Source organism: Glycine soja, chromosome 5 (assembly GCF_004193775.1).
Source record: "Glycine soja cultivar W05 chromosome 5, ASM419377v2, whole genome shotgun sequence".
Lineage (NCBI taxonomy): Eukaryota > Viridiplantae > Streptophyta > Magnoliopsida > Fabales > Fabaceae > Glycine > Glycine soja.
The window spans coordinates 9509742-9653920 of record NC_041006.1 but is presented as its reverse complement, the minus strand read 5'-3'; the positions used below and the strand labels follow the sequence as shown (position 1 = coordinate 9653920).

The 144179-nt window shown below is 35.2% G+C and overlaps 4 protein-coding genes, 2 long non-coding RNA genes and 1 pseudogene across 6 annotated transcripts; 3 read left to right on the top strand and 4 right to left on the bottom strand.

Moving 5' to 3' along the window:
* Window positions 1–26438: 26438 nt before the first annotated feature.
* On the top strand, window positions 26439–28426 carry LOC114411119 (kinesin-like protein KIP2). The gene is made up of 4 exons (XM_028374876.1): window positions 26439–26931; window positions 27913–27980; window positions 28128–28286; window positions 28367–28426. The coding sequence occupies exons 1-4, from the start codon at window positions 26439–26441 to the stop codon at window positions 28424–28426; spliced, it is 780 nt and encodes a 259-aa protein (XP_028230677.1).
* A 21806-nt stretch (window positions 28427–50232) lies between these two features.
* On the top strand, window positions 50233–51864 carry LOC114412294 (ribosomal RNA-processing protein 14-C-like). Its single transcript, XM_028376123.1, has 2 exons — window positions 50233–50389; window positions 50566–51864. The coding sequence occupies exon 2, from the start codon at window positions 50586–50588 to the stop codon at window positions 51639–51641; it is 1056 nt and encodes a 351-aa protein (XP_028231924.1). The 5' UTR covers window positions 50233–50389; window positions 50566–50585; the 3' UTR covers window positions 51642–51864.
* A 17399-nt stretch (window positions 51865–69263) lies between these two features.
* Window positions 69264–69644, top strand: LOC114411118. Its single transcript, XM_028374875.1, has one exon. The coding sequence runs from the start codon at window positions 69264–69266 to the stop codon at window positions 69642–69644; it is 381 nt and encodes a 126-aa protein (XP_028230676.1).
* A 2226-nt stretch (window positions 69645–71870) lies between these two features.
* On the bottom strand, window positions 71871–105120 carry LOC114411117. Its single transcript, XM_028374874.1, has 7 exons — window positions 104938–105120; window positions 102370–102747; window positions 101729–102274; window positions 101315–101538; window positions 100949–101159; window positions 100712–100871; window positions 71871–71953 (listed from the first exon to the last, which is right to left on the bottom strand). Exons 1-7 carry the CDS (start codon window positions 105118–105120, stop codon window positions 71871–71873), a joined length of 1785 nt encoding a protein of 594 aa, XP_028230675.1.
* An 8279-nt stretch (window positions 105121–113399) lies between these two features.
* LOC114411469 lies at window positions 113400–114340 on the bottom strand. Its single transcript, XR_003666454.1, has 2 exons — window positions 113695–114340; window positions 113400–113587 (listed from the first exon to the last, which is right to left on the bottom strand). It is a non-coding gene; the product is annotated as an uncharacterized LOC114411469 (long non-coding RNA).
* Window positions 114341–115522: 1182 nt separating this feature from the next.
* On the bottom strand, window positions 115523–116308 carry LOC114411470. The gene is made up of 2 exons (XR_003666455.1): window positions 116143–116308; window positions 115523–115868 (listed from the first exon to the last, which is right to left on the bottom strand). It is a non-coding gene; the product is annotated as an uncharacterized LOC114411470 (long non-coding RNA).
* A 24898-nt stretch (window positions 116309–141206) lies between these two features.
* LOC114411115 overlaps window positions 141207–144179 on the bottom strand; it is a 6200-nt pseudogene continuing 3227 nt past the window's right edge.

Below are 144179 nucleotides of genomic sequence, written 5' to 3'. Positions count from 1 at the left end.
AGAAGAATTTTGATATAAGGGATCCCCATGCCCAATGTTGGATTTCAACCAATGTGATGTAGATCTCCTTAGTGTTTTCTCCCCTTTGGATGTCCACACTTGTACTCCAACAAAAAAGTGATAGAAAAGAGGAGTTTTGCTTGTCAACAAAAGATATATAGAATAACTAATAGAAAAGGTGAGTACAACAAGTGGTGTCTTTAAACCAACCAATGATTGTGCTCTTGTAAACAATTTATGTTATTTATCTTTTACATGAATACAAGAATGTATTTGTTGTTAAGAGGTGTCGTTAGCTTTTCTTCAATCCTGGAGTTGGGTGTGGTTTCACCTACCGAATGAGAGATTTTCAAAAGAAAGAAAATCTAAGATATTCCCTAGAAGGAACAATCCTTTTCAAATTATTGAAAGGATTAATGATAATGCTTGCAAGGACTTGCCATGCAAGTATGGTGTAAGTATTGTTTATTATGTGTCTGACTTAAGTCATTTGATGGTAGGGGATGATTTGAGGACAAATCCTTCTCAAAAAGATGGGAATGATGAGGAGATGAACACAAGTAAGAGCACTTAGGGAGACACATATTTAAATCTTACTCAAATACTCATTGGACTAGTTATGAGATATTTTGCAAAGAAGTTCAAAGAACTTATTGGATTGTATTGAACAACTAAGATTCAAGCTAGCACAAATTCATAGAATGTAGGCAATTCAAAATTAGGGAAATTAATATTAGAAAAACTTCTAGGATTGGGATTCACATAACGATAGTTAATGGATAATTTCATTACCTATATGCTCTGGTTGGTTCTCAATTGAAGGTGAACTAAACTAAGTTATCATATATTCTCTTTCAAGACACGAAGGGATATCTATTTGAATTGAGTCCTACTTTTGATGTAACTATGTTCAATTAGACTTATTACATTCTTTGTTAATTTAGTTTCTCCTGATAGAGGAATTAAATATACTTTCATGACCTAAATCTTATATATGTTCCTTTCCTATAGATTTGATGCTTAGGTTCACTTTTTAGTTCTTCCCTAACTACCGTAGGTTATACAAATTGGTGATTAGTCTCTTTGCATAATAAATCACGATAAAAAAAAAAATCAGATGAAAAACTCAATTATAAACATAGGAAATCAATCAACATCCATTAAAACATACCTAATCCTAAAAAAAAATGAACTGCTCACACATAGACATGAATAGAACTTGAAAAAAATATCTAAATCACAAATGAAAAGAACCACTCTTACCTATAATCCTTGATTGTCTCAATGTATGGAATTTAGAACCCTAACACACACACATGTATATATTAAGGGTGTTTGTAGTGTGGTTTGGTTTAGTTTTTTTTATTAAAATGTCACCCAGCCAAACATAAAATTTATGTGGTTTGGTTTGAATTTTAATATCAAAATCAAACCAAACCAATCTTTTGCGATTTGCTTATATCGGTTTTTAAAGTTTTTACTAAAATAATTATTCCATGAAATTTTCTTTATCAAAATATATTAAAAAGAATTTGTCAATAAGAATATATCTACAAAACTTATTAATATGTTGAACATTTTATAATAAAAATCTTCCAATTTTCGTCCATTTATGCATCTAATAGCCAAAAGTGGATTTAGGTATTATATTATATATTATTATACATAACTAATAAATATTATAAAAAAATAAAAAAAATTATCATGGTATTTTCTAGTACCCAATCTTAATAAGAGCTAATTAATTAAGATTTATTTATTTTGAATAAACATTTTTTTGTTTTATTTTTTCTAATAATTATAAAAAAAACATCACTATAAAAATGTCATGAAATAGATAAAAAAAAGTTAGATGATTATTGTAACACTCTAGTATTTGTTTTATATATTTATTTATTAAATAAATATATTATGTATTGTGAAAATATTTTCTTTATAATTAAATAAATAAATATTACTTTGGGTTATTATTGTGGAAAAATAAAATGGGTTTATTTTATAATAAAATATATAAAAATCAAAAAGAGTTTTACGAGCATGCTTAGTAAGTAAGTTTGGTCTTTGTGTGTGTTAGTGTGCCCAATAAAATAAACTGAATTCTTTTACAAGATGAAAAACAATTTCTTTCTTTCTTTAGAAAATCCTCACCACTTTCTTTTCTTCTTCTTTTTTTTTTCTATTCTTGGAATTCTTGACACACCGTAGAGTCTTCATAGAGAGTTCCGTTGGAACTGTGAATTGGTGTCAAAATAATGACTCTTTTCAAGATAAGAGGAGAGAGAGATTATGATATTATATTTTCTATTTTTCTGTCTATTTAGGGATTTTGATGAATCAATATTCTATTATATACTTATATTTCGCTTGCAATGATAATTTTATTTCCTGAACTTGTACACAACAAAGACGTAAAGATTTTGTTACGTAATTCCTTTGAATTTAATGAAAGGTCTTGCAATCTTATATTCATATTTGCGAAGTCTTTCTCCTTCAAAAATCGTGACACCGCGCTGTGCATATGCATATTGATACATTTAGTTTATATGCTTAATTCACATGTGAAGTTTCTCTGATAGAAAGGGTGCAGTGGTTATCCCGAAAAATTGCATTCCAGTTACCTATTTAAGATATAGAGTATATTATACATATATTTATCCGTATGCGTCAATTTCCTTTTGAGATCTCAATTGTATGTCCTTGCATATTCAAGTCGTGGTGGAGTTTTCCTAAATTTGCGTGATTGTGCTGTAGTTATTAAAATAAAAGATTTTGGCTTATGAATGCACCTCGTGAATGCTGCAGCGTGTTTGCGTGTCATGCACTTGGACAATTTACAAGTGTATAAAGCTTTCTTCTTACATAAATATTATTTTATATTATTATTTGGAATAGGCAATTGGAAACTTGCTTTTGAAACTCAACATTCAGAATATTGTGTGTGCAGATTATTATATATGTAATATATATATATATATATATATATATATATATATATATATATATATATATATATATTTGAATGATATATTTATTTCCATTGTTATAAATTGAGAATATTTTGGTTTGATTTGATACATATAGAGTTGAGAATACATATATGTCTTAATTGTTCATATATATATATATATATATATATATATATATATATATATATATATATAACATTTTCATTATCTTTAATTTTTTTAAATTTTTTATAAAATAAATTCTAAGACGATTTTTTAAAAAATTATTTTAGAAAGTCTATTTTTTAAGTCTTAGAATTATAATTTTTTTATTTTAAAAAAATAATATTTTAAGACAATTCTAAAAAGAATCATTTTAGAAAAACATCATTCTAAAATAATTTTTAGATAAAAATCGTCTCAAAAAGATATTATTTTAAGAGATTTCTAATTAAGAACCATCTTAAAACGTTTTTTTAAAATAATTTTTAATGAGACCATCGTAAAAAATCTTGACTTTTCGACGATGTTGACTTCAATGACGAGAATCGTCATTGAATGACATTTTTACAATTGTGATTCTTGAAGAGGAATTTAAACTTTAATTTAAAATCTAATTATTTTATGTTTTCTTATGGGTTGTAATGGTCTCATAGGTTATGACTTTGAGGTTAGATTTATGTTTATTTTTCTCTTTGAATTTATATTTTAAATTATGATAATTTAATTATGAATTTTGAATGGACTTTGGAAGCCAATACGTTAAATTTACTAATATCTATATATGCGTGGAAGGTGTAAAGATTAAAGTTTCATGAAACCTTTTATTTTATAAGAATTTTTTTAAAAATCTTAAATATTATATTCAATTAGATGAAATGAAGTATTTACCAACATTTTAATTGTTAAAAATGTAAATTATACAAATAGTAACGCGGCTAATTTCTAGTGGTATTATACCATTAATAATTGTTATATACTATTTGATTAACTTTTATAAACCTTATTTATCAACTAATTTTTGTATAAAAAATTCCATTTGTTTATGGACTAGTTTGTTTAAAATTAAAAAAGATAATTTAAAACAATGTTTTTCAAAAAGCGCTTTTTAAGAAATATATAAAATTCGCTTTTTCAAAAGTAAAAGATTTTTTTATTATAAAAGACAAATACATCAAAGAAGCAGAAAAACTACTTATTTTATTAAAAAAAATATTTTTAAATTAAGCTTGAACAATCTGGTTCTTAGAGGTAAATCTTATATACTACTATTTAAAATGCTTTTTTAAAAAAGCATTTTTTTTTTATTAAATTTTTTTTTTTTGTTTATAAGTTTAAAAAAGTCCGAAATCTCTTGCTACTGGGTATTTTTCTTATAATCAATTCTAATTTCTATGCAGCAGGAGGCCTGGATGCATCAAAATTAACTACAGCACACGGTTACCCTACAGCACCATTTATTTCTTGTTGTCTTCCTAACTTACTACGATACCTCATTAAAATTAACTAAATTACAATATATTCTTTTAGCTGAATCAATGCATACGGAAAATGAGTATACATATATATGTGGCCAGCATTCGTCAACATCTTCGATATTCAAGTGTATATTTGAATTAGTTAAATATTTAGAGTTAAAAAAAGGCTTGTTTACCAATTTTTAAAAAAGAGTATTTCTTAAAGAATGAGTACATATTTTTAAAGAGAGAATAAACTATATATTGACAATTTAAAAATATTTTACACCATTATTTAATCATATGATAAGTTTATTTATTTTTATAATAATTATTTTAAAAGTCATATAAATAATAGTTTTATAATTGAATGATAATCTAACGGTGTATATGATTATTAAACTCTTAAAATAAATGTTTAATTTTATTTTTAGTATCAAAGTGTGTTGAGTAAGAGACTTCGAGAGTTTATAAACTAATTTGACTTGCTTATAAGCTAATTTGACCAAATGTGTTCACATGAGTTTCATCTACTAAACTTTAAATGCATCAAATGGGTACTTTAAGTTTTTTTTTTTTTTTACAATCGAATTTCGCTCTATCCTTATTTCATCTATTAAATGAAATAACATGGAAATTTAGGGATGACATGTAAATGACTAAATACAATGTACTAGCTAAAAAATATAGAGTATTTGAATTACAATAATCTAAAATTCTTGATTTCTTTCATTGTATATATTGAGTTGATTGAATGAAATGTTGTGTTGAGGATACTTAAGAACTAATTATTATTTTTATGAAAATAATAAACAAAAAAAATTATAAACATTGAAGGAAATTAGGATGGAGGGATTTGATTGTAAATAAGAAAAAAATTCCGGATTTAATTAGTTTAATTAGAACTTAAATGATAAAAAATACACAATCATAATATTTTAGAAACTAAAAGTACAATTAAACCCAAAATAATCGATAAATATACACTTAATATATTATGAAAGAACCAATATGGTGTGTCATTGTTAGTTGATAACTTTGTTTCCTTAAGCATGTGGTCAGGAGTTTGATTTTTACTTCGTATGTACACTCACTATTAAAAAATGGAATACAATTTCAGTTATAATGATCTTTCAAAGTTGATTTTCAACTGTCTTTATAAACTATGTCGTGGAAGCTAAACACTTTCGATTAGAGATTTCTAACCATCTTCAAATAGTTAAAAATATACAACGGTTTTTTACGTAAACCGTCTTAGAATAAGTTTTTTTTAAAAAAAAAATACTTGTATATGAGATAGTTTCAAAGCAAAATTGTATTTGAAATCTTGTTATTTTTAAGACGGTTATAAAAAAAATCGTCTTTGAATTAATAATTTTTTTTTAATAAAAATAGAAATAACCTTTTCTAAGACGGTCAAAATCAAAAATTATCTTAAAAATAGATTTAATTTTTTTTTATTTCTAACACGGTTTTTACAACCATCTTAAATTTTTTTTTTCATGAAATTAAACGGGTAGCCCCATCTTTTGCAAGAGCCACCGGACATTAAGAATGTTGTCCTTTAATAATAATAATAATAATAATAATAATAATAATAAAGAACTACAACATAATTATTGCCATAATTAACCCTTTCTTGAACAATAGATAAATAAAATTTTAACTAGATATGACCTTTGTCGATGCTAACTTTTAGATTACAACTCTCACTCTTTCCGGATCTACAAGCATTATCTGCTTTTATATATATATATATAACACTGGTATTTCTGTGATTGACAATTTGAAAAAAGGATACCAGTCAACAATATTCATTCTTCACTAATCTCCAGCCTTCTATTTCACAGACACTTCTTTATTTTTAGTTTTCTGATCTCGATCCTTTTAATATTTTGGCCTTCTCAACTAGATTATTTTAAGATTGAACCTTCTAATCTTTTGTGCCTTCTAATTTTCAACTTTCTGAAGTTCCATTCTTAAATTTTCTTTTAAAAATAAAAGTACTTCTTTTTGCATCATATTTATCCATATTAAAATGTTTAAAGATTGGACTTCTATGAATTAAAAGTGCGTTAACACTAAAGTAACTGTTATTGGCAATATTCATAAATCCCTAGCTAGTATCTAAATGTTGCTCATCAGCGTGTAATGTTATCATCGATCAGCCTTTCAGAAAAGATCTTGTTTACTCCTTAATTAATTGGACTTAAAACAAGTTTATTATATTTTGTATGAAGTCCCCTAAAATAAGATATCCCACATAAATTTTAGAAGAAAAGACAGATTTGTTAGGAGTCTTGTTTGGACAAACTTATTTACAGTTTATTTAAATTTATCTTGTCGAATAAATACTTAAGTAAAGTTTAAAAGATTTATGCAAATAACGTGTAATGTGTTTATAAGCTATTTGAACTTAAAGTTGTAAGTTGTACTAACAAGGTAATATTTTTGTAATTGAAAAGTGAAAGCAATAAATGAAAACAATAAATAAAAGTGCAAGTTAATGATCCCTAGAATTTTCAGGTGCATTATTTTTTTTTCTTTAATAAGTTATAGATAACCAAATGAAGAAAAAAAAAGCATTAATATGAATTTGTTCAAAAACATGTTCCTACAAATTGTAAGAGAAAGGGATCCACTCATTTATGTGTGGGTAAATTCCATTTTAAAGTTATATATATAAAATCATAATTAGCCTAAGATAGACGTATTTGGGGCATACAAGTTGACTCAATCTATCGAGCTTGATCTCATTTTTCAAATGAGTTTTAGTAAATAAAAGGGATTTTTCAAATAAAAATTGAGAGTAACTTCATAAATATAAAATGAATCAAATATGTTTTTAGCCTTCTATTTTTGTTGAATATTATTTTTAATTGTGAAACTTTCATATCATGTAATTTAGTTTCTGAATTTTATTAAAAACATGTTTTTTAGTCCTTGAGTTTACTCTTCAAGTTTTACATTTTTTATAACTTTAGGTTTGAGGAGGGACTAAAAGTAAAAAAAAAAAATTGTAAACTTTAACATTAAATGGTCCAATATAAAAATTTAGAAACTAAAATCAAGATTCAACAAAAATATAAGGACTAAAAATATATTTTACCCATATAAAATTTAGTTGCCTATTATTGTGAGAGAAAACTATCTCGGGACACATGATGTGTAATGTATACACTACTAAAAAAATTAGTTTTAACATCGTCTTATTAACATCGATTATCCTAAAAACCGATGTTACGTAATACGCGGTAATATTTTTTAAAATAAAAAATTTTATTAACATCGGTTGTTTGAAAACTGATGTTAAACTCGTGATGTTTACATTTGTTTTCAAATAACTGATGTAGATTTTTTTTAAATAACTACAACACGAACCCCACCCTTGGCCACAAAATCATTCTCTCTCACGCTCAACTCTCTCTCAACCCTTGAAGCACAAGTGCGTCGGAGACAAAGGGGCCACCTTGTGCGGGTCTCTCGCCAGAGACAAAGGGATCGCCGTCGTTCGCGTGCACCACCGTATCGGAAACGGAAAACATCATGCCACCTTGCTAGAAAAGTAGAAAAAATCACCAGAATTTGTCGTGCCACCTTGCTTGCTCTCTCCTGGAAGACAAAGGCTCGGTAGGGTACGTTATTTTGCTGTTATCTCTACCCACTTTAACTAAATAACATGCAATGTGAGGCTGGTTGAGTTTTGGTATGCTTCCATTAACTTCGTTGATGTTGTAAGTGGTGTATGCACTCAAGGTGTTTGTTTAAATGACTCATTCATAGGTTTAGGGGAGTGCGTACAATAGTTTGTGATAATGAGATTTAATCACTCAGCATAAATGAGATTTGTTAATATCTTTAATACACCTACTTTTTACTAATTATCTTCAACTATATATAATAATTCTGGACATCATCATATTATCCGCACGTTATGTGATGTTGTTCAGAGCGAGGGACATACCAAATATCACTCCTATACAATCCTATATAGTCCATTTGAGTCTGCCAGACAGATATAGTTGATCTGTATACTAGCTGGAAGTCAAAACTACTTGCAGTAAGCTAATAATTTTAGATTAAAAGAAAACGGCAAGTAAATTATCAATCACTTTATGCAGGGATATTATTATTTCAATGTGTACTCATGCATATATATATATATATATATATATATATATATATATATATATATATATATATAATATTTAATTCTTTTTTTAATTAGATTAAATAAAATTGATATAAAAGACAAACTACTTTAAATTGTTCTTGTAGACATTGGCTAGCTACGATCCTCGCCATCACAACCATGTTAAAGGAAAGGATTCCTTATTATAATCTAAATGTTATTTATACCTATGAGCTAGATAGGGATGGAGAGGAAGAATGAGAAGAAAAAGATTGCATGTGTGAAATTATGTGGAGTAGTTGATAGTTCAATATCTATAATAATTAGAAGTATAGACTTGCAAAAGATAAGAAAAATGTTTACCACGTACTGGATGCTACTTTTTTGCACAAGAAATTGTCTGGAGAAAAAGAAAAATAAAAATAAATATAGGTATTAAAAGATATGTCTATTATATTGATTACCAAAGAGATAATATGAAAATAATGTATGGATTAAATATGCAAATAATATATACGTTGAAGAGCTATTTGCTTCTGATTTGAAGTGACCCGTGTGGTCCTAACTCACTATCGATTTGAATAATTAAGTTGGAAATTTATTTGGGGTAATGCAAGACTGATCCCACATTTCTCAATGACTAATGTAACTGTAGTAGAAACACATTTATCCTAGAGATTGAACTTACTTAATAGTTAGATGAAAGAAACATGATTATTTAGTTATTATTTTGTTTTTTGAAGAAATGGACTTGTGGTGTGGTTTTATGATTATGATGGTCAACACAATTTTGCTTGATTTGTGTTGGATACCTTGGGATGATTGTTTTATGGTTAAAATGATAGTTTTAAAATTTTCCTTGAATTGATCGATCTAACCAGTTGGACCAAGAACTAGTGGTATAATCGGTCTGAGCCACTTATTGAATCAGATATGCCATTGATCCAATTGGACCTGACTTGATTGAATCAGTGAACCAGTCTAGTAGAACCAATATTTATTATTTTCTTTTAAATACAAGTTTTAATGAAGAGTGTAGAAGCAAAACTTCCAAGATTATTTTGATAATGCCAAAGATTACCAAAGATTGTTCAAACAAGATTAAAGAAATCAAGAAGATTCAAGTGAAGATTCAAGAGAAGACTCAAGATATGCAGGAACCTCAAGAAAAACATCAAGATAAGTATAAAAATAATTTTTCAAAGAAAAGATTGAATAACACAATTTGTCCAAAAGAATTTTTCAAAGAAAAATCTTTTACCAGAATTTTTACTCTCTGGTAATCGATTATCATAGAAGTCCAAAACAGTTTTATAACTATTTTACAAAGTAGTAATCGATTACCATGGGCATGTAATCGATTGCCAATGTTTTTGAACATTGAATTTCAAATCTCAAGAGTTACAACTTGTGATAAAACTTTTTCAAACTTGTGTAATCGATTACACAACATTTGTAATCAATTACCAATATTTCTAAATGTTGGTTTTCAAATCTAAACCTGAAGAGTCACAACTGTTGATGTGTAATCGATTACACTATAATGGTAATCGATTACCAGTGACTGGTTTTGAAAAATAAATTGCCAAGAGTCACAATCTTTAAAGTGACTGGTTTTTGAAGAATTTTTCAAGAGTCACAACTTTTAAAGTGACTAGTTTTGAAGAGAGTCGCAATTCTTAAAGTGACTAGTTTTGAAGAGAGTCACAACTTTTAAAGTGACTAGTTTTGAAGAAATTGCCAAGAGTCATAACTTTTAACATGGTTTTTCAAGAGCCATCAAATGGCTATAAATATGTGACCATGACACGAATTTCTATACTGATTTAATATCTGAATCATTCTCAACATCTTTCTAAGAGTTTTTGTTCAAACACTTGCTTTGTCAAGAAAAGTTCATTGGGTAAAAACTTGTGCTATTCTATTTTCTTCCTCTCCTCCTCCATTCTTACAAAAAGTTTTTCAAGAGACCTACTCTTGGTGACTATTTTCAAGAGAAGGTCTTCTTGGTTGCAAACACTGAACACAAGGAACCAACGTTCCTTAGATTCATTGCAAGAAACAGGATTTGCTTCTTGATTGATCACTGGACACAAAAGACCAACGTCTTTTGGGTTCATTGCAAGAAGTGGGTATAACTTCTTGGTTGTTATCACTGGACACAAGGAACCAACCTTCCTTGGGGTTCATTGCAAGAAGTGGGAATAACTTCTTGGTTGTAATCACTGAACACAAAGGAGGGGATTCCTTTGTGGTTCATTGATTGTAAAGGATTTTACAAGGATAGTGGAAATCTCAAGCGGATTGCTTGGGGACTGGACATAGGCACGGGTTGTGGCCGAACCAGTATAAATCCGGTTTTGCATTCTCTCTTCCCTTATCTCTTTTACTTTCTGTTGTCTTTACATTTCCTTAAGTTATTTTCCTTCATTTATTATTTCAGTAACTTGTTAATAAATAAATAATTGAATCTAGGGAATAACTAAGAAAGGGAAAATTTCAATTAGGAATAGTTAACGAAATCTTAATTTAACCCTTCCCTTCTTAAAATTTCTGAGGCCACTTGTCCAACAAAGAGAAAATAAAAAATCCAAAAATTGAAAACAATTGTTTGGGTACAAAAATCTTCCTTAATAATTATATACAAAGAGTTTAATTATATATATATATATATATATATATATATATATATATATATATATATATATTTGTTGCAATTCATATGTAAAGAATACATTATTCAATTATATTTAATTGCAATAAGTCATATACAATTTGATTATATTTTATCAATGACTTGGTTTTAATATTGTTTGTCGTTGATGTATTAACAATGTAAAGATTTTTTATATTTTCATTCAGTCACAACTAATATTTATAATAAGTTTGTTAAGTTTAAAACTAACTAATATTACGAATAAAAAGTTTGGCTGATACTTATTTCTAATTAATTAATAGTGTGAAAACTCTTACATTAACAGTGTGAAAGTCATCATAGTGATCCGATGAATTGAAATTTGGGAGAAAATTCTTGCATGATAAGCACAAATGTTGAGTAAAGCACAAGCTTATAGTTAAGGCACAAACTAAGGTACTTCGCTCCTTTTCCATTTATGTTATGGCATTAACCAAAGATTAGGCTTCGTATCTTGCTGTCTTTATTGTGATTTTCTTAATTTATTTAATTTTGTTATTGATCCGTTCTTTATTGTGGTCTTTCTTTTTTGTTGTCTTAATTTTTTTTATTAAGTTCTTTATTGTGGTATTTTTTTTGTTGAGTAATTTTATTGTTGAGTTATTTATGGTTGCCTGTTGTTTTTGTTGTGGTCTTTATCGGATTGATTTAGTCATATTCTTGAATGAACGCTATCATGAAGTAATACTATGATTTTTTTTTATTTTTGGATTGAATGAATATTACATGCATGAGTAGCAAATGATGGATAAAATCTTAGGTGGCAACCTCATTGAGATCTATGGGGCTATTGTAATGTGCTAGCTAGCATACCTTAACTTTATTAAAAAAAAAAGTAATGCTCTGAATTTTTGTCGAGTAATTTTAAGATTGTCACAAGGAGGATTGCAACAGGATGACAAAAATAATATGTAAAAAGGGTCTTGTTAATAATGTTTTAAAGAAATTAGTTAAGAAATTAAAAATGAAAATATTTTATTGAAAATTATGTGGAAGTATATTTTAAAATCATAGGAGAGTATATGTGGGGCGTTCAGAACTCTGTACCTCCTTTTGCAGACAATATTTATCTAGTTTTTTGCATGCTGTTCTGATCATCATCACATGTACCAAACTTTTTCATAAACTTATTATGCTTAATTTTGTTACGATTGTTTTTGTATGTTGTTTTATGTCATTGATGTATTTTACATTAATTAGATACAAGTTTTGTTCATCACAGGTACTCTCTTTGTTCATCTATATAAAACCTAATCAACTAATTAGTTAAGATTAACAAAAATAATTTATTTAGTTGATAACAATAAATTTATCTAAAATTTATAATTTTTTCAAAATTATTTTTATCATTAATACTTTTTTCTCTTCTAATGATTTATTAATATTTTTTTCTTTTAATAAAGAATATTTCTAGTATAAAAAATTAATATAAGAAATATTATAGATTAGATCTTATAAGAAACAAACATCATCCGGTGGGCAAAGTACTATTTGAAAGTTAAAAATGAAACTTAGGATGTTTAGACAATTTTGTAATTGTAGTTTATATTTACTTACTTTACAATTTTTACAATTCATGTCTCAACATTAAATATGCTTTTAATACATAGTAATTAGTAAGTTTCAAAACAAGATGAAAATTATATGTTATGTGGTCTGGTTTTAAAATTTGCAGGTTAATTTTGGATTTATTGAAAACACAGACAGTATATTAAAAAAAAGTTCTAAAAACAACATCGATTTTTTAAAAAATCGATGTTAACTGGCACTAACAACATCAAATCAACCAAACTTCCTCCAAATGGTGATCCAATGATCCAAACAACAAACATTATCTCTGGCCGTTGTGGCTCAGCCTCTAGCTGAAAGTCATTTGCAACCATATTTGCATGTTGTTGTTGTTGCTAAAGTTGTTGCTACTAAAGTAGTGTCGATCACTTGAATCCATGCATGACAACGTGCTGACGCAATCACACATTGACTGTTGTCTTTCTTAATAGGCTCACTAACATCACTCCCTTCCACTGGGGGTCGTGTCCAGCAACATATGATGCTCCTTTTGTGTTAGCCATAAAAAATCTGGAAAAAAGTATAATAACCATTAATATAAAATTTTAATTGAGAGCAACAAATATAAATTACAAATTTGAAAAACATTAGAACAAAAATAACATATTTAACTATTAACTAAAAAATAGTAATCATTCATTTAAATAACAATTTAAAAAACAAAACAAGAATACACAACATAAATACAATCATGTTGTTCTCTTTGTTGAGAGATACAATGGAATTATGTTTTTTTTGTGTGTGTGTGTGTGTTTTCTGGTTTTAAAAAATACAAAACAAAAACGTGATTTTGTTATAGTAACATATAGATCAGAATCATGATTCCATTGAATATAAAATTATGAAAAAAAATTACTAGCGAGGGCTGCACGTTTCAATGAAGACAAAGGTGAAGGTAAATGCAAAAGGAGAGGAGAACAAGTGAAGGGTTGCTGAAAGGGAAGAGGGTTGGGGTTTGGAGAAGGTTTTTTCCAAGGATTGTTGGGCCAATAGCAATTTTAGTAAGGACCAATAGAAAACCCCTAATGACATATTTTATTCCTTAACATAATTGGGTATTGAAGGTAGTATATCCTTATTGATAATGACATATTTTATTTCATTCCTATGGAGTTTTATCGTATTTGGTTAAATTTATGAGGAACTTGTTATACTTTTTTATAACTTTAATTTAATTATATATTTTTAAAGAAAATGCTCTGACTTGATCACTATGGTCTATCATCAATAAAATATTATTTAATATTAGAGCTTAAATATATATTTTTTCTTATTAATATACTAGCATTTAGTTTTTCATCCTTTATAATTTAAGTTTTTGTTTGTATTTCTTATTTTTCTAGAAAAAATAAATATTTTAAATATATTATCATAAATCCACTGTATGTTTACTTTACAGTGGACTGAAAATCCGTTCACTATAAACTTATGAAAGCAATAAATAAATAAAAACTAACAATCAATGTAAAAATATTTTTTAATCATGTCATGTCTTAATTTTTTTTTTAAGAGAAGTGAAATAAAAAGCTTCAATTTAGTTATAAAATAACTAAAAAATTATTACACAAACATATATACAATTTTTAAAAAAAGTTGGGGCCCTTTTAGCCATGGGACCATATGCTTTCGCACCTCCAAACTAGGCCAAGGGCTGGTCCGGTTCACCCAAATGAACAAGGAAAATGTTATATCTACTCTTGTCTTTTTTCTAACTACACTTCCCTTTCATATTTTAATTTGATTATGACTTAAATGACTTTCTTTTTTCAAATCTTAACCTTTTCCTCATACTACTACACACTCCTTCCGCCTGACAATACACTCCTTTCAAGGCAACGAAACATTCCCCCTCCCTTTCATTAGAATTGTTCATCTCTTTTACTCCCTTTATGACCTTTGATTCAATATCTTACTCTAGTCTTTCTTGCTTGCTTGGTCTCTTTGTCTAACATTAGAAATTTTTCATCCTCCAAACTCTTAAACACAGTGCATTTGCGCTCATTTTTTGTGATTTATGCATAATTAAAAGAAATAAAGTTGTGAAGGAAAGAAAATTAAAAATTAAGTTTGATACGATTTTTTGAACGTTTATTTTTAAATTTCAAAAAAGTAGTTTCCAGAATAATGTTTTAGATTTTGTATTCTAGAAAGTACTTTTCGGAGAAACTATTTTTCGGAACTTTATTGTTGTATTTCGGAAAGTAGTTTTCAGAATGTTGTCTCAAATTTTGCATTCAAAAAGTTATTTTCCAAAACTTAAAACTAAAATAGTTTTTTAGAAAATACTTTTTAGAATAATGATTAGACAACATATAAGGGTATTTTGGATTTACAGAGTATTAATGATAGTAAAAATTTTGAATTAATATAAAAGGGTAGTGTACTTAAAAAAAAAAGAGGGAGTGAATATGACATTTGCCATGAAAAAAATAGAGAATTTGAGACTAAATTATCAACAACCTTGTCATGATAAGATAAAAATAAAATCTTGTGGTGCAATGTAGGATTGTGTCGTATTGTAGGAAAAAAAATGTCTACTTAGTAACGAGAACTTATTACACACAAAATTATTTAGATGAGTTAACTACACAAAATTGAAGAATCCACATATAAGTAGATAAATTAATCTCATATTTTGAAAGAGACAGTAATATAGCACGTAAACTAATTTGTGAACAAGATTAATGCACCAAAAAAACTGTGAACTGGCCATACTCTCAAAGGGACACACTCACCTACACGCTACAAGACTTGATGCTACAGGGAACAAGAGCAATCTGACTTGTATCATTCAACATTGCAACAAGTATGATTTCTTGAACAACAAAGTTCAATTTATGTATTCATCCACGCTGTAACAATTGCAATATTTTTGTGCTTATGTTTCATATTGTTTAATCTTAAGTTCTCTATTGTTTAGTAAGACACACATTAACATATCGGTGGTTGCTGCTCATTGAAAGAATGGTGAAATGACCTGTACAAATGTGATTCTGAAGGATATTAATATATATTATCTATAATACAGATACCATGAAATGCAGCAAAACCACATCACATCTATTTTATGAACTATTTGTGTTTGTGGATATTGAAGATAGGTGTGTGGAGCTTATGGTGTGACTTTTTTTTTATGATAATATTATTATTGATAGCAATAACCCATGCAGAGAACTTTAAAGCAACTCAAGTGATCATAGTGTTGAAGATTAATCTAGAAAAGTGTAGATGTATAATTGGTGGTCCATTATCTAGAGAGTTCTACACCTATGGAGATGTTGTAGTGTGTAGAAACTTCTTGATGGATGTAGAAAAATATCTTATAGAAGCACCTAGAACATTATAGAGATGGATGGTAGATGATAAATGAGTCTAGAAGACTCTAGAACTAAGTAGTATAGAAGTGTGTAGAAATCACCTATGTAACCTATATAAAGGCATAAGTTGTAGCAAGCCAAGTAATGGAAGAAAAGAAGCTAATAAGCACAATTCAAGCTAAGGTGTCAATTTTCTGAAAACTCATCCTCTTCCTACTCCCATCATTTCTATCATACATTTCTACCATATCCTTCCATAGAAAAAATGCATAATCACGTCCCATATCCTAACAGTGGCATCAGAGCAATGTTGATCCTATGGCCTTTGCTACATCACCTAGCCCACCAACCTTCAACTATAACCAAACCTTAGTTCCCATATTTAATGGTGAAGCATATGATTATTGGAGCATCCAAATGCAAACTCTATTCATCTCACAAGACTTGTGGGATGTTATTGAGAATGGCTATCCAGTCCCAGAAAGCCAAGAAGAATTGGCTACATGGACAGCAGCAAAACAAAAGGAGTACAAGCAAAACAAGCAACATGATGCTAAGGCTCTTCTATTCATCCAACAAGGAGTTAGTAGAGAGATCTTTCCAAGAATCATGCAAGCAAAAAATGCAAAGGAGGCGTATGAGACTCTGAAAAATGAATTTAAAGGCACAGACAAGGTAATTTCTATTAAACTTCAATCTTTGTGGAAGGATTTTGATACATTAATAATGCGGGAAGATGAATCTATACAATCTTTCTTCTCTCATGTCTCTAATATCTTCAATCAAATTAGAAGTTACGGGGACACGATTGAAGACAAGAAAATAATACTAAAAATATTAAGAAGTCTTTCCGTAAAATATGATCATATTGTGACTGCCATAGAAGAATCAAAAGATTTATCTAAACTCACTCTAGTAGAATTAATGGGCTCTTTAGAAGCTCATGAAGATAAAATGAAAAGATTTGAGCAGCCACTAGAGCAAGCATTCCAATCTAAAATTAATATCTCTAAAAATGATGGAGATAAGAAAAATAATCACGGTAAATTTCCTCAAAAAAGAGGAGGAGCATTTACTAATCATGGTAAAAGGAGCAAAAAGAAATGGAGTAATAATGCTTCAAGCTCTTATTGCAAATTATGTAAGAAAAATAATCATGATACAAATGATTGTCGGTACAAATGCAAAAAGTGCAAAAGGCACATACACTACGAAAAAGATTGTTTTTACCGACAAAAAGAAGAAGCAAATTTTCTAGAAAATAAAGAATCCCTTGATCATACTTTGTACTCCGCTTTATCTTCTCAAGAATCAAGGGATGTATGGTATGTTGATAGTGGTTGTTCAAACCACATGACAAAAAACAAAAGTTGCTTTGTGCAACTAGATGAGACAATAAAATCCAAAGTTACACTTGGTGATGGAAATGTTCAAACAGTTAAAGGAAAAGGTATCATTGCTGTTAAAACTCAAAATGGTAGCCAAAAATATATCCATGATGTTTTTTATGTGCCAGGTCTTACTCAAAATCTTCTAAGTGTTGGTCAACTTATTCATAAAAATTATAAAGTCATCTTTGATGATGATAAATGTAATATCATTGATAAAAGAAAGGGCCAAATTATTTCTATCAAAATGGCTCCTAATAAAGTATTTCCTCTATTTATGCCATTTGGGCAAAACAATGCATTGAAATGTGAGAATATGGATGAGTTCATACCGTGGCACTTGAGGTATGGTCATCTAAACTTTAATGGCCTCAAATTATTAAAACAAAAAAAATATGGTGCTTGGGCTTCCTTTTATTTCATCTAACCTTAAAGTTTGTGAAGGCTGCATTTATGGCAAGATGCACAGGTTACCATTTCCAAAAATATCTTGGGGAGCTAAAGCTCCACTTCAATTGGTGCATGTTGATATCTGGGGACCATCAAGTACCCCCAGCTTTGGTGGAAGAAGATATTTTCTCCTCTTCATTGATGACTACACTCGAATGATGTGGGTGTACTTCATCCAACAAAAATCCGATGCATTCTCTTGCTTCAAGGAGTTCAAGGCCCTAGTGGAAAAGCAAAGTGGGCATTCCCTCAAAATCTTGAGAACAGATCGTGGGGGAGAATTCAATGGGCACATATTCATCAATTTTTGCAATGATCATGGCATCAAGAAGGAGTTGACTGTTCGTCACACTCCACAACAGAATGGTGTCGTTGAAAGGAAAAACAAAACCATTGTGGAAATGGCTCGATCGATGCTACAGCATAAGAACTTGCCAAAGAATCTATGGGCAGAAGCTATTAGCACAGCAGTATACATCCTCAACCGTTCTCCAACTAAAGCAGTCTTAAATATGACGCCATATGAAGCATGGTTCAACAGAAAACCAACAGTTAATCATTTTAAAGTTTTTGGATGTGTTGCTTATTCGCACATTCCAAAGGAAAACCGAGAAAAGCTCAATGAAAAAGGAGAAAAGTGCATCTTTGTCGGCTATAGTGACCAATCTAAAGGTTACCGATTATTCAAACTAGATTCAAAGCAGCTGATCATTTCAAGAGATGTCATCTTTGACGAAGGAGCAAGCTAGCAATGGAGTACTGAAGTCAATGAGACGCAAGAAGTAACCAATCCAAGCCCGTGCACACTACCACCATCACCAACACAGCATGACCAATAGCACCAGCAAGAAGAAGTAGAAGAAGTCCCACAACAACAACTTCGAAGATCAGGAAGGCCACACAAACTGAATCCAAAGTACGCAAATGTTGGATTTTTTTCCTGTGAACCTCAAAAGTTTGAGGAAGTATCGAAAGAAGAAGTTTAGAGAAAAGCCATGGACGAGGAAATAAAAAGATAGAGAAAAATCATACATGGGAGCTCATGCAAAAACCAGAAGACAAGGAGATCATTGGCCTAAAATGGGTTTACAAAATTAAATATAATGAGGATGGAACAATCCAAAAACACAAAGCATGACTTGCCGCTAAAGGCTATTCACAACTGTCAGGAGTTGATTTCAATGAGACATTTGCTCCTGTTGTGCGCATGGAAACAATCAGAATTGTACTAGCCTTAACTGCACAGTTGAAGCTACAAGTCTACCAGCTAGATGTAAAATCAGCTTTCTTGAATAGAGAGATTGAAGAAGAAGTCTACGTGGAGCAACCACAAGGATACAAAGTTCAAGGAGAAGAAGACAAAGTATATCGCTGGAAAAAGGCTCTTTATGGTCTCAAACAAGCTCCCCGAGCATGGAACAACAAAATAGACAAATACCTCATCGAGCATAGATTCCCCAAAAGTCCAAGTGAGCCATCACTATATGTGAAGATGCAAGGTAATCATTTCTTGATTTTGTGCCTATACGTAGATGATTTAATATCTCACAAGAAAAATATGCGGATGACTTACTAAAGAATTTCAACATGCAAGATTGCAAACCACTTGCCACACCTATGGCGATGAACAAAAAGCTTTCAAAAGATGATGGGCAAAACAAAGTTGATGCAACAGTTTATAGAAGCCTAGTCGGTTCGCTAATCTACTTAACCAACTCAAGGCCAGACATCATACATGCAGTTAGCATCGTGTCTAGATTCATGAGTAACCCAAGCAAAGCACACTTTGCAGCAGCCAAGAGAATCCTAAGATATGTCAAAGGCACAAAGGATTTTGGCATTTTGTACGAGGCAGATAGAGACTTTAACTTGACAGGTTATACAGATAGCGACTGGGCAGGAAGCACAGATGATAGAAAAAACACAAGTGGATATGTGTTTCTTCTAGGAAACAAAGCAATATCATGGGCATCAAAGAAGCAAACAATAGTTGCTCTATCATCAGCAGAAGCAGAATACATGGCTGCAACAAGCACTGCGTGTGAAGCGATATGGCTCAGAAAAATTCTGCAAGACGTACAACAAGACTTCAAGACTCCAACAGTTATTCATTGTGATAATATGTCAGCTATTGCAATGACTAAGAATCCAGTATTCCACAGTCGTACAAAGCACGTTGAGATTAGATACCACTTCATCAAAGAGCTCGTGGAACGTGAAGAAATCAAAATGGAGTTCTGCAAGACTGAAGAACAATTAGCAGACATCTTCACCAAGCCAATTACAACAGAGAAGTTCATCAAATTCAAAGACATGCTTGGAGTTTAAGACTTTTCTAGATTAAGAGGGAGTGTTGAAGATTAATCTAGAAAAGTGTAGATGTATAATTGGTGGTCAATTATCTAGAGAGTTCTACACCTATGGAGATGTTGTAGTGTGTATAAACTTCTTGATGGATGTAGAAAAATATCTTATAGAAGCACCTAGAACATTATAGAGATGGATGGTAGATGATAGATGAGTCTAGAAGACTTTAGGACTAAGTAATATAGAAGTGTGTAGAAATCACCTATGTAACCTATATAAAGGCATAAGTTGTAGCAAGCCAAGTAATGAAAGAAAAGAAGCTAATAAGCACAATTCAAGTTAAGGTGTCAATTTTCTGAAAACTCATCATCTTCCTACTCCCATAATTTCTATCATACATTTCTACCATATCCTTCCATAGAAAAAAAGGCATAACCACGTCCTATATCATAACACAATACGTGATAGCCCCTTCTGAGCATGCAATCCTTGATACATAATATTTTTTAATGCCCTTTTACTATTGATACAGTTAACTTGCATGTATTGAGGTTTATCTTTTAATGCTTCTATGCCAGAGCTTATGATTGGAATCAACTTTTCTTTCACAACCTCAATTAATGCAAGTGAGTGTAGTATCTACTCAGTGTTTAAGGAGCTCTTAAAATCATTAATCATATATCCATTAATAATTGACTGCTCAGGGATTCAGCCTCATTTAGTTTGATCCTAAAGCCTTAGCTAGGGAAAGGAAGTGGTTAAGAATTTACGAGCAGGGAAAGTGGTAAAAGAATTTGTCCAAGAGTTATATATATATTGGATATGGCTAAAGAATTCAGCCCTTGGATTTGTTAAAATCTTCTTAAATCTTCCTTTGGGTATTGTATTTGTCACCAAACTCAATTCCTGTTAAATTTCCTGGTGGCTATACCTGTGTCTAGCTTTTTCTGGCCTTTTTATGTTGTGTTAATGCTAAGTAAACATTTTTTGTTGGGAAGGTATGTAGAAGCAAAGCTTCATGGTGAATCAAAGGTGATTCAAAGGTGTTTTGATGATAACAATGATGATAACAAAAGATGATGACAAAGGTGATGACAAAATGCTCAAAGATCAATCAAAGAACAACTCAAGAGAATCCAAGATCAATCAAGAACAATTCAAGAGTTCAAGATAAGAATCAAGAAGAATTCAAGACTCAAGAAGAAAGTCTAGAGTCAAGAATCAAGAATCAAGATTCAAGGTTCAAGATCTCAAGAATCAAGAGCAAGATTCAAGACTCAAGATTCAAGAATCAAGAGAAGGCTCAATCAAGATAAGTATGAAAAGTTTTTTTCTCAAAACTTTGAATAGCACATGAATTTTTGACAAAACCTTTTACCAAAGAGTTTTTACTCTTTGGTAATCGATTACCATATTGTTGTAATCGATTACCAGTAGCAAAATTGTTTTAAAAAAGTTTTCAAATTGAATTTACAACGTTCCAATTATTTTCAAAAAGCTGTAATCAATTACAATGTTTTGGTAATCGATTACCAGTGCCTTTGAACGTTGAAATTCAAATTCAAATGTGAAGAGTCACTTCCTTTCACACAAAAGCTTTGTGTAATCAATTACACTAATTTGGTTATCGATTACCAGTGACTGTTTCTGAATAAATCAAAAGATGTAACTCTTCAAAAGGTTTTTGACTTTTTCAAATTGGTTTTAAGTTTTTCTAAAAGTTATAACTCTTCTAAATGGTCTTCTTAACCAGACACGAAGAGTCTATAAAAGCAAGACTTTGTTTTGCATTTTTCAATCAATTCATTGATTCAATCTTGAATACTTTTCCAATCAATCTCTTACAATCCTTTACAAGCCTTGAATCTCTTTGAACTTCTTCTTCTTCTTCTTCTTTGTACCAAAAGCTTTCTGAAGTTTTCTGGTTTTCCAAACCTTGAAAACTTGTGCTATTCATCTTTTCATTCTCTTCTCCCTTTGCCAAAAAGAATTCGCCAAGGACTAACCGCCTAAATTCTTTTTGTGTCTCTCTTCTCCCTTTTCCAAAAGAACAAAGGACTAACCGCCTGAATTCTTTTGTGTCTTCCTTCTCCCTTGTCAAAGAATTCAAAACGACACAGTCTGAGAATTCTTTTGATTCTTCCCATTCCCTAATACAAAAGTGTTCAAAGGACTAACCGTCTGAGAATTCTTTTGTATTCCCATTCACAAAGTATCAAAGGTTTAACAGCATGAGATCTTTGTCTCAACACATTGGAGGGTACATCCTTTGTGGTACAAGTAGAGGGTACATCTACTTGGGTTTGACTGAGAACAAGAGAGGGTACATCTCTTGTGGATCAGTTCTAGTGGAGGGTACATCCACTAGGTTCAAAGAGAACAAGGGAGGGTACATCCCTTGTGGATCTTTGCTTGTAAAAGGATTTTTACAAGGTTGAAAGAAATCTCAAGGACCGCAGGTCGCTTGGGGACTGAATGTAGGCACGGGTTGTTGCCGAACCCGTATAAAAACTCTTGTGTGTTTGTCTTCTTCTTCCCCACTCTTTTACTTTCCGCTGTGCATTTAATTTCCGCTTTTACTTTTTGTTAAGTTTTTCTTCTACTCCTCATTCTCTTAACAATTTAGTAAAAACCTTAAAAGAGTAATTTTTTAATTAGTAAAGGTTTAGGAATAATTAATTCAACCCCCCTTCTTAATTATTCTGAGACCACTCGATCCAACAAGGTACGCTGTAGACATGACATATTTGGTTGTTGTTGACGACTTTTGTGCAAAGTATGTGGTTGCCTTTGTCAAATACTTTGAGGTATAGCTTGTGAATGTGGCCCTTCATGAAAAAATAAGCTAGCTCCGCCCGTGTATGAACAATAAAAGATGAGAAACTGTTAGTTAGTTGGTACCATCATTAGAAAGCACCTCCACATAATATATGTGAGCAAGTGACAAGAAACATGTTTTTTTTGGCCAAGTCCACAAATGAAACACTAGATTAGAGTTGGATAATGTAAAAGGTATAAACAGGAATTTCAAACAAAAGGGATAATTCCATTTGAAATTTACCAAATGGGAGTATTTTTTGGGTAAATCTCTAAATGAAATAATAAAAAATTTCACCACTTTGATTCTTTTATAATGAAGTCGTAAAATTCTAACAACTTTAGTTTTTTTTAATTATTTATATAGTCGTAAATTTTTCATGATTTCAAAATCATGATTAATTATAATTTTATATTTTATTGTTTAGTTGTTTTTAAATTAAAAAATAGTTATAATTAATATTTTTTTAATAACTTATGACTTTAAAGTCGTTCAAATAATAATTATAATCAAACTAAGTTTTTTATAATTTACCACTTTAAAATCGTTTTAATATAATTTTATATTGCATTGTGTAAGTATTTTAAAATTAAAATAATTATAATTAATATTTTTATAATTTATAACTTTAAAGTCATTTAAATAATAATTATAATTTAAGACTTTAAATTTGTCATCTCGTCATACACGATAACTCTATGGTATAAGTTTATTTTTCTCCTGCCTATTTTTTCTTTTACCATACATATTTTTAATATGCTTTTCAATTAATATAAAAAATATATTGGCACAAACAATGAATGTTGTTGTCTTTCTTTTATAATTTTATATTTTATGTTATTGTGTTTCTATTACTGTATTTGTTTTATCACGTCGTCATATATGATAAATGTTTGGTATAAGTTCATTTTTCTCTTATTTTATTTAATATTTTCTATATTTGATTTTTTAAATTATTATTATTTATTAAATTTAGAAACGAAAATAAATTTAAACAGTATAAATTAATAATTTAAAAATAATTATTTATTCATTTTATCTAATTATTATTTTTTTAAAAATATTAATTAAAATTAATAATTAATGGTTAAGAATAAAAAATAAAAATCATTTGATTAAATATATTAATTATAAAATTCCTTATTGAACGACTTTAAAGCCGTATGCTATAAAATAATATTATTTATAATTATTTTTAATTTTAAAAGAATTAAACAATAAAATATAAAATTATAATTAAAACGACTTTAAAGTCATTAAAAATTAATTTTTAAAAAATTAATCACGACTTTTAAGTTGTGAAAATTTTAGGACTTTATATAAATAATTTTAAAAAAAAAACTAAATTTGTTGGACTTTTTAAGATTTAACTATAAAAAAAATCAAAATCATACATTTTTTATAATTTAATATTCAAGAGCCTTAAAATAATTTACCACTTATCCCGCTTGAAGATTAATTCAAAAAATAGTGCTTTTGATAAATTTCAAATGAAATTACCACCATTTGGTCGAAACCCGGTATAAACAACTAGTTGAGTAAAGAGGACTGCATGTGTAGATTGTCTATAACTACAGTAAAGCATTGAAGCGTAAATGAATTACGTTTACCTTAGTATTCAAAACTAGTGAAGGAGACAAAGCCATCAAGAATCTTTCTTCTTTCCCCATTTGATAAAAGTATCCCACTCAGTTCGAAATTTCTAGAAGTATAATACAGACCGCAGAACGCAGTTGACCGAATTAAAAAAAAAAATCACATTCGGAATGATTCCTCTCTTTTGAGCTCTGCCACAATTTTATGTGAATGTAAAAAAATTATCTAAAGAGGTCTGTTTTGTTGGTTTGTAATAAGTGGTAGGAAATTTAATTAATTTGACTTAAATTAATCTAACCGCAATTTAATTTACGGATGAGCGCTTCTAGTACGAAAGGAATATGCAAGAAGCACATGTAACACTAGAACATTGACCACTTTTAAAACAAATATTGATTAAAAAAAGTGTGTATATATCTAGAATTTAATGGCTATATGTATTTTCGGTGTAAAAATTTTATATTATTAATCGATTGAAAATTATTATTATTATTATTTTAAAATAATTATTATAAAATTTAATAAAATTTGTGATACATGCATATAGTGTTTTATAATTAGATGACAACGATATAAAATTAGTTTAATATATATATATATATATATATATATATATATATATATATATATGATTTTATAAAAAAAATCTTATATTAAAAAATGAGTCTTAACAAATAGCATTTTTCTCTTTTTGCATGTCAAGAATATAAATAAATTATGAAAAATAATGTAATAATTTTTTATTATAATTGTTTAAAAAATAATTATGAGTTGGGATTACTCGTTATATATTAAATTAAATTAAAAATAACATATACATTTTGAAAAACAAAAGTCTATGCATAAATAATTTTGATGTTATCCCACATATGGTCTTTGAATTTTAATAAGGAGATTCGACTCCACCACTACTAAAAATATTATTTTTTAAGACGTACATTTTAAGATGGTTATGCAAAACTGTCTTAGAATGTTAGGCAGTGTCAACTTTGTAAATAATAAAAGTTATACGACGCCAGTTTTGTAAAAACCATCTTAGAATGGTTTCTTTCAAAGACGGTCCTCTAAAAATCATCTTTGAATAATAGCTTTCAAAGATAGTCCTCTAAAAACCGTCTTTGAAATTTGAATGCCTTTAATATTTCGTTTCTCACTTAATTACTTTTTTCTGCTCCTTTCTTCTTTGCTAACCATGTTTCTCTCATATCTCTCACCTTTGCTCTTTCTTTCTTTCCCTCGTTAACCTCTGTCACCCATCATTGCCACGCACTGTCACGACTCATCGTCGTAGTCACCACCATCCCGACTGGTTGCCACTGTCACGGCTCGATTTCATTATCGTCGCTTGAAACCCAAACGACACATTGTCACCATTGTTGCAGGTATGGTTTCGTGCATTGGCATTATTGCGCCGTGGCGGTTCACGACAGCCATGACAAACATCTATTTTTGCCTTTCCTTTTAGAAACCCTAATTAGTTTTATTTTAGGTACTACTTGTTTCTCTGTCATACCACTTGTTTTTCCGGCAACCACCCTTAGTAGGTATTTTTTTCTTCTCTTTCTTTACCGAATTGGTACACTTGAGTGTGAAGGAACTAACTAGTACTCTAATTGATGAAGGCATTAATTATCTAGGACCTAGATAATTGGTGAGGAGAAGTGATGACGAGACGAGTTGATAGAGACAGAGACTACAAAGCAAAGGCGACTCTTGCTCCTCCTTCCTCACTCACTCTCATTTTCTCTATCTCTGAAGCCAAAGATGAACCAAATTGACGATGGTCGAACCCTTTCCCCTCTATTGGACCAAGCCCCAGAGAATGTCTTGGAAAGTGTGCTCCACTTCCTTACCTCCCGGCACGATCGCAACGCCGCCTCACTGGTCTACAAGTCCTGGTACCATGCCGAGGCCCTCACCCGCACCGAGCTCTTCATCAAAAACTGCTACGTCGTGTCCCCGCATCGCGCCAGCACCCAATTCCCCCGCGTTTGGTCTGTGACCATTAATGGCAAGCCATGCTTCGCCGACTTCGACCTCATGCCCCTAAACTGGGGGTCCACTTCACCCCTTAGGCCACCGCACTCTCCCAAACTTACCACTCATTCCTCAACAAACTCCACCTCAAACACATGTCCCTCACTGACCATGACCTCAACCTCCTCTCCCACTCCTTCCCCTCCTTCCAAGACCTCCTTCTCTCGTGCTGTGAAGGCTTTGGCACCACCGCTCTTGCCGCCCTCACCTCTAACTACAGGTTCTTACTAATCTTACAATTTGGGTTTCATCGTAAAAAAAAGTTAGTAATCATTTATTACTGATCAATGTGGGATATCCAATACTTGGAGATTGATGAGAGTGCTTGAACTAGTGGAATGCGTGGTGGAGGTCGGCGATGAGGAATTGGATTGGATATCGCGTTTTTCAGAGATTGACGCTCTAAAACACACAAAACATTAACTTCATGAATTTTTCAATATTGGTTTAATTTCTCACACATTTCCTATGAATTGGATGCTAAAGTCACAAGATATTGTCCTATAAATCTACATAAAATGTAGTTTTATTAGGGGAAGATCCCATTAATGATGATCAGCCAGAATTTTTAGAGGAGATTAATCATGAACAAAGTTAGTGAATACTTTGCACCAATATCCATTACTAAAAAAGCAATCTTTTACGACGCGCATTCGGCGATGGTTCCCAAGAACCGTCTTAATATGTAAGGTGGTGACAACTTTGTAAATATGAGATTTTTAACGAAGACGATTTTACAAAAACCGCCTTAAAAAATTTTAATTTTAAGACCGTTTTTTAAAAACCATCTTATAAGAGAGGGATATTTAATGACCCGCGCAAGATGTCTTTCCCTCTACTCTCTTACCTTAAGGTTTCCAGCGAGTGAGGGATTGAAAAGATGAGAACTGGGTTGCGACGCTCTCTTGCCCACACGCAAACTCGTCCACCGCAACAGCTTGGAGGATGTCTGGTGAGAGACGTAGAACATGCACCTTACACCCTTTTTTCTCATCGATAGGGATGAAGAGAGAGACAAATAAGAAACCATTTTCATTTCTCAGAAGCCATTTCAGAATTAGATCTATGAACCAAAAATGTATTCGAAAGAGAAGGGCACCAATGTTCAGGTTCTCCTTCGTTGCAGGTAATTCTATTTTCCTTCGTTAATTTTCACGTTCTGGAACTCCATTTTCCTCCCTTACAAATCAATTTTTCACAGTCCGTTTAGTGGTCGTGTTACAGAGCATCGTCGGCAAGCACATCAACAGGGTTTTCACCTTTGATAAGGTCCTTCTTCTCACTCTTCCTCGTGTTCGATATGTTATAATCTCCAAGCTTGAGTTTATGAAAATGGACACAAATAGTGGGATGTTGAGTTAGTTTTTGGGGGATTTCAATTTCAAATATGAAATGTGTTCATTTTATTTTGTGAAGGTTTTTGGTCCTTCTACACAGCAAATGGATCTTTATGAACAAGTTGTTACTCCAATAGTTAATGAAGTTCTAGAGGGATTTAATTACACTATATTCGCGTATGGTCAAACTGGTACGGGAAAAATCTACACAATGGAAGGGAAATGTAAAAAGGCCAAGGTATGCTTTAGTGTTTTGATGTTATCCACACGCAGATTAATGAGTTAGGTTAGTGACTTCATTTGAGTATTGTACTACAGAGTGGTCCTAATGGAAAGTTGCCTCTAGGAGCTGGAGTTATTCCTAGGGTTGTCAAGTAGATTCTTGACACACTTGAGAGCCAGAATGTTGTGTACAATGTGAAGGTCACCTTTTTGGAATTGTATAATGAAGAAATCACTGATTTGCTTTTCTGGAGAGAGGGTCTTCTAAACGACGAACTGCAGAAACTTTATTGAACAAGCAATCAAGGTAATTGTTGTTTTGCTATTTCTTTAGTTGGCAAGTAATGGATTAGAGAGGTAAATGGTATTTCATCCAATTTACTTTCATTGTGCAATATTTATTTCTGAATCTGCTATATTTATTATATCTTTATTTAATCCAACCTCTTAACAGTTGGTTTTGAACAAGTATGATGTCTGGAAGCAATTTGGGTAGATAATCTAATATTCATATGGGAAATAGAAAGTTATTGAAATTGGTGAGAAGACGTAAAATGAGAACTATTTGAATTCTTATGAACATCAGTTGCCTTAAAAAAAAGCTAGCCAATTTAGAAGTTCGTTACCAATTTTTCATGTTCTTCTCAAGACTTCATTAAATTATTTTTTAAATTGAAATAAGACATGAAGACAAATAGTTATTTTTTAAATGCAGAAATTAAATTATTTAACTATATGGTGTTTTAGGAAGAAGTGAAAGAATAATCGCTGTGTTATTTAAAATTCATATGTTGTAGAGGTGTTTATTTTCTACTGTATAACTCTTATCTCTTGATTGAATCAGGTAAAAGTAAAGCACTTAATAGTAACTATACACAATAAAGTTCTAAATCAGTGAGTGTTAAGGACTCATTTATATATAGAAAAGTTAAGTAGTTAGTGTTCTAATGTAGGGCTTGGTTTTGGTGTGAATTTTTTGTTGGAATTTATTTTGCAACTTGTTATGGATGTATGTGCTTTCTCCTTGCAGGGCTTTATCGGCTTCCCACTGAGGCTTTAGGGGTGAAGGCTGCTGCTGGTTGGGCTTGTTAGGAATTTTATAATTCCTAATTAATTAATATGGGCTACATATTATATTATAACATTTATATTAGTTATTTACATTTAAATGAGTTCAATATAAAGTGATCTATTTAAGTGAGCTCATTAGACTGCCAACAGAAAATTAATATGGGCTTAATCAGTGGAAACCAGTTTGGCCCATTAGGGGATAATGGGAACCCTAATAGGTTTAAAACATAAGGCATGGTTATGGTCCCCAATACACCAAATCAATAAACAGTTTCTCATCTCCCCATCTGAAGAGAAAACAAAGGTCCCATAAGGAAGAAGGTGATTTGGTTGAGGAAGGTCATTAAACCAATTGTTCGTGACCACTGTCAGATTCTGCTGCATGTTGATCAAGCTCTCTATGGATCCAGGTATTCCTTAAAACCTCTTGATAATCCGACGTAATATGTTTTGGTGCTCATTTAGTATTTTATAAGGTTTATTGAAAATTCCCAACAAGTGGTATCAGAGCCATCATTACTGTTAGATTATTGGGATTTAAAGCTCTGTTTGATATGTAATATATCTGGATCCTTTTAGTTATATGAACCCTAATTTTATTTTGAGGAGAAATTATTTTGATCAATAAAATTGTAAAACCCCTAAATTTATATGTTATGGCCATAAAGTTTTTCTCCTCTCTAGAATCAATAAAGGGCCTCTGCATTTTTTGGCCAACTGTTTTTTTATGAAATGGTGATAAACTGATAATTTATGATATTCATGTGGTTAGTATAAATTTGTGATGGTATCGTGGTATGTTTGTTTCGAGTGTGTAATTAGTTTACCATGATATTTTTTTTTCAAACATTTACTGCTATCACAATTGGATACAAATTTAACCATTACAGATCCTTTCCATTTAATTGCGTGTCCAATAATTTTAATTAAATTGGTTGAACCATTATGTTGCCAAAGTAACCTCTATTGTGTAAATTGATTTAATTAAATTTCATGGATGTTAGTATGGAATTATTTATGCGAATTGTGCTCAGCCCAAAGGAAGACACTATTTGGCCAAATAATAACATACCTGCGATGATAAATATGTGACAATTATTAAGTTTTTTTTTCATGAGAATAATAGTCGGTCCAAAGAAAGACTATTATTTGTCAAAACTAATTGTCAATATTTGATCATTGCATTGAGAGTACCAATTACAAATTAATTTCTCTGTGCAAAGACTAGAATTAATGTTGTGCTAGGTATCTTGTGATGGATATGTTATGGGAAATATTTGCATGTCTTGTTATATATATACTTTATATGACTTGCTTGATTATTTATGAACATGTTATTATTTTTGTTCTCTCTTTAGTTAAAATTACTAGTGCTGCAAATGCTGCCCAAGTGAATTCTATCCCAATGTTGAATGGGACAAATTTTAAGGTCTAGAAGGAAGCCATAGAAATTGTTCTTGGCTGTATGGATTTGGACTTGGCATTGAGGACGGAACGACCCATTTCCACTCCGGAAACCTCTAATGAGGTAAAAATTGAGAAGTGGGATCGGTCCAACCGAATGTGCCTTATGATCATGAAACGCTCTATTCGAGAGGCAATTCGGGGCTCTATTTTTTAGGGTCAAAGTGCAAAGAAATTCCTTGAGGAAATTGAGCAATACTTTGCCAAAAATAAAAAGGCGAAGATGAGTAACCTTTTGGCTAAACTCATCTCCATGAAGTATAAAGGCAAAGGAAACATAAAGGAGTACATTATGGAGATGTCCAATCTCGCATCAAAACTCAAGTCACTTAAGCTAGAGCTTGGTGAAGACCTGCTCGTGCACTTGGTTTTGATCTTGCTTCCTGCACACTTTGGGCAATTCAAAGTGAGCTATAACACTCAGAAGGACAAATGGTCCCTTAGTGAGCTTATATCTCACTGTGTGCAAGAGGAGGAGAGGCTGGAGAGAGATAGGACTGAAAGTGCTCACTTGAATTCGACCTCTCAGAATAAGAAAAGGAAGAAGACTAAGGGTGTTACGGAAAGGACTTCCCAGCAAAAGAAACAAAATAAGGATGAGGAATTTTCCTGTTACTTTTGCAAGAAGTCGGGACACATGAAGAAAGAGTGTCCCAAGTATGTCGCATGGCGTGTGAAGAAAGGTAAATTTCTTAGTCTAGTTTGTTCATAAGTTAATTTGGCTTTTGTACCCAAAGATACTTGGTGGGTAGATTCTGGTGCTACTACTCACATAAGTATGACTATGCAGGGTTGTCTGTGGAGCCGACTACCAAGTGATGATGAAAGATTCATCTTTGTGGGTGATGGCAAGAAGAGTGCAGTGGAAGCTATTGGAACTTTTAGATTACAGTTAAAAAACTGGATTTTATTTGGATTTATTTGAGACTTTTGTTGTACAGCCTTTTAGACGGAATTTGATTTCTATTTCTAGTTTGGACAAATTTGGATTTTCTTGTTCATTTGGAAATAATAAAGTTAGTCTCTACCAAAATTCAAATATGGTTGGTTCTAGTTCTTTAATTGATAATCTTTACATGCTTGATGTTGTTAGTTCTTATAATGAAATACTGCAAATAAGTTCACATGGTACAAAATGAAAATTGAATGAGAATTCAACCACCTTATGGCATAAGCGTTTAGGCCATATCTCTAAACAAAGAATTCAGAGACTTGTGTTGGATGAAATTCTTGACCCTTTGGATTTATCAGGCTTTGAGGTTTGTATTGAATGCGTAAAGGGAAAATGAACAAACATAAGGAAATTAGGTGCCGAAAGAGCTAAAGACACCATAGAACTAGTGCATACAGACATTTGTGGTCCTTTTCCTACAACTTCTTGAAATGGACAACAATATTTCATTACGTTCATAGATGACTACTCTTGATACGGTTACCTATATTTGATACATGAGAAATCCCAATCCCTAGACGTTTTTAAGACTTTCAAGGCTGAGGTTGAACTTCAACTTGGAAAGAAAATTAAGGTTGTCAAATCTGACCGTGGTGGTGAGTACTATGGCAGATATGATGGATCAGGAGAACAACGTCCAGGACCTTTTACACTTTTCCTCAAAGAGTGTGGAATTGTTCCGCAATACACTATGTCGGGCAAACCTAGCATGAATGGTATAGTAGAACGAAGAAATCGAACTCTTAAGGATATGGTGAAAAGTATGATTAGTCATTCCTCTTTGCTATAGTCACTTTGGGGAGAAGCCTTAAAGACCGCAGTTTACATCTTGAATAGGGTGCCAAGTAAAGTAGTTAATAAAACCCCTTATGAACTTTGGACTGATAAAAGGCCAAGCATTAAACATTTGCACATTTGGTGTTGTCCAGCTGAGGCACGACCTTATAGGCCATATGAAAGAAAGCTGGACTCAAGAACAATTAGTTGTTATTTTGTTGGCTATGCTAAACGCTCTCAGGGCTATAAATTTTACAATCCCACCTTAAGATCCTTTTTTGAGACGGGAAATGCAAGATTTCTTGAGGAAGTTGAGTTTGGGAAGGAATAGAACATAAGGAATGTTGTCTTTGAGGAATAACCTGTTATTTACAGTGATCAAGTCCTCGTACCTATTACTATTCAAGACACAACTCCAGTAATAGAAGACAATGTTCAAACTATTGACATTGTTCCAGAACAAGACAACAATGAGGTTCTCCCTCAAATACCTTTAGAGTAACCTCAAGAAGTGTCATTAAGGAGATCCATTAGAGAGAGGAGAAGTGCAATCTCAAATGATTATATTATATTTCTCCAAGAACATGAGGATGGTGTTGGTTTAACAGAGGATGATTCAATCAACTTCTGTCAAGCTATGCACAGTTCTAACTCTCAAAATTGGATTGACACCATGAAGGATGAGATGAAGTCTATGAATGACAATGAAATTTGGGATCTAGTCGAGTTGCTTGAAGGTGTGAAACCTATTGGTTGTAAATGGATATTTAAAACCAAGAAGGATTCAAAGGGTAATATCGAGAGATATAAGGCTCATCTAGTTTCTAAAGACTTTACTCAAAAGGAAGGCATTGACTATAAAGAAACTTTTTCTCCAGTATCTTCAAAGGATTCTTTTGGTTAAATTGTGTAATTTTAAGAAAATTTGTGTAATTTTAGGACCTCCCATTTGTTATATTAATTTGTCCTATATTTTTGGGTTAAATTGATTGAAACAACATGTTGCCAAAGTAACCTCTGTTGCGTAAGTTAATTTGATTGAATTTACATGGATGTTGCATGGAATTATTCATGTGAAGTGTGCTCGGCCCAAAGGAAGACACAATTTGACATAATAATTACATGCTTGCAATGGTAAACATGTGGTAATTATAAATAGTGTGATTTTCCATGTGAATAATGAAATGTTCAAAGACAATTATTATTTGACCGGAATAATCATCATATAAGATTTCCATGTGAGCAATGGAGTGTCCAAAGACAACCTTTAATTGATGGGACTTATCACCAATGTTTGATCAATACGTTGAGAGTATCACTTGCAGTTAGTCTTTTTCAATCCAAAGATTGAGGATTAATGATGTGTTAGGTATCTTGTTTGGGTCTTGAAATTTACCATAAATATTATTTGTGCATTACATGTTTATTGTTCTCTTCTTTAATTGTTGTTGTCGTTACTACTATGGTTTAAATTACTCATATGTGAATCCCAAATCTGCATGTATAAAATTTAAAGTTTGAAATTATTTTTGTGAGTAAGGTGATATATGAGTAACCTTGGTATGCAACACTAGAAAGTAGTAAAGTGCATTATGCATTAATTGAAGAGAACAAAGAACTACATGTTTTCATATCAAAAGTCTAGAAGTTTAGAGATCATTGGGTATTATGACTTCGATTATTTCAGAATGTCTTAATAGCAATCACTTCACATAAGGATTCACATTTGATCATGTTGGTGGAGTTAATATTTTGCTATGAGACATTATACTAGAATTTATGATTACTAAATTATTGTAACTGGCTTGCCTGTTGTCGCCAACATTAAGTAGCCATTAGATGTTTATTGAGACAATATCTTAGCAGTCTTGTTAAGGATTCAACTAAGTAAAAGTATTTTTTTTTGTTGACATAAAGTATTTGGTTATTAAATAAAGAATTTAGAAAATACATATTTATATAGAACATATAAGAACTCATTCCATGCTAGCTGATCCACTTACTAAAGGTATGACACTAAAGTTTTTTGACGAGCACACTGCTCATATGAGTATAATTCATGACAATACCTTAGTTTAGTGGGAGTCTTACTCATGTTTTATATCTTACTGTTTACAAACATTTTGTTATTTGGATTTTCTGCAAAAATAAAGTTGATGTTTATCATTTTATTTAGAGTTCGTTTTGTGTGCAATGTTTGTATTGCATTTTGGATTGATCTCTATAAAGAAGAAAGTTTGGACTAGTTAGAAATAGACATGATTAAGATCACATTGTATGTAATTTCCATGCCGCTTATCCATATTTGATCTATGTCATCGAGTATGAGTAACAGTGGTGATCATTGTGGCTTAGTCAAGCTAAATTGTGATGAAAACTGCAGTGGTTTCCTGTTGCTATATGAGATGGACCAGATTGTATAAAAGGAGTCTAAAAGTAAATAACATACGGTTGCGCGCCTAAAGAATTTTGTGATATAAATGTCTAAGGTTAATATAAAGCCCAAGTGAGAGATTGTTTGGAATTTTATAATTACTAATTAATTAATATGGGCTACATATTATATTAAAACATTTATATTAGTTATTTACATTTAAATGGGTTCAATATAAAGTGATCTATTTAAGTGAGCCTATTAGACTGCCAACAAAAAATTGATATGGGCTTAATCAGCGGAAACCAGTTTGGCCCATTAGGGGATAATGGGAACCCTAATAGGTTTAAAACATAAGGCATGGTTATGGTCCCCAATACACCAAATCAATAAACAGTTTCTCATCTCCCCATCTGAAGAGAAAATGAAGGTCCTATAAGGAAAAAGGTGATTTGGTTGAGGAAGGTCATTAAACCAATTGTTCGTGGCCACTGTCAGATTCCGCTGCGTGTTGATCAAGCTCTCTATGGATCCAGGTATTCCTTAAAACCTCTTGATAATCCGATGTAATGCGTTTTGGTGCTGATTTAGTATTTTATAAGGTTTATTGAAAATTCCCAACAGGGCTCTCTATGCTTCAGTTAATGGTAATGGTTCTTGTTCTTTCTTGATTCAGTGGTTGTGTGAAGACGATGCAATGCAATTGATTTCCTTGTTTTATAGTGTGAAGGAGTTTACTGGATTGAGAAAGTATGAAACTTTCGAGGAACAAAACAAGAATACATTCAACTTATATTAATTAACTTATAATAATTATAATCACCACTATGCTTTATGCAGGCCATGCTAACAATCTTGCCACTCAAGCAGACCAAGTTGAGGTTGAGTTGACTGTTAGTTTTTTTCATTGTTTATACTCTTGGTAATCATGTTCTTATGTTTGATTCCATTTGCACTTGGAAATTTGAGTATTGTTCCAACTCTTACCAGATGTATGACGCGATGAGGGTTGTAACGTGGGCGCTATTTGCTTGTAAAAAGGCTCTCAATTCAATAACTGTCAAATATAAGAATGGATTTGTCCAAGCATTCGATAGAGACTTGAAGGATAATAATACCTTTTACATTTATTCTGATCTTGCAAATTACTCCATGGTTGCCAGTGGCTACAATGAGATCAATTCACGTTCGTCGTGTGAAGCCTGGAACGATAAAGACATTCATGGTCACATAATGCTTCATCTTTTCTACTCCCTTTATTCTCTTTTCATCTATAATGTTTTTTTTGTTTGTATGCATGCTGCACTTTTCTTATACTTCATAGGTATAGGTGCTAAATGAAATACAAGTGCTTTCTTTGTTTCCTTTTAATTTTTTATTTCTTAGTTTTTAATGAAATATGATCAACTTTTTTCATATGTTTCTAATTTCAAATCATTTGTCCATGTTATGCTATGATTTCTATCATTCCAGAACCTAATCACTAAATATAAAATCTGTCATATCTTAGTCTGTTAGTAATTGTTTCAAACTATCATTGCAAACTGGTGCACACACATCACCAGTTGTACTAACCATTCACTCCTAATCACGCTATTTAACTAAGTTACAAGTCAATTGATGGTATTCATTCACCTCTCCAACAAGCCTATTCTATGTGTTTCCATCCGCTAATAAATATTTCTTTGCTATTTTTTCATAATTAACAACAACTTAAAGAGTGACTTAAAGAGTGACAGATGTATTTGGCATCCACTTGGAAGTGGTATCTTAACATGTCTTTTAGAATTTAAATAAAATAATGTCTTATTCTTTTTCTATTATTCATCAAATTTATATTAATACTTTGCATGTCTGTTTCTTCTTCTTTTTTTTTTCTTTCATCTTCATTTTCATGTTGTTACAGAACTCCAAAGTGTGTCTTGTAGGTAAATATTTAAAATACTTTGCATCTTTAGGTTTCCTTTCTTCTATATTTGATTTTTTTTTTCATTTTTTCTTTCTCCGATTGACAATACTTTGCCTTTTTTTCCCCTTTGTTACAGAGGCACAAGTGTCTCCAGTTGGTGAGTATTTACTTTGGAACATTCAGTACTTGTCACATCATGTTTTAAGCTTTAAAAAAATGATGTTCTGTTATTTGACTATATTTTACCAACCTTTTACAATGTATTTATCACTTGTCATTAGTAGTATTAAGTCTTTCATATTGATCATGTTTTTGGGACTATAGATGATTGTTGTGGTCTTGGTCCAATAAGAGAAAATGGATGAATGTGCACTATTTTTAATGACATTAGTAGATTAACTAATTTGTAATTGGTAGATAACTTGGGTTGTATTTTGTTGGATAATCTAATGCTTACTTTGGAACATTTTCCAAATAAAGTAATTAAGTAAATGTGATAAATTAGTTTCTAACATTGTATGATACCATTATTTTTAAGTTTGATTATTTATTTATTTATTCATTGATAAATGGGGTATGAATCAAATCCTTTAACACAATTTTTTTTATCAGTATCAAGTGATTGATTTTAAACACGACATTTTTGCTTATTTTCTTGATGTTTTATGCATTGTCATTTGTCAAACTCGGTTTCAGATTCAAGAACCATGTATTTTTATTCCAATAAAAAGAAACACAAAAAGGTTGAGGGAATCTTGCTTTACATGATGAGATTAAATTAATAATGACTAATAATATAAAATATGTTAGTATATAATCAGTGAGAAAAAATGTGATAAATAATGATTTGGAGAATTTGGGATACATTAAATCACTTATGTTTGCTTATTTTCTTAATGTTGTTTTATGAAGTGTCAAAGATGGTGTATAAAATCATGTTGATCGCCTGCTCTTCATATTGTATATTAAAATCGTGTTTAGTTTTTTTTTTTTTTTTCCGGAACTCAACCTTCGTGGTTTATGCACTGTCAATGATATTGTGTCTCTGCCAAGGGTGGGAAGGGTAATGTTTTCTCTATTTATAGGCCTTTTCAAATTCTAAGTTGAATACGAATGGTCTGGAAAATATGACACATATTTAACTAATATATGTTGTCTCCCATAGTGGGATTTTTGTAGGTTTAAAGGGAAAGAATATCCTTAATGACAAGCATGAGATCCTTCATTTTTAAGGTTGTTATCATCACACCTTTCTCTCTATTTTGTTGTCTTCTATTTATAGAAGCAAAACTGTCTCTCTCAGTTGTGTTTTTCTTTCAAAGTTCTCATTCAATTTAGATTCAATCTCTTTGGTTTTCAGTGACTTTGTGATGTGATTCTTACTAGGAGCGGATCGTTTGATACATGTTACAAAGTTTTGGATAACGTCACTTCTAGAGAGAGAAGATAAGTCAGGATAGACACCACAAGAATTATCTTGATAAGTCTGAGATTGGTTTAACAAGAAACCCAGAGAGAAGCTCTCACCAAATTTTATCAAATGCCAAAAGTCCTCTATTTAAAACAAAATTCATACATATGGTGTATCTGAACGAAAAAATAGAAATAGACACGGGCCTTTAAATCAGTTTGGGCCAAAATTACAACGAAAAATTATAAATAAAAAAAATAGAATCTATTTGGCATGAGCCTTCAAATTAGTCTAGGTCTTCAGCAACGATTAATATGCTTAGTAGTATCTCTACCTCTGGGCCTTCATCCTTCTCCACTTGGGCCTTGTTAAGTACGTCTGCTACCATTTGTTGGAGGGTATCCACTAACTGTTTGGTCCTACTCCTTGTCATAGGTTCCTGTATTTGGGTAGTTTCAGGATTCTCATCATTCCTTCCTTCTTGGAAAGCATTTGCCCTCAAATGTTCAGAGTCATCACATGCAACAAATGGAGTCAAGTTAGCAACATTAAATGAAGAACTTACTCTATACTCACCTAGAATAACAATCATGTAAGCATTGTTATTGATCCTCTCTAGTACTTGGAAAGGTCTATCTCCTCTAGGTTGAAGTTTGGACTTCCTTTGTTTAGGGAATCTCTCATTTCTCATATGTACCCAAACCCAATACCTGGTTCAAGTATTACTTTCTTCCTGTTCTTGTTGGCTTTCTTGGGATAGCTTTCATTCTTCTTTGCAATTTGAGCCTTCACCTACTCATGCAATATTTTCACATACTCAACTTTAGCCTGTGCATCCTTATGCTTAAAATCATAAATGTTAGGCAATGGTAACAAATCAAGAGGAGTCAAGGGATTAAAACCATACACTACTTTGAATGAAGACTGTTGTGTAGTGCTATGTACAACCCTATTGTATGCAAATTCAACATGAGGCAGACATTCTTCTCAACTCTTTATATTCTTTTTAATCACAACTCTAAGAAGAGAAGACAAAGTTCGATTTATTACCTTAGTTTGGCCATCGGTTTGAGGATGGCATGTGGTGGAAAAAAGCAGTTTTATTCCAACCTTACCCCCACAATGTTCTCCAAAAGTGACTAAGAAACTTGGTGTCTCGATCTGAAACGATGCTTCTTGGTAGTCCATGGAGACAGACCACTTCCTTGAAAAATAAATCAACAACATGACACACATCATCAATCTTTTTGTAGGGTATGAAATGTGCCATTTTTTAGAACCTGTCAACCACAACAAAAATAGAGTCCTTACCATTCCTTGTCCAAGGCAAACCTAAAACAAAATCCATAGATAAATTAGTCCAAGGATATTCAGGAACAGGCAAAGGAGAGTAAAGACCGTGAGGCATGACCCTAGACTTTGAGTGCTTACAAACAATGCACTGTTCACAAAACTTATGCACATCATGTTTCATGTGCGACCAATAGAAATGCTCCTGCAACATGTTTAAAGTCTTTTGAACCCCAAAATGCCCCATTAATCCCCCCGCATGGGCTTCTTTCACAAGCAATCTCCTCATGGATTCTTTAGGCACACATAATTGTTTTTCTTTTAACAAATAGTCATTATGCTGAAAAAACCCATTTTGAGCAGTATGTACACATACAGAATATTAAGAAGCAAAATCTGGATCATGGTCATACAATTCTTTAATATGCTCAAACCCAATGAATTTAGTTTCAAGAGTAGAGAATAAGGCATACCTTCTTGAAAGTGCATCAGCAACTACATTGGACTTACCTTTCTTGTACTTGATGACATATTGGAATTGTTCAAGAAACTCCACCCACCTGGCATGTCTCTTGCTCAGTTTGCCTTGACCCTTAAGATGCTTTAAGGATTCATGGTCACTATGTATGACAAATTGTTTGGGTAAAAGCTAATGCTGCCAATTTTGTAATGCCCTTACCAATGCATACAACTCCTTGTCATATGTGGAATAATTAAGGACATCCCCATTCAATTTTTCACTAAAGTAGGCAATAAGATGTCCCTCTTGCATTAAAACAGCCCCTATCCCCACCCCAGATGCATCACACTCAATTTCAAAGGATGTGTCAAAATTAGGTAATGCAAGAATTAGTGCATGCATCAATTTTTCCTTAAGTGCAGTGAATGCATGTTCTTGTTTTCCCCCCATTTAAATGCTACATCTATCTTGGAAATCTCAGTAAAAGGTGCTACCACAGTACTAAAATACCTAACAAATTTCCTGTAGAAACTTGCCAAACCATGAAAGCTTCTTACCTCACCAACAGCTTTGGGGGTTGGCCATTCTTGAATGGCTTTCACCTTTTATTGATCAACCTGTACTCCCTATGAACTAACAACAAAACCAAGGAAAACTATATGGTCCATACAGAACACACATTTATCCATGTTAGCATACAAGCTCTCACGCTATGGGCCTCTAAAACTTGTCTCAGATGCACAAGATGTTCATCATGGAATTTGTTGTAAATCAAGATATCATCAAAATAAACCACAATAAATTTTCCTATAAATTCCCTTAACACATGGTTCATTAATCTCATGAAAGTGCTAGGGGCATTGGTCAGCCCAAAGGGCATAACTAGCCATTCATACAACTCATACTTAGTTTTGAAAGTTATTTTTCATTCATCCCCCCCTCTAATCTTAATTTGATGGTACCTACTTTTCAAATCAATTTTAGAGAAAACAAAAGCTCCATGATATTCATCCAACATATTGTTTAGCCTAGGAATGGGATGTCTATACTTTACCGTGATGTTGTTGATGGCCCTGCAGTCTATGCACATCCTCTAAGTTTCGTCTTTCTATGGCACTAGAATAACTGGGATGACACACAGACTTAAGCTTTCTTGCACCCACCCCTTCTGCATGAGGTCTTGCACTTGCTTCTTAATCTCCTCGATCTCTTGGGGATTGCTTTTGTAAACTAGTCTATTAGGCAATAAAGCTCCTGGAAGGAGGTCAATTTGATGTTCTATGCCTCTTGAGGGTGGCAGTCCATGAGGCTCCTTGGGAAAGACATCCTTAAATTCCTGCAATAAAAGTTCAACACTAGGAGAAACAGAAATAGTTAACTCATTAGAATTATCAGTAGAAATTTTACTGTCTTTGCAATACAGTAGATAGAGTGGTTCACAAGCAAGTAACACTTTCCTCACTTCACTCGCCTTTGCTAAACAATTAAATTTTCTCTCATGTGTATCACACTCTCTCTCATGTGTATCACTCTTCTTTTCCCTATTCCTCTTTGGTGCCCACTCTTTTCTTTATCTTGTTCTCTCATTCTGATTTGATCATCACATACTTTTCTAAGGGATAGAGGTTTAAGAATAATCTTCTAGTCATGGTGCGGGAAAGAAATCTTGTTGGTGAAGTCATCATGCACTGCTTTGGTGTCATACTGTCATGGTCTTCCTAATAGTATATGAGTCGCCTCCATTGGAACCACATCACACAACACCCTATCATTGTATCTTCCAATGGTGAAACACATCTCAACCTGCTGAGTCACTTTTACCTCTTCATCTTCACTAAGTCACTGAAGTCTGTATGGCCTAGGATAGGGCTTATATTGAAATTCAGTTTGGACACTAACCTGGAACTTGCAACATTGGTACAACTTCCTCCATCAACAATTAAAGAGCAAAGCTTACCATTAATTGTGCATCTGGTGTGGAAAATATTTTCTCTTTGAGTGTTGTCCAGTGGCTGCATCTGACTTCCCAAGAGCCTTCTCACCATTAGCATATCACCCTACATAGCTTCCTCCTCAAGCTATTCTTCCACTTCTTCTTCATTGATTTTAGATTCACTGGTGATTTCTCCATCTGCCTTCATGATCACGGTCCTCCAGGTTGGACAATCAAAAGCAATATGTCCTCTGCCTAAGCATTTGAAGCATTTTATGTTTATGGTACTGGTGTTGGATGATGAGGCAAAATTATGTTTGGTTTCAACACTGGAAATTGCTAACTTTTCATGGGGACTGGTGTTAGTCGATGAATACGACTAACTTTTGTGTATAAAACTTGTGTAAATTGTATCAAACTCTTCCAATTTATGGTTATTTTGTAGTGTTATAAGTATTTTCTACTAAGCATAGGTAATAAATACTTAGTACTTCCATTTTGTGTGTTTAATAATCATTTTCTCTCAATTTCAGGTTAATTAGGCAAGCTTTGAAAAATGTTGTTTTTCACCTTCTCGCTAAGCCAATCCACTGGCTTAGCGAGCATCCGCTAAGCGCAACACTCATTGGCTAAGCGCAAGGAAGAATCTGGAAGAAGATGAGTTGTACAGGTTCGCTAAGAACAGCGCTTCATCTCACTAAGCGCACCGCTTCAGTCCATCCGCTAAGCGAAAATTCACTAATGTGCGCTAAGTGGATCATAATCTCGCTAAGCGTGCGAGCACGAACAAAGCCATCTATTTAAGCCTGAAATCAGATTTTGTGAAGGGAGTTTGGGCTGGGATTTAGAGCTTTGCATGTCTAGAGATTCTAGAGAGAGAAAGGTCCAAGTTCCAGAGAGTTTTGAGAGATTTTGCTGTGTGAAGATCTACAGAGACTAGAGCTTGAAGCAGGAGCCGTTCTGAGAGCTTGAGATGAGTTTGTGAGTGGTTGTGAGATCCTAGAGGTGAAGGAGACATCCTCACCACTTGTATTTTTGCAATCTTTCATCTTGTTCTTCTCTTTATTGTAAAGAAGGCTTCCTGGTTATGGAAAGCTAAATCCTCTGTTGGATCTTCCCTGTAGGTACCTGATGTAAATATATTTCTATCTATTTAATGATGTTTTGTGTGTTCTCTGTGCTATCTGATTTTCACTCCAGTATGCCTTTACCTTGATCACGTAGATGCATGCTTTGTTAGGGTCATTCAACAGTGGAAACTGGTTTAATTCTAAAGTCCTTGATAGTACAAGGCTAAGTTGTCGTACTATCATGAGGAATTGTTGTGCAATAATTTATTCGTGTATGTGTGTCTTAATGCGGTCCTGGTTAAGTTTAGTCCAACAAGAGGAATCTATGGACGATGCTTGATTAGGATTAGGCTAAACTATCATGAGGAATCGGGATTTAGTATCTCAGGAGACACCATAGGAACACACGAGCATTGTTAGATAGAGAATATCTTTTTAGCATTAGGCACCTATTAGTAAGGCCAACATGTTTCTACTTGTTTTTACACATCATTTCTCTTGCATGATTTTCCTTTTTGCACAGATAGTTTACGCACCTATTCATATTCACACTTATCTTTACACACCAGACACCTATTTGCTGAAATAGCTTACCAAATAACACAAGTTCCCCGAGAGTTCGATACTCGATTCTTACCATTTTATACTACTGGTGCGATCTGGTGCACTTGTCAGAAGCGAACAACTGTATGAGTTGCCTCCCTCCTTCTTGGATCTGTTGGTCCAACTCTAGTTGAAATTGTTAAGTAGGTTCCTTCTTGCTGCAATTTTCCTCTTCAGCTACTGTTCAACCTAGACTGCCTTATGTAGCAAGTCATCCAATTCCACGTACTCATGTAATTCAACGACATCTCTAATGTCAGGATTTAAGCCACTCAAAAAGTGAGCCATTGTGTCCTCAATTTCCTCTTCAATGTTTACCCTCACTAGTGCCATCTCCATCTCTTTGTAGTACTCCTCCATAGTTAAACTTCCCTGGGACAGCCTTTGGAGTTTATATCGCATGGTTCTGCTGTAGCTAGTCGGAACATACCTCTTTCGCATAACCCTTCTCATCTCAGTTCATGTATCTATCTCCCGCCCTTCCTCTCTCATCATCATTCTTTGATTTTTATTCCACCAAACAAGGGCATAGTCTGAGAATTCAGTTGTTGCTAACTTCACCTTCTGCTCTTCAGTATAGTCATTGTAGGAGAATACATGCTCAATTTTCATCTCCCAGTCAAGGTAGGCATCTGGATCACTCCTGCCCTTGAAAGGAGGTACATTGAGTTTTACTCCCTCAATTCTATTTTGTCCCTCCATTCGGTTCGATCCATCATTGACCCTTCTGTTCCCACCATAAGGTCTCCTAGCATTCTGATTCATTTGGTGCTCTAGTCCTTCTATTCGTCCATAGAGCTCTTTGTTGTTACGGTTCAACAAACATTGCATTTGTGTAGTCATCACGTCTAATAACAAGCGTTGTGATCCGTCCAGTTGATGATATTCACCACCACCATCACCAGCTCCTGCCATAATTAACAGAGAAGAAAATCTGCAGTAATTTTAAAAAAAGGTTTCAGGACCTCACCACACTCTACTCACGTGTTTCTTTCTTCGATGATAGTACACTCGTGTTTGATGCTCTCAATATAGGCTTTTGTGTGATGTTTTCACTCTTGCCTTTTACCACTCACTCCCTCTTAAGTTCTTGGATGAATCAAATTAGACACACAAGGTAATATAACAGGAAAGACAATTTAATTATCACAGAATCAATAACAGATCTGGATAAAAGATTGGATAACATATTGGATAACAGATTAGATAACAAATTTGATAACATATTGGATAACAGATATGATAACAGATTTGGATAACAAAGAAACAAAGAAACTACTTAACTACAGAGAAGAAAAGAATAAAATGAATGAAGATGACATGTAAACTTTAAATGGTCATAACTTTTTCTACGGTTGTCCATTTGAGGCGCACTATATGTCAAAATGCTAAGAATTCAGAGGAGAATGCCTGATTTGGTTTACTATTTTTGCCAATAAACACCTCTAACTGCCTCAAATCCGTGTTCAAAGATTAAACACCCACTTCTTTTCTTTTTTTTTTCAAACTTTCTACAACCTTTTTTTTATAATGCTTTCTTTTCAAATTTGTCTAGAATAATTTAGGAAATTCGTTCAATAGGCAAATAGGCAAACAGATTCAAGAGCCTACTAAACCCCTAAATTCTTCCTATAAGCCAAATTGTCCCCAAATAGAATTTGTAACAGGATTTTGAAACAAAATTCAAACAGAATTTTTTTTGACACGTAATCTGAAAGAAACAAGAACACGAACGAGAACAAAAACAAGAACACAAACAAGAATGCAACAAGACATAAACAAGAATGCAAATAACAGAACAAGGACAAAACACTAACCTGAGACAAATTACAAAGAAAAAGAATTGGATAGGATAGAACATGTATCAAGAGCCAAAGCTCTGATACTAGATGATGTGATCCTTACTAGTTGCGGATCGCTTAATACAAGTTATAGAGTTTTGGATGACGCCACTTCCAGGGAGGGAAAATAAGTCAGGGTAGGCGCCACAAGAATTACCTTGATAAGTCTGAGATTGGTTCAACAAGAAACTCAGAGAGAAGCTCTCACCAAATTTTATCAAATGCCAAAAGTCCTCTATTGAAAATGAAATCCATACATGTAGTGTATCTGAATGAAAAAATAGAAATAGACATGAACCTTTAAATTAGTTTGGGCCAAAATTACAACGAAAAATTATAAATAAAAAAATTGAACATATTTGGCATGGGCCTTCAAATTAGTCTGGGTCTTTAGCAACGATTAATATGTTTAGTAGTATCTCTGCCTCTAGGCCTTCATCCTTCTCCACCTAGGCTTTGTTAAGTATGTCTACAACCATTTGTTAGAGGGTATCCACTGACTATTTGGTCCTACTCCTAGTCATAGGTCCCTATATTTGGACAGTTTCAGGATTCTCATCACTTTGTGTTCTAATCAGTCTTTTGTTTTTTTATGCAAAAAATGTCATCTCCTTAGTTTTTTTTATCACCAACTTAAACTCTCTTTGTGTTTATTTACTCAGCTTTTCTTTTATAATTTTTTTTTATTGCACAAGTTTTTCATGTTGCACCAAAGTAAGAAACAATCTCACTCTAGGAGATAGTCTGATCTGAATAAGAATGACCTATTTATCTTCCAATTACTCAACTCTTAGATAAATTATTTTTTCCTTTTTATTTGGTAAATTTAGTTTTTATCTTTTTCTTGATCTTTTTCATTTTAGTACTTTCAATTTTGTAGTTCTGGCCAACATGTTTGTCCATTGCAATAAAGAAATATGAAATTATCATTTCCTGCTTAATCTTGAATTTGTGGTTTTCATTGCAGGGTTGTGTTTTCAATATATTAAATTGCTATTGCCATTGCAAAAAAAAAAAAAAAAAAAACACGTTGGGTAGTGCACCTCAATATTTGCTTAATATTTTCTCTATTTGGTCTTCCGAACAAAAAGACTAAGTAAAATTTCTAATTTTAACAATTGTAAACGATTTATTTTCTCTTTTTTTTTTTGCAAAAAGCATGTGAAACTGTCGGGTTTCATTTCTATCATAACACCTATATTTTAAATAATAATTAGTTATAATCGATTATGATAAATACTATTTTTTTATTTCTACGCATTTCTATAAATATTATTTTCATTCCCTTGATCATAGGTGTTACAGTATTATTATTAGAAAAGGAAAATTATTTTTTATTATTTTCAGTTAAATAAATATTTCAAGAACATGAACAAAAGAAATGTAGATTTAAGAGTTTTAAGTACATGGTAGTTAGGATTTTGAAATTTTTTAAGTCTTTTTAATTAATTTTTTAAAATATTTAAAAAGATATATAGGATAAATGCATAACAGTAATATTGAATTGCATGAAAATAAATCTTAATTCTATTCATTCAAATCTAAAATAAAATAATATTGAATTTTCTGAAATTAACCTTTATTCTAAATTATATATATATATATATATATATATATATATATATATATATATATATATATATATATATATATATATATATATATATATATATATAAAGGTTGTCATGATAACACCTTTGTCTCTGTTTCGTTGTCTTCTATTTGTAGAAGCAAAACTCTATCTTTGAGCTGTGTTTTTTTTTTCCAAAGATCTCATGCATTCTGTTTATATTCAATCTCTCTTTGATTTTCAGTCACTGCGTTATAGTCAGTCTTTTACTTTTTTTTTATGCAGAAAATGTCATCTCCTTAGTTTTTTTATCACCAACTTAAACTCTCTCTCTGTTTATTTACTCAACTTTTCTTTTATAATTTTTTTTGTTGCACAAGTTTTTCATGTTGCACCAAAGTAAGGAACAATCTCACTCTAGGAGATAGTCTGATCTGAATAAGAATGACCTGTTTATCTTCCAATTACTCAACTCTTAGATAAATTATTTTTTCCTTTTTATTTGGTAAATTTAGTTTTTATCTTTTTCTTGATCTTTTTCATTTTAGTACTTTCAATTTTGTAGTTCTGGCCAACATGTTTATCCATTGCAATAAAGAAATATGAAATTATCATTTCCTGCTTAATCTTGAATTTGTGGTTTTCATTGCAGGGTTGTGTAAGCATTATGCAACATATGCTTAGACAATTTCATGGTCATGCCTAAATAGAGGGATGTATTAAAAGTCTTATATGGTGAGTAATCATGAGAAAAATAGGGTATGTTGAAGTCTCATGTCGAATAAAGATAGTGTCGAGATAAATTATATAAGTAAAAAATAATTTTCATCTTACAAGTTGATTTTGTAGAATTAAATTAAACCCAAATCCACTTTTTCACGAGTTCCTCATGGCTATTGCCATCCTTGCAAAGCTTCCTGTGTTTTCAATATATTAAGATTGCTATTGCTATTGCGGATAAAAAAACACGTTGGGTGCAGCTCAATTTTTGTTAATATTTTCTTTATTTGTTCTTCCAAAAAAAAAAAGACTAAATAAAAATTCTAATTTTAACAATTGTAAAACGATTTATTTTCTCCTTTTATGTGCGAAACTGTCGGGTTTCATTTCTATCATAACACCTATATTTTAAATAGTTAGTTATAATCGATTATCATAAATACTATTTTTATTTCTACGTATTTCTATAAATATTTTTTCATTCCCTTGATCATAGGTGTTATAGTATTAGTATTAGAAAAGGAAAATTATTTTCTATTATTTTCAGTTAAGTAAATATTTCAAGAACATGAATAAAAGAAATGTAGATTTAAGAGTTTTAAGTAGGTAGTTAGATTTTTGAATTTTTTTTAAGTCTTTCTAATTAATTTTTTAAAATATTTAAAAAGATATATAAGATAAATGCATAACAGTAATATTGAATTGTATGAAAACAAATCTTAATTCTATTCATTCAAATCTAAAATAAAATAATATCGAATTTTCTGAAATTAACCTTTATTCTAAATTATATATTTTTATATGCAAAATGACATTCCGAATATATATATATATATATATATATATATATATATATATATATATATATATATATATATATATATATATATATATATATATATATATATATAATGACAAAATAACCTTCAATTTTGGTTTTTGCATCCAATCATAAAAAAGAGGTTGAAAAACACTGCACTTTTTTCTTTTATCCACATCCAAGATCTCAAATTGACCACTCGTTCTGGTTGATGTAACTCTTATGTTTCAAGTATTGGCAGGGGTACGTTTTATGACAAGGAATAAGATGCAAATGGGTTTGAATATAAATATGTTTTTCCTTTTTCAAAAAATATATTTGTGTTATATATAAGGTGATAACAAGCCACGACACCAACCGGTCATAAGTCATGAGATTCAGTTGGAATTATTCTTGATCACGGTACAACTTGGATCAACTTGTTTTTATTCTTATTTTGAGATCCTTGATTTTTCAATTTATAATTTACTTTTTGCTTAACTATAAGAATCTAATAATCTTGAAGAAGCCATCTGCATTTGCTTTTGATGGGAGAGTAATCAGAATTAGAATTACATTTTGGAAATTAGATTATGGAAACAGGGGAGTGTAAATAAATTTCCGAATCGATTTTCAGGTAAGAGGGTATTTTTGAGTAAATAAATTTGAAAGTAGAGTGCATTAGTAAAAACACAAAAGTGAAAATAGCAATTCCTTATGTAAAAGACAAACAATGAAAAGCCTAATTGGACTCAAATGAGCCCAACAAAACAACAAAAAAGAAAAAGAAAAAGGGAGTTGCGATTGCCAATAACATAATTGCTATCAGCACTACATATATTCGAAAATGACTATTTTATCCTCCTATGGGTTTTCATTCCTCTCTCACTTCTCCATCACTTCTCACTTCCTCTTTCACGGCACCCCCAACCCACCCCAAACCCTTCCCCCTCCTAATTCATCTTCTTTTTCTCGTTGGACCAATCTAAGATAAGGTAAGATTTTTTTATACAGTAAAATTGTGATTTTGTTTTTTTTCTAACTTTTGAAACCCATAATTTTGTTGTGCATACATGGGGTGCAAAAAAATCTAAAATAAAAATACGTTTCTATTGTGTATTTTGTATGTTGAAACATGCTTACACTATAAATTTTGTATGCAAAAACATGTTTTCTGTTTTTTTAATTTGCATAAATTACAACAAAATTATAATTTCATTGTACCTACATGGGATACATAAAAAATCTAAAATGAAAATATATTTTGTGTATTTTGTTTGAAAAAACACATTTTCATTGTAGATTTTGTATCCAGAAACATGTTTCTATTTTAGATTTTGTACATGGCTCCTAATACAACAATGAAAATACATTTCTACTATAGCATAACAATTATGTAAAAAATCTGCCACATAAAATTATTTCCGCAAAACAATGGATGCATACAAAATATAAAACGAAAACATATTTTCGTTATGTTTCCATTTTATATTTTGTATGCACCCCCCTGAACTACAACAAAAATAAGTTTTTGTTATAGATTTTGTATGTGATTACACAATAAAAATGTATTTCTGTCGGAAGGATACTTTTAGAAATTAATAAAAAGTTATCCACGTGGGTAGTATGAATAGCAGTTTTGATAGGATTAATAGCAGTACCCAAAGAAAAACACTTGGTCCAGTTCCCCTTAAACCCTATTATCTTCTGTGTGTAAGAGCACGTATACAAAGTTACAAACTGTTCAGCGATCTGGGTCGGAACAATAAAACGCCAGACACAGGGCTTTTCCACCACGCCGGTGCAGGTCGCGACTTCACCAACGAAGGGGGTTCTTGACGCGTGAGATCGTTCGATTATACGATCCTAACAAAGGTGAGTTCTATTGAATGTTTGCAATTTTTTGGTTTTGAATTTCGTTGCGTTGATTTATTTATTTTTTTCCTATCAGAAACTATTAATTTAAGAACTCATTGCGATATCTCTCCAAGAATTATTTTTTGTTAGAATGAAAGGAGTCTTTTATGTATAATCTCTTGCTTCTGTTTCAGTGAGATTTTAGGGTTACATAATGACCAAGAAGAAGAAACCAAGTGGTGGGGTTGTTGGAGAGGGTGATGATTTGGAGTCTCTCATACACAAGCACGCCCTTTTTTTCGATAAGTTGATCGAGTTGATTCCCGCCAAGTTCTATCTGCCAACTGATGACAAGGAGAAGCCATGGTTTCAGGGTCTCAGCAAGGCTGCAAAAGCTGAAGCAAAGAAAGAGACCAAGGAGAATATCAAGAAGTCTCGGAGGGATCGTTTAGACCCTGACAAACCCTCTGCAACTACCCTTGACCTTCTCAAGGAAAGTTTTGGAAAAGAGAAGGTGGATGACAGTGATGAAGAGCAGGGTGCCGCGGCGCCTAGGCCTGTTGTTTCTGGGATGAAAAGAGATGATGGGTCTGTGACTTATGAAGAGCTTCAGCAAAGGCTTCGTCGCAGGCTCGAAGAGTTTCGTGCAAGTCGTAATACTGGGAATTCGGATAGGAAGAGGGATGAAAGAAATGCTAGGAGAGGATATAAGGACAAGAAACGCAAGAGGGATGAAGAAACTGAGGAAGGTAACCCTGTGCGTGGTGAATTGGCGGCGGAGAAAGTGAAGAAGGATGCTGCAGAGGCCTCCAAGGATCTTGTGTTTGGACATGTTAAACTTCAGAATGAGGAAATGCTAGGGAAAAAGAAGAGGAAGGTTTCAAAGCATAAGGAACTTGAAAGGGCTAAGAAATTGGAAGAAGTGAAGAAGAAAGATCCTGAGAAGGCTGAAGCTTTTGCTAAAAAGCAATCATGGAAAGCAGCAATGGATAGAGCTTCAGGGGTTAAGGTCCATGATGATCCCAAACTGTTGCATAAAAGCATTCATAAAGAGAAGAAGAAACAGCAGAAGAATGCGGAGAAATGGAAGGATAGAATTCAAACGAGGGACCAGTTGAAGGCAGAGAAGCAGCAGAAAAGGTCCGAGAATATATCTGCAAGGATTCATGAGAAGAAAATGCGGAAAATTGCCAAAAGGGAGAAAAAACTTATGCGGCCTGGCTTTGAAGGTCGCAAAGAAGGTTTTATGAATGATGGTGGTTCCAGCTAAAATGGGTTTTGAAGTTTGTTGATTTTTCTTTTCATTGTTATTATCTTGCTTTTGATTGAAGAGTAGTGTTAGAGAATGACAATTCAAGGGTTAAAAGATGCACCTATTCATTTCTCTCTGCTTCACTATATTTCTTAAACTGAGTATAAACTTTCTCAGGCTCTGTTTCCAATTTATGATTTCAACAATCTCAATCTTAATATATAGTTTTCAATTTCATGTAGTTGACTTTCTTATGCAGTTTTTTGCTTCAATGTGTCTTTCTTTTTTACCTTGCTGCATCTTCAGAGCAATCTGTCTCATAGAATCTTCTATGATTGATTGTGTGAATTGACCATATTTTGGATTCATCGAAGTTGGAATGGAGGATAACAAGAATTTTTTTACTCAGAATAAGAACTGCATGCAAGGAAGTTGTGAGGTTTTGAAGTTTCTATTCATTCTGATAGAGTTTTTTGTGTCGACATCTTAAAAGCAATATAATGCTTTGTTTATAGCTTATAATCTTGGTTCCAGTGCGATTTCGTTTTATAAAGTATGCAAGGATACTCTTACGAAACATATATTTCTTTTGTGATCATATGTTGGATTGTTAATGTCTATTTATTTTATTTTGTGCTGCTCTATTTATGTTATGTTTGTTTTCAGAGATATGCAAATTGTTATATATTTCTTTGCTTAGTTCATTTTTTAATGGAAATATTGAAATTTGGTGTGAAGATTTGGTAAAAATTAGTGACAATGAAAATTGGTCAAACATGTTAAAATGCTAAGTATTTAGTGGAGCTGTTATATCAGGTTGATGGTAGCAATGTGTGTCTACCACTGTTTGTACTCCTTGCTTGTGTTCAAACTTTGTTTTAATAGTTGTAACAATAGAAATGCTTTGTTTACATACGGAAGGAAAAAAAAAAACTATATTTGTTTTTTTTTTTAAAAAAATATATCACTGAATTGAAAAACAAGAGTATGAGCCTGTTATGTGCAGCTGAGAAATTGCCGTAGCATTATCGGAAATGATAATATAAATATTTATAATAATAGGGTATTTATATATAAGATTAATTGCGGCCTATAAATAATTATACGATTAAGTAGCTTTTTCTTTAAAGCGTAAAGTAATAGTAAATGATGAAATGATATGACATGATGCCATTTTATAAATCGCGTAGAACATTTGATGATGAAAGCTAATTAAAGCTCACAAAATTATTTATAATTGTTGACCTTTTGTTAATAACTCGAGCTTTATGTTAAATACGTTAAAATTCAACAGCTGATTTTTAGGTAAGGTAAATTGTGAATTCCACTGTCAAGAGCTGCCACTAGATAGACCTAAATTTACTATATGACCAACCTCAATCACAAAAATATATACTGCGTATTCTATTTATGGCTTCAATCAAAATATAGTACTTTCAGTTGTATCTCTTGAGTTAATGAAATCAGCAAAACTCAATTTAGGATTATATTTGGTTATTCTCACCGATATATTTGACAGAAAATTTTTGCTTTAAAACTCGGTTTTAAAAAAACATAACTTAAGATATTTTTACAAACTCAATTTGCAAGTTTAATCCAAAATTGGGTCTATAAAAAAGTATAACCTAAGATATTTTTCAAACTTGAGTTTAACCCAAACTTAAGTCTATAAACTTTAATTTATTTCTTCTCGTCAACACTAGTTTCTCCTACTCGCAAATTTGAAAACTTTCAACTTGATTATTCTATTAATTTAGTATGAATAATTTGGCTTATTATTTCTACTTAACTAGTGATTTAACTATAAAGCACTTAACAAATCTAAGATATTTTCACATATAATATTTAGATTTGAAATTTACATTGTAGGACTCAAAAGCACTTATTGTAGTCTTCATGGAAGCTATCAAATGAGGGAGAGGGGATTACATTGTCAAAGTAGAAATAAAGCTCAAGCTTCTATTGTAGATGTAGATTCAAAGTTCTAACCTCTATTTCGCAGGGCTTTTTTTGGGGGCTTTTTCTTCCTAGACTCAAAATTGTTTCAATTGAAGTTATGTTAATAGGAAAACTAAGAGTTACAATGGTGTTTAATAAGAAAACTGAGGAGTTATAAAAATTTGCAAGATATCAATAGTAATTCGTACTCTTAATTTTTTGTATTCTAAAAGAGTTTCTTATTCAATTTTTTTTTTCTTCAGAAAGCTTCTTATTTATATTAGTAAAATAACGAAGTGATTTCTCTTCTAATACCAAACATCCCATAATTTGATGGCATTTGGTTGATAAATTTCTAGCCATTGCATGGTTTTTGAGTTTAGATTACTGCCTGTTTTGAGTTGACAATGGTTTTGCCTACTTCTAATCATGCCCTGTTTTGAATAGCATTGATTATAGATGGTGCCTGGATTTTTTGAGGATTCAATAAAATGTTTGTGTAAACATTATTTCCGTTATTGATAGCATGGCCTCATCACGTTAAGAATAGCATGTCTTTTGCACTTGTGTGCATGTAATTGTATATGGGAAACTGGATACAAATGAAAAGCAAAACAAAGCTATGAAAGAATAAAATATATACGCACACAACACAGTGCTAGATACAAATATAAGGAGATGTGGCAGAGGTTGCTTTGCAGGTTACATCCCAGAAGTAAAAAATGATTTCAGAAAAACAAACAGAACCCCCACATATCCGCAGCATCGTCCTTCTAATTCAGACGACGATTATCCAAATTTCCAGTTACCTTAGGAAATGGTTTTCGTCAGATTCTTCCCCTTTGATCTATATATTTCAATCTATGGATCTTCAAAGGCTTGTTAACTTGAATGGGCAGATTTTCAAGTAATTGCATAAGCATTATTTGCAAAAGAAGCCTTATAGATCACAAATCAACGCACTGAAAATTTTATTTTGGAAAATTTTTCATGTGTGTATCAATCTCCAATCTTTGTTTTTGATTATGTAACTTGTGAAGATGTAGTTTCTGTTGCTCCTGACAGCAACCGACAAGATCTAGGAGTTTATGCTGCTAGCAAAAAATCATTGCCAACACTCATTTGGTCAAATCTTTGTGAAAAAGTTGATTTTTGGAGCAACCATGCTTCAAAGAAGCAAGTGAAAAAGTTCTTCTCACATTTACTCCATACTCACCTTCACTGTGTGACAAGTAGTTTTCAAGAGCCAGGTGCCCAAGAAATTGTTTAGTGTAAGCTGCTCAAGAGCCATTTTGTCACAAATATCATCAGAACTTCTAAATGGTTCACTTTTGTACAAACAAAAAGTAAGATCCTGCTTTGGTCATACCCAACTCATTTTTACCCCTCAAACACAAACACACTCATAAGCAAACTAATAAAGAATTGCATATTAATCTATGCCAGTGTTTGTTTCAGCTTTCTATAGACATCTTTAATTTTTTTTCTTGTTTAATGCTCCAGTGTCATTTTTTGAGCAAGAAAATGTTACATCTATAGGTATTCATTTTATGCTGTTGTTTTAGTTTGCTCACAGGAATCTGGCCTCAATGTTTTGGCATGCTTTAGAGAAATCCGAGCTGCCATTTGATGATGTCGTTACATTCTAATGTTTTTGTTTGTCTCTTCGTGCTTAAATTTCTTGTGTCATTTGAATTAAGATTCAAATGGCAAAGTGCACAACAAAACCTCACTTGAGATTTGGTATTAATATCTTGTAATCTGGTCAACCTCTCATCTAAGGCCATGCAGTAAGTTGCATTTAGAGTCTCAACAGAGTACTAGTATATATATTTATATGCATAGTATACTCTCCTTCTCTTTGTACTTTATGCTGTAAAAGAAGAAGCTTATGCACTCCTATACCTAGAATGAATAAGTTTCTCTAAAGTCAGCTTGTCTCTAAAGTGTACCAATAAAAGCGATTTTACTTTTAAATTTTTGGATAAAACTTTGATACAAATACTTTTGGTGTTATTCTTCAATTAAAATTAGAGTTTCAATAACCTAGGTTAACATTTAATGCACATTTTTATTACAAAAATTGTTAACATAAAATTCTAATTCTAATTAGGAATAGTACTAAAATCATCCTTTTTTGGTCTAGGCCATAGGTATCCTCCATTAAAGGCTATCCTATTTGAGCCGAATAATATTATTATGGACGGAAAAGTTCTTTCTCTAGATATTTAACACACTTGAATATCAGGATTCGAACTCGAGACCACTGACTAAGTTGGAACAACTCCATGCCAGTTTGATCCATGCACTCATTGGTATAGAACTAAAAGCACCTAATGAACAGTATGAGTTTTATCAAAAGTGGATACACATTTACCTGCACAATTTATTATTTTATTTTCCATACAAGTTCACTTTAAAAGAGAGTAGAATCTATCTACAAGAAAGACTACTCGCAGTTCATCCACACCTCCCTAAGGAGTTCATATCTGACAGGAGATTGGTTGCGAATTTCTTTCAACTTCAAGCTGGAGTTTGTTGAAACTTTTGGGGATGAGGAAGCACTGAAGAATATTGAAGACAATGGAGACATCAATTCATCGAGCTCATCATCACTTGTGTGCGACTTCCTAACAACAGAAGATTTGTTTCTTCTTAGTTGAGATTTGTTTCCCATCTCCCCAACAATGCTTGCAATGGAAGTTGCTGCTGGTGGTGAATAGGCTATGGTAGCTGCAATGCATGGAAAGCTGTTGACACACTCCTTTCCATCTTCCATTTCATTCTGTGTGAAATTCGAAACAGAACTTAGAAGAAATCACATTGCACATTAAAAAGCTACACATATCTTGAATTAGTCAACAGTTGTATGGATATTTTAAAAACAAGTGATGACTACTCAATATAAATATTATCTATATGTAGAGAAAAATAAACAAAAAACAAGAAAAAGTAAAATAATAAAATTGTACTAATCATTTGATCCCTACAGGCTTCACTCATTTAATAATTAGCTCCTTTATGAAAAAACTGAAGTTTTAGTCCCTACAAGGGTACATGTATACTATATAGAAACCAAAACTCAACTTTTTTAGAGACTAAAACTTAAGAAACATAGTAACAACAGGGACCAATGTCTATTAATAAGAACGTGTAGCGATTAAATCATTAGTTTAACCTTAATAAAATGTAAATATAATTATATTTCACTCAATATATAATATCGTTTCTGTATCTTAGATTTTAAAAAATTTATTGTTTATACATCATATGAGGCCGAGCCCTGGTGCAGTGGTAAAGTTGTGCCTTGGTGACTTGTTGGTCATGGGTTTGAATCCGGAAACAGCCTCTTTGCATATGCAAGGGTAAGGCTGCGTACAACATCCCTCCCCCATACCTTCGCATAACGAAGAGCCTCCGGGCAATGGGGTACGAAGTTTTTTATTGTTTATACATCATATCCAATACTCATCTATACCTATGCACCATAGTATGTGAATTTCATATTTCCATTGAGACCCCTGTTGAAGACAGCACCCGGATTTCTCATGCATGCTGGAACTTAACCTCTGAGTCCAAAGCTTCAAAAACATTAGAGGGAACAGGATCAGGGCAAAGCTCATCCGAGACAATGTTGTCTAGAATCTTCTTGATAAGTGTTGCATTAAACATTGGGCATAACACAATGTTAACAACTAGTAACTTGAAGAAAAATTCAATTTCGTAGCCAAACAAACCTCATTCCTTATGGATGCACTTAACAACATATCCTTAGGAAGCATCAAGAGGTCACTTAGTGTGTAACAACCCTCCTTTTGTTTCTCTTAAATAAATAAAATAAGATTAGGTCATTGGTACTTACTATATAAGGAAACTTTAATCCTGAGCAACTTTGTAAAATATTTTTGTTCTTTTTTCTCTAACTCTCAAAAGTCCTACCAAAACAATCGGAGAAGGAGCTCTAGAGAGCACCAGAAACGCCACACAGAGAATGCTTGAGCGATTATCTGGAGGTAAGGAATAAGATGCTCACGCTTGAGGATTAGAATGAACATGTCTAGGAATTTCTAGAGGATCAATTTTTGGGTTGTTTTAAGAAATTCAATTATGTTTTTATGTTTTAATCATATATTGACTGTGTTTGATGGACCAATTAGTTTTCTGATGCGAATTTGTTGTGAAATTGATATGTTCATATGTTAAGTGTGTACCCTTGAAATTGAAATTTTTTATAATTAGCATAAAAATTGTGTCGTGGTGATTTTTTTTTATACTTGATATATTGATCTTTCAATCTTGTCAATTTCTTTTTCTTTTTTTCTTCTAAAATTTTTGAAGTCTCACCATATGCGCACACACATATTGACACTTTTATTTCACAAACTTTATTTTTTTTCTTCTGCATACCTGACTTCTTATCATGAAATGCATAGGTGTAGTGATTATTAGATAATTAAATTGACTAAAGTTGTATTCACATGTGTAATTAGGCATTTACTTGATGTCCATAATTTCATTGAAATATATTTAGGATATAGGTATATATGTTTTCTAAGTATATAAATTTTTTACTTGTTATATATATACTATATATTTATTCAATGATATGTTTGATATTATTATTATTTTATATTAATATATATATATATATATATATATATATATATATATATATATATAATACATTTCTTTTATATATTTTATATGTTAGTTATATATATATATTTTATATGTTAGTTATATATATATATATATATATATAATACTTTTCTTATTTATATAAATAATATATATATATATATATATATATATATATATATATATATATGAACATGTTTATTATTATTATTATTATTACTATTATTATTATTATTTTAATGTATTTAATGGTTACGTTAATATAATAATAATAATAAGCTTTTAATATATTTATGTTAATATATGTTTACGTTAATATATATATTAATTATGTTTACATTAATATATTAAATATATATATATATATATATATTTAATATATTTAGGTTAATATTTTTAATGTTACGTTAATGTATTTAATATATAAATATATATGCTATATAATATTTATCTAATGATACGTTTATTATTATTGTTATTATTAATTATATATATATATATATATAGTATTACATGTAATTTTATAGTGGTGCGTTACATATATTTGATACATGTAAATTTATTTATATGTCTTGAAGTTAGATATGTTTCGTTATTATTATTATTATACATATTTATTTATTTGCTAAGTATATTTTGTAATTAGTTAAATTGTGAGATGTTATCATCAATTGATGATATAATTATTATGCATTTATCAACCATTCTTGGCCATATATTAGAGTGTAAGATATTAAAAATGAAGACACCTTGCTATTCAACCTTGCACTATTACAAAACAGCATTATTACGACATTGCATCGAGGACAGTCCAAGAAAAACATTTGTCTTAAAAAACATGGTGGTATTTTTATAAATAATTACAATTTTTTAAAGTTCGTCTTATATAGGAACCGTTGTAGGTCTTTTTTTCTTTTTTGTTTACACTTGCGCATGTTCCTCTTCACATCCCGCCCATTCCTCTCCTCTCGAGTTTACATACCTAGGTAGTGTTGCTCAAACCGAAGGCTTGCCAGAATCTCTCCAGAGAACTGGTTACAATGGTCTGCAACACTTTCTTCCTCATTCCCCTTCTTCTTCTCAAACCCTCACTTTTGCAATCCTTTCCCCTTTATCGTCCAAAATGTGAACCCTACTATGTCATTTCATGAACCGCTTGAACCCTAGTGTGTCATTTCATGAACCACTGTAGCTTCTTCTTCATTATTCTCATGTGCAGGGGGAGTTTGAGAAGGGCTTACAACACTAGCTTGGAGCCTTTCTCTGATGAAGAGTTAACGAAGAAGATTGAAGATCTCGCACTCAAGTTTCAGCTCTCTGAAGAAAAAAAATTGATTAATGTGCTACGATGTCTTAGCTACAACACCTACGATGGAGGTCCCGCTGGCCTCAAGGTTTCTTTCAACTCTCTGTGTGTATCTGTTGTTGTTCTTCAATTGAAATTTCCTTATTTATTTATGGTTAAATTACTTATTTGGTTCCTATAGTTTCATGATTCTTACTTTTTTAGTCCCTATAATTTGAAAGTAGTCTTTTTAGTTCCTATAGTTTACATTTTAATTCTCTTTTAGTCCCTGTGGTTTTGAAAGTGGTCTTTTTAGTCTCTATAATTTCATGATTCTTACTTTTTTAGTCCCTATAGTTTTTAAATTATAGGGACTAAAAAAGAATTAAAATACAAACTATAAGGACTAAAAAGAACACTTTTAAATTACAAGAACTAAAAGAAAATTAAAATGTAAATTATAGGAACTAAAAAGACCACTTTCAAATTATAGGGACTAAAAAGGTAAGAATCATGAAACTATATGAACTAAATGAGTAATTTAACCATTATTTATTCTAAGCAGCACATTGAAGTTGGCATTCCCAATCCAAAGGCAAATGAGGTTTTATTCATACCGGAAGCAATTAGCATAAAACCCCATTGATTGGAAGATCCAAAAGGGTCTTCTTTGTCCCTTATTTCTAATTGCGGAAGAGTATATAATACTGACGTTTATTTGTTTTTCTAATTAGGTCGCTTCCATGCGTTTGAGAAGGCCCATAAAATGGATCAAACATCAAGTGGGTGTGGTGTTCGTCAGTTCAAGAGTTACCTATTGCACAAACAAGAAAAGGTACACTGGCTTTTATTTTATTTTCTTACAGTTTTCATAGTTTTTTAATGTTCTGTTTTGTTATCTCTGGTGTAAGCATAGTGGTGAATATTATTATATAATAGGTTGTTTTCATTGGTTAGCCATAACAGTCTTGGCTCTTGAAACAGGACTTAAACAGTGATACGAATGCAATGATGAGGTCTCAAGCTGTTTTTTCAGAAGGATCCTTTATTGGTTGTCATGGTACTCATTTTGTTGTTTCAAATATAATTTATTGTTTCTAAATTTACTTTCACTTGTTAGTGTTTCAATATACAGACTTGGTAAGTTCAATAAGGAGCCTTTGAAACCAATAGCAGAAAGAAACACGCATAAAGCATAAGCTGATATACCCCAATGGTTAAAAGGAAAACAGAGTTCACCATGACATGAATGTTACAATCAAGGACTTGTTGAAGCGAATGACCCTGGAGGAGAAGATATGTAGCAGAAAGAAACACGCATAGAGCAGAAGCTGATATAGCAGAAAGAAACACGCATAGAGCAGAAGCTGATATACCCCGTGAGTTTTAACAAGAACAAACTTTTTAGCTTGTCATACTCTTTTCCATAGATTCTCTCTTAATTAATTATTAAGTGGAATTCATGTATAGTAAATATGTAGATTTCATTTTTTATTTACTGCGTCTTTTATTTTCCAAAATAATGAGACCTACTTGAATTTCAATTAATAAAAAAGAATGTACTGAAGAAAAAAAAAAGGTTGAAAGAGTGTTACTAGTATACTTGGATGCTTCTGTCTTAGATGTTAAACATACGAACACTTAATAAAATATAACTTTTATGGTACATTAGATCTATTGATTTTCAGATTATATATATATATATATATCAAAATTCACTATACCATCCTTATATTAAAGTTCAAATTTAGATAGAATATATATAGAGAAATTGATCACTATAATAAACTAAAAATTAAAAGACTTTGTTGATAAAACTCACTTTAGTGATTTGCATTGATAGATAATGATAATAAAAACCTATGAATATATTTGTTTTAACTTTTAAGTTTTAACACCAATCATTCATCTTTTGCTCTTTCCAGGCTGATGTTGAAATTTCGTTGGCTGTTGCTAGGTGCACCCAGCAAAATTGCTGGTGCACCCAGCAATTCAATGAAGTACCCAAAATATCATTTGTTTAAAATATAAAAATAACGTAATTAAAAAAAAAGCTTCTTCTTCTGCGATACCTTTCTTCTTCCCCTTGCTTCCGTGCTTGTTTCTTCCCCATGCACCCAGCAATCTCCATTCGTGCTTCTTCTTCCCCGATATTGCCCTTCTTCCTCCGCGCCCTCATTTCCTTCTCCATTTGAAATTTGGTTCCCTTCATTTGAAGTTGTTGTTTCCTTCTAAAGTTGACATCCTCCATTGAAGCTGTTGTTCGTGTCCTCCGCCATCAAGGTTAGTCTTCTAACCTCCTTGTAACTGTTTGAATGACGTAAATGGCCGTAGGAACCTTAGGATAGACGACATTAGTATGGTGCTGGAGGTTGAAGACGAAGGTTCTACCGCAAGAAGAACATTCTTCCTCACGTATGAAAGGGGCTTCTGGGAACTGTAGCGGAAGAAGGTGTTCTTCCGCGGAAGAAGTGTGGAAGGTTCTTCCGCGGATTCCTACGGAAGAAGCTTCTACAGGATCTTCCGCGTGATCCAACGGAAGAAGGTTTTGTAGGATCTTCCGCGTGATCTAGCGGAAGAAAGTTGTCTTCCGCGGATCCCGCGGAAGATCCTGCAGAACCTTCTTCCATAGGCTATATTTTGTTATCGCGGAAGAACTTGCGGAAGCTTCTTCCGCATGGTACATTTTCTTCTTGTGACACCCTCTATCCCTCACATACATACTAATAAGGAATAAAAAAAAATTCAAATATTAATTAAAAGTATTTTTAAAACATTTTTTTAAAACAAGTCTTTCAAAGGGGAAAAAGGCTCACATTCATTTTCTTCTACATCATATTTAAACTTGTCAAAATAAATAATAAAGTATTCTCGACTCAACAAGGTCGTCTAAGCTTCATACAATTAATATAGAACCTATATCCTAATGTCACATCCTATCAGAGCGTTGTGTTCCCGTGTCCTCTAGCATGAGGTTCTTCATAGTCATCCACCTATTCATCTGCTCCCCCGAACACAAGTTCAAGATCATCACAGGATCCAAACACAACAACACACAGGGAGTGAGTTATCACATTCCTAGCTAATAGAGAAACAAGACAGTTAAATATACATATTATATAAATGAGATACCACTTGCTTAAACATAGCTCACGTAACTTCACCACTTCGTCATTCAAAATTCACTTTTCAATTATCAATCACATTACACAAGAATCCCACACTTCGATCAAGATATAATAACACATCAATTAGCAAGCATATGCAATAGTTATGCTAAGACTTAATCCTATATGCAATGTGGTACCATGTCAGTGAAAAACCACCCTGGGGCGCTTAGGAGTACATAACAAGACACACCACACCATGGGTTTGTCAGGTCACTCTCACTAAGTAAGATCATAGGGAGACCAGTCAGGGTCACGATGTTTTGCGAGAATGCTCCAACCATATGAGATCAGCATAGGCTTAAAGGAGCACTCAAACCCGGTGACCCCCAAGGCCTACACTCCGAAGAGTCCGTCAGGGCCTCTCCCTCCTGATTCAGGTCCAACCCCTAAAATAATTTTTGCATGCAGACACTGCTCATGAATTATACAACACCCACGACCTTACACTCGTGTTTTAAACACGTTCAACACAATTGTGCTACGATTTAACACTGGTTCCTAAATAGGAAACCTACATTTTCTCTTTAACACTGCGCATCAACGCTTTTCTCAAAATAACACTGGTCGGGTTATTGTACAATTCATAGCTTACAACACAAGTAATTTCACATCAAGTGTTAACTACACACTTATCCACAACTAGAACTCATTCACAATTTCACATCTCATAGTGTGACAATCCACCATCACATGTTTACACGTATCTCACAAATTAACACATGTTCAACTTTACACTTATACTCAATCTCAATAACAATATTATAATCTCAAAGCAACATGTTATTTTACAATTCATCACATACTCACAATTTGAATCATCATTTCATATCCTCAATATAACAATTTATATATAAGACCATCACAACATGAGGACTAAAACCCCTCAAATAATATTACACAATTATATCAAAATCATAGGTCGAAACATACAAATATCAAGAGCACAATTTATCAAGCAATCTTCATTAGGACATCAATATTTTATTTATAATCATAAAGGAAAAAATTGTAATTTAACAAATATCCCAAAATAAAACCCCAATTTAATCCTCTAAGGATCCCTACACATGTTCTCACTAATCCCCAATTGTGAATAACTCATCCCTTACCTCTGAGCAGACTCACGTGTCTTCAGCCAGCGATAGCAACATCTCTAGCGGTTCCCTGAAATTCTTTCAATTATTCCTCTGACTGCTCCGATAGAATTCCCAAACGTCAGAGAGACGGAGAAGAGATTGAAACTTCCACTTGTACTGTCTTCATGCGATTCCTTTTTCTTCCTCCACGAATATTGTCTCGCAAATCTCAACGGTGGAAGCGTGCGGAATTGAATTTCGAACAATATATCCAAATTTCATGAAAATCCAACGGCTAACGAAACCGGGATCGTAGTTTTACCGAGACAGTTTTGGGTTTCTGCGGGAAATTAAAATGCTACAATGCGAAGGGCTTTTCTCTAAGCTCAGATATGATTTTGAAATTACCAACGGTGAGACTGTTCGGAATTGGGTTGTAAACATGATACTCAAATTTCACGACGATCCAACGGTGAACGAGTTCGAGATCATCGTTTTACTGAGACAGGTTTGGTGGGCTGCGGGAAAAAGAAAGGGTTTTGAGAGGAGAAGAGGAAAAACGAAAATGAGGCCAAAAGGAGGCAGTTGACTTAACATAACTATTTATACCTAGGGTACTCAGCCTATTATTTGCTCTATATTTATTTATTTATTTATTTTTACTAAAAAGCTTTTTAAATTTATTTACGAAAAATTGGGATGTTACACTTCTCGCGGAAGATCCTGCGGAAGTTCTTCCAGGGATCATGTTTTGCTGTGTATTTTGTTTTTTTTTGCTTTTTTTTAGATTATACCTGAATTTGTTCATATTATTAGGCAGTTTGTGTTATTTAGTTGCTATTAAAAATTGCGCTTGTATGTAAATTGAAATTATATTTGGTGTGATTTATATATGCATTAGGATGTCTAAATTGAATTGTTAGGATGTCTAAATGACTGTGTCCATGTTGTTGCCTTTCCAAACATTTGTGGACAAAATTATAAAGACTCCACTAAACCTAAAATTTTACAGCTGTGAATGTTAAAGATATGTACCTTTTGTACAAAGCTTAAACCTCATACAAGGGCATATACTATAGACTGAAACAATGTGCTTATTATATGTATGATTGGAAGTTCAAAACATAAATTTCAGTCTAAAAAACTGAGTGTTAAGGGAAGAAGAACTCCTCAAATGGAGACACACCATTAATTATATTTCGGTACTTGATTCTAAATTTTTGTTAGTGACATTCTATATTCTAATCCCCCCACATATATCAGGTAAATATGCATATGTGTACTTTGGTTAAATAATACTGACATCAATTCACGCGTGACAACATAATGTAATGAGAATTAAAAGTTATTAACACAAGTGATTTGATAGTTGAATCTTTTTAATTAAGATATGGAGTTTGATCTTTGACTTGATCATTAAATCACAATTAAAAGTATAATTTATCTTAAAGTGGATTAACGAAGTGAAACACAGATAAATTGATTTCTAGAATAAGATGTCTTAAATACTTAATGGGAATTCTTTTGATATTGAAAACAAATTTGTGTAATCTGATACCTACACAATCTAAGCATTGTTATAAGCATGAGAATTCAAAGCTAATACCATATGAGATAAGTAGAAAACGGTGAATCATAAACATGCCCATCCAATTGATTACATGCACCTTACCCATCCAATTGAGTGAAACAATATAAACTAAATTGTATTAGTCGTGAAATGATACATTTGGACATAGTGGCATTTCAACCTTACATGCAAATAGAGGTTTGAAAACTTAATTTGAACAAATTAGTAAGAAACATACAAAACATGTGTTTGAACAAATTTATAATGACAAAGCTTTGTTACCAATTATTTGAATATTTAATTTGACCGAAAAAAATAAATGTTCATGATTTCAGATCATGGTTAGAACACGAGGTTTAGGTCGTGCGTTAGGAGCTGGTAGAGGTAGAGGCATTAGTGAGGATGCGCATGAGGCTGATGTTCCTCGGCGTCGCAGGCCTACTGCTTCAGCACGTAGGCAACGGGTTCGTCTGCATGAGGACGTCACTGAGAGACCTGAGGATGTGCCTCAGTTGCATGAGGATGTTCCTCATGTGTCTGATGCCACCCCAGAGATGACAGGCGCCGCCGATGTTGTTCAGACAGAGGGAGTGGCTACTGATGGGAGCTTGGGGTCACCTGCTGCAGATGAGGGATTCCCCGCTGGACCACGCGACCCATCGATTTTGACCGATTTTGCTGAGCATGTCGCACACAGCATCTGGAGTGGACAGGTACGTAGTTTTTAATGTTGACTAATTACATAAAAATTATTTGTAGTTGGATTGTTTTTTATATACACGTTATTATAAATTGTTATTCAATTTAGGAACGACCCGATCTGAAGTTTGTCTCCCACGGTAGAAAAGTAGATAAAATTGGGAGACCAAAGCCTGAGATTGAAGGGTTGATTGCTGGCACCGGATTGAGTCCACTGATCAGGTGTTCTGTTATCACCACTGATCCTGGACTCATATTCGCCTTAGTCGAGAGGTGGCATCGCGAGACTAGCACGTTCCACCTTCAAGTAGGCGAGTTGACGATCACGTTGGATGACGTGGCGTCACTTCTACACCTTCCCATCACTGGCGCACTGCATACGTTCGAGCCGCTTGTTACTTCAGACGCGATTGGTCTACTAATGGAGCTTCTTGAGGTCAGTCATGAGGAGGCTACATTTGAGACCCGACAGGCTGGTGGGCCTCATGTCCGGTTGGGGTGGCTTGGGAACTTGTATCAGAGCCAGTGCAGGGCCAGACGATGGGTTGTAGCAGCCCGCACGTATCTGCTCCACTTGGTGGGTTGTACTCTTTTCGCCAAAAAGAGTTCAACCCATGTACATGTCGTGCACTTAGAGGCTTTCAGGGACCTGGCCCAGGCAGGGGGATTCGCCTGGGGAGCGGCTGCATTAGTCCACATGTACGACCATCTGAATGACGCATCGCAGGCCTCTACATGGCAGCTGGGCGGTTATATTACACTTCTCCAGGTACGTATTATCACTGATAATTTAAATTGAAGTAGCATTGAATCTCTTTTTTTGTATTGATGTTGACTATGTGTTTGTAGTGTTGGATATACGAGCACTTTCCTACAGTGCATACATCCGTCGCTCATGATGCTTATGATGAGGGGAGCCGACGGGCCTACAGGTGGCTTACGGGCAAGGCTCATATGACGGGGATCAAGGGAGCCCCGTATCGGAGACGTTTGGATGCCCTGACTGTGACTAACGTGTGCTGGATGCCCTATGGTGAGCACCGGAGAGTCAGGGCCTTTGACCTGATATCGTTGTACACCGGCCAGCTCAGATGGGGTCAAATTGTGGTGTACGTTCGACCTGAGTGGGTTCTTCGACAGTTTGGCTACCTTTAGACGGTCCCTCCGCCACCGGTTTGTGATTCTTTGACGGGTGATGATATAGATGACCGGTGGCAGCATTTTTCAGACCATTTGGTGCCTTCAGGGGAGCTCTGTGTAGTTCCTAGACAGGTGGCTCCAGACTACATGGAGTGGTTTTTTCGAATATCGCACCCAGTTGTCATGCAGACCGAGGAGACTGCTATGCCGAGACATCCGCCTCCCCCTCATCATGAGGAGTTCGTCGACCACCCATCCCCGAGGTTTCAGTCGTGACCGATCTCCCTACGCATTCAGTGGTAAGCATAACTTTTGTAGTTTTTCATAATTTAAATTTTTTTAAAATGTGATACTGACTTTGTTATTTTGACTGTGACAGGTTCACTGCGAAGGATGTCAGGGGATGGCTCAGGATTTAGGAGCAATTGCTGAGGATTTGGAGCGGGTCATCAACCTCAGGATGGTCACTGAGGGCACTGACTTATATGACATCATGACTCGTTGTCTGAGGAGAGCTAGAGGTGACGCCGCAAATGGAAGTCTTAGGCCGCACCAGAGACGCCGAATAGATTAGGATTTATATTTTTATTGTACTTAAATTATTAATTTTTGTATTTGTTTATATATGTCATAAAACACATTTACTTACATCATTTATGATTTATGTTTGTCTCTCTATAAATATATGGTTTGAAATTTAAATATAAACCACACACATGAGTCACATTTAAAATGGTATTTGAATATATAAAATAAAGAAGATAAAATAATTTAACAAGGAGATAATATTAGGAAAAGAAAAAAAATTGTCATGTTGAAAATAATATGTTATTCCATTCATTCAAATATGGAAATGAAAAATAAAAAATATGACATGAAAATTTTATTAAAGAAAAAAATATGTAAAATATGTTGGACCTTGTGACCTTAATAATCTTAAGAGGGATAGGCTTAGAATGCAGAAGAAGTAACAACAATCAATTTAACAATGTTCTTTAAACATGCAAGACACAATTGATTGCAACAAAATAATTAAGATAAGGGAAGAGAGAATGCAAACACAATTTTATACTGGTTCGGCCACTTCCCGTGCCTAGGTCCAGTACTCAAACAACTCACTTGAGATTTCCACTATCTTTATAAATTCCTTTACAAAGTCTGAACCACACAGGGACAACCCATCCCTTGTGTTCAGATGCTTTACAACAAGAGACTTACAGTCTCTTAACCAATCTCATTGAATAAGAAGAATGAAAGAAGAATTCTCTCTTCAAGAGAAGAATATTACAATGAAGATCATGTAAGAATCCTTATAGATTTTGCAAGTGTTTGGTCAAGGATTTCTTTTGAGAGAGCATTTGACAATGAAGTTCTTTTGGAATCTCTCTCATTGTCTTTTGAGAGGATAAGACATTTTTGCCAAGCAAAACTCTCTCTTCAATTTCATCCCAAGTCACACATATATATAGGCCTTTGATGACCATTCAAAATCCAAATAATAAGATGTGACTGTTGGCGATATTCCTTGAAAATCCTCTCTGGTAATCGATTACATAATTAGTGTAATCGATTACACAATTGTTTTTCTTGAACAGTTGTGACCCTTCATTTAAAATTTGAATTCCCAACGTTTAGAGTCTCTGGTAATCGATTACACACTTTCAAACCATTGGTAATCGATTACATGTATTGGTATTCGATTACATGTGCCTTGAATGACTTGAAACCTTTCATTGTGAGGCAAGGCTTGATCTTGAAGAAATCTTGAATCAAGGCTTTGTTTGTTGAAACAATCTTGTATTAATCTTTAAGCAAAATGAGCCTTGTTTGATTCTTCTTTTGACATCATCAAAATCATGTATACATACATTCACATTCTCCCCCTTTTTGATGATGACAAACATGTGATTTCTTCTCAACACCATCAAAGCTTGCATGATTTACATTCTCCCCCTTTCTCAAACAAATTCTTAATTCTTCTTGACATCATCAAAATCTTCATGATTTACAAAATAAACTTATAGTCATGTTGGAAAAAATATGTTAAAGTAATACAATGTTATGGTCACTAAGAAACTTTTAAAAAATAATCAAAACATGTCTATTTTTTTGTAATACAATGTTATGGTCTTTGCAACCCGAGAAGATGTTTTGCAGTGGGCTCGAACGGTTGCCCATGAAAACGGTTTTGTTGCAGTAATTATGAGGTCTGATACATATACTGGTAGCAGAGGAAGAACTTCATTTGTGTTAATTGGGTGTAAAAGGAGCGGTAAGTACAAGTGTAGGAAGAAAGAATTTGTTAGAAGAGACACATGCACTAGAAAATGTGGTTGTCCCTTTAAGATTCGTGGAAAACCAGTGCATGGAGGTGAAGGTTGGACGATGAAGCTGATATGTGGGATTCGCAACCACGAATTGGTGAAGACCTTAGTTAGACATCCATATGCTAGGAGATTGACAGATTATGAGAAGAATATCATTGCTGATATAAGTCGAATGTGAAACCAAGAAACATCCTGCTAATGTTGAAGGAGCACAACGCCAACAGTTGCACCACAATCAAAAAAATCTACAATGCAAGAAGTGCATATCGTTCTTCAATCAGAGGAGATGACACTGAAATGCAACACCTAATGAGGCTCCTCGAACGTGACCAATACATTCATTGGCATAGATTGAAGGATCAAGATGTGGTGCGTGATTTGTTTTGGTGTCACCCAGATGCAGTTAAGTTATGTAATGCATGTCATCTTGTTTTTTTTATAGACAATACCTACAAAACAAATAGGTACAGGCTCCCATTGCTTGACTTTGTGGGGGTGACACCAACCGGGATGACTTTCTCTGCTGGGTTTGCATATTTGGAGGGTGAGCGCGTGAAAAATCTTGTATGGGCATTGGAACGGTTTCGAGACCTTTTTTTAAGAAACGATCGTCTTCCTGTTGTTATTGTCATAGACAGAGACCTAGCCCTGATGAATGCTGTGAAAGTTGTGTTTCCGGAGTGTACGAATTTGTTGTGCAGGTTTCACATAGACAAGAATGTGAAGGCAAAGTGCAAATCGCTAATTGGTCAGAAGAATGCCTGGGACTACGTAATGGATAGCTGGGGTAACCTAGTAGATTGTCCTTCGGAACAGGAGTTCCCTGAGCACCTTCAAAGGTTTCAAGTAGTGCATTCCCCGTGGCCAATGTTCGTAGACTACGTATGTGAGACATGGATTGTCCCACACAAGAAGAAATTTATCACGGCCTGGACGAATAAAGTGATGCACCTAGGCAACACAACAACAAATAGGTATTTAAATGTTTTATTATTTTAGTCAAGTTTCTTTTAATGATTGTTTGGAATATTATTGTTATTAATTTGTCTTCTCTATTGTGTGTTTTAAATGTAGGGTTGAATCTGCTCACTGGTCTTTGAAAAGGATATTGCAGAATAGCGTTGGAGACCTCTGTAGTGTTTGGGATGCAATGAACAACATGATGGCGTTGCAGCACACTGAAATTAGAGCATCATTCGAAACAAGTACGCATGTCGTTGGTCATGTTTTTAAGAAAACCTTATACAAGAGGCTTCTGGGAATGGTGTCAAGGTACACTTTAAATGAAATTTTGGTTGAGTTTGAGCGCGTACGTCATTTCAAAGACAATTTGTCTTCTTGTGGTTGTGTCTTGAGAACCATGCTAGGTCTTCCTTGTGCATGCGAGCTACAAAGGTATGATGGTGGCAGCATCCCACTGGATGCAGTCCATATGTACTGGAGGAGACTTAGTTTTTCAGACCAGAAGCTATGTGAGGTCGAAGTCAGCATCAAGGAAGAGATGGATAGAATATATAAAAGATTCAAGGAACTTGATGTTTGCGGGAAAGTTACTTTCAAGAGTAAACTCCGAGAATTCGCGTTTCCCGATGAGACCTCTATGTGTCCTCCTCCAACAAAGGTTAAGACGAAAGGTGCCCCAAAAAAGGTAATGAAAAGAAGCAAAAGATCGGCAAAGCGTGATCCATCTTATTGGGAGTATGTTGATGCTTATCATTCGGTTCAAAACAGCAACACCTTAGTTAGACCCAGTGCATCATCTTTTGAACCACTGAAGCCAGCAAGGAAGATCCCCATGTTGGATCAATTTCCGCCATTTATGCATGGTTTCATTGAGGATGTTGTTGATGTGAAAGCGGATGGTAATTGTGGATATCGGTCAGTTTCCGCTTTGTTAGGTGTGGGAGAAGAGTGTTGGGTCGTGATGCGTAACGAATTGATTAAAGAACTTGGCAAATGGTCGCAAGACTACATAAAGATCTTTGGTGGTACGGAGAGATATGAACAGTTGAGGTTGTCCCTACACGTGGATGGGTTATCCAAGGTATGTGTTTTATGCTTTTTATTTATATAAATAATGTTTACATGAGTGACACGTGTATTTTTTTTGTGATTTAGGTTAGTATGGACAGATGGATGGATATAACAGATATGGGATATGTAATTGCGTCAAGATATAATGTAATCCTTGTATCATTGTCACGACAACAGAGCTTCACATTTTTTCCTCTCAGAAGTCGACCACCGACCGATTCTTCTATGCATCGCATGATATGCGTCGGACATGTGTTTGGCAACCATTTTGTTCAGGTCCATTGAAAATTCGTTTACTCAAATAATTTCAATTATTGAATGAGTTGGTTTATTCGTCTAAGTTATTATTGTAATTTCACTTACAACATGTTTATCTGAAAGATCGTTGTCCCTTACCGTCTATGGTGTTGTTGTGGTCAAGCAATTCGTATCCAGAGGCAAAACAATGGCCAACTGCATTTGTAAGTAGAATGCAACACTACTTAAGCCTAATGACAATTAATACAACGCACGTAGACCTAAGCGGACACTGAACTTGTAATATTTATGTATCTATATTTATGATTGGATTTATGTTCATGTAATTAATGAATTGTTGCGTGAACAAATTGACTAGCTTGTCCATTTAAAAGCAATTACGTGACAGGACAATTACTAGCGTTAGTCGACATTGATTGACGTGACACGACAATTACTGACGTGTCAAACTGTTATATTTTTGTTCAACGGAATGCTAGTTATATGTTTCTAATAGGCCCAAAACCAAGTTTTTTATTTTATTTTTTGTGCCTCGGTTTGAGGTGCGATTCGATTGAACGGGGCGCTGCTTTTATTTTTTTGGGTTCCTTGACGTGCAAACATGACAAATAGCAGCCATCGACAGTCTCAAGCGGCTCCCAGATAATTTTAAAAAAAGCCCGAACAGGGGTACTTAGGCATGTTTCTAATAGGCCCAAAACCAAGTTTTTTTTTTTATTTTTGGTGTCTCGGTTTGAGGTGCGATTCGATGGAACGGGGCGCTGCTTTTATGTTTTTTTGGGTTCCTTGACGTGCAAACATGAGAAATAGCGGCGCTCGACAGTCTCAAGCAGCTCCCACATAATTCTAAAAAAAGCCCGAACAGGGGTACTTAGACATGTTTCTAACAGGCCCAAAACCAAGTTTTTTTTATTTTTGATGCCTCGGTTTGAGGTGCGATTCGATGGAACGGGGCGCTGCTTTTATTTTTTTTGGGTTCCTTGACGTGCAAACATGACAAATAGCGGCCCTAGACAATCTCAAGCGGCTCCCACATAATTTTAAAAAAAGCCCAAAGGGGTACTTAGGCATGTTTCTAACAGGCCCAAAACCAACTTTTAAATTTTTTTATTGTACATATATATATGGTTAAATTATATAATTTCAGAATGGTTATAAATTGTAACATTTAAATTACATATTTAATTTTAATAACAAAGCAAATTTGACCAAAATTGGGATAAATTAATTTTACCTCACTTTCAAAATGGTTTTACATCAATTTTTCTTCTAAAAAAAACCAGATGTACTGAAAACAAAAAATAGAGATGTTTTGATTATTTTTTTAAAGTTTGTTAGTCACCATAACATTGTATTAGTTTAAAATATAAATCAATTTTATCACTGACTAATTTTTTTATAAAGGCACATATTTATTACTACTAAAAAAGTAATTTATACTGATACAACTTAATTTTATTTATTAAATACTATTTTAATTCTAAAATACTATCTTTTCCTAAAATAAATACTATAAATAATAAGTTTATTTTACATATTTTTTTTTCTTTAATAAAATTGTGATGTCATAATTTTTTTTCTTTCCATATTTGAATGAATGGAATAACATTATTTTTAACATGACAATTTTTTTCTTTTCCTAAAACAAATAATATATATATATATATATATATATATATATATATATATATATATATATATATATATATATATTGAAATTAAATTACAAAGTAGGAGAAAATCTCCTTGTTAAATTATTTTATCTTCTTTAATTTATATATTCAAATACCATTATAAATGTGACTCATGTGTGTGGTTTATATTTAAATTTGAAACCATATATTTATAGAGAGACAAACATAAATTATAAATGATGTAAGTAAATGTGTTTTATCACATACATAAACAAATACTAAAATAAATAATTTAAATACAATAAAAATATAAATCCTAATCTATGCGGCATCTCTGTCGCGGTCTAAGACTTCTGTCATACCCTAATTTCGTCCGGGGACCTTTGCTCGATGACATGCGACCATTCTTTGGTCCTCGTGAGGTGCTTGGCACCCATCATTAGGCAATTTGTGAAATTCCAGGACATGCCGAAAAACCAAAAAAATATTGATGCACAATCCGTAAGTTTCCGTGACACACCGGAAATCAAATGGAAGCATCGTTGCATAATTAAGTGAGGTTCCGTAACATTCCGTAAGTCAAAAAGGGGATGATTATGTAATCCGCAAGGTTCCGTAACATTACGGAAAGAAAACAAGTATCGTTACGAAATTCGTAAGTTTCCGTAACTTTACGAAAAAAGAATCACCAAAAAACAGCAGAGGGGGGGGTGTACTTAGTAAAAATGGGGGTGCAAATAGCACCCAGGCCCATTTGGGCCCTCCAGAAGATTCCTCCAGAAGGCGGTTGCTTCTGGAGGAAGCAACCCTGCTCGCCTGGGCGAGCTGAGCTCGCCTGGGCGAGCTGGGCGGCAACCACCTCCCCTATTTTGCTATAAATAGGGGAGGAAGTGAAGAAGAAAGGGGTCCAGCCCCTTAGGCACTTCTCTCTCTTTCGAATTTGCTTGGAAAAATTGTTTCCGTGAAGAAAATCTAAGCCGAGGCGCTTCCGAAACGTTTCCGTAACGTTTTCCGTGAGGAATTTCGCAAAGATTTCAACCGTTCTTCGACGTTCTTCATTCGTTCTTCATCGTTCTTCGATCTTCAACGGGTAAGTACCTCGAACCAAGCTTTTCAATTCATTCTATGCGCCCGTAGTGGTCCACATTGTGTTTCGTGCATTTTTATTCTCGTTTTGTTTACTTTTTATACCCCCTGTTGACGTGCTTAAGCCATTTTACTTAAGTCGTTGCTCGCTTAACTTAAAAATAAAATAAATTTCCACCGATCATTTGAATTGTAACATCCGTTAATTTCGGTTAAAATGAATTCCGACCGTTCGGTCGTGCCGTAACCACGTTGGAAATCAAAAAGAGGTAAAAAATAATATAATAATAAAAAAAAGACATCTTTTAGTAAAATAAAGCGGAAAATCAAGTGGACATTTTCTCTTTGGGATTTCTCATTCTTAATCGAATTGATTAATAACTAAAGTGAAACTAAAGGCTAAAATCAATTCGCCTAGTCAAGCTCGTCCATAAAAAATAGGCTTTTAAAGTTTGTCATTTCATTTCCTCACTAAGTAAAATGGATCATTTTTAAGGTCCAACGCCTTAAAATGATCACCTCTTAAAGTAAAAAAGAATCACTTGATAAAAAAGAACTACGTAGGTCTGATTTCCTCATCCCAAATTGAGGAATACGTAGGAGCAAAGGGAAACACCCTTGTCGACCACAAAAAGAGAAAATATAAAAAGGGTATAAAGGATATAGAGACATAAAAAAGGAACATAAAAAATCAAAGTCATGTTTGCACATTCGATTAAAGGCTGTCGTCCCTTGGGGCGGACGTGTGGGGTGCTAATACCTTCCCCATGCGTAAATACAACTCCCGAACCTTTCAAGTTCGTAGATCGCGTCTTTTCCGGTTTTTCCGACGTTTTCCTCAAATAAACGTTGGTGGCGACTCCGCGCGTATTCCTTTCGTGGAACACGCATCCAGCGAGTCACGCGTCGCCCTCCCGCCGAAGGGTAGGTTGCGACAGTTGGCGACTCCGCTGGGGACTGTTTTTTAGAGAGTTAGGCCATTTAAATCTTGTGCAATGTTTTATCATGACTTACCCCTTTGTTGGTTTCCTTTCATTATGTTCTTGTGTATATAAAACTCTTTGTTGCTTTTAGTGCGTTTTAAATGTATGCGTGAAGTAAATATTTATTCATTTGATGCACACAAACACCAACACTATTTGCACACACTGTGAGTGAAAAAGGGCCCTATACCCGGGTTCATAGGAGCATAAGGAGTGGAGGTGAATCTGTGATCATGCTAGGTCTCCGACTTGCTTGATTACAGTGAACCCTCATCTAGAGCTTTTCTCTTTGAAAACCTATTGTTGCTAGTAGTCCCTACTGCTACAATGTGTTCTTCAAAGGGGATGATACCTCTAGAAACCATCAAGAGAGATATAACTACCTTGGGGATTATTGCTAAAAGCCTAGTTAGTTCTCTCCCTTATAGGTCCTTTAAATAGGGGCACGAAGCAAACACGCTGCGTGCCATTTTTCACACTGCCATGCATGAGTATCATATACCCTTTTGCTTATGTTCGGTAAATATTGTCATACTGTGTACATTCCCGCATTGTGTCTTTTGCATAGGCATTGCATACGGGTTCTGTCTTGATCCCTACTGTAAACAAACCAACGGAGGGTCCGTGTCACCTTCTTAAAAACGTGCTTGGGGGCATTTTGCTACCCCTAGACGTCGTATCTAAGAAGGGAACAAATTCCCCGGACCCCCGCATTCCTAGATTGCATCTGTGTCATATGCATTCCATCATGCATTCATCCATTCCACCCATGAGATATCGGAGTTTTGATTTGCACCAGCTTTTATCTCACTTTAGTAAGCATGGGAACAAATCAAACCGGCAAGAGGTTCTACCAAGTCAAGGTCAAAAGCCCAGATACCACCAGCATCAAGGAATTAGGGCGGTTGATGGAACCCCTCCAAATGCAAGCCTTCCGCAAGACTTACGGAAAGATCTTAGAGTTGACCATAGCAGAGGTGTCCATAGAAGCCATTGCATCACTTACCCAATACTACGACCAGCCCTTGAGATGCTTCACATTCGGGGACTTCCAATTAATACCAACCATTGAAGAATTTGAGGAAATTCTAGGATGTCCTCTCGGGGGAAGGAAACCATATCTTTCCTCCGGGTGTCTCCCCTCTTTAAGCAGAATTGCAACTGTGGTCAAGGATTCAGCCAGAGGTTTGGACCGCATAAAACAGACTCGGAACGGCATAGCGGGCCTACCACAGAAGTACTTAGAAGACAAAGCAAGGGGTATGGCCAATCAAGGAGAATGGGTCCCGTTTATGGATGTGTTAGCTTTGCTAATTTTTGGGGTCGTCCTCTTTCCAAACGTGGATGGTTTGGTAGGCCTAGCAGCAATCGACGCTTTCCTTGCCTACCACCATAGCAAGGAAAGTCCGGTGGTAGCTGTCTTGGCAGATCTATTTGACACATTTGACCGAAGGTGCGAGAAGAGTAGCGCACGGATCATCTGTTGCTTACCCGCCCTCTGTGTTTGGTTGGTTTCACACTTGTTCCAACAAGACACAAGACATCCATGTCCGCTCCTGAGCCATCGCTCGTGTACTGAAAAGAGGAGAATGGATTGGGACCAGCTCTTGGCCGGGATAGGAAGTAGAACAATCAGTTGGTTCCCCCGATGGAAGGAAGGAAAAGAAGGAGTCCTTTTCTCATGTGAAAGATACCCAAACATTCCGCTGGTAGGAACGAGGGGTTGTATTAATTACAATCCCACGCTCGCTATAAGACAACTAGGGTACCCCATGAGGGGAGCACCGACGGAAGAAAGCATGTCTCCTTTCCTTGTGAGGGATCTCGGCGCACAAAATTCCAAGACTATACAAAGAATCCATAAGGCATGGGAAACCCCGTTAAGGAAAGATCAAGAGCTTAGAGGCATTCGTAATGGCATCATTGGTGGGTACCACGAATGGCTGAAGGTTCGCATACGAGGTTTAGATTGGCTCGCCAAGTTAAAAGTCGTCAGCGAAGAGAATTTTGAAGCACCGGAAGAGGACGAAGAAGTCCAAGCTCTCAAAAGCGAGTTAGGAAAGGCAAAACTCGCCAAGGAGAAGTTCAAGTTGGCTGCTACACACGTTCGGAAGGAGTGCGCCGGGTTACAGGAAGAGAACGCAATTGCCGCAAGAGCCCTTGAACAAGAGACCAAGAGGGCTCGCAAGGAAGAGTATGGCCGGAACAAATTTCGCGGAGCTCTATGGGGTAGCAATAATGAACTCAAGTTGCGAAGGGAAGAAAGGGACCAGTCGCGAGCACATAGCATGGTTCTGAAAGAGGAGTTGATTGCTTGTTCAAGGTCCAAAAGAAGCTTGTCTCAGCGTCTATGCGAGACGGAGACCAACATGTTAGCTATCATCGCCAAGTACGAAGAAGAGTTAGGTCTAGCCACGGCCCACGAGCATAGAATCGCGGATGAGTATGCTCAAGTATATGTGGAAAAAGAGGCTAGAGGAAGGGTGATCGACTCTTTACACCAAGAGGCAACCATGTGGATGGATCGGTTTGCTCTTACCTTGAACGGGAGTCAAGAACTTCCCCGATTGTTAGCCAAGGCCAAGGCGATGGCAGACACCTACTCCGCCCCCGAAGAGATTCATGGGCTTCTAGGCTATTGTCAGCATATGATAGACTTAATGGCCCACATAATTAGAAATCGTTAGGAAACTTGTATGGTCCCTCCGACCTTGACTAGACATGACTTCCTTTTTGAAATAAAATGAGTTGGTCCCATGTTTCTACTCCAAAAAGCTTGTGCAAATCAAATCACTCCTACATCTCATCTCTAGCATGCATTTTCTTTCTTTACCCACTCCTCACGTTTGGTTTTTTGGGGAAAACACCATAACTAAACGCGCCGCAAGGGATCCCTATCGCACCAGATCCAAATCTAGAACGATGGGTGATCAAGAGGAGACACAGGAACAGATGAAAGCCGACATGTCGGCTCTGAAAGAACAAATGGCCTCCATGATGGAGGCCATGTTAGGTATGAAGCAGCTCATGGAGAAGAACGCGGCCACTGCCGCCGCTGTCAGTTCGGCTGCCGAGGCAGACCCGACTCTCTTGGCAACTACGCACCATCCTCCCTCAAACATAGTAGGACGGGGAAGGGACACACTGGGGCACGATGGCAGCCCTCACCTGGGATACAACCGAGCGGCTTACCCTTATGGATTGCCGCCCAACTATTCACCACCCATCTTGCAAGAAGATGCGGGCCACATTGCTTCTCCCGTCCATGAAAAGGAACCTCCTCAGCAGCCCGACGAAGTCCATAAAGACCCTCAAGATTATGCTCGGAGGGATGTCGAGTTTTATCCCCCGATCCCCGAAGGGCCGGCACCAGGCACGTTGCCTCAACCCAACCTCGCAGCATCGCCAATAGTTTTGTCTATGGAAGGGCCGCCCCCGGCAACTGAAGAAAGGAGGAAGCTCGATCTCCTTGAGGAAAGATTGAGGGCTGTGGAAGGATTTGGGGACTATCCGTTTGCAGACATGACGGATCTTTGCTTAGTACCCGATGTTGTTATTCCCCCGAAGTTCAAAGTGCTGGACTTCGACAAGTATAAAGGGACGACTTGTCCCAAAAACCATCTCAAAATGTACTGCCGTAAGATGGGCGCCCATTCTAAAGATGAAAAGCTGTTAATACACTTCTTTCAGGATAGCTTGGCCGGAGCTGCGGTAGTGTGGTACACTAATTTGGAAGCTTCCCGTATCCGTACTTGGAAGGATCTGATTACCGCCTTCCTAAGGCAGTATCAGTACAATTCTGATATGGCTCCTGACCGTACTCAACTGCAGAATATGTTCAAGAAAGAGGGTGAAACCTTTAAAGAATATGCGCAGCGATGGAGGGATTTGGCGGCACAAGTAGCTCCTCCCATGGTTGAGAGAGAGATGATCACCATGATGGTAGACACTTTGCCAGTGTTCTACTATGAGAAGCTAGTGGGTTACATGCCGTCCAGCTTTGCGGATCTGGTGTTTGCCGGGGAAAGAATCGAGGTTGGATTGAAGAGAGGAAAGTTTGATTACGTTTCCTCCACAAACGTGAACGCCAAAAGAATCGGGGCAACAGGGGCAAAAAGGAAGGAAGGAGATGCCCATGCCGTCTCTTCAACACCCGCGTGGGTCAAACCCCAGCAAACACCTCATGGTACCCATCAGTACGCGCAACATCACCCAAGCTTCTCGGCTCATGCTGGGAACGCCTCTAGTTCAACACCCGTGCAGCCTAAGGCACCCACCCAGAGGGAAGCTCCCCAAGTTCCAACTCCGAACACGGCTCGACCGGCCGGTAACTCCAACACGACAAGGAACTTCCCTCCAAGGCCATTGCCGGAATTCACCCCGCTCCCGATGACGTACGAAGATCTTCTACCATCCCTCATCGCCAATCATTTGGCCGTGGTAACTCCCGGAAGGGTCCTCGAACCCCCTTTCCCGAAGTGGTATGACCCTAATGCAACTTGCAAGTACCATGGGGGTGCCCCGGGGCATTCCGTCGAAAAATGCTTGGCCCTTAAATACAAGGTCCAACATCTAATGGATGCCGGATGGCTGACTTTCCAAGAGGATCGGCCCAATGTGAGGACCAACCCGCTCGCCAATCATGGAGGGGGAGCAGTTAATGCAGTTGAATCCGATAGGCCCCACAGGTCCAAACCTTTAAGAGATGTGGCAACCCCTAGGAGGTTTATCTTTGAGGCCCTACAAAAGGGAGGTGTAATTCCCCATAGTGGGTGTAAGGAGGATTCCTGTCTGCTACATTCCGGCAAGATGCATGACATGGAGACGTGTTTGGAAGTAGAGGAATTGTTACAGCGGATGATAGACCAAGGTCGACTAGAAGTCGGCATTAAAGGAAAAGAAGAGCAGCATATATGCATGCAATCTACGGAGGGGAGCGGTGTTGCGAAGCCCAAACCCTTGGTGATATACTTCACTAAAAGTGCAGCCTCGCAAAAGCCCGGGCACCCCTTAATGGCCAAACCTGTTCCTTTCCCGTACCAAAATAGTCACGCGGTCCCGTGGAGATATACACCTCCGGGGAAGAAGGAAGAAGAAGTCACTGACGTCAGCTCGCTGTCAGCTAAAGTAACAAATATCACGGGGCTGAGCGGTGTGACCCGTAGTGGTCGTGTGTTCGCACCTCCGGACCTACCAGTCCAACCCGCCGACGTCAAGGGAAAAGGAAAAGTGGTGGAGGAACAAGATGGCGAAGCACCCCACGCTTCGAATAAAGATATGCCAGCAAAGGGGCCCCCAGAGAAAAGGGATGGTAGAAAGGAGGTGTCGCTAGAGGAAGCCAGTGAGTTCCTGCGGATAATTCAGCAGAGCGAATTCAAGGTTATCGAACAGCTCAACAAAACCCCGGCTAGGGTCTCGCTGCTAGAGTTACTTATGAGCTCCGAGCCTCATCGGGCTCTGCTAGTAAAAGTGCTGAACGAGGCTCACGTGGCCCAAGATATTTCGGTAGAAGGTTTCGGAGGGCTGGTCAACAATATCACTGCCAACAACTATCTTGCCTTCGCCGAAGAAGAAATCCCCGCCGAGGGGAGAGGGCATAATAAGGCTTTACACGTATCAGTCAAGTGTATGGACCATATCGTGGCCAAGGTACTCATCGATAATGGTTCCAGTTTAAACGTGATGCCTAAGAGCACTTTGGACAAGTTACCATTCAGTGCTTCCCATTTAAAACCAAGTTCAATGGTGGTTCGGGCCTTCGACGGCACTCGCCGAGAGGTTAGGGGAGAGATCGATCTCCCAGTACAAATAGGCCCTCACACCTGTCAAGTCACCTTCCAAATAATGGATATTAACCCCCCCTACAGCTGCCTGTTGGGGCGCCCTTGGATCCACTCAGTGGGAGTTGTGCCTTCTACACTCCACCAAAAGCTGAAATTCGTAGTGGAAGGGCACTTGGTCATCGTGTCAGGCGAGGAAGATATCTTGGTAAGCTGCCCATCCTCCATGCCTTATGTGGAAGCCGCAGAAGAATCGTTAGAAACCGCTTTCCAGTCTTTTGAGGTGGTCAGCATTTCCTCCGTGGACTCCCTCTTTGGGCAACCTTGTCTGTCCGATGCGGCGGTAATGATGGCCCGAGTTATGTTGGGGAACGGTTATGAACCCGGGATGGGTTTAGGCAAAAACAACGGCGGCATAACTAGCCTGATAAATACCCAAGGAAATCGTGGGAAGTATGGTTTAGGCTATAAGCCCACTCAGGCGGACATGAAAAGAAGCATCGCAGGAAGGAAGAACAGTGGTCAAAGTTCACGTTGGAGACAAGAAGGTGAAGGAAGCCCGCCCTGCCACATAAGTAGAAGCTTTATAAGCGCGGGTTTGGGAGACAAAGGTCAAGCGTTCGTGATATGCGAAGATGATATTCCGAGTACTTTGGATTTGGTACGACCATGCCCTCCTGATTTCCAGCTGGGAAATTGGCGAGTGGAGGAACGCCCCGGCATTTACGCAACAAGCATAATGTAAACCTTTACGATTTTAAAAGCTCTATAGTTGGGCCTAGGCTTTAGAGTTTTCATTTTGTTAAGGCTTTGTGTCTTTTGTTTTTGAATTTATAATACAAGGATCTTTCTTCATCTGTTCCTGGTCTCTACCCATTCTCATTCATTTGCATGTTTACTTCTTTTTCTGAAACGGCAGATTCGATGACGAGTCCCCCGAAGGTACTAATACCTGGGACCCGTCTATCAACTTCGAGCAAGAAATGAACCAAACGGAAGATGAAGGAGATGAGGATGTGGGACTTCGTTCGGAACTAGAAAGAATGGTCGCCCATGAGGACCAAGAAATGGGGCCTCATCAAGAAGAAACAGAGCTAGTAGACTTAGGAATTGGCAGTGGAAAGAGGGAAGTAAAGATAGGTACAGGCATTACCGCACCTATCCGTGAAGAATTAATAATCCTGCTAAAAGACTACCAAGACATCTTTGCTTGGTCATACCAAGATATGCCCGGTTTGAGTTCTGACATTGTGCAGCACCGATTACCTCTAAATCCCGGGTGCTCCCCGGTAAAACAGAAATTGAGGAGGATGAAGCCCGAAACATCCTTGAAGATAAAAGAAGAAGTGAAGAAGCAATTTGACGCTGGATTTCTGGCCGTCGCTCGGTATCCAGAATGGGTTGCCAACATCGTACCAGTTCCTAAAAAAGATGGGAAAGTACGAATGTGTGTAGATTATCGGGACCTGAATCGGGCCAGTCCCAAGGACAATTTTCCTTTACCACACATCGATATCCTCGTAGATAACACGGCCAATTTCGCTTTATTTTCCTTCATGGACGGTTTCTCTGGTTACAATCAGATAAAGATGGCGCCCGAGGATATGGAAAAGACTACTTTCGTCACCCTGTGGGGAATGTTCTGTTACAAGGTGATGTCCTTTGGACTCAAGAATGCCGGGGCAACTTATCAACGGGCCATGGTAGCTTTGTTCCATGATATGATGCATCAAGAGATCGAGGTCTACGTGGACGACATAATTGCTAAATCTAAATCTGAGGAAGAACACCTTGTCAACCTGCGGAAGTTGTTCGAAAGGCTTAAGAAATATCAATTAAGGTTGAACCCCGCTAAATGTACCTTTGGGGTCAAATCAGGGAAATTGCTTGGTTTCGTTGTAAGCCAGAAAGGGATAGAGGTAGACCCCGAAAAAGTGAAGGCTATCCTTGAGATGCCAGAACCCCGTACAGAGAGGCAAGTCCGAGGTTTCCTGGGGCGCTTGAATTATATTGCCAGATTCATATCGCAGCTCACAGCCGTTTGTGAGCCGTTGTTTAAACTCTTGCGCAAAAACCAAACTGATCGGTGGAATGAGGATTGCCAAGAGGCTTTTGGAAGGATCAAAAAGTGCTTAATGAGTCCTCCCGTGCTTATGCCACCAGTACCGGGAAGGCCTCTCATTTTGTACATGACAATTTTGGACGAATCAATGGGGTGTATGCTGGGGCAACATGACGAATCCGGGAAGAAAGAGCGCGCTGTTTACTACCTAAGTAAGAAGTTCACGACCTGTGAGATGAATTACTCCTTGCTCGAAAGAACGTGTTGTGCTTTAGTATGGGCATCCCATCGCTTAAGGCAGTACATGCTGAGCCATACTACCTGGTTGATATCCAAAATGGACCCGATCAAGTACATCTTTGAAAAGCCAGCTCTCACAGGACGAATCGCCCGGTGGCAAGTCTTGCTATCTGAGTTTGACATAGTCTACGTCACCCAAAAGGCGATAAAAGGAAGCGCTTTGGCGGATTATTTGGCTCAACAGCCTCTTAACGACTACCAGCCCATGCATCCGGAATTCCCGGATGAGGACATCATGGCCTTGTTCGAGGAAAAATTGGACGAAGATCGGGACAAATGGACTGTATGGTTTGACGGAGCGTCAAACATTCTAGGTCATGGCGTTGGGGCAGTGTTGATCTCTCCGGACAATCAATGTGTACCTTTCACAGCCAGGCTAGGATTCGACTGCACCAACAACATGGCCGAATATGAAGCATGTGCCCTAGCCGTCCAGGCAGCAATTGACTCCGATGTCAAACTACTCAAGGTGTACGGCGATTCAGCGTTGGTAATCCATCAGCTGAGAGGAGAATGGGAAACTAGAGATCCCAAGCTGATACCCTACAAAGCCTACATCAAGGAGTTGGCTGAGACTTTCGATGAGATCTCCTTCCATCATGTTCCCCGCGAGGAAAATCAAATGGCGGATGCACTTGCTACGTTGGCATCTATGTTCCAGCTAACACCGCACGGGGACCTACCCTACATTGAATTTCAGTGTCGTGGCAAACCCGCACATTGTTGCCAAGTGGAAGAGGAACGGGACGGAAAGCCCTGGTATTACGACATCAAGCGATATGTCGAAAGCAAAGAATACCCGCCAGAGATTGCCGACAACGATAAAAGGACATTGAGGAGGTTGGCAGCCAGCTTCTTCATGAGCGGAGGCACACTGTATAAGAGAAATCACGACATGACACTCCTGCGATGTGTGGATGCCAAGGAGGCAAATCACATGATCGAGGAAGTCCATGAGGGCTCGTTTGGAACACACGCCAACGGGCATGCTATGGCCAGGAAGATCTTAAGAGCAGGTTATTACTGGCTTACCATGGAAAGTGATTGTTGTGTCCATGTGAGGAAGTGCCACAAATGTCAAACATTCACGGATAATGTCAATGCCCCACCGCATCCTCTGAATGTCATGTCCGCCCCTTGGCCTTTCTCCATGTGGGGAATAGATGTCATCGGGGCCATTGAGCCCAAGGCCTCGAATGGTCATCGCTTCATCCTCGTAGCAATAGATTATTTCACCAAGTGGGTCGAGGCGGCTTCATATACCAATGTCACGAGGAATGTGGTGGTCAGGTTCATTAAGAAGGAGATCATCTGCCGATATGGTTTGCCAAGGAAGATTATCACGGACAACGGCACCAACCTGAATAACAAGATGATGGGGGAAATGTGCGAGGAGTTTAAAATCCAGCATCACAATTCCACACCCTACCGGCCAAAGATGAATGGAGCCGTGGAAGCAGCCAATAAGAATATCAAAAAGATTATCCAAAAGATGACCGTGTCATACAAGGATTGGCACGAGATGCTCCCATTCGCGTTACACGGTTACCGGACTTCAGTACGAACGTCAACTGGGGCAACGCCGTTCTCATTGGTATATGGGATGGAGGCGGTGTTACCATTTGAGGTAGAAGTCCCGTCATTAAGGATCTTGGCAGAATCCGGATTAAAGGAATCAGAGTGGGCTCAAACACGCTACGATCAGCTCAACCTCATTGAGGGTAAGCGCTTAACGGCCATGAGTCATGGGCGCTTATACCAGCGAAGAATGAAGAGTGCATTCGACAAGAAAGTACGCTTATGCAAGTTCCATGAGGGAGACCTTGTACTAAAGAAAATGTCCCATGCTGTCAAGGACCATCGAGGGAAATGGGCCCCGAACTACGAAGGGCCTTTTGTTGTGAAGAGGGCTTTTTCTGGAGGAGCCCTGGTGCTTACCAACATGGATGGCGAAGAGCTACCTTCACCCGTGAACTCTGATGTCGTCAAACAATATTATGCTTAGAAGCTGGGGCAATTAAGGATGTCGCTGCATGTTCTCTATCTTTATGCGTTTTCTAGATTTCCCCCCAGGATTTTCCGGTCTGTTGTATCTCTTGTTACGATCTTTCAAAGAAATAAACATGGATTTGAGGCTTTTAGTCCTCACGTTAGTTTCACACCTTGCGTTAATTTGTGATCGCCTGAGCCCTTCCGCTCAGTTCATGGGATCCCCCAAGCGCTTAATTAGAATTGAACCTGAACCAACTTTCCCTAAATTTTCTGCGTTTGAAAACATCCATGCATACGCATACGCATACGCATGTATATTGTTGTGGTAAAACAGGGGCAGGATCACCTTGGGCTACCTTCTGGAGGGGAGACAAAACATGAACGGCAGAAACCAATCAAGGTAAGGTAATGATGCGGTCAAGATTGGCCATACCTGGTTGTTTATTACTTGCAGGTACTTAAGGATGAACGCAAGCGGGGATGGGGTCACGACCGACCGATCGTTGCCCTTGCTCTGTGCGAAACAAGCAGGGAATGTCGCTGCAAGGCAGCCCCGTATCCTTTGTATTTTGCAGCTTTCTTTTACTATTTGCTTGTTTTAAAAAGGAAAAGAGTAATAATAAAATAAGTAATCAACGCCTAATTCTAACCTAAGTAAGTTCAAGTTAGGCAAAATGATAATCCATGAGAAGGGAGGGGACATGGTTAATGTTCCCCTCAAAAAAAAAAAAAAAAAAAAAAAAAAAAATGCAGGTTAGCTCGCCTGGGCGAGCCACCCCTGCACCAAATTATAAAAATGACGAAAGGGGGGGCGTTTTTACATTCAAAAAACTCTTTTCCCCCCTTTCAAAAGCCATACCCACGGGATTGACGAATTTGCAGCCCTAGGGTCATCCTTTTTCGCATTTTTTGATTCCGTTTTGCGCTTTTGTTCATCACCAACAAGTAAGTATTCCATCCCTAAGCTTTCTAGCTTTTCATTGGTGTATTTTGATCTCCTTTTGGTGCTCTAAATTGTGGGGGTGTGCTCAAATATATGGGGCAATTTTGATTTGTTTTCTTGCTTGATTAGGTTGAATTAGGGGTTGGTATGAGATGGCCCTAGGCCTATAATGCATTTTGAAACAATAGGACATGCCACATTGTCCCCGTTCTCTTGCTATTGATGCCTAAACGCGCGCCCACCAAGTGTTCGGTGAAATGCCTCAATGGCATTAGCGTGTGACTTTTGTAAGGAGACAACCCATGGGGTATTTTGGTTTGTGCATATTTTCTAATATGTATTCATTCCCGAAAAAGGCTAGAGTAATTGCCCCACATATATCCTAGTCCTAGAAACTGAAATTTTATGCAAAAAGAGCACAAAAGGAGGTGCATATTGGGTAAAGTTACCCTTTTTTGGCCAGCAATCAGCTATGGGCCACGCTACAATATTTTCCCTATGCCTAGATGGTTAGGAATTTTGCCCATCATAAATGTGTAGGTTTAGAACAGGTAGCGAAATACCTTTGGCAATTTATACTTTGGGTATGATGGCAAAATACTTGGATGTATGTACATATAATTTTTGGTAGTCAAAATGTCTCACAAAAAAATACACATAAATATGTTGCATGTTATGTAAAGAAGATACATTACCAAAAAAATGTATACCTTTTAATTTGAATACAATTTTAGTTAGCAAAGGAAAATATACTGGAATTTGCATGCGGCTTTAGGTAGCAAAAACTTGAAAAGAGCATGAAATGTAGCACCTTATTGTGTAGATAGTCAAGATTCATCATAAAGTTTGTGTATGTATAGGTATTAGAAATACCAAGAGGTGTACATGTGCAATTTTTGGTACCCCAAAATGCTTTGGGTATGCATGTATGTGAATTTAGCCAAGGAGATGTGTGGGATGTAAGTAACAAATACACCCTGGAAGTACGTGTAAATAATCTAGGTAACGGAGCTGCCTTGATTGTATATGGGTGCATTTTTCGGTTAATAGAATGTCTTGTGCAAGAGAACATTTGTAAGGAAGTATGCGCATAAGCTTACTCTAAATTTACATTGATGTTTGTATTTATGGGAGGAGGTTATATGCCATTTTTGCTTTAAAGAGTAACGTCCCACTGGTAAAACTAACTTTCCAAATGTTTGCCTTCGCAGGAATGGCCCCGAGGAAGCTTGCCTCAAAGAGGTCCAGGAAGGACAAGGTGGCCGAAGGAACTAGTTCCACCCCGGAGTACGACAGTCACCGCTTTAGGAGTGTTGTACACCAGCAGCGCTTCGAAGCCATTAAGGGATGGTCGTTTCTCCGGGAGCGACGCGTCCAGCTCAAGGACGACGAGTATACTGATTTCCAGGAAGAAATAGGGCGCCGGCGGTGGGCACCACTGGTTACTCCCATGGCCAAGTTTGATCCAGAAATAGTCCTTGAATTTTATGCCAATGCTTGGCCAACAGAGGAGGGCGTGCGTGACATGAGATCCTGGGTTAGGGGTCAGTGGATCCCGTTCGATGCCGACGCTATCAGCCAGCTCCTGGGATATCCGATGGTATTGGAAGAGGGCCAGGAATGCGAGTATGGCCAGAGGAGGAACCGGTCTGATGGGTTCGATGAGGAGGCCATCGCCCAGCTGCTATGATATGTTTGCCAAGGAAGATTATCACGGACAACGGCACCAACCTGAATAACAAGATGATGGGGGAAATGTGTGACGGAGTTTAAAAATCCAGCATCACAATTCCACACCCTACCGGCCAAAGATGAATGGAGCCCGTGGAAGCAGCCAAAAGAATACTCAAAAAGATTATCCAAAAGATGACGCGTGTCACATACAAGGATTGGCACGAGATGCTCCCATTCGCGTTCACGGTTACCGGACTTCAGTACGAACGTCAACTGGGGCAACGCCGTTCTCATTGGTATATGGGATGGAGGCGGTGTTACCATTTGAGGGTAGAAGTCCCGTCATTAAGGATCTTGGCAGATCCGGATTAAAGGAATCAGAGTGGGCCAAACACGCTACGATCAGCTCAACCTCATTGAGGGTAAGCGCTTAACGGCCAATGAGTCATGGGCGCTTATACCAGCGAAGAATGAGAGTGCAATTCGACAAGAAAGTACGCTTATGCAAGTTCTAGAGGGAGACCTTGTTTACTAAAGAAAATGTCCATGCTGTCAAGACCATCGAGGGAATGGGCCCCGAACTACGAAGGGCCTTTTTGTTGTGAAGAGGGCTTTTTCTGGAGGAGCCCTGGTGCTTACCAACATGGATGGCGAAGAGCTCCTTCACCCGTGAATTCTGATGTCGTCGAACAATATTATGCTTAGAGTGGGGCAATTAAGGATGTCGCTGCAATGTTTCTATCTTTATGCGTTTTCTAGATTTCCCCCCAGGATTTTCCGTCTGTTGTATTCTGTTACGATCTTTCAAAGAAATAACATGGATTTGAGCTAAAAGACTACCAAGACATCTTTGCTTGGTCATACCAAGATATGCCCGGTTTGAGTTCTGACATTGTGCAGCACCGATTACCTCTAAATCCCGGGTGCTCCCCGGTAAAACAGAAATTGAGGAGGATGAAGCCCGAAACATCCTTGAAGATAAAGAAGAAGTGAAGAAGCAATTTGACGCTGGATTTCTGGCCGTCGCTCGGTATCCAGAATGGGTTGCCAACATCGTACCAGTTCCTAAAAAAGATGGGAAAGTACGAATGTGTGTAGATTATCGGGACCTGAATCGGGCCAGTCCCAAGGACAATTTTCCTTTACCACACATCGATATCCTCGTAGATAACACGGCCAATTTCGCTTTATTTTCCTTCATGGACGGTTTCTCTGGTTACAATCAGATAAAGATGGCGCCCGAAGATATGGAAAAGACTACTTTCGTCACCCTGTGGGGAATGTTCTGTTACAAGGTGATGTCCTTTGGACTCAAGAATGCCGGGGCAACTTATCAACGGGCCATGGTAGCTTTGTTCCATGATATGATGCATCAAGAGATCGAGGTCTACGTGACGACATAATTGCTAAATCTAAATCTGAGGAAGAACACCTTGTCAACCTGCGGAAGTTGTTCGAAAGGCTTAAGAAATATCAATTAAGGTTGAACCCCGCTAAATGTACCTTTGGGTCCAAATCAGGAAATTGCTTGGTTTCGTTGTAAGCCAGAAAGGGAATAGAGGTAGACCCCGAAAAAGTGAAGGGCTATCCTGAGATGCCAGAACCCCGTACAGAGAGGCAAGTCCGAGGTTTCCTGGGGCGCTGAATTATATTGCCAGATTCATATCGCAGCTCACAGCCGTTTGTGAGCCGTTGTTTAAACTCTTGCGCAAAAACCAAACTGATCGGTGGAATGAGGATTGCCAGAGGCTTTTGGAAGGATCAAAAAGTGCTTAATGAGTCCTCCCGTGCTTATGCCACCAGTACCGGGAAGGCCTCTCATTTGTACATGACAATTTTGGACGAATCAATGGGGTGTATGCTGGGGCAACATGACGAATCCGGGAAGAAAGAGCGCGCTGTTTACTACCTAAGTAAGAAGTTCACGACCTGTGAGATGAATTACTCCTTGCTCGAAAGAACGTGTTGTGTCTTTAGTATGGGCATCCCATCGCTTAAGGCAGTACATGCTGAGCCATACTACCTGGTTGATATCCAAAATGGACCCGATCAAGTACATCTTTGAAAAGCCAGCTCTCACAGGACGAATCGCCCGGTGGCAAGTCTTGCTATCTGAGTTTGACATAGTCTACGTCACCCAAAAGGCGATAAAAGGAAGCGCTTTGGCGGATTATTTGGCTCAACAGCCTCTTAACGACTACCAGCCCATGCATCCGGAATTCCCGGATGAGGACATCATGGCCTTGTTCGAGGAAAAATTGGACGAAGATCGGGACAAATGGACTGTATGGTTTGACGGAGCGTCAAACATTCTAGGTCATGGCGTTGGGGCAGTGTTGATCTCTCCGGACAATCAATGTGTACCTTTCACAGCCAGGCTAGGATTCGACTGCACCAACAACATGGCCGAATATGAAGCATGTGCCCTAGCCGTCCAGGCAGCAATTGACTCCGATGTCAAACTACTCAAGGTGTACGGCGATTCAGCGTTGGTAATCCATCAGCTGAGAGGAGAATGGGAAACTAGAGATCCCAAGCTGATACCCTACAAAGCCTACATCAAGGAGTTGGCTGAGACTTTCGATGAGATCTCCTTCCATCATGTTCCCCGCGAGGAAAATCAAATGGCGGATGCACTTGCTACGTTGGCATCTATGTTCCAGCTAACACCGCACGGGGACCTACCCTACATTGAATTTCAGTGTCGTGGCAAACCCGCACATTGTTGCCAAGTGGAAGAGGAACGGGACGGAAAGCCCTGGTATTACGACATCAAGCGATATGTCGAAAGCAAAAGAATACCCGCCAGAGATTGCCGACAACGATAAAAGGACATTGAGGAGGTTGGCAGCCAGCTTCTTCATGAGCGGAGGCACACTGTATAAGAGAAATCACGACATGACACTCCTGCGATGTGTGGATGCCAAGGAGGCAAATCACATGATCGAGGAAGTCCATGAGGGCTCGTTTGGAACACACGCCAACGGGCATGCTATGGCCAGGAAGATCTTAAGAGCAGGTTATTACTGGCTTACCATGGAAAGTGATTGTTGTGTCCATGTGAGGAAGTGCCACAAATGTCAAACATTCACGGATAATGTCAATGCCCCACCGCATCCTCTGAATGTCATGTCCGCCCCTTGGCCTTTCTCCATGTGGGGAATAGATGTCATCGGGGCCATTGAGCCCAAGGCCTCGAATGGTCATCGCTTCATCCTCGTAGCAATAGATTATTTCACCAAGTGGGTCGAGGCGGCTTCATATACCAATGTCACGAGGAATGTGGTGGTCAGGTTCATTAAGAAGGAGATCATCTGCCGATATGGTTTGCCAAGGAAGATTATCACGGACAACGGCACCAACCTGAATAACAAGATGATGGGGGAAATGTGCGAGGAGTTTAAAATCCAGCATCACAATTCCACACCCTACCGGCCAAAGATGAATGGAGCCGTGGAAGCAGCCAATAAGAATATCAAAAAGATTATCCAAAAGATGACCGTGTCATACAAGGATTGGCACGAGATGCTCCCATTCGCGTTACACGGTTACCGGACTTCAGTACGAACGTCAACTGGGGCAACGCCGTTCTCATTGGTATATGGGATGGAGGCGGTGTTACCATTTGAGGTAGAAGTCCCGTCATTAAGGATCTTGGCAGAATCCGGATTAAAGGAATCAGAGTGGGCTCAAACACGCTACGATCAGCTCAACCTCATTGAGGGTAAGCGCTTAACGGCCATGAGTCATGGGCGCTTATACCAGCGAAGAATGAAGAGTGCATTCGACAAGAAAGTACGCTTATGCAAGTTCCATGAGGGAGACCTTGTACTAAAGAAAATGTCCCATGCTGTCAAGGACCATCGAGGGAAATGGGCCCCGAACTACGAAGGGCCTTTTGTTGTGAAGAGGGCTTTTTCTGGAGGAGCCCTGGTGCTTACCAACATGGATGGCGAAGAGCTACCTTCACCCGTGAACTCTGATGTCGTCAAACAATATTATGCTTAGAAGCTGGGGCAATTAAGGATGTCGCTGCATGTTCTCTATCTTTATGCGTTTTCTAGATTTCCCCCCAGGATTTTCCGGTCTGTTGTATCTCTTGTTACGATCTTTCAAAGAAATAAACATGGATTTGAGGCTTTTAGTCCTCACGTTAGTTTCACACCTTGCGTTAATTTGTGATCGCCTGAGCCCTTCCGCTCAGTTCATGGGATCCCCCAAGCGCTTAATTAGAATTGAACCTGAACCAACTTTCCCTAAATTTTCTGCGTTTGAAAACATCCATGCATACGCATACGCATACGCATGTATATTGTTGTGGTAAAACAGGGGCAGGATCACCTTGGGCTACCTTCTGGAGGGGAGACAAAACATGAACGGCAGAAACCAATCAAGGTAAGGTAATGATGCGGTCAAGATTGGCCATACCTGGTTGTTTATTACTTGCAGGTACTTAAGGATGAACGCAAGCGGGGATGGGGTCACGACCGACCGATCGTTGCCCTTGCTCTGTGCGAAACAAGCAGGGAATGTCGCTGCAAGGCAGCCCCGTATCCTTTGTATTTTGCAGCTTTCTTTTACTATTTGCTTGTTTTAAAAAGGAAAAGAGTAATAATAAAATAAGTAATCAACGCCTAATTCTAACCTAAGTAAGTTCAAGTTAGGCAAAATGATAATCCATGAGAAGGGAGGGGACATGGTTAATGTTCCCCTCAAAAAAAAAAAAAAAAAAAAAAAAAAAAATGCAGGTTAGCTCGCCTGGGCGAGCCACCCCTGCACCAAATTATAAAAATGACGAAAGGGGGGGCGTTTTTACATTCAAAAAACTCTTTTCCCCCCTTTCAAAAGCCATACCCACGGGATTGACGAATTTGCAGCCCTAGGGTCATCCTTTTTCGCATTTTTTGATTCCGTTTTGCGCTTTTGTTCATCACCAACAAGTAAGTATTCCATCCCTAAGCTTTCTAGCTTTTCATTGGTGTATTTTGATCTCCTTTTGGTGCTCTAAATTGTGGGGGTGTGCTCAAATATATGGGGCAATTTTGATTTGTTTTCTTGCTTGATTAGGTTGAATTAGGGGTTGGTATGAGATGGCCCTAGGCCTATAATGCATTTTGAAACAATAGGACATGCCACATTGTCCCCGTTCTCTTGCTATTGATGCCTAAACGCGCGCCCACCAAGTGTTCGGTGAAATGCCTCAATGGCATTAGCGTGTGACTTTTGTAAGGAGACAACCCATGGGGTATTTTGGTTTGTGCATATTTTCTAATATGTATTCATTCCCGAAAAAGGCTAGAGTAATTGCCCCACATATATCCTAGTCCTAGAAACTGAAATTTTATGCAAAAAGAGCACAAAAGGAGGTGCATATTGGGTAAAGTTACCCTTTTTTGGCCAGCAATCAGCTATGGGCCACGCTACAATATTTTCCCTATGCCTAGATGGTTAGGAATTTTGCCCATCATAAATGTGTAGGTTTAGAACAGGTAGCGAAATACCTTTGGCAATTTATACTTTGGGTATGATGGCAAAATACTTGGATGTATGTACATATAATTTTTGGTAGTCAAAATGTCTCACAAAAAAATACACATAAATATGTTGCATGTTATGTAAAGAAGATACATTACCAAAAAAATGTATACCTTTTAATTTGAATACAATTTTAGTTAGCAAAGGAAAATATACTGGAATTTGCATGCGGCTTTAGGTAGCAAAAACTTGAAAAGAGCATGAAATGTAGCACCTTATTGTGTAGATAGTCAAGATTCATCATAAAGTTTGTGTATGTATAGGTATTAGAAATACCAAGAGGTGTACATGTGCAATTTTTGGTACCCCAAAATGCTTTGGGTATGCATGTATGTGAATTTAGCCAAGGAGATGTGTGGGATGTAAGTAACAAATACACCCTGGAAGTACGTGTAAATAATCTAGGTAACGGAGCTGCCTTGATTGTATATGGGTGCATTTTTTCGGTTAATAGAATGTCTTGTGCAAGAGAACATTTGTAAGGAAGTATGCGCATAAGCTTACTCTAAATTTACATTGATGTTTGTATTTATGGGAGGAGGTTATATGCCATTTTTGCTTTAAAGAGTAACGTCCCACTGGTAAAACTAACTTTCCAAATGTTTGCCTTCGCAGGAATGGCCCCGAGGAAGCTTGCCTCAAAGAGGTCCAGGAAGGACAAGGTGGCCGAAGGAACTAGTTCCACCCCGGAGTACGACAGTCACCGCTTTAGGAGTGTTGTACACCAGCAGCGCTTCGAAGCCATTAAGGGATGGTCGTTTCTCCGGGAGCGACGCGTCCAGCTCAAGGACGACGAGTATACTGATTTCCAGGAAGAAATAGGGCGCCGGCGGTGGGCACCACTGGTTACTCCCATGGCCAAGTTTGATCCAGAAATAGTCCTTGAATTTTATGCCAATGCTTGGCCAACAGAGGAGGGCGTGCGTGACATGAGATCCTGGGTTAGGGGTCAGTGGATCCCGTTCGATGCCGACGCTATCAGCCAGCTCCTGGGATATCCGATGGTATTGGAAGAGGGCCAGGAATGCGAGTATGGCCAGAGGAGGAACCGGTCTGATGGGTTCGATGAGGAGGCCATCGCCCAGCTGCTATGTATACCGGGGCAAGATTTTGCCCGGACTGCTGCAGGAAGGCGAGTGCGAATCATGCGCACCAACATGACCACCCTGACCCAGATATGGATGACGTTGCTCCTCAGCAACATCCTGCCCACCGATCATAATTTCGACCTCCCCATGCCGAAGTGCCAGCTGGTGTACGCCATCCTGACACGGATGAGCATCCATGTGGCTCAGTTGATCGCTGATGCCATCTATATTTTTGCAGGTATGACGCCCACTAGGCACCCTTTGGACCCAGATAAGTCCAACAGGGCTCTGGGATTCCCCGCACTGATCACAGGACTCTGCCAGTCGTTCGGGGTCCCCGTTGCACCTACCAAGGTGATTCGGCCGCCCATCACCCGGGCTTTTATTGAGAAGTACTGTACCCAGAGACAGGCTCAGGGTGATGCTCCACAGGCCGCAGGCGCGCCACCACCGCCTCATCAGGCTGGCCAGGCTGGGGCATTTGACATGGAGCAGTATTTACGGCATTTGGTTCGCCAACAGGCGGCCAACCACCGAGCACATGTACAGACCCATGATTGTCTGTACCAGATGAGCCTCAGCATGCAGAGCCAGGGCTTCGCTTCTTTTTCATGCCCTACTCCAGACCAGTTCAGGGCAGAGGTTGCATGGCCCGGAGATTGGCCTGAGGCCCAAGCAGGAGAGGCGCCCCCAGAAGCTCCCGGCGATGGAGAAGAGGCCCACGAGGACGAGGAGATGGCCGATTTGCTTGACTTCTTGGGAGGGAGTGGAGATACGTGACTGGGAGATCCCCAGATTCATGTTTTCTTTCATATTTCTTTTATCATTTTTATTCTATGTTATTGTGTTGACTTGAGAGACTAATGTTTGTTTTTGTTGTTTCGATTGTCATTTGTACAGCGCATACATTTTTGTTTAGATTGTTGCGTTAGTGTTTATATATCACTACTATCAATGATGTTTGAAATTCCAGAACCGTGTAGAGTTCTTCGTTTAGGAACATCGTCCAAAAGTATATATGTGAAATAAACAAAAAAAAAATCATGATAAAAATGAAATAGAAAAAGAAAGAAAATGAGATAGAAAAGAGAAGAAAGTGAAAAGAAAAAGAGAGCAAATAAGAAAAAAAAGGGGCAAGTAAGGAAAAAGGTAGAAAAAAGAAAAAAAATAAGTTGTTAAGCTGAAAAACCAACATGCTTTTGAAAAGAGACGATTTTCAGCTTTTCTTTGAAAAAAATTCATTGATCATAACCAGTTTTTGGAAAATGTGTATACACCTGAAGGGTGAATGCTGTGAAGATTTTCCCAGACGCCCGAAATGGACTCGGATGAATGCACAAATTGATAAAAGAACATATTTTGGAAACATTGGGTTGATTTAAACTAGAGGAAATGAATCCTGAACCCTAGCATCACATGACCATAAAGATTTGACACTTGAGTGTCCGCGTAGGTGCATGCATGACCAGTTTTGCATAAAGTTTCTAAATCATCATTTTTGCATTTGTGTCATGGAAATAATGTGGGGCATCCCTTTTTATCCTTGAACCAAACCAAACCCCGACATGTATCATGTCTAGCCATTCTACAAACCTTGAGCCAAAATCCTGACTCACCATGAACCTTGACCTAGGGTGAGAATGTCAATCCTTACCCTCGGGAGCAAAAAAGAAAAGAAGGAAAATTCCCCCAATCAAAGAGTGGGAGAAAGCAAAAAAAAGAAAAGAAGGAAAATTTCCAATCAAAGAGAAAGTCAAAAAGAAAAGAAAGAAAATTCCCAACCAAAGAATAGGAGAAAGTAAAAAAGGAAGGAAAGAAAGTTCTTGATCAAAGAACTAGAAGAAATGTGCAGAAAGGTCTTTTGACCAGACAATATCTGAACAATACAGAATTGTCACCAAATGAACGAAAAAAGAAGGAAAGAGAACCACAACCTAAAATAGTCTTCTCCCTTTGATTACCAACCAGAATCCCGTGCGCTAGCGACCCTTTTTCTCGCCCCGCACTAAACAAAAACAGAAAAAGAAAAAAGCCAGAAAAATCAAAAGCCAAAAACACACAAAAGCCGAAAAACTCCCCAAAAGAACCCATTCCCAAGGGAAGTCCTATTTGATCCATGATCACGCATGTAATTTTTGATTTGATAGGAAATAATTTGCAAAGTCAAGTCAGGACATATCTATGGTCCGGAATTAGGATGAAACACTTACCTGTGCGAGATTGATACACTTTGAGTGGATTTCTTCTATTTTTGTCGGACCCAGTGTTTCCTCTAAATGGTCATTTAGAAACGAAATGCTAACATCCAAAATCTCATTTATGGTTATGGGGGATCCCATCAGCAGACTCTCCTTCCCTGGTAGACGCATTGTTTGTCACTCAAAAAAAGCATATGCTGCTTTAAACAGTTGGAATATTTGTCTCTTTGCTAAAGCATGTTTGCATTTTAGTGGAGAAAACACCGAGACTTTTTCAAGTCTCACAAGTTATCCAGAACTACGTAGGTCTGAATTCCTCATTGGAGGATACGTAGGAGCAAGAGCCTCCCTTTTGTCGACCATACCGCCTTTTGTTGCCATGACTCAAGAGCTGGTAGCCCGCGGAGACACCTTACGGTTATCCGCACCTCGTCATTCAGTGACCCCAAGTGTGATTGACGAGCAGAGACCAAGTTTGGTCATTCTGCACCCATGATACGCGGAGATACCTTATGGTTATTCGCACCCTTTTGTCATCCAGAGGCGGCGGGCCCGATGACAAGCAGAGACCAAGTTTGGTCATTCTGCACTCATGATACGCGGAGATACCTTATGGTTATTCGCACCCTTTTGTCATCCAGAGGCGGCGGGCCCGATGACAAGCAGAGACCAAGTTTGGTCATTCTGCACCCATGATACGCGGAGATACCTTATGGTTATTCGCACCCTTTTGTCATCCAGAGGCGGCGGGCCCGATGACAAGCAGAGACCAAGTTTGGTCATTCTGCACCCATGATACGCGGAGATACCTTATGGTTATTCGCACCCTTTTGTCATCCAGAGGCGGCGGGCCCGATGACAAGCAGAGGCCAAGTTTGGTCATTCTGCACCCATGATACGCGGAGATACCTTATGGTTATTCGCACCCTTTTGTCATCCAGAGGCGGCGGGCCCGATGACAAGCAGAGGCCAAGTTTGGTCATTCTGCACCCATGATACGCGGAGATACCTTATGGTTATTCGCACCCTTTTGTCATCCAGAGGCGGCGGGCCCGATGACAAGCAGAGGCCAAGTTTGGTCATTCTGCACCCATGATACGCGGAGATACCTTATGGTTATTCGCACCCTTTTGTCATCCAGAGGCGGCGGGCCCGATGACAAGCAGAGACCAAGTTTGGTCATTCTGCACCCATGATACGCGGAGATACCTTATGGTTATTCGCACCCTTTTGTCATCCAGAGGCGGCGGGCCCGATGACAAGCAGAGACCAAGTTTGGTCATTCTGCACCCATGATACGCGGAGATACCTTACGGTTATTCGCACCCTTTTGTCATCCAGAGGCGGCGGGCCCGATGACAAGCAGAGACCAAGTTTGGTCATTCTGCACCCTTGTATCATCCAGAGGCGGCGGGCCCGATGATACGCGGAAATACCCGAGTGGTTATCCGTATAAACATTCTTTTGCTATCTGTAAGACAGAACGCTTGATAGCATGCAGAGACTGACATAGTCTTCTGCACCTTTTGTTCCTCCGGGGACAACAAGTCATTTACATGCGGAAATTTCATGGTCGCCCGCGACTCTCGTCAACCGAGAGGAGCCAAACTAGTGTCATACACTAATTTTCGGGGACCTTTGCTTGATGACATGCGACCATTCTTTGGTCCTTGTGAGATGCTTGGCATCCATCATTAGGCGATTTGTGAAATTCTAGGAACGACAAGTCATGGTCACCCGCGACTCTCGTCAACCGAGAGGAGCCAAATTAGTGTCATACGTTGATTTTCGGGGACCTTCGCTTGATGACATGCGACCATTCTTTGGTCCTTGTGAGGTGCTTGGCACCCATCATTAGGCAATTTGTGAAATTTTGGGAACAACAAGTCATTTGCATGTGGAGATTTTATGGTCACCCGCGACTCTCGCCAAATCGAGAGGAACGAAATTAGTGTCTTATCTTTACTTTCCTTTTATCTCCAATAAAAGACAAGTAAAGAGGGGCAACTGTCATACCCTAATTTCGTCCGGGGACCTTTGCTCGATGACATGCGACCATTCTTTGGTCCTCGTGAGGTGCTTGGCACCCATCATTAGGCAATTTGTGAAATTCCAGGACATGCCAAAAAACCAAAAAAATATTGATGCACAATCCGTAAGTTTCCGTGACACACCGGAAATCAAATGGAAGCATCGTTGCATAATTAAGTGAGGTTCCGTAACATTCCGTAAGTCAAAAAGGGGATGATTATGTAATCCGCAAGGTTCCGTAACATTACGGAAAGAAAACAAGTATCGTTACGAAATTCGTAAGTTTCCGTAACTTTACGAAAAAAGAATCACCAAAAAACAGCAGAGGGGGGGTGTACTTAGTAAAAATAGGGGTGCAAATAGCACCCAGGCCCATTTGGGCCCTCCAGAAGATTCCTCCAGAAGGCGGTTGCTTCTGGAGGAAGCAACCCTGCTCGCCTGGGCGAGCTGAGCTCGCCTGGGCGAGCTGGGCGGCAACCACCTCCCCTATTTTGCTATAAATAGGGGAGGAAGTGAAGAAGAAAGGGGTCCAGCCCCTTAGGCACTTCTCTCTCTTTCGAATTTGCTTGGAAAAATTGTTTCCGTGAAGAAAATCTAAGCCGAGGCGCTTCCGAAACGTTTCCGTAACGTTTTCCGTGAGGAATTTCGCAAAGATTTCAACCGTTCTTCGACGTTCTTCATTCGTTCTTCATCGTTCTTCGATCTTCAACGGGTAAGTACCTCGAACCAAGCTTTTCAATTCATTCTATGCGCCCGTAGTGGTCCACATTGTGTTTCGTGCATTTTTATTCTCGTTTTGTTTACTTTTTATACCCCCTGTTGACGTGCTTAAGCCATTTTACTTAAGTCGTTGCTCGCTTAACTTAAAAATAAAATAAATTTCCACCGATCATTTGAATTGTAACATCCGTTAATTTCGGTTAAAATGAATTCCGACCGTTCGGTCGTGCCGTAACCACGTTGGAAATCAAAAAGAGGTAAAAAATAATATAATAATCAAAAAAAGACATCTTTTAGTAAAATAAAGCGGAAAATCAAGTGGACATTTTCTCTTTGGGATTTCTCATTCTTAATCGAATTGATTAATAACTAAAGTGAAACTAAAGGCTAAAATCAATTCGCCTAGTCAAGCTCGTCCATAAAAAATAGGCTTTTAAAGTTTGTCATTTCATTTCCTCACTAAGTAAAATGGATCATTTTTAAGGTCCAACGCCTTAAAATGATCACCTCTTAAAGTAAAAAAGAATCACTTGATAAAAAAGAACTACGTAGGTCTGATTTCCTCATCCCAAATTGAGGAATACGTAGGAGCAAAGGGAAACACCCTTGTCGACCACAAAAAGAGAAAATATAAAAAGGGTATAAAGGATATAGAGACATAAAAAAGGAACATAAAAAATCAAAGTCATGTTTGCACATTCGATTAAAGGCTGTCGTCCCTTGGGGTGGACGTGTGGGGTGCTAATACCTTCCCCATGCGTAAATACAACTCCCGAACCTTTCAAGTTCGTAGATCGCGTCTTTTCCGGTTTTTCCGACGTTTTCCTCAAATAAACGTTGGTGGCGACTCCGCGCGTATTCCTTTCGTGGAACACGCATCCAGCGAGTCACGCGTCGCCCTCCCGCCGAAGGGTAGGTTGCGACAACTTCCATCTGCGGCGTCACCTCTAGCTCTCCTCAGACAACGAGTCATGATGTCATATAAGTCAGTGCCTTCAGTGACCATCCTGAGGTTGATGACCCGCTCCAAATCCTCAGCAATCGCTCCTAAATCCTCAGCCATCACCTGACATCCTTCGCAGTCAACCTGTCACAGTCAAAATAACAAAGTCAGTATCACATTTTTAAAAAATTTAAATTATGAAAAACACAACTTATGCTTACCACTGAATGCGTAGGGAGATCGGACGCGACTGAAACCTCAGGGATGGGTGGCTCAACGAACTCCTCATCATGAGGGGGAGGCGGATGTCTTGGCTCAGCAGTCTCCTCGGTCCAGGTGACGAACGGGTGCGAAATCCGAAAACCCACTCTATGTAGTCTGGCGCCACCTACCCAGGAACTACACAGAGCTCCCCTGAAGGCATCAAATGGTCTGAAAAATGTAGCCACCGGTCATCTATATCATCACCCGTCAAAGAATCACAAACCGGCGATGGAGGGACCGTCAGAAGGTAGCCAAACTATCGAAGAACCCGCTCAGGTCGAACGTACACCACAATCTGACCCCATCTGAGCTAGCCGGTGTACGACAATATCAAGTCAAAGCCCCTGACTCCTCGATGCTCAGCATAGGGCATCCAGCACATGTCAGTCACAGTCAGGGCATCCAGACGTCTCCGATACGGGGCTCCCTGGATCCCCGTCATATGAGCCTTACCCGTAAGCCACCTGTAGGCCCGTGGGCTCTCCTCATCATAAGCATCATGAATGACACATGTATGCACTGTAGGAAAGTGCTCGTATATCCAGCACTACAAACACATAGTCAACATCAATAAAAAAAAAGGGATTCAATGCTACTTCAATTTAAATTATCAGTAATAATAGTACCTGGAGAAGTTTAATATAACCGCCCAGCTACCGTGTAGAGGCATGCGACGCGTCGTTCAGATGCTCATACATGTGGACTAATGCAGTCGCTTCCCAGGCGAATCCCCCTACCTGGGCCAGGTCCCTGAAAGCCTCTAGGTGCACGACATGTACATGGGTTGAACTCTTGGCGAAAAGAGTACAACCCACCAAGTGGAGCAGATACGTGCGGACTGTTGCAACCCATCGTCTGGCCCTGCACTGGCTCTCATACAAGTCCCGAAGCCACCCCAACCGGACATGAGGCCCACCAGCCTGTCGGGTCTCAAATGTAGCCTCCTCATGACTGACCTCAAGAAGCTCTATCAGTAGACCAATCGTGTCTGAAGTAACTAGCGGCTCAAACTTATGCAGCGCGCCAGTGATGGGAACGTGTAGGAGTGACGCCACGTCATCCAGCGTGATCATCAACTCGCCTACTGGCAAGTGGAACGTGCTAGTCTCGCGATGCCACCTCTCGACGAAGACGGATATGAGTCCAGGATCAGTAGTGATAACAGAACACCTGATCAGTGGACTCAATCCGGTGGCAGCAATCATGCCTTCGATCTCAGGCGCTGGTCTCCCAATTTTATCTACTTTTCTATCGTGGGAGACCAACTTCAGATCGGGTCGTTCCTAAATTGAATAACAATTTATAATAACGTGTATATAAAAAACAATCAAACTACAAATAATTTTTATGTAATTACTCAACATTAAAAACTACTTACCTGTCCACTCCAAATGCTGTGTGCAACATGCTCAGCAAAACCTGTCAAAAAGGATGGGTCGCGTGGCCCACCGGGGAATCCCTCATCTGCAGCAGGTGACCCCAAGCTTCCATCAATAGCCACTCCCTCTGTGTGAACAGCATCGGCGGCGCCTGTCATCTCTGGGGTAGCATCAGACACATGAGGAACACCCTCATGCAACTGAGGCACATCCTTAGGTTTCTCTGTATTGTCCTTATGCACACGAACCCGTTGCCTACATGCTGAAGCAATAGGCCTGCAACGTCGAGGAACATCAGCCTGATGCGGATCCTCACTAATGCCTCTACCTCTACCAACTCCTAACGCATGACCTAAACCTCGTATTCTAACCATGATCTGAAATCATGAAGAACAAATAATTGGTAACAAAGCTTTGTCATTACAAATTTGTTCAAACACTTGTTTTGTATGTTTCTTACTAATTTGGTCAAATTAAGTTTTCAATGTTTCTTGGACATGATGTTCTCATGATATGTGTGACATTGTCACTTATGATATGTGTGACATTATGCTTCATTATGAGGGACATGTAGAATCAAGGCATGCCATTCTCTTCCAAACGAAGCTGGTTTGTGTGTCTTGATTCTTTTTGTTTTTTGGTTTAGTATTTTGAAAATAGGACAAAGAATTTAGGAGACACAATTCTCCTAAAAACTAAAATTGAATAATCAAATAGTTTGCTTCCAAGGGAATAATCAAATCAAACATTATAAGATTTACTTCCGAGGGAAAAATAATAGGCACAATTTTTGGTTTCTGTTTGGATCATGCTTAAATTCTTTTTACAGCTCCAACAAGATTAACACTTACCCTTCTCTCATTAGTAATGATCCAAATTGCTACCTACCTCGTATTCCATAATCCATACAAAGCTAATTCACTCCACATTTTTGCCATCCTTACATGTCTAGAATTATATTATACAATACATTAAGCATAGCTTGCTTGACTAAAATGTTTTCTGATAAATCCAATCCAAAATCTTGTGACAAAATTATCAAGGGATCAAGAGATGGTTGCTTCTCAAATATGTTGAGATCTGAGTTGTTGGCCAAAACATATCTAGGCTTTGATGTTGCAGCTCTACACTCAATCTCCTTATTATCTCCCTCGCATAGGCCACTATTTGATGCATAATTTAAAGAATCAGGAGATGGTTGCTTCTCAAATATGTCTCATGATGAAACTTATCTAGAACACAGCTTGGTGAAACAAAAATATTTCACTAATTCAATCTTTAATGAGATCTCATTTATGTAGAGCAAGTGCAAAGAACAAATGTGGGGTAAGTTTACCTATGGTTGGAAGCTTGAGAAGGGGATCAACACACGATTCATGTGCCGCTCGCATATATTGACATAAAGAAGATCAATTTGTGCTTATTAACTGCTTCAATGTAGAAAGCAAACTAATACTTTCCAACAAATGTAAAGCACTATCAAATGTTGTCTTACTTTTTGCTTATTCTTATTTTTTGGTACGTAGAATCCAACCTAAAAGCTAGCCCTCAACTACTTCCTGATTAATATCACTAAGTTTTGTTTATTATTCTTCTACCTTTCAGTTTCCTCCATTTTTCTCTCTCTCTTCAATTCTATTAGCCTGAAATGAATTCTATTAGCCTGTAACATTGTGTGATGATGAGATGCGATGCTGTATTTGTGATTCACAAGTTCCTATTTATCTCATATGGTATCAGCTTTGAATTCCCATGCTTATAACATTGCTTAGATTGTGTAGGTATCAGAGTAGACAAATTTGTTTTCAATATCAAAAGAATTCCCATTGTACTTGACAGGTTGCAGGCTATTAGATTAGATTAGACAAATTTCTTTTCAATATCAAAATAAATTTAGAAACAGAGTAACATAGGAACTTTGTTTTCTTGTCTCATATTTTTTCTTAATTACAAGTCTATCATTAGTCTAATAGTTGCATTCTGGTTCTATTGGTATCTATTACAATATTTAAATACAACTTCAATCCCATTTGAGTTTAGTGCATATTAGTATCCTAGCTTACCTTGTTTTTTTTCTTAACCCTCTCATTCATCAGGGGAAAAGAATCCTAACTAATCCACATAATTTATGCAGTGTACACAGTCATTTAGACATCCTAACCAAATGACAGTAAATAACAATTCAATTTAGACATCCTAACCAAATGAAAGCAAAATACAATAAACCTGTAGTACGGTGATGCATCAAAATTAGGGAGTTTGTGTAAGTTAAATACCATATACATTTTGTAATAGCAAATAAATAAATAAAACTAATTACTAATATCAATAAATTGGTGGTTCAGACAAAATTTTCAAGAAAAAAAAACCAAAAAACAGCAAAACATGGTCCACAGAAGAAGTTTCGCATGTTCTTCCGCGAGAAGGATAGGTAGCCTGCGGAAGAAGGTTCCGCAGGTTCTTCCGCAACCAAAAAATGTTGCCTGCGGAAGAAGGTTCCGCAGGTTCTTCCACGACCATAAAATGTAGCCTGCGGAACCTTCTTCCGCTGGATCCAGCGGAAGAACCTTCTTCGCCTTCTTCCGCCGGAACCCGCGGAAGAACCTTTTCACCTTTCTTCCGCAGGAGCCCGTGGAAGAACTCCTTCTTCCGCTACAATATCCAACTTCCACTTCCACACGCCCGGAAGAAGGTTCTTCTCGCGGAAGAATCTTCGTCTTCAACCTCAGGCACCACACATCACTACACATCACTAATGTCGTCTATCCTACGGCCATTTACGCGATTCAAACAGACACGAGGTTAGAACACTAACCTGGATGGCGGAAGAAACGAACAAAGCTAGCCAATGGAGGATGCCAATAGCCAATGGAGGATGCCAATAGCTGTGGAGGAGAAGAAGGGAACCAAATTTGAAATCGAGAAGCAAATGAAGGGTGCAAAGGAAGAACGGAAGAAGACGAAGGAAGAAGACGAACCTTTTTGGAAGGAGAAGAACGAAAGCGCGAAAGAAGAATGAAAGCTTGCTGGGAGGGAGATTGCTGGGTGCACGGGAGAAGAACGAAAGCGCGGAAGAAGAAAAGGTTTTTTTAAAAAAAATATATTAACTTTTATTTTTTAAATGAAGGGTATTTTTGAAAGTTCATTGAATTGCTGGGTGCACCTAGCAACGCCCAAAAAGGTTCATTCGTCAAAAGTGGATTGGGCCCATTTGATTGCAAGTTTTTGCTTCAGAGGGTTTGCAAGAGTATACATCAGTTTTCTTCAGAATATTCAGACACCAACCCAAATATTTGGTGCTCTTGTGCAGTGACCAAAACAGGTTTGTGTTGTGTTCTCTAATTATTTTCATCGATTCAAATTTAATTCTCTCCACATTAAGGTTACGTTTGATTGAGTGGAAAAAAATGAAATAAAAATCAATTGAAATAAATTTTTTGAATTAAAATGAAATGTAAAAAATGTAAATCATCTTATTTTCTTATTTATTTTTCCTTTTTTTTCTTTATCTTTTTTAACTCAAAGGAATGGAGCCTAACTGTCATGATATACAAATGCCTGACAGGTCTTCCTTAAACAAAGAAAATGATTTGACCACTTATGGAACTTTTGTGGACGTGGACCCTCTTCATAACATTGAGAACCTTGGTAAGTTCCACCTAATTACATCAAATGCATGATTAGACATGGCAAGAAAATCCGTACCCGTGGGTATCCATCCGAATCCGTTCTGACGGACAATATTTGAGTTAACTGGGTATGGGTTCGGGTTCAGGTTTTTCCCGATAACCAAAAGTCGGCTACGGGTACAGGTATGAGATTACTAGATTTGCCCCGACCCCGAACACGAATCCGCCCCGGCACTTAAAATCTTTAGAATTTTAGTATAATTTAATCAAAAGGCCTAGAATTTTTATTACTAGTTAATTTTATTTTAGAATTTTTACATAATTTAATATTATTTTCTTAACGATTTATAATAAATTTATTGATATATAAGTAGTTAAAGATAAATTTTTAACAATCAATTTATTTTTTCTAAAATCAAATTTTTAATATTTTTTTACAAAAAAAAACTATTTTTCTAATTTGAATCGGGTATGTGTTAGTCGGTGAATACAACTAACTTGTGTGTATAAAACTTGTGTAAATTGTATCAAACTCTTCCAATTTATGGTTATTTTGTAGTGTTATAAGTATTTTCTGTTAAGTATAGGTAATAAATACTTAGTACTTCCATTTTGTGTGTTTAATAATCATTTTCTCTCAATTTCAGGTTAATTAGGCAAGCTTTGAAAAGTGTTGTTTTTCACCTTCTCGCTAAGTCAATCTGCTGGCTTAGCGAGTGTCCGCTAAGCGCAACACTCATGGGCTAAGCGCGAGGAAGACTCTGGAAGAAGATGAGTTGTACAGGTTCGCCAAGCGCACTGCTTCATCTCACTAAGCGCACCGCTTCAGTTCATCTGCTAAGGGAGAAAGGCACACGCTAAGCCAAAATTCACTAATGTGCGCTAAGCGGTCCATAATTGCGCTAAGCGCACGAGCACGAACAAGGCCACCTATTTAAGCTTGAAATCAGATTTTAGAGGGAGAGTTTGGACTGAGATTCAAAGCTTTGCATGTCTAGAGTTTCTAGAGAGAGAAAGGTCCAAGTTCCAGAGAGTTTTGAGAGATTTTGCTGTGTGAAGATCTGCAGAGACCAGAGCTTGAAGCAGAAGCCGGTTTGAGAGCTTGAGATGAGTTTGTGAGTGATTGTGTGATCCTAGAGGTGGAGACATCCTCACCACTTGTATTTTAACAATCTCTCATCTTGTTCTTCTCTTTGTTGTAAAGAAGATTTCCTGGTATGGAAAGTTAAATCCTCTGTTGGATCTTCCCTGTAGGTACCTGATGTAAATATATTTCTATCTATTTAATGATGTTTTGTGTGTTCTCTGTGCTGTCTGATTTTCACTCCAGTATGCCTTTACCTTTATCACGTAGATGCATGCTTTGTTAGGGTTATTCAACAGTGGAAACTGGTCTGACTCTAAAGTCCTTGAGAGTACAGGGCTAAGCTGTCATACTATCATGAGGAATCGGGGTGCGATAAGTTAGTTGTGTATGTGTGTCTTAATGCGGTCCTGGTTGAGTTTAGTCCTACAAGAGGAATCTGCGGACGATGCTTGATCAGGATTAGGCTAAACTATCATGAGGAATCAGGGTTTACTATCTCAGGAGACACCATAAGAACACATGAGCATTGTTAGATAGAGAATATCTTTTTAGCATCAAGCACCTATTAGGAAGGCCAACATGTTTCTACTTGTTTTTACACATCATTTCTCTCGCATAATTTGCTTTCTTTTTGCACAGATAGTTTATACACCTGTTCATATTCACACTTATCTTTACACACCAGACATCTATTTGCTGAAATAGCTTACCAAATAACACAAGTTCCCCGAGAGTTCGATACTCGGTTCTTACCATTTTATATTACTTATGATATTCGGTGCACTTGCCAGAAGCCGAACAGTATAGGACGGGGTCGGGGATACCCGATACCTTATGGGTACGGGGATGGGATAATAAACTTTAACCCGTCGAGTATCGGGTACGGGTATAGGGATATGTTGGGGAGTCAGGGTCAGAGATTGGGGAGACAATACCCTTATCCGCCTCACCTCACTGCCATGTCTATGCATGATGATCACATTAATTAGAAAATTTTCCAATTTGTCTAAAATGATGAAATATTACAAAGCACAAACTTTCTTCAAATAAAAATTTCTATGAATTGTAGTGGCTCACAAAATGGATGCATTCAAATCAAACTTTTACGTTTTAACAAGTGCATGATCTTAATATAAAAAAAATATAGGTATACTAGTATTTCTCAGAAAATATAAAAAAGAATTTTATATACACCTATTCAAACATTTATGCACAAAAAGATCATTTGTAAACAGATAAGTTTAATAGTGCTAATGGAGATAAAAACAAAAATCAATGATAAAGCACAATGCTTTTAATAATGGAACTGCTGATGTCAAGATCACAAGATTGAGTGCTTGGAGCATGAAGTAGAAACTACTATTTACACCATCCTTTTTGGGGTCTGGTTCTATTATTATTTATTTATTTATTATTATCTGGTTAATTTCTAGTATATTGTAAATATTTTGTCACTTATTTATTTCTCTCATATTTTTAACCTCACACCCCTAATTAAGTGTATTCTCCTCTTATTCTATTCCTTTCTATTCTCATTCAATTCATTGGTAAATTGCTCTCATCCAAACTCTAACCAAATACTAGTGCCTTATATGCTATACTATAGTTTACTATGATTAATAGTTAGTAATGTTTTCTTTTCCTTATTTAAGTGTATGATTTGTTTAATATAAGGGGCATAATAGTGTTTGCTATTATGGAGGTGACATACATTAAAGAGATATAAGTCATGTGATGATTGATGGGCAGGGAGTGTGCTGAGTGGGGGAGGGAGTGTTCCAGAAATAAATGCATCTGCTGAGACTTGGATCCAAATGGTGAATGGGATCCAAATGGTGAATGGGATCCAAAATGGATCTTTGTCTACATGCCTTGGGATTCGAATGATTTGTGGAATAGATGTTGTTCATGGTCACAATAATGTCTACAAGGCAACCATTTTTCCTCACAATGTTTGGCTAGGAGTTACCAGGCAAGTATACATGCACTCAATTAGTAGTCATGTTAACTTTTTTTACTTATTGGTAATATGAAGACCTTGGTTTTTCAAATGCAAATGTTGTTATATGTAGTTGAATATTTCAATATGCTAACATTTGATTTATCACTAGACCCCTCAATTAATTATCCTTCATTCAGAGATAAATCAAATATGTGTTTGCTCCATGTATTGCGATAATTATATTAATGTTGATAGGGATCCAGTGTTGATAAAGAAGATTGGAGATTCAACTGCCCTTGAAGTTAGGGCTACTGGAATTCAATGTGTTTGCTCCATGCATTCCGGTAATTAAGCAAGTGTTGATTATTATGTTTTCTAGATGACATAAAAGTTTAACATTGATCTAGTGTCCTACTATGTTGATACTTTATAGCCTTATTCTTCCACAGATCTGTAGAGATCCTAGATGGGGACGTTGCTATGAAAGCTATAGTGAGGACCCTAAGATTGTTTTGTTTGACATTTTAGGGATCTTAATAAAATATCAATAATCATCGAAAATATATTACGTTACATTATCAAGAGGGGTTGTGAAAAATACATGGATCCATGATAAGCAACGGAATAAATGAGTATGAGGAATTGTTGGTTTTGTGTTCTTCCTCAACCAAATCACCGTTTTCCTTTTGAGACCTTAGGTTTCTTGTCAAATGGGGAGAAGAGAATACAATTTCTGATTTAGTGTATTGGGGACCACAACCTTGCTTTAGGTTTTAACTTGTTAGAGTTCTCATTGTTCCCTAACGAGCCAAATTGATTTTTGTTTATCAAGCTCATATTAATTTCTGATGATAGTCCAATAGGCTCACAAAATTAGATCACTCTTATTGAGCCCATAAATGTAAATAACTAATATAAATGATAAGTATATTATGTATCCCACACTAATTAATTAATTAGGAATTATAAAATTCCTAACAATCTCCCACTTGAGTTTCATATTAACCTTAATCATTTATATTGCAAAAGTCTTTATGCGCGCAACCGTATGTTATTTACTTTTAGACTTTCCTTAAACAATATGGTTCATCTTATATAGTAACACAAAACCATTGCAGTTTTTCTCACAATCCAATGTGATTGAGCCACAATGATTACCAATGTCACATATACTTGATGACATAGGTCAAATATGGATAAGTGACATGAAAATAACATGCAATATGATCTCATTTATGTTCATTTCCAACTAGTCCAAACTTTATTCTTTATAGAAATCAATCCAAACATAATATAAATATTGCAAACAAAACAAGCTCAGAATGAAATGATAACCTTTAACTTTATTTTATAGAAAATCAATCTATACAAATATCTGAAAAAATATAAGGCATATATAGAACATAAATGGGACTCTCACTAAACTAAGGTACTATAAGGAATCAATCCCATATGAGCAGTGTGGTCATGAAAAACTTTAAGTACCAAACCTTTCATAAGTAGGTCAGCTAGCATATCATTAGTCCTTAAATGTTCTATGGAAATTTGTTTATTCTGAACTCTTTCTTTAACAACCAAAAACTTGATGTCAATAAACTTTGATTTGGTTGCACTCCTATTGTTGTTGGAATAAAGAACTACTGAGTTATTGTCAAAATAAATTTTTAATGGTCTTTCAATGCCGTCAACCACATGTAAACTAGTGAAAAAATTTCTCATCCATATCCCATGGTTGGATGCCTCAAAACAAGCAATGAACTCCACGACCATGGTCGAAGAAGCTTATGAGAGTCTGTTTCGCAGAATTCCAAGAAATAGCTCCTCCATCTAGCATAAATTTGTATCTAGATGTGGAGCATTTGCTATGTTGACATCCAAAAAAATCAGAGTTTGAGTACCCAATGATCTCCAAATTCTCAGACTTCTGATAAGTGAGCATGTATCCTTTTGTTCTCTTTAGGTAACACATCACACGTTTTGCTGCTTTCCGATGTTGTATTCTAGGATTACTCAAATATCTGCCCAGAACTCCTACTACAAATGCTATATCGGGACAAGTGCAAACTTGAGCGTACATTAGACTTCATATTGCTAATGCATAAGGAATCTTTTGCATCTCTATTCTTTCAAGGTCATTATTGGGGCATTGTTTGAGACTAAATTTGTCTCCTTTAGCTATCGGGGTATCTCTTGTTTCATTATCTTTCATGTCGAATCTATCTACGACCTTATCGATATAACTCTCTTGTGACAACCTTAGGATACCTTGAGAGAGATCTCTTAGTATCTTGATTCCTAATACAAAAGAGGCTTCCCCAAGATCTTTCATCTCAAAAAATTTCGTCAGAAATTTCTTAGTCTTTTGTAGAAAGCTTATATCGTTGCTAGCAAGCAGTATATCATTGACATATAACACCAAGAATGTGTATTTACTCCCACTAAACTTGTGGTATACACAATCATCAACTGCATTTGCCTCAAAACCATATGAGGTAATGAGTTGATAGAACTTGTAATACCATTGATGGGTTCAAACGATAGATGAATTTGTTTAGTTTGCAAACCATAGACTTTGAGTCACCTGATACAAAGTTTTCTGGTTGCATCATATAAATTTTTTCTTCAATGTCACCATTTAGAAACACAGTCTTAACATCCATTTGATGTAACTCTAAATCATAATGAGCTACCAGTGTCATTATTGTTCTAAAAGAATCCTTTGAAGATACTGGAGAAAATGTTTCTTTATAGTCAATGCCTTCCTTTTGGATAAATCCTTTAGCAACTAGACAAGCCTTATATCACTCAACATTGCCCTTTGAATCCCTTTTGGTTTTAAATATCCATTTGCAACCAATAGGTTTCACACTTTCAGGTAATTCAACAAGATCCCAAACGTCATTGTCTTGCATAGATTTCATCTCATCCTTCATGGCATTGATCCAGTTTTGAGAGTTAGAACTACACATGACATGACAGAAGTTAATCAGATCATCCTCTGTTAAACCAATGTCATCCTCATGTTCTTGGAGAAAGATAATATAATCATCAGGGATTACACTTCTCCTCTCTCTATCAGATCTCCTTAATGGCACTTCTTGAAGTTGTTGAGGTTGTTGTATAGGTATTTGAGGAAGAACTTCATCATTGTCTTGTTCTTGAACAATGTCATCAACAATAGTTTGAACATTGTTTTCTATCACTAGAGTTGTTTCTTGAACAATAATAGGTATGTGGACTTGAGCACTGTCAATAACAGGTTCTTCCTCAAAGAAAACTTTCCTTATGTTCTCTTCCTTCCCAAACTCAACTTCTTCAAGAAATCTTGCATTTCCCATTTCAAATATTGATCTTAAAGTGGGATCATAAAACTTATAGCCCCAAGAGCATTCAGCGTAGCCAACAAAATAACAGCTAATTGTTCTTGAATCCAACTTTCTTTCATTTGGCCTATAAGGCCGCGCCTCAGCCGGACAACCCCAAATATGCAAATGCTTAATGCTTGGCTTTTTGCTAGTCCAAAGTTCATAAGGGGTTTTATTAACTGCTTTACTTGACACCCTATTAAGGATGTAAGCTGCGGTCTTTAAGGCTTTTCCCCAAAGTGACTCTGGAAAAGAAGAATGACTAACCATACTTCTCACCATATCCTTAAGAGTTCGGTTTTGTCGCTCTACAACACCATTCATGCTAGGTTTGCCTGGCATAGTGTATTGTGGAACAACTCCACACTCTTTGAGAAAAAGCGTAAAAGGTCCTGGACGTTGTTCTCCTTATCCATCATATCTACCATAGTACTCTCCACCACGGTCATATTTGATAGCCTTAATTTTCTTTCCAAGTTGAAGTTCAACTTTAGCCATGAAACCCTTAAAAACGTCTAGGGATTGGGACTTCTCATGTAGCAAATAAAGGTAACCGTATCTAGAGTAGTCATCTATGAACAAGATAAAGTATTGCTACTCATTCCAAGAAGGTGTTGGAAAAGGATCACAAATGTTCGTATGTACCAGTTCTAAGATGTCTTTAGCTCTTTCGACACCTAATTTCCTTATGTTTGTTCGTTTTCCCTTTATGAATTCAACATGGACTTCAAAGTCGGATAAATCTAAAGGTTCAAGAATTTTATATCACACAAGTCTCTGAATTCTCTGTTTAGAGATATGACCTAAGTGTTTGTGCCATAAAGTGGTTGAATTCTCTTTTAATTTCCTTTTTGTACCACGTGAATTTGTTTGCAGTATTTTATTATAGGAACAATTAACATTCAACATATATAGATTATCAATTAAGGAATCGGAACCAATCAAATTCAAATTCTGGTAAAGACTAACTTTATTATTTCCAAATGAATGAGAAAAATCAAATTTGTCCAAACTAGAAATAGAAATTAAATTCCATCTAAAAGAGGGTACAACAAAAGTATCAAACAAATCCAAATAAAATCTAGTCTTTAACTACAATCTAAAAGTTCCTATAGCCTCCACCGCAACCTTTTTGCCATCACCAACAAATATGAATCTTTCATCATCACTTGGCAGATGGCTCCACAAGCAACCCTGCATGGTTACACTTATGTGAGTAGTAGCACCAGAATCTACCCACCAGGTATCTTTAGGCACGAAAGCTAAATTAACTTCAGAACAAACAAAAGCAAGAGATTTACCTTTCTTTACACGTCATGTGGCGTACTTGGGACACTCTTTCTTTATGTGTCCAGACTTCTTGCAGAAGTAGCAGGTAAATTCCTCATCCTTCTTTGGTTTCTTTTGCTGAGAAAACCCTTCAATAACACCCTTAGGTTTCTTTCTTTTCTTATTCTGAGAGGTGGAGCTTAAATGCGCACTTTCAGATCTATCTCTCTGCAGCCTCTCTTCCTCTTGCCCACATTGAGATATAAGTTCATTAAGGAACCATTTGTCCTTCTGAATGTTATAACTCACTTTGAATTGCCCAAAGTGTGCAGGAAGTGAGATCAAAACTAAATGCACGAGAATATCTTCACCAAGCTCTAACTTAAGTGCTTTCAGTTTAGATGACAAGTCAGACAAATATTGACAACAAATTCTATCAAATCATAGTCTTTCTTTGGGCTGACTATAGTTCACATGAAATTACCTTATAACTGTCACACATTTATCATCACGTGTACAAAATTATTTGGTCAAATTGTGTCTTCCTTTGGGTTGAGCAAAATTCGCATAAATAATTTTATACTAATATCTATGTAATTTTAATTAAATTAATTTAGGCAATAGAGATTGTTTTGATAATATATTGTTTCAATCAACTCAATCAAAATTACCAGACATAAAAAAGGAATAATTTTGAGGGTTTGTAATTTCTAAATTTACACCAAATCATAATGGGAATCACCAATTAATACACATAATTCACAAATAAAAACAAGGAAAACAAAAAGAAAATGCAAAAGCCAAATTGCATTTAAGGATACGCAACAGGGGTTTTCTTATGATGATATAATAAAGCCAAAGATTATGTATCACATGTATATCATGGCATGGCATGTATGGCATGGATTCATGGCATGCATAAGGAAACAAAACCAGCAGGCATAAAAAAGCAAACACGTGAACGAGAAACAAAAGGATGACTATTCTGGAGCGAGAAAAAAAAGTTTTTCTCATGGAATCCGAACGCAAAACATGAATGCGCATATGATTATTATTATATCGTGATCGAAAAGAAAAAAAATTCAAACTTACAATCATAATTATAATTGCAAAGATAAAATCCCAAAATAAAATTAGGGTACATGTAACAAAATAATACAGGTATAACACAAACCAAATAACTCTAATTCCCAATAATCTAACAATAATGGTGACTTTGATACCACTTGTTTGACATTTTAGGGATCTTAATAAAATACCAATAATCACCAAAAATACATTACGTTAGATTATCAAGAGGGGCTGTGAAAAAATACCTGGATCCATGATAAGCAACGAAATTGATGAGTCTGAGGAACTGTTGATTTTGTGTTCTTCCTCAACCAAATCATCGTTTTCCTTTTGGGATCTTAGGTTTCTCGTGAGATGGGGGAAGAAAATATAATTTCTTATTTGATGTCTTGAGAACCACAACTTTGCTTTAGGTTTTAACCTGTTAAAGTTTCCATTATTTTTTAACGAACCAAACTGATTTTCGCTTATCAAACCCATATTAACTTCTGATGATAGTCCAATAAATTCATCAAATTAGATCACTCTTATTAAGCTCATAAATATAAACAACTAATATAAATGATAAATATACTATGTAGCCTATACTAATTAATTAATTAAGAATTATAAAATTCCTAACAAATATTTCACAAACTAATTGCACATAACTTTAATACCACAGAGAACAGCCTATGAAGTGTGAACTTAATTAATAAACACATACAAACAAGTTCTTTACTCCTGAGTTAGAAGGATCATATTTACGAAGTACTCTGGATAACCCAAAAAACATAAATGAAAAGGGTGTACAAATGAACCAAGAAGAAAATTGATAACGTAAACCATGGAATCCAGTTACAGGTTAAGTACACAACATAAAAGTCATCAAATTTTTCACTGATAACAGAAAGAAAATGCATTAAAGAAGAGTCGGTGGCTTAATCTCCTGAATATGAATGAGGAAATTAATTTGAATTGTGACACCTCTCCTGTTCTTTCTTCTCATGCCCAAAACCATAGAGCATCTAAGCTGATTGACCCTCCCATATGAACCTTTTACTTCAACTTGGTTGAATGTGCAGAAAATCACAAGCCCCCTCAAGCAAATCCAGCTTGGGAACACAAAATGAATTCACAAACTAGTTGCACATAACTGTAATGCAACACAGAACACCATGTGAAGTGTGAACTTTAATTAATAAACAAATGCAGGATCATATTCAAAAAGAGAACCACCCAAATAAACAAAAAGGGTGTACAAATGGGAAGGAGCTAAAACCAAGAAGAAAATTAATAATGTGGACCATTGAATCCAGTTACAAGTTAAATACACAACACGACAACATAAAAGCCATTAAATTTGTCACAGATAAAATAACAAAAATAAAAATGCATTAAAAAAAGCCAGTGGTGTATGTAGACCTTACCAGGAAAAGCAATGACTGGTGGAGGTGTTGGAAGAATCAGAAAGCTGCAAGAAATGGCTATAACCGAAATGGGGTCACCATATGATATCTGACTTTGGTTAATATGAGCACCCTCCGTAACTTAGTGTAGTCTTTTTTTTTTTTTTTCTATTTTGTTCTGACACTCTTTTTGTTTCTGGTTCACTTTCCGATGCAGCTAGTGAAGCACACTAACTCGAATATATATAATATTGCAACATTCAAGCAAAGATAGAATTTCCAAGTTAAAGTAGTTTAAAAAAATAAATTAATAAAAGGCTGGCTCTTGTTGTTACCAAGAATGTGTAATTCATTTGGTAAGGCTCATCAAAGGGATTGTTTAGTGTAAACTACTAAAAACACCATTGTCCTTGATGGCGATGCCTCGCCAGAATCAAGCGACTTTCACATCAAACGTTGAAGTTAATGGTGCTACATAAACCTCATTTCTTTTTCTCAGGTTAAAAGATCAAAATTTAATTGACTTTTATGTTTATATATTTTTTGTAATGTATATGATGTATCCTGTAAGGAACGTATATTTTGGAACTAGAAAAATTCTGCCGTAAATGATGCATTACCAATTTGCCGCAGTTTTTACAGCATATTTTTTTTTAAACTATAAAATGTATAAACAAATATTAATCAATGTCATTAAAACATTAAGTATAGAACTAACAATATATTTTTTTAAAAAGATATTTTCCGGTAGTAAATTCTCTAATATTGTTATATTGTTAATAGAAATTTATTGAAAACTAAAAAAACAAATTGGTTAGATATTGATAATTTGTGATTTTTGATAAATTTTAGCCAATAATCAAATGTGTGATAGCTTCTAAAAACAATATAATGTGTTATATTTATAATATTTTTCTTTTGAATAAATTTTATTTGTATCAATAAATTTGTTGATGTTTATAATAATTATCTTAAAAATCATCTAAAAAATAATTTTGATTGGTTAAGCATACATACTTATTAAATTATTCTCTTTGTCCCATGATAATCATGATAATTAACATTTTAAATTTTTAATATAATATTAATTAGTTATTTTTTTACTTATATCTTTATAATATTAATAATATAGGTTATAAAAATGAAAAATAAATTAATGATCATAAAATTAATTTTATAAAATTATCATATTTTCTATTCGAGGGCGAGCCCTGGTGCAGCGGTAAAGTTGTGCCTTGGTGACTTGTTGGTCATGGGTTCGAATCCGGAAACAGCCTCTTTGCATATGCAAGGGTAAGGCTGCGTACAATATCTCTCCCCCATACTTTCGCATAGCGAAGAGCCTCTGAGCAATGGGGTACGTCTTAAAATTGGTAGTGGGACAGGACACCTTTAATGTTATTAGTGGGTACGCACCTCAGGTTGGGTTAGCAGAACACTTTAAGGTAAAATTTTGGGAGGATCTAGAAGGGGTACTTCAGGATATACCCCAAGGAGAGAAAGTTTTCCTAGGAGGGGATCTCAATGGACATGTAGGTAGCGTGGCTAGAGGTTTTGAGGGGGTGCATGGGGGTTTTGGCCTAGGGGAGATGAATGGGGAGGGTAAATCCATCTTGGAGTTTTCGGAGGCTTTGGATCTTGGAGAGGAACATCTTATCACTTACAAAAGTGGAGGGACATGTTCTCAGATAGATTTCTTCCTTATCAGGAAGTCTGATAGGAAGTATTGCTTGAACTGTAAAGTTATCCCGGGAGAGAGCTTGACTACCCAACATAGAGTTTTGGTTATGGATGTAAGAATTAGAGATAGGGAAAAGAGAAGAGGTCCTCTGGTAGCACCAAGGATCAAATGGTGGCACTTGAAGGGTGAGAAACAAGGAATCTTCCAACAAAAGATATGGGAGGGTTGGTGTGGACAATCACAAGGAAGTGCAAATGATATGTGGAACAAGATGTCCCAAGAGATTATTAAAGTGGCTAAAGAGACGTTGGGTGAATCTAGAGGTTTTGGACCTAGGGGTAAAGAATCGTGGTGGTGGAATGAAAATGTTCAGAGCAAAGTTAGAGTAAAAAAGGAGTGTTTCAAGGAGTGGTCTAGGTGTAGAAATTCTGAAACTTGGGATAAGTATAAGATAGCTAGAAATGAAACCAAAAAGGCGGTGAGTGAGGCAAGAGCCCAAGCTTTTGACGGACTATACCAAGCTCTAGGAACCAGGGACGGAGAAAGATCTATATATAGGCTTGCTAAGGGTAGAGAGAGGAAGACTAGAGATTTGGATCAAGTAAAGTGTGTTAAGGATGAAGAAGGCAAAGTCTTAGTGCATGAAAAAGATATCAAGGAAAGGTGGAAGGCGTATTTCCACAATTTATTTAATGATGTATATGGATATGACTCTAGCAGTCTAGACACAAGAGAAGAAGACCGGAACTATAAGTACTATCGTCGGATTCAGAAACAGGAAGTAAAGGAAGCGTTGAAAAGAATGAGTAATGGTAAGGCGGTGGGGCCAGACAACATACCTATTGAAGTGTGGAAAACTCTTGGAGATAGAGGTCTTGAGTGGCTCACCGAACTCTTTAACGAAATTATGAGGTCAAAAAGCATGCCGGAGGAATGGAGGAGAAGCACGTTAGTGCCAATCTATAAGAACAAGGGGGATATACAAAATTGTGCAAATTATAGGGGAATCAAGCTCATGAGTCATACCATGAAATTATGGGAAAGAGTGATTGAACGGAGATTAAGAAAGGAGACTCAAGTTACTGAGAATCAATTTGGTTTCATGCCAGGAAGGTCGACCATGGAAGCGATTTATTTATTACGGCGGGTGATGGAGCAATATCGCATGGCCCAACAAGACTTGCACTTGATTTTTATTGACTTGGAGAAAGCGTATGATAGAGTGCCTAGAGAGATTTTGTGGAAAGCTCTAGAGAAGAAAGGGGTTAGGGTTGCATATATTCAAGCTATCCAAGATATGTATGATAGGGTATCGACTAGTGTTAGGACACAGGGTGGAGAGTCAGACGATTTTCCCATCACAATTGGTTTACATCAAGGGTCAACCCTTAGCCCCTACCTTTTTACCTTAATTCTGGATGTCCTCACGGTACAAATCCAAGAGATAGCGCCGAGATGCATGCTCTTTGCAGATGACATAGTCCTCCTTGGAGAGTCGAGGGAGGAGTTGAATGAGAGGTTGGAAACTTGGAGACGAGCTCTAGAAACACATGGCTTTCGCCTAAGCAGAAGCAAATCGGAGTATATGGAATGTAAGTTCAACAAAAGAAGGAGGGCTTCTAACTCAGAGGTGAAAATAGGAGACCATATTATCCCTCAAGTCACACGGTTTAAATATCTTGGGTTTGTAATACAGGATGATGGGGAAATTGAAGGGGATGTGAATCATCGCATTCAAGCAGGATGGATGAAATGGAGAAAAGCATCGGGGGTGTTATGTGATGCAAAGGTACCGATCAAGCTAAAGGGAAAGTTTTATCGGACTGCGGTAAGACCGGCGATTTTGTACGGAACAGAATGTTGGGCGGTCAAGAGCCAACATGAGAATAAAGTAGGTGTAGCGGAGATGAGGATGTTGCGGTGGATGTGTGGTAAGACTCGACAGGATAAAATTAGAAACGAAGCTATTAGAGAGAGGGTTGGAGTAGCGCCTATTGTAGAGAAGATGGTGGAAAATAGACTTAGGTGGTTTGGGCATGTAGAGAGAAGACCGGTAGACTCTGTAGTGAGGAGAGTAGACCAGATGGAGAGAAGACAAACAATTCGAGGCAGAGGAAGACCCAAAAAGACTATAAAAAAGGATCTCGAAATTAATGGTTTGGATAGAAGTATGGTACTTGATAGAACATTATGGCGGAAGTTGATCCATGTAGCCGACCCCACCTAGTGGGATAAGGCGTTGTTGTTGTTGTTGTTGTATCATATTTTCTATTCATTTATTATTTTTTTAGTCTATATAAAATAACATATGATATGACTATAATTATAACCCAAATGGGACGAACAGAGTATTTTTTTTTTAATAGTATTTCTTAAAATCTTGTTATAGTTAGACAATGAGCATCTAAATTCTCTGTTCGTCCCATACACTCTTTTTTCTCAGACTCATCGAAGGAGTGTGTTTCAAGTAGGACAAGGTGACCCCAAACGGATCCACAGATTGTCAGTGTCGTGGATGCAGAAGAGATGTTACAGAACATAAATGGTGTTGGTTACTCTACCAAAAAATGCATATATGAAGGCGCGTGAAGAATACGCCACGTGATCACGCTAAGGAAATAATGAGGCTGCTATATAACAGTGTTACTGTTACCATTTATTTTTTTGTTCCATGACAGGAGTATGCCTCCAATTAGACCAGTTTATGTAAGAACTAAGCCAAGAAAGATTTAGGAAAGGGGAGATTACTGAAGTGCAAGGGTCACTGTACCAAATCAAACACACCATCTCTCTTTAGAATAACACAAATTGTTGTGTTCCTTTTCTTCTATTTAGTTTCTCTCTTTCTTTTTCCTTAATCCTCTGGTCCAGTTCTATCATTCTATTAATCTGATTTTCTGATAGTGTTCCTTCTCTTTGCAAATGTTTTCTCGTCTCTTTCTTCTCTTTAAATATCTTAGATAGATTTTAACATATATTTTCAATTTTTTCAGACTCAATTCATGCTTGACTAGCTTGCTGATCCACATTTTTTCTATAAAATTCATAGTTGCATTGACCATTTAAGCAAATGCTAATGGTAGCTGGTTTTGAGAGATATTGTTGTATTAAGTGATAAGTGTGGATAGAATAGATGATTGTTTTAACTGTTTGTTTTGTTTTGGTTGATCAAAGCAGCAGAGGTCTTGAAAGCTCAAAGGGACCTCCATATTTCTCGTTGGTAAGTATACCAACTAGCTTATAAATTAAAGGACTCGGATGTTAAGGTTCAGTTATTTTTTATATCATTCTTTCCTCTTGAGGAAATCTTTCCAAGAGTGTCAGTGCAATTACGCACATTGCAATTGTACACACTTTCTTGATTTTCTTGTTTTTTTCTTCTTCCATAACTAGCTGTATTTGTACATTACAGCATGTCAATATTAGTTTCCTCTTATTTCATACATAAAAAGAATTATGGTAAAATAGTATATAAAAAGGGTATGGAAGATGTTGGATTACACAAGAATCAGATGGATGAGATCGATCTTGTTGGTGGAAGCACAAGGATTCCAAAGGTACGACATCTTTTGAAGGACTACTTTGAAGGAAAAAAGCCAAACAAGGGTGTCAACCCTGATGAAGAGTTGCATATGGTGATGCAGTGCAAAGAAGCATTTTGAGTGAAGAGGGTGGGGAAGAAACCAAAGGTACCTTAGTCTGTAATCTAGCTTTTTTTATTACTTGTCCATAAGTAATAAATATTATTTATGTAAGTAGATTACTATGTTGTTCGCTTTCTAATTGTTGTGTGCTCTGGATCCAGATATCCTTCTCCTGGATGTGGCTCCCCTCCCTTTTTATTGAGTTTCAGAATCTTCTTTTGTTTTGTTGTGTCGGGTTTTCATTGTAAGGGATGGCCACTTGAATTTGCTACCCCAGGTATAATTTTATAGTTCTTTTCTTTTAACTTTGGAACTTCTAAGTCTCTAACACATTTCATTTATATTTTTGCCAAATTTGTTTTTGTTGTTTTTTTTGTTAATAACAACAAATATAAAGTGTTAAAGAATGAAAGAGAAAGTAGAGGAAATTTAGACTGCAAAGACTTATTTTTATTCAGATATGAAGCAATGTATCTATAAACATAATAAAAAAAATGGTGAACAGAGAGATAAAATCACTAACAGATCATGCCTAAAGAATAGGACTAAAACAACTTTATCCTATCGATCAACATAAGTTTTATTTTTCCTAAAAAATAACATAAAAATTTGATTTACTATAGCTTGTTAGATAGTTACAACAATCACATCTTCAACACTCCTCCTTGACTTTGGAATTGTAAACTCCAAGCATTTGTCTCAAGTATTCAAATCTGGCTTTTGGAAGTATTTTGGTCAGAATATCAACACTTTGATTCTTTGTTTTGTAGTACAGTAACTTCACTTCTCCTTCCCTTTGAACTTCTCTTAGAAGAAAAATTTTTATCTTGAAATGCTTAGTTTTTCCATAAAACACCAGATCATTAACAATTGAGATGGCAGCCTGGTTGTTCATAAAAATCTGTGTGCTTTCTTCTTGTTCCATATGCAAATCTATCATATTTTTTTTTATCCAAAGAGTCTGATTCACTGCATCAACAATAGCTACAATGTCTGCTTCTACAGTTGATTGTGCTACAACTTGTTTTTTAGAACACCAAGAAAAAAAAAACTCTAGAACCAAAAGAAAAACAGTAACCAAAGGTGCTTATTATGTCATCAATACAACTTGTCCAATCACTATCAGAGTATCCATGAAGCTTAAAATTATGAGAATGAGTGTACATCACACCATAGTCTAAAGTGCCTTTAATATATCTAACAACTCATTTGGCAGCTTGAAAATGTACTTCACTAGCATAATGCATGAACCTTGAAAACATACTTACTACAAACAAAACGTCAGGTTTAGTTGCAGTAAGATACATTAAGCAACCAATCAAGTTTTTGTAATGCATTTCGTCAACTTTATCAGCTCCACCATCCTTGCTAAATTTATCCTTTTGGTTCATTGGAGATGTAGTGCTTTTGCAGTCCTCCATATGAACCTTCTTGAGTATTTCCCTTGCATATTTCTTTTGGCGAATGAAGATTCCATCATGATCTTGTTTCACCTTCATTCCCAAAAGGAAACTCATCATGACAAGGTCTTTCATCTCAAATGCCTTAAGCATTTCTGCTTTAAACTCCTTTATGAGTTTCTTATCACTTCCGGTCACAAGCAAATCATCAACATAGACAACAATAATGATTAAATTTGCATCTACCAAATTCAAGTATAGTGCAGCCTCACTTGGAATTTTGACAAATCCAAGATCTTGAAGATGATCATCTATCCTGTTGTACCAGGCCCTAGGAGCCTGCTTAAGACCATATAAGGCCTTTTTCAACATGTAAACTTTCTCCTCCTTTCCTTTAGTTTAAAATCCCTCAAGTTGCTCTACATAAATCTCCTCCTGCAAGTAACCATTTAGAAAAGCAGATTTTACATCTAAATGATAAACTTTCTACCCTTTATGTGCAATCAAGGCAAGTAGCATTTTAATTGTATCAAGGTGTGCAATTGGAGCAAAGGTTTCTGAAAAATCGACTCCAAACACCTGAGCATAGCCTTTCACCACCACCCCGACCTTGTATTTATTTATAGAACTGTTTGAATTGAGTTTGGTTCTATAAACCCATTTGACCCCTATAGGTTGCTTGTGCTAAGGTTTGTCCATTAGCTCCCACGTGTCATTTTTTCGATCATCTTCAACTTTTCCTTCATGGCATTTATCCACTATCCTTTTTAGCTTCTTCAAATTCTGCAGGTTCTAAGACAACTACAATGCTCTTTTGGTAAATCTCAAATAAAGATCTTGAACCTCTGACAACAACACCATCAAGGAATTGTGAGATTTCTAGCAGCTGCTTCCTTATTGGCTCATCCTAACTCCATTGTTGATCTTCCATAAATTTGACATCTCTACTCACAAGAATTTTTCCATTTTGAAGTTGGAAAATTCTATAAGCTTTGGAAGTGTTGGTGTATCCAATGAAAACTTTGGGTTTTGCCTTCTTATCAAGTTTGTCCCTTTTAACATGTGGAACATAAGAGAAATAAACACAACCAAAGATTTTTAGATTTTGTAAATCTGGTTTGTAACCAAAGAGCCTTCAAATGGAGTTTTTCTGTGCAAAACTCCAGTAGGTAGTCTATTCAACAAAAATACTATAATGGTTGTAGCCTCCGCCATAACTTCTTTTGCAACTCCTTTTCATGCAGCATACACCTTGTCATCTCCATGATGCTTCTATTTTTTCTCTCACTCACACCATTTTGTTGTGGGGTGTAAGGTACGGTGAGTTGGTGCTCAATACCAGTTTCTTCACAAAATTTATCAAAAACATCATTTATGTATTCCTTCCCATTGTCAATGTGACACCCTCTACCCCACACATATATGTACTAATAATAAAAGAAATAGGAATGCAGAATTAATTAAAAGTTTTAAAACACATTTAAATAAAAGCATTTCAAAGGGTAAAAGATCCACATTCACTTTTCTAACATCATAATAGAACTTGTTCAAATAAATAGCAAAATCATCTTGGCTCAAAACAAGGTCGTCCAAGACTTCATGCAATTAATATAGAAATCTATACCCCCCAACGTCACATTTTATCAGAGCATTGTGTTCCGGCGTCTTCTAGCATGAGATTTTCCATAGTCATCCATCTAATCATCTGCTCCCACGAACACAAAGTTCAAGATCATCACAGGATCCAAACACAAATAGCACATGGGGAATGAGTTATCACATTCCTAACTAATAGAGAGAAACAAGACAACATAGATATACATATAATATAAATGAAATATAACTTACTTAAATACAGTTCGTATCATTCCACCACCTATCACGTAATACCATACCTCAACACAACACATCTCATTTATTTTCACATCATTCACGTACTCAAGGATCAAACGTGATATCACTCAACCAATCAATCAATGTACGAGCATTATGCAACATATATACTAAGACTCAATCCTATATACAATGTGGTACCATGTCAATGAAAAACCTCATTGGGCGCCCAGGAGTACGTACAAGATAAATCACATGTTGGTAAGTCAGGTCACTTTCACTAGGTAAAATCATAGGGAGACCAATCAGGGTCACGCTGTTTTATGAAAATGCTCCAACCATGTGGGATCGACACATGCTTAAAAGAGCACTCAAACCAGATGTATTTACCCCAAGGCCTAGACTTCGAAGAGTTTGTCAAGGTCTCTCCCTCCTGATTTAGGTCCAACCCAGAAAATATTTTAGCACACATACTTTATCTATGAACTGTACAAAATACACGACTTCTCAATTGTTCTCAAAATAATTTTATCTCGTCGCACTTATGATTAAATTGGTCGGGTCTGCACAGTGGTTCCCATCACAATACTCATCGCACATTAACTCGTCACCCTTAAAGGGTCTTATAGTCGTGTGATTGTACGGTTCATAACTCACAACTTAGTGCACATAATATCTCAATGCACATATATACAAGTCAATGCATACTCAATTTATCACATACGTTAAGACGCAATGATTCCATTATTGACGCATGAGATGGATCAGGTTGTTAAGGTGGAAGTCTAAAGATAAATAGCATACAGATGCACGCTTAAGGATTTTTGATAAAATTGTTACAATATGTAGCCCAGGTGAAAGATTTTTGGAATTTTCTATTCTAATAATTAATGTGGGCTAATATTATAAGATAATTATATTGGTTATTTATCATTAGTGGGTTTTATTTTATGTAATCAAATCAAGTGAGCCCGTTAAACAACCAAATCAAATTATATGAACTTAAATGATGAGCAGATGTCAATGTTCACTCATTAGGGAATTATGAGAACCCTATTAGGTTAACACACTATAAGAAGACTATGATTCTCAATATACTGAGTCGTCACATATAGTTTCTCTTCTCCCCATCTAAAGAGTTACGAAAGTCCTAATAAGGAATAAAGAGGTTTCAGTTGAGGAAGAATTATGAAGTCACCAGTTACCTACAGATTCAAATTCTGCTGCGTTTGTTGATCAACCATTATAAATCTCGGTATTTTCAAAACTCTTCCTGATAATCTAACGTAATGTGTTCTTGATGATTATTGGTATTTTATTAAAGATTTCCTAAAATTCCAAACATAAGTTGCTTTAAATTGTGAATATCTTTAATTCTTGTTTCAACATCAATTAATCATTATCGGTAGTTTTTGCACTTATGTTTAAATCTTTTATATTTTAAGATATTGATGTTTTGAATGGAATAGCATGGCATGATGAGCAAAAGTGGATATTTGGTAAAATCCATGTTAGTGCTTAGCTTTACTGAGCTTTAAAAGATTGGCTAAAATTTTGTTAAAACATAAGCACTTAGACAATGAAGGAAAGCTGGAGTTGCTGCACATGATGTCCAACGTTATGACAAGGAATCAGATTGGGCTGCACAATGCATAAGTCAAGATAAAATGTCAAATGAAGAATTGAAGCTGCAGGATCCACGATGTCGGACACGATGTCCTGACATCCGGCCCGAAAATACTGGACACATAAATCTGTTATATCTTTAACAGATTAATGTGCAGTTAGCAACAGATTTGGCGATCTATCTTTAGGAACGAATTAAAAGATAATTAAAGTTCGAATTACAAACTTGAATAGTTCGTTCAGGGATTAAAGATTAAAGATAAAAACTAAAAGATCAAACTGTATCTTTTGGATCTTTAAGTGCAGATTTTCAGGAAAATGATAGATCTCATCCAGCACAAGTAGTTGCAGCCCAGATACGCACACTGCTATATAAACATGAAGGCTGCACGAGTTTTCCACCAAGTCCGGGATTGAAGAGTTATTTTGTGAGTTTTGGGACTTGAGTGTTTTGTGAGCCACCTTGATGTTACTCTAACATCAAGTGTTGGACCTGAGTGTGTAGAGTTGATCTCTATTGTTCAGAGAGTAATCTCTGGTGTGTATTTGATTTAATTGTAAACACGGGAGAGTGTTTGAGAGGGAGTGAGAGGGGTTCTCATATCTAAGAGTGGCTCTTAGGTAGAGGTTGCACGGGTAGTGGTTAGGTGAGAAGGTTGTAAACAGTGGCTGTTAGATCTTCGAACTAACACTATTTTAGTGGATTTCCTCCCTGGCTTGGTAGCCCCCAGATGTAGGTGACGTTGCACCGAACTGGGTTAACAATTCTCTTGTGTTATTCACTTGGTTAATCTGTTCATACAGTCATATACATTCTGCTTGTTCTGAAGCGCGATGTCGTGACATCCTGTACGACATCTGTCCCCAGTATCAGAATTTCAATCCAGTCTTCTAATTTATTAAATATTAACTTAAATTTTGTTATTTAAGCATATTATTTCCATTCCACCCCTTCTTATTTTCCTTTCCCCTTTTTACGTTTCTATTAGGCATGACATCTGCTGATAACAAGGTCAAAATGGAAGTGATTTTACGTTTCATTATACGTATGTTTATATTTTATGTTTCATTTGTTTATAAGAATGTCTCCTTTAAATTATAATAAATAATTAAAAATTTAATATTTTTATAGCGAATATACTTTTAAAAAAACTTAATTATGTTAAAAATTAAATTATAAATCCTTTTTGATAAATAAATTTAAAAAATAACAACTATTGATTATATAATTATTTTTCTAATATATATATATGTATAGGATTTAGATTTAATGTAGGTATATTAAATAAAAAATGTAACGTTAAAAATTTCCAAAGTTTTTTTTTACTGAAAAAAAAGATTAATTACTTAATATGTAACCGTTAACTATTGAATAAATTTTCAACTTTATTTCTATTAAAACCATAAACAAATTTGAAGTAGCTAACGTACGTAATAATTATCAATCTATAACTGAAAATCAAATGTGAAGACATTGAAGTGCCCGTATCATTCAAGTTTGGTATTGGTAAATTTATATGCTTACAATTTTTAATATTACTCACTGTTTTTTATACCTAACAGCTGATTTTTTTCGTAATTATACTTTCTGTCTTGTTTTGTCTCAATCTACACTATTTTGCAATTTAATTTTTAATATATACTATTTAAGACTTTCTCTCTCCTTTTTATTTTTATTTAATTTAAAATATTATAAAATATAAATATTATATTATATAATTTTTTTAATTTATTTTAAAATTACTTATTTATTAAATTAAATTTTATAATTTTGTTTTTTTAATTTTTTTAAAGAAAATGATATTATTAAATATAATTATTTTTGTTTTATTATTTAATTTACTTAACATATTTTTTAGGTGTATATTTTTATATAAAATCTGAATTTTCTAATATAATTATTTTTAATATAATTATATTACTAAATATAATTAGTTTGTTTATGTCATTAGATTTAATTAAAAATGAGAAGAATTTTTATTTAACAACTTATTTATAGAAGAACATTATATTGCATTGTCAATAAAATACTTAAACAATTACACTTGACTAAGAAAAAACTTAAGATGGAAATATGCTAGGACAATTGTTTTTGTTATATTATGAGCATGTTGCCGGAAAATTTCACATATTCTTCATCTCACTACCGATCTTGTTCATATTCTTGTCAAATTGATTCGGGTGGCAGCAAACCATAATTGCTAATTAAATATCTTTAAAAATATTTTCAATATATTTTTATTGTAAAAAATAACTCATATTTATTAGTATCTTTTGGATATTTTAATGTTTTCTTTTCATATCTATAAGTCATAACAAATAAAAAATATCAATTCTTATCACTTAAGTAAAAAATAATTGTTAAATAAATATTTTTAAAGATATTTTCAATAAATATTTTTAAAGATATTTTCAATATAACAGTTACTACTCTTTGAAATTTTATATCTATTGTATAAGATAGATGTATCAATTATTTTTTTACTTTATTTTTTAGTTTATTTTATTACTACTAACTAATTTTTTTATTTTGTTAATTAATGAACATAACAAAAAAAAATATCAACAACACATAAATTTAACTACAAAAGTACATACAAAGTAACTAAAAAATTATACTCTAATTTTATTTAATTTTTTTATTTTTCTTTACCTGTATATTTTTTCTTTAAAAAAATAAAAAACAAAATTATAAAATTTAATTTAATAAATAAGTAATTATAAAACCAATTAAAAAATTTATATAATATAATATTTATATTTTATAATATTTTAAATTAAAAAAATAAAAAGGAAAGAAAAAGTTGAGAATTAGATTGTAAAGTAGTGTAAATTAAGAAAAAATAAGAGAAAAAATGTGTATTTAAAAAAAAAAAAAAAACCACAGCTACTTACAGGTTGCAACAATATTATCAAAAGATAAGATATTTCTACTATTAAAGAGCAAATCCTAATTAATATATTCGTTATCCTTTTGGCAGATATTTTGTTGAATAATCTATCTTCTATATCAATGAAAGTATGGCAAAAGTGTGAGTTTTACAACTATCACTCTCAACATTTATAAGAAGAAATATCTAATTAGCACATATACAGTATTAATTACGAAGATTTAGATATCAAATTTATATGGTTTTTTTGACATAATTGTACATTTTCTCTCCAAGTAATCTCATTCTGCACTAGTTTGAATTTTTTTTTCATCCTACAGTTCTTTTCCATGCACTTAGGAAGTTGGGTTTGGTGACCCCGACTTCCATGCTTGGGTTTTTCTTTTTTCTTTTTAATTCAAATTATTAAAAAACATAAATATTATATTATATTAAAATATTTTTAATTGATTTTAAAATTACTTTTATTAAATTAATTTTTTAAATTTTGTTTTTAATTTTTTGAAATAGAAATATATAGATAAAAAAATGGAAAAATTGGATAAAATTAGAGTATAATTTTTTAATTACGTTATATATAATTTTGTAGTTAAATTTATGCACTTTTATTTTTTTTTGGTTATGTTTATTAATTAAAAAGATCACAATGGATATGATTATTTTTAGTTAAATAGAAGTCGATCTAGCCAAATCCGACTTCTTCCTTGCATATAAAAGAAGTGTAGTATTGGAAAAAAAAAAAATCAAACTAGTGTGTAGAATGGAAATTACCTAAAGAGAGAAGATGCACTCATGTCAAAAAAATCAATTTATATTACTCTTTATTTACTCCATTTAGCATAGATAACATACTTGCTAACCATTTTTTTAAAATTGTGAACCTTGAACAAATTATAAAATCCAATTGAGCCTAAGTCACTTCTCATTCATTCAAAATTCAGATGGTCAAAGAAGAGAAACAAATACAACTAGATAAAGGTCTATTACGCGCAACATGACGCTCATGAAGTATTTTATTATTCTCTTTTTTTTTTTCCTTTTTCATGTTAATATGATCGAAAATACAACTTTGACCTTAATAAGTCATGAAAACTCAATTTACTTATTTTTTTTACTTTAGATATCTTTTTTTCCCCCTTTCGATGCATACCTACATTCACAATTACAACTTCCAATTCATACATCTTGAAAAAATTGAATTTTTTATTTATTCCTTTTGTGTATGATTTTCCCTTTAGTTGAAGTTTTTAAAGTTCAACTTTATAATATATTAATCAAATTTAACATATTAATACTATTTTTTTTATAGAATTATGCACAAATTTAAAATATTTTTTTAAAAATATATTCATGCACCAATTTAGTGAAAAAAATACATTTTTGAAAATTCAAATTTCTCACATTAATATTTTTATTATATAATTTATGCACGAATTTCAAATACTTTTAATAGTCAAATTCATGCACACATTTAACTGAAAAAAATACATTTGATAAAAAAATTAAATTACTCATATTAATGCTACTTAAGTTAATAATCTATTTCTCTATAAAAAAAAGTAACTCCTAAAAGAACAAGTGTAATCTTTGAGTTTTATTCTCTCATTTTTTTTTTTCTCTTCCTTTCTTTACGGGTCTTTCATTCTCTCTTCTACCTTTTTTTTTCCTTTTTTCATGTTTTTCCTTCCTCTTCTCCTTCTTATACATTTTTTTCTTTTATATTTTCTATCTATTTTATCTTTTCACTTTTTTTTACGTTTCTTTTTCTTTTTACATTTTTTTCTTTGTATTTACATTTCTTTGTACTATCATTATACTGTTATTATAATATGATATATAAATAATATACAATATCATAAACAATAATATTGCAAATATAGCAATAAATATTAGTTATCATGTAATAATTATATTAAGATTTTTATTTTTGAAATTATATTTACAACTAATTTACTTATACATTTTATTATTCAATAACAAATAAAGATGGATGAAAAAAAAAAAGGTGATTAGAAAAATAGACTCAACTAAAGGTGGCACTAGTGTCATGGCTTAAAAAAGAATCACAAATTTCTATGATAATTTTTTTATTATATATTATTTTGAAATATGTACTTTATACCAATGAAATATATTCTTTCTTATACTTTATACCATTAAGATCACAAAGTATTTTAATGTAGATTTTAAACAATTTAATGGTTATGATTTATGAAAACATGGTTAATAAAAATTAAATGATTAAATCTCCTTAATTTTTATTTAATCATTGTTGGTTTAAATTTTATATTTTTTGCTCAGTTACGTTAGATAGCATTTGTGTATAACTTAATTAAATGCGATAATTTGAAAAAGAAACGTATGATTATACTATTAAATTAACTTGTTGGAGTTATAACTTTTTCTTATATAAACAAGATGGTGCAAGATGATTTATGGAATCTTTATCTTCTCTATTATTTTCTTTTTCAACATCTTTATTAGTATGTAGGTTTTTTTTTTTATACCATCAATTGTGCACGTTAATACCTTCCAGGATAATCTCTTGGCGAGAGAGAAACATTTATGGATTGATTTAAGAGTTTTATAACAAAATTAGCTCCGAAAAATGTATATTTATAGACAATTGGTTTGAAATTAGGATTTTTGACATGAACTTTGGTGAAGTTTATCACCCAATGTAGATAATGAAAAATCCATCTATGTTTTTCAATAGGTTTATGATGACAGATAGGACTACATTGAATGCTTTTGAGTTATTATTTTTGTTTATAATAGATGATTTACTTTTTTAATACCATTTTTCTTTTGCAATTTTAGTATAAGCAATTTCTAGCAATTATTTCCTTTGCAATAATAATAAACAAAAGTCAAGAATAATATCTCAATAAATAAAACGGTTAAGACCAGTTTTTTCACATAGACAAATGTATGTGACCATATTAAGGGCTAAAAATTCATATATGTAATGAGGACAAAAATAATTCAAATAGCACTTCAAATATTGTTTATTGTTTATAGAGAAGTTTTTCAAAATCTAAATCCGATATTATTACAACATATTATTTTCTATCATATACTTAGAAACTAATCTAATATATAATATTTCAATATTTATTATAGTTTTTTATTTATTTCTTAATTTGTGTAACCTTCAACATTAATTTGTGATTTCAAATTCATAGAAAAATACAATATGAGATTGTACTTAAACATCTTTGTTACCAAAAACATACTACAACAAAAATTTTCATTTTGTTGAAATCAAAAATATATTTCATTTGATATTCCTACATATAAAATTATATATTATTAAATTATTTTTATGTTTATTTTCTTTGATCAGATGTTTGAGATATATAAAGAATAATTCAAGAATTACATATATGTTTCAACAATTTGTACATACAAATTATTGTTTTGCTAACAACAACACATGCTATCTTACTTTTATTAATTTGAATTATTTTTTATTTCTTTAATTATTATATGTCAAAACAAATAATTGAATAAAAAATTTGATATTTTATTGTTTGAGAAATATATTATTTAATACAAAATCATCCTATAATCACACAAACAAACTAGTTAATCCTTGCATCCCACAAGTCAAAAAGTAGTACATATGTAAAAGAATGTTATCATCCCATATGATTCTTTGTGTAGGTAACACTTCCTTTTGAATCATTGAGTCAAACTGGAGTCTTATGCTTTGCCAAATAGTATATGTAATATGAACAATCCCTAATTTCAACCGTCCATTTTATGTAATTTACATCCTTTATGTGTAAGTAACCTCAAGAATTCTTGTCCTGAGCAATACAGAAAAGAAAGAAATTAAATGATAATTAATAAATAAGTTAACTTTAATTAACAATAAAAAAAACTCAAATCTAACTACATTGAACGAAAGAAACATTAAAGTGTTACTTATATCTTGTTAGCTATAGGATTCATGAATTCCACCTGTATCGTGATATCGTGTCTATAGGAACATATTAGAAGAGAATGAAAAGTTAACAAAAAAAGAGAAAAATCATTATACTTATTATAGAATGTCCAAGCTCAAGCTTCATCCATAAGGAATCTTAACTAATATGATCTTTCCTGGAATTATTCATGAACATAACATGCAAACCAATTTTCAAATCTATAGGATCAAATTTGTATTGATAAAAAAATGAAACTAAAAAAAAAAAAAGCAACTAAAAAACTAACATAAACACAACCGGACAATTTCAAATAATTTTTTAAATAATATAAAATAGGATCAAAACATGAAAATGAACACAATGTAAAGATAAAAAATTGAACATTAGTCTATCAATATAAAAGATAAAATTAAATACAACAAACCAAGTAAAGATAAAACAAAGCTGTATACAATAGCATACCACTCGACATCAAATGATATAAATATAAACTTTGAATTGATAAAAAGAGATAAAATTAAACAAATAACAAACTAACAAAAGCACAACATGACAATTTCAAATAAAAATATTTTTTAAATAATACTAAAATAGGAATAAATATCTAAAATTGGTGAGTGTTTTTATAGAAAGAAAAACATAATGTGAAGGTTAGTTATTATTTTGTTGTTGAGTTAAAACGTCTTTATCTTTGAGCCAAAAGTTAGGAATAAAAAAACATAAAGATGGGATAAATATTTGTCTACAGTTAAAGAGTCATTTTAAAATGGACAATTTTTTATTCATAAATTAAAGAACAAGTTTAAGATCAAAATGAGTTTTAAAATTAACAAAATAAAAAATATCTAAAATCAAAATGAGTTTAATTTTAAAAAATCAAAATGAGTTTTAAAATTTTTTTAAAAAAGCGGACAATTTTAATTAACAAAACTCAAATCGTATTACAATCATTCTTAAAATTTTGTTCATTATTAATTGTTATATTTAAAAATTCAAAACGATGGGCACTTTTAAAAAAATTTAATCAAATATTAAAATAGAGAATAACACGGATTGAATATTAAATAAAAGAAAAGGAGAGGAATTTGAATAAAAAATGGGAAATGGGATAAATAACTGCTGACATTGAAAAAATAATTTCAAAATGGGCTGTATTAGGTTTTAAAATTTTTAAAAATGGACAGTTTTTACTTTTAATAAAAAATTTGTAAAATGGAATAAGAAGAAAAATTTATTTTTTTATTTATAAAATCAGTATTCATAGTTTTCTGACTGTATATAACTGGTATAATTAAAATGAAAGTTCTACCACTAAATTTGACACACGATAATATTCATAGTTTTTTTAAAACTATGTTTTTGTTCATTTTCAATTTCAAGACTTATTATTACAAGATTTTATTTTCATACAATAATTAAAATAAAATTTAATTAAAATAATTCATCTATAAATAAAATATTACAAGAGTTCAAAATTAATTATATTAAAGGATTAAAATCGTAAATACACCAAAATATATTTTCATCAATAAATTAAAATTTATATAAAATATTTTAAAAATATGTCTATTGCTGTTATGTTATATTTATCAAATACTTCAATAAGTATTTTATTAAACATTTATAATTCAATAAACTAGTTTAATAACAATCAATTATCAGTTAGCTTTACAATTACATTTACTAAAACTTGCTTCAAACTTTGAATTTAACCAAAAATATATTCAAAATATCTCTTCAAACTCTAACTAATCTCATATATATCCTACATAGTTTTTTTAAAAAACAAATTATCAATTTGCTATCAAATTATCTTTTAAATTATTTTATATGCTAAATCCGTCATAAACCACCCAAAATTGGATAAAAATTGAGAAATCGAGGGTTTTATATAAAAGAAAATTGATAAAGGGATTAAATTTGGACTTTTTACCCCAACTAGGACAACGATGACAAGATTACAACGATGGTGTATAGGTAGAAGTATTTACATTTAGGAGATAAGTTGACAGTCTTATTGCCGATTAATTAATTTATTTTTATCCATATAATATGTCTGAATTAATATATTTTAAATTATACAAATTAAACATGACCTTGTCATTTATCCCTAATTATTTTAAAATTGTGACATTATCAACATTTTTTTCATTGTGAAAGTCGGCGCCGCAATTTCATTTACAGCTTTACTCAGAAATTTTGTATTGTGACATATGCAGAAGACACAATCAAGGTAACTATTATTACGAAACGTGGATCAACTTCAAATTTTCGGTGAACAACTGCGTTAAATATTCAAATTAAGAGCTTTTGTTTGGATTTTGTTAAATTCAAATCTTGGGCATAGTTGCATAGTAGAATCAAAACTTCTAGTTACTCTTGTTCCGAAGAGTGCTTTGCAGGGTTGATCCAACAAAAATTGAGATAATACTTTTTTTAATGTTAAGAAAAAAGTAATATGTGAGACCTTTTAGTTAAAATGCAATATTTTTTTTTTACTTTAAAAAAACTAATAGCAAATGACATTTTTTTGGTAAGCCTAAAACTCAAGTTTTAGTTGTTTTATCCTTGGACCAAGACTCATGTTGTGGGATGTATGTGGGGGCATCAGTTTTTAGTTATGGGGTTTGTGGGTTTGCTTTGTTTTGTCTCATGTTTTGTTTGTTTGAGACTTTGATATCTTCTTATAGTTGGTGTGACACCCTCTACCTCATACATATATGTACTAATAATATAAGGAATAATAAATTATAATTAATTAAAAGTTCTTAAAAAACATTTAACTAAAAGTCTTTCAAAAGGGTAAAAGGCTCACATTCACTTTTCTAACATCATAAAATGACTTGTCCAATAAATACTAAAATCATCTTGGCTTAAAATAAGGTCATTCAAGACTTCATTGTGTCCCAACATCCTTCAGCACAAGGTTTCTTAAAACAATTCACCTAGTCATATGCTCCCCCGAACACAAAGTTTGAGATCATCACCAAATACAAACAACACACCGGAAGCGAGTCATCACATTCCTAACTAATAGAGAAACAAGACAACTAGATATATATATCATATAAATGAGATACAACTTACTTAAACATAACTCATGCAATTTCACCACTGTCATCTAAAATTCACTTTTTAATCATCAATCACATTACACATGAATCACACACTTTGATCAAGACATAATAACACTCATCAATTTTATAATAAACAATTAGCAAATGTTATGCAACAGTTATGCTAAGACTCAAGCCTATATGCAATATGGTATCATGTTAGTGAAAAACCACCTTGGGGCGCTTAGGAGTACATAACAAGATACACCATACAATGAGTATGTCAGGTCATTCTCACTAAGTAAAATCATAAGGTGACCAGTCAGGGTCACTCCATTTTACGAGAATGCTTCAACCATATGGGATCAACATAGGCTTAAAGGAGCACTCAAACTGAGTGTCTTTACCCCCAAGGCCTAGACTCCGAAGAATCCGTTAGGACCTCACCTTCCTGATTCAAGCCTAACCCCTAAAACAATCTTTGCAAGCAAACACTGCTCATAAATTATACAATATCCATGACTTCATACTCATGTTTCAAACATGTTTAACATATTGCGCTACAATTTAACACTGGTTCCTAATTAGGAACCTACACTTTCTCTTTAACATTGCGCATAAACACTTTTCTCAATATAAACACTAGTCGGGTTATTGTATAATTCACATCTCACAACACAATTATTGTCACATCAAGTGTTAAACACACACAGACTTATTCACAATTAAATATCATACCCACAATTTAACATCTCATAATATCACAATCACTATCACAGGTTTACATGTATCTTACAAATTATCACATGTTCAACTTTGTACTTATACTCGATTTCAACAACAATATTATAAGCAAATAATACTAATGAATTATACAATACCCACAACCTCACGCTCATGTTTCAAACATGTTTAACATATTGCACTATAATTTAACACTAGTTCCTAACTAGGAAACCTACATTTTCCCTTTAACACTGCGCATAAACACTTTTCCAAGGTAGACACTGATCGGGTTATTGTATAATTTACAGCTCACAACACAAGTATTTTTACATCAAGTGTTAACCACATACTTATTCACAACTGAATCTCATGTTCACAATTTCACATCTCATAATGTTACAATCCACCATCACATATTTACGTGTATCTCACAAATTAACACATATTCAACTTTGCACTTATATTCAATCTCAATAACAATATTATAATTTCAAAGCAACATGTTATCCCACAATTCATCACATTTAATTTATCACTTATACACAATTTCAATCACAATTTTACGATCCCAATATAATTATTTATCATGCTAAATCTTATAAAAAAAATGCAAACAAATCATACAAAAATGTTTCTCATAACACTAGAGTAAAATCCCTCAAACAGTTCACATAATCATATATAAAGAATTACAAAACAATAAGCATCCTAAAATGAACCCCAATTTGATCCCCTAAGGATTCCTATACATTTTCATTCTAACCCCAATTGCGATAAATCCATCTCTTACCTCTAAGCGAGCTCACGTTTGTATTCTGATAGCAATAGCAACATCTCTAACCGTTTCCTGAGATTCCTAAAGTTTTTCCTCTACCTGCTTTGATGGGGTTCCCAAACGTTAGAGAGAAGGAAAAGGGATTGAAGCCTTCATTCCACTGTGTACACACGATGTGTATTTTTCTCTCCACAAACATTATCTTGCAAATCCCAACGGTGAAGATGTGTGGAAATGAATTGCAAACCACATATCAAATTTTTACGACAATCCAACAGTTAACGGGTCTGGGATCATAATTTTACTGAGACAGTTTTGAGTTTCTACGGAAAAAGAAAAAAATGTGATACAAAAGGTATTTCTCTCAGCATTGACATCTGTTCGTAATTCCTAATGAATGTTCGTAAATGAGTTCTGAACTTAGTGCTCTAACTTCACGATGATCCACCGGTGAATGAGTTCGAGATCGTTGTTTTTCTGAGACTGATTTGGTGGTATGCGAAAAAAAGAGAGGGTTTTGGGAGGAGGAGAGGGGAAAACGAAATTGAGAGGAAAATGAGGCGTATCGTCTTAAAACTGACCTAAGATGTCTCTATTTATAGTTAGGGTACTCACAACCTATTATTTACTCTATTTTTCTTTGTTTATTATCTTACAAACAAATACTCTATTTAATTTTTATCAAATGAATAAATTAAATATCTTTTTTTCCCTACAAACCATTATTTTAATTAATAACATCATTTTTCCTTATTTATTTAATTATAAAAATCTCATCATTTTCTAAAACTCTATTTTTTTACTAAAAAACTTTTTTAATTTATTTACGAAAAATTGGATGTTACAATTGGGGCATCTCTTATGCACCTACAATACTAGAAAAACGTTCTCAATGTTTGTTCTTTAGCACATCTCACAATGATTCTAAACCAGTTTTTCAATTGTCTTAGTATGTTGGTTTTTACATCGATTTTTTTAGAAACTGGCTTAGATAATTTAATTTATTATTCAAAAAAAATGTTAAAACATCATTATTTTAAAACGATTTTCTAGAAAATTGCCTTAGAAACTTCATATTCTAAGACGATTTCCTAAAAAAACATCTTAAAATCCTAATATTTTAAGGCAATTTTGTTGAAAACCGTCTCAGAATAGAATTTATGATTTTTAGTGAAAACCATCTTAGAATCCTGACATTCTTAAATTCTATAGATTCTAAGACAGTTTTAAGCAAAATCGTCTTAGAATGTTAGGATTCTTAGACGGTTTTTCTAAAAACTGATATTTTTTTAAAAAAATTAATGTTTATTTAATTTACATCAAACCAAACCTGCAATTTCGGTCATCCAGACCTAGACATATTTTAATCAAATATTACTAAATTTTTTTTGCTTTAATAATTATCAATAAATTAGTAACTGATTATAATGTTTTACAATAAAATTGTCCTCTTCAATCAATCTAATTGTACCACTTTTGTTCCTTGCAATTGCATGAGGGAAATAATGAATTCACGAGGTAGTAATATTCCTTACTAGTTACTACAAGAAAATATAATAGCCAAATACGCTGAATAAGTTCTAGCTAGTAAATTTGTAGAAGTTATTCTCTTCTTATTGAACCAAAGAGATGCATCTGATCTGCAACCACAGGTTTCATGGCTTCCTTTGTAGAGGCCATAACATGAACTAAAACAAAAATGTCACTTACACCCGCTTGCTTTATAGTAGAAATGCAACATGCAACCAAGGGAATTCCTCCTCGCTTCAAGACACCTAGATGGATATGAAAATTTTATAAAAAATTTTATCACAGTAAAACATGTAAATTGTGTACATCATTGAAAAGAAAAGACTTATTGAGAACCTCCTCAACCCAGATTCTCTCTCTACTAACGAAAGTAGTCTAGTAACATCCCAGATTCTCTCTCTACTAACGAAAGTAGTCTAGTAACATATTATATTGTGATTATCTTGAACAAAAGAATTGACAACTGAAATATGGACTTTGTGAATAGAAAACATTGATAGATATTTAAGACCAAATTATGCTTCATTGAGTAATAGTAATACATTAATTTTTTTAGTAGAAAAATAACATTCACTAAATTATTAATTATCTAAATCTTTCTCCAGTTTTTCTCTCTTCCTTTGTTTTTTGTCTAACAAAGAGCTAGGGACCTATTTTAATGGTTGGAAAAAACTGCAAAATATTTTCCAGCTTTCTACCAATAATTTAAGATAAGGAAAATTCCAAGAAGCTAATGAAAGAATAAACGTTAGTTTTCTCTAGCATTTACAAATCAACATACAAGAAAAATAGGAAACTTTTCCATCTTCACAACCATATGCATCATTCTCTACCACAAAAAGAATCATAGACATAAATTTAGGAAAAAAAATTAAAGGATTTGATCCATTAGCAAATGAATGAACTAAACCAAAGACAACAACATAATATTCCCCAAGAAAAGTAGGAAAAAATGTACTTGAAAATAAATTTCCAATAAATGCATGATTAGAGGAATTGCATACCTTCCTATTTTGGGGGTCCACTGGCAGTCCATCTAGGTTGTCTCCAACAACAGTTATAAGCTTTCAGTCTGGACTAATTGACCTGTGTTGTATCAAGAGCCAATGGTTAGGAATCACAAAAGTACATACAAAATATAAGTTATAAATAAGTTGTGAATGCAACTACCATACTCGAAACAAGAAAATCAGTTTAAGACAATCGTACAATACAAGAAATTTGAACAATAGAGAAACTAGTCAAATTCAATCCCTCTTTACTTTACTTGATTATGCTACATTCCCTTCTAATCAATATATGGAATTTGGAACCTGGATTCTTCTGGTATTTTTCAAATTTTCATGCAAATCTTCAATTTCACATTTATTTTCCAACAAGGGAAATCTTTCACTAGATAAGTCAATTTGGACATCCAAACCTTCTTCTAAGTTCATTTTTTTTCCTGCTAGAGATGAATTTGTCCTAGTTGGTTGGATCGGTTTCTTCATGCCCACTTTCTAGGGTTTGGAAATAAGAATTAAGATGAAAACCAAAACAATATGGCCCTGTGTGGTTTGTGAGCTGTAGTGTATGTGACTCGAAAGGAATGCTTCAATCTATATGGGTGCATCATATCCTTTAAATTTGCTATAGATAGAAGTTTGTATATGGCTTCTCCTTGGTCTTCAACACATGTATTATTTCAAGGAATCAATATCTAATATATACAAAGAGATTGGACAACTTTTCTCCATTAACTAGTTTTTATAGTTATAGGACTTCAATTTCTGTGTCTTTGTTTTGGTTTTCTTTATCAATTCTAAGAGTTCTTATCTTGCATCTTTTTTATTTGTTTTCTCTCTAATCCTTATACAAGTTTTTTTTTCTAATCAACTAAAGAAAATAATAAACAAAAATAGAACAGTGTAAGAGAGGAAAGTTGAAACGAAACCCGAATGGGATAATAATTAGCTAAAAAGGAAAAGCAAATAAAAAATATATTGCATTAGTCATATTGCATAGAGAGTGCTCACATTCACTAGCCAAGAGAACTGGAAGTTATTCAAAGGCTGAAACCTTTCTGTGTCATATTCTCTCACGCCACAATCATTATTGGAAGCAATAATACAAGTTGCACCACTACCAAAGTTTCCATGTCAAGCAATATTCATGTTCCAAATTGAGACAAATAAACTTGGTATGAAAAATACCTTAAGGTGTCATATATTTCAATTGCATTTTTTATAGCATTATCATCATGTGTGGTCCGTGTACAAAAGCTTACTCCTTTCTTATTCAAACGCTGCATTCAATATAGACATTATAAGTTGCATCCAACTACATATCCAATAAAATAAATATATATATATATATATATATTGCCAAACTAGATAGAAGCAAGCCACAACAGGAGAAAGAGAGGACAAAACATCTAGATCATAGAATCATGAATCTCTATTAAGGCAAGCTCTGTGAATTAAGGAAGGTTTGACCCCCCAAAAGAAAGTGTGATTAATTACGAGTTAAGCTTAGGCTATTTAGTGGAGCTTGATTGAGAAGTCATTGTGATAGAAATAGAAAGAGTAGAAATAAGGGAGACCAAGCTCCTCACAAGCAGAGGTACACATTGATTAAAGTGAAAACAATGTGATATTTTGAACCAAACTGGTCAAATAGGCCTTTTGTTTCGCAACATTCAATCTTACCTCTAGATATTACTCTCCAAAGTCAAAAGGCTCAACAATATTTAACATGGAATTTTCCAGAAATAAAAATCTAAACAAAAATGTGTTCCACTTTAGTACATATAAGGATCATAAGGATAATATAAATGAGAAGGTTTTCATAGGAGTAAGTTTAGACTCAGTTTTAGTAACTTAATTCAAGGGACCACATATCAACCAAACCCTCTAGATCACTGATTCCATACAGATAACATACAATTCTTTTAATGAATGTGTTGCCCTCTATAACCACCTAGCCTACATTTTCCATGGGAGGATTTGTTCACAACAACCTACATCCTAGGGAACAAGCATGGAAAAAAGTGGCATACTAGATATTATTTCCTCATTTTAAATAATTATATTGGCAAGTAAGTGAAGTAACTACAATAGCAGTCCCCCTGCCCCAAAGAGAGAGATGTATCTATAGCCTAAAGAAATTACTCATCATGAAGTATCATAAGCCTAAAGAACATGTATATGATAAGGAACAAATCATGTAGACTAATCTTACAAGTAAGCTCTCCTTGGAAGCCACCAACAACAAGAAGATTATCCTTGACGACTAATGTGCTAATTTGGGTCTAAGAAAATCCTTCCAACAAATTTCCTGCATATCTCTACAAGACCAAAGAATGCATAGTTAAGTAAAGCAAAGAAATTACATATGTATACTTAAGTAAAGCATTATTGAAGTCATTTAAATTGTGTTCTTGTATAAAACTAATCATAATTAACACACTTAACTAAAAAAAAAATTCTCAAATAAACCATGTTATGTTCTCGAATTCATTAACTACACATGTACATGTATTTTGAACAAGTGTAAGTTTCTTATGATTTATAAATGTTGAACAAGTGGCCTCAATAACTTAAGAGGAGGTGAATTAAGTTTCACAATTTTCCAACTAACAAACTTTAACCCCCCCCCCCCTCCACCTTCTAAATGATAGGCTTAGAATGCAGAAGAAGAAGAAGAAGAAGAAGAAATCAATTTAATAATGTTCTTTAAACATGCAAAACAAAATTGATTGCAATAAAATAAATGAGATAAGGGAAAAGAGAAATGCAAACTCAATTTATACTGGTTCGGCCACTTTCCATGCCTACGTTCAGTCCTCAAGCAACCCACTTGAGATTTTTCACTATCTTTGTAAAAATCCTTTTTTACAACTTCTGAACACCCAAGGAATCCCTTCCCCTTGTGTTCAGGAAACTCACAATTCAAGAGATAACCAGTCTCTTGATTATAATTGACTTTCTAAGAAGAACAAAAAGATTTTTCTCCTTTAGAATGGATAATACAATTTGAAGTTCTTGGATAAACTCTCAATAGATTTGCAAGTGTTTGCCCAAGAGTTGTTGAGAGAGAATTTGACAATAAAGTTCTCTTAGAATATCTCTCTCTTACTTCTTGAAGTCAGAGACACATATATATAGACTCTTCATGCTTTTTCAAAATGGTTTGAAGAGATGTGTCTTTTCAAAAAGCTTTTTTCTAAAAATTTTCACTGGTAATCGATTACACAATTATATTTCGAAGGGTCATGACTTTTCAAATTGAATTTCAAAATTTTCGTTGTTGATAATTGATTACAAACATCTGATAATCGATTACATGTTCAGAATTCAAATTCAAAACCCTTTTTAACAACTATTTTTCAAAATTATCTTCTGGTAATCGATTACACTGCCTAGTAATCGATTACCAGAGCCTTGGATGTCTTGGAAACACTTTGTTTTGAGGCAAGGCTTGATCTTGAGTTAATCTTGAAGCAAGGCTTCGTTTGTTGAAGCAACCTTGTATTAACCTTGAAGCAATGTTTAACCTTTGAAGCAACCTTGTTTGATTCTTCTTTGGTATCATCAAAATCATGTATTCATACATTCACATTCTCCCCCTTTTTGATGATGGCAATCATTAGCAAGTGAATTCTTTTCGACATCATCAAAACCTGCATGATTCACATTCTGCCCCTTTTTTATGATGACACTCATTATCAAGCAAATTTTGTTTGACATCATCAAAACCTGCATGATTTACATCCTCCCCCTTTTTGATGATGACAACCATCTGTAGATTACGAGAAACAAAAAAATATTTTTGTATATAGTTTAAGAGGTGGGGGGGAGGGTGAATTAAGTTTCACATTGTTGGGCAAGTGGCCTCAATAACTTAGGAGAGGGGTGAATTAAGTTTCACAAATTTCCCACTAACAAACTTTAACCCCCCTTCTAAACGATAGGCTTAGAATGCAG

Excerpts from the sequence above, each read along its gene's own strand:
- LOC114411118 (XM_028374875.1), top strand. The coding sequence starts at position 69,264 with ATGGTCTTTGCAACCCGAGAAGATGTTTTGCAGTGGGCTCGAACGGTT.
- LOC114412294 (XM_028376123.1), top strand. The coding sequence starts at position 50,586 with ATGACCAAGAAGAAGAAACCAAGTGGTGGGGTTGTTGGAGAGGGTGAT.
- LOC114411119 (XM_028374876.1), top strand. The coding sequence starts at position 26,439 with ATGAACCAAATTGACGATGGTCGAACCCTTTCCCCTCTATTGGACCAA. Across the intron at positions 26,932-27,912 it reads GCCCTCACCTCTAACTACAG|TCCGTTTAGTGGTCGTGTTA; the intron begins GTTCTTACTAAT and ends AATTTTTCACAG. Across the intron at positions 28,287-28,366 it reads GGAAATGTAAAAAGGCCAAG|AGTGGTCCTAATGGAAAGTT; the intron begins GTATGCTTTAGT and ends ATTGTACTACAG.
- LOC114411117 (XM_028374874.1), bottom strand. The coding sequence starts at position 105,120 with ATGTGTAGTGATGTGTGGTGCCTGAGGTTGAAGACGAAGATTCTTCCG. Across the intron at positions 102,275-102,369 it reads ACAGCATTTGGAGTGGACAG|GAACGACCCGATCTGAAGTT; the intron begins GTAAGTAGTTTT and ends TATTCAATTTAG. Across the intron at positions 100,872-100,948 it reads ATCTCCCTACGCATTCAGTG|GTTGACTGCGAAGGATGTCA; the intron begins GTAAGCATAAGT and ends TGACTGTGACAG.